General features: G+C 44.5%; 1 protein-coding gene across 1 annotated transcript; it reads left to right on the forward strand.

The window, feature by feature from the left end:
* The first annotated feature begins 2,329 nt into the window (after positions 1 to 2,329).
* Positions 2,330 to 86,009, forward strand: NUP153 (nucleoporin 153). The gene is given in 23 exon segments (XM_044293364.1): positions 2,330 to 2,698; positions 20,897 to 21,125; positions 23,499 to 23,747; positions 23,846 to 23,985; positions 24,839 to 24,964; positions 28,880 to 28,996; positions 30,270 to 30,311; positions 52,663 to 52,716; positions 55,863 to 56,015; positions 62,106 to 62,158; positions 62,368 to 62,482; positions 62,780 to 62,908; positions 63,632 to 63,727; positions 64,140 to 64,161; positions 64,164 to 64,223; positions 64,669 to 64,794; positions 66,853 to 67,455; positions 71,480 to 71,677; positions 72,809 to 73,597; positions 77,680 to 78,405; positions 81,167 to 81,424; positions 82,147 to 82,300; positions 85,684 to 86,009. Coding segments are annotated over 23 exon segments (4,638 nt in total). The 5' UTR covers positions 2,330 to 2,572; the 3' UTR covers positions 85,757 to 86,009.
* The last annotated feature ends 16,003 nt before the right edge of the window (positions 86,010 to 102,012 follow it).

The following is a 102,012-nucleotide window of genomic DNA, read 5'->3' on the forward strand; positions in this document are numbered from 1 at the left end:
TTTATTGTTTTAATATTGATGATTTTGGCATACAGCTCATGAAAACCCAAATTTCCTATCTAAAAAAATTAGCATATTTCATCTGACCAATAAAAGATAAGTGTTTTTAATAGAAAAAAAGTCAACCTTCAAATAATTATGTTCAGTTATGCACTCAATACTTGGTCGGGAATCCTTTTGCAGAAATGACTGCTTCAATGCGGCGTGGCATGGAGGCAATCAGCCTGTGGCACTGCTGAGGTGTTATGGAGGCCCAGGATGCTTCGATAGCGGCCTTAAGCTCATCCAGAGTGTTGGGTCTTGCGTCTCAACTTTCTCTTCCTAATATCCCACAGATTCTCTATGGGGTTCAGGTCAGGAGAGTTGGCAGGCCAATTGAGCCCAGTAATACCATGGTCAGTAAACCATTTACCAGTGGTTTTGGCACTGTGAGCAGGTGCCAGGTCGTGCTGAAAAATGAAATCTTCATCTCCATAAAGCTTTTCAGCAGATGGAAGCATGAAGTGCTCCAAAATCTCCTGATAGCTAGCTGCATTGACCCTGCCCTTGATAAAACACAGTGGACCAACACCAGCAGCTGACATGGCACCCCAGACCATCACTGACTGTGGGTACTTGACACTGGACTTCAGGCATTTTGGCATTTCCCTCTCCCCGGTCTTCCTCCAGACTCTGGCACCTTGATTTCCGAATGACATGCAACAGTCCAGTGCTGCTTCTCTGTAGCCCAGGCCAGGCGCTTCTGCCGCTGTTTCTGGTTCAAAAGTGGCTTGACCTGGGGAATGCGGCACCTGTAGCCCATTTCCTGCACACGCCTGTACACGGTGGCTCTGGATGTTTCTACTCCAGACTCGGTCCACTGCTTCCGCAGGTCCCTCAAGGTCTGGAATCGGTCCTTCTCCACAATCTTCCTCAGGGTCCGGTCACCTCTTCTCGTTGTGCAGCGTTTTCTGCCACACTTTTTCCTTCCCACAGACTTCCCACTGAGGTGCCTTGATACAGCACTCTGGGAACAGCCTATTCGTTCAGAAATTTCTTTCTGTGTCTTACCCTCTTGCTTGAGGGTGTCAATGATGGCCTTCTGGACAGCAGTCAGGTCGGCAGTCTTACCCATGATTGCGGTTTTGAGTAATGAACCAGGCTGGGAGTTTTTAAAAGCCTCAGGAATCTTTTGCAGGTGTTTAGAGTTAATTAGTTGATTCAGATGATTAGGTTAATAGCTCGTTTAGAGAACCTTTTCATGATATGCTAATTTTTTGAGATAGGAATTTTGGGTTTTTATGAGCTGTATGCCAAAATCATCAATATTAAAACAATAAAAGGCTTGAACTACTTCAGTTGTGTGTAATGAATCTAAAATATATGAAAGTCTAATGTTTATCAGTACATTACAGAAAATAATGAACTTTATCACAATATGCTAATTTTTTTTAGAAGGACCTGTATATATATTTTTTGTAGTGGCATTTTATAAGGCAGTGTCCTAACTTTTTTTTTAACTTCCTTTTGTTTTCTTTTTTAATTGTAGCATCATCGGGATTCGGTATTTTTTTCAGATGTTTTCCCATGGACCTCTTTATATGAAAAAAATAATTCTGAATAAAAAGTCTGCAGCGGAAGAAAAAAAAACATCCCAACAAATGCTTATTAAAAAAAAGGGTAGAATTTCATGGCACAACACACATGGCACAAATTCGTGCAGCAAATCCAGAGCGTTGTACATTTTAAGAAGTCTCACTCACGGGTGCAGATTTTTCCGCTGTGTTTCCGGGAATATGCAGACATATGCTAATAGTAGGCAGTGAGCAGTGTTTTAAAAAAACATGATTTTTTTTTCTTGGTATTCTATTCCAAAAATGATTTACATACATTACATGCTATGTTTAGGTCTGGCAAAAATGATACAATAAAAACTAATTTATGATACAATAAAAACTAATATACTAAAACACAAAACAGCAAAAACGTCAAAATACAATTTATAATAAAAAATAAAAAGCTACTGTAATATATATATATATATATTAGTATTTATTTTTTACATACTTTGTACAATGCGTCACGTGATTAGAACTCCCAGCGGCCGAGTCCTATCGTGCTGCTATGAGTTGCGCAATACCAACACACGGCCCCTGCATCCGTTCCCGCCTCTAACATTCACCAATAAGAAGACACGAAGGGTTTTAAGCCACGCCTTCGTTATGACGTCATCACGTCTCCTCCGTTCACCTGCGTTCTGTATTGGTCCCCGAGTCCCTCCTCACCCTCCAGAACTACATTTCCCGACAAGCCTTTCGCCTTCTCGTTTGCGCTGCATCATTACGTCTTCGAATCGTCGATTACGCGGGCAGGCGCAGTGAGGCACAGGCGGGCAGTGTGAGGAGCGGAGGCCTCGCCGTACACCTACCGGGAACTGAGCTAAGTGTTCGGCCTGAGCCGTCGACTCATATCCGGCCCGCGCAACCGGGCCTGGCCTAGCGACGTTAGTTAGGACGTCCATTACTGCTTATCTCCAAAGGGAGTAAGCGCGCAGGGTCCTCGGGCCACAGTGACCCGAGGAGGAGTCAGCCGGATGGCGGCAGCGGGAGGTGGTGGAGGAGGAGCAGCGGGCACCGGAGGAAAGATCCGAACCCGGAGATATCACCTCAGCTCCGGGAGGACCCCGTACAGCAAGAGCCGGCAGCAGGGCCAGCAGCAGGTCAGTGTCGTCAGGACCGCGTCCATGTGCTCCGGGCACGTCTTCTATTACCGCGCTGTGTGAACACATCCCATGTTTTACTGTGTAATACACGACAGGGTATCCTAATCTCTACCGTGTGAGTTATTACTGTCAGTCACGTGATCAGTAATGGTACGTCATGGCATGCTGCTCAGTCACAGGTAAACCAGGGGTGGGGGGCCGTGTGCTTCCCCCCCAGAATGTGATCCTCTGTATGATCTGCAGCAGCACACATTTATAGAAACATGGATGTATTGCATTACTGCAGATTCTACCTCAGCCCAGAGCTGTATTCATAGTTCTGCAGATGGTTTATAAAACCAGTACGCATGTGGGAAGTGCTGAGCCTTCCACTTAAATAACGGATCCCAGCTGGATCGACAGGACTTCCTTCCTTTTGAGAGGTGACCGAGAACTATGTCCCCCCCCAATCTATTTCCGCATTTACGTTCTGCAGTCAGGGTAGTAGATGGCTGTGGTCCGACGAGAGGTTGGTCTGACAGAGATCTAAGATGTACAATCTTTTCATCAACCCCTGCTTACTGTATGGAGTATCCAGAGTATGAAATATTGAGCTCATTCAGAAAGCTGTGAGATTTCCGCTCTGAAGTCTGCAGAATTCTGATGCACACCGCTGGGCTATAAGTAAAGGTGACCATGCACGTTATTTGAATGGCGGCTGATTTTGGCAGGATCGGTCACCATTTAACGTGTATGAGGGGTTTCCTGACTCCACCAGCCGCAGATGTCGGGGGGGATGGGACAGTTGGGGTTCAGCATGCCCAGTTCTTCGTCTGCCAGAGGTGTGTCAGAGCAGAAGGACTATACGAGTTATACCGCCCCTTTATGCCCAATTCTTCGTGTGCCAGAGGTGTCAGAGCAGAAGGACTATACGAGTTATACCGCCCCTTTATGCCCAGTTCTTCGTGCGCCAGAGCAGAAGGACTATACGAGTTATACCGCCCCTTTATGCCCAATTCTTCGTCTGCCAGAGCAGAAGGACTATACGAGTTATACCGCCCCTTTATGCTCAGTTCTTTGTCTGCCAGAGGTGTGCCAGAGCAGAAGGACTATACGAGTTATACCGCCCCTTTATGCCCAGTTCTTCGTCTGCCAGAGGTGTGTCAGAGCAGAAGGACTATACGAGTTATACCGCCCCTTTATGCCCAGTTCTTCGTCTGCCAGAGGTGTGTCAGAGCAGAAGGACTATACGAGTTATACCGCCCCTTTATGCCCAATTCTTCGTGTGCCAGAGCAGAAGGACTATACGAGTTATACCGCCCCTTTATGCCCAGTTCTTAGTCTGCCAGAGCAGAAGGACTATACGAGTTATACCGCCCCTTTATGCTCAGTTCTTTGTCTGCCAGAGGTGTGCCAGAGCAGAAGGACTATACGAGTTATACCGCCCCTTTATGCTCAGTTCTTTGTCTGCCAGAGGTGTGCCAGAGCAGAAGGACTATACGAGTTATACCGCCCCTTTATGCCCAGTTCTTCGTCTGCCAGAGGTGTGCCAGAGCAGAAGGACTATACGAGTTATACCGCCCCTTTATGCCCAGTTCTTCGTCTGCCAGAGGTGTGTCAGAGCAGAAGGACTATACGAGTTATGCCGCCCCTTTATGCCCAGTTCTTCGTGTGCCAAAGGTGTCAGAGCAGAAGGACTATACGAGTTATACCGCCCCTTTATGCCCAATTCTTCGTGTGCCAGAGGTGTGCCAGAGCAGAAGGACTATACGAGTTATACCGCCCCTTTATGCCCAGTTCTTTGTCTGCCAGAGCAGAAGGACTATACGAGTTATACCGCCCCTTTATGCTCAGTTCTTCATCTGCCAGAGGTGTGCCAGAGCAGAAGGACTATACGAGTTATACCGCCCCTTTATGCTCAGTTCATCGTCTGCCAGAGGTGTGCCAGAGCAGAAGGACTATACGAGTTATACCGCCCCTTTATGCCCAGTTCTTCGTCTGCCAGAGGTGTGTCAGAGCAGAAGGACTATACGAGTTATACCGCCCCTTTATGCCCAGTTCTTCGTCTGCCAGAGGTGTGTCAGAGCAGAAGGACTATACGAGTTATACCGCCCCTTTATGCCCAGTTCTTCGTCTGCCAGAGGTGTGTCAGAGCAGAAGGACTATATGAGTTATACCGCCCCTTTATGCTCAGTTCTTCGTCTGCCAGAGGTGTGCCAGACCAGGAGGACTATACGACTTATACCGCCCCTTTATGCCCAGTTCTTCGTCTGCCAGAGGTGTGTTAGAGCAGAAGGACTATACGAGTTATACCGCCCCTTTATGCCCAGTTTAAACGAATGCCGCATATTATCTACAATAAAGCTGTAATAACGGACTGCGGCCTATGTGTTCTGAGCGCCACCTACAGGACGTGTGTGAGCGAAACCTTAAAGGGGACCAATCCTCAAGGGAGGTCATCAATATCTGATCTGTAGGGGTCTGATTCTCTGCAAACATGCCATGGCGCTCCAGTGAGCCCAAACATCTGATTGGTGGGTGTGTCCCAGGAGTCGGACCCCCTCTGATCAGAGATGACCCACCCCGGAGGATAGCTCACTAGGTATGCAGCCAAGGGATGTCCCGGTGCACGGATTCCACTCCAGCAAGCACAAACTAAGCACTGAACATTAAAATCTCCCTTATTTAGAACCTAAAAAGTAACAGTTAAGGTAGTGAGTACAAGTGACGCGTTTCAATCAACAAAGCAATCGTACATGTTATGGTTAAGATCTTAGACGGTGGAAATGCGTCATCCGTACTCACTACCTTTACTGGTTTCTTCTTAGGTTCTAAATGAGAGATTTTACTTTTCATTCCGGAGGAGCCGGATTGCTTTCTGTTTTAGTTCTATCATTATTGTCCCTGTGGAAAACCCCTTTTAAAGGGAACCTGTCACTGGGATTTTGTGTATAGAGCTGAGGACATGGGTTGCTAGATGGCCACTAGCACATCCGCAATACTGTCCCCATAGCTCTGTGTGCTTTTATTGTGGATAAAAAACTATTTGATTCATATGCAAATTAACCTGAGATGAGTCAGAGCTTGAAAATGACTCTTCTCTGGTCACACAAGTAAGATATGACTTTTATGTTAATTTGCATATGTATCAAATCATGTAGCGGCCCATGTCCTCAGCTCTATACCCAAAATCCCAGTGACAGGATCCCTTTAACAGCTCATGCATATGGCCGTGCATCTTGTGCCGGCGATCAGATGGGACCCAGTTCTGGAAAGACAGGGAAGCCTTTTCCGTAGAAAATCCCCCTTCCTCTGCATATACCGGTTCTCCAGCCAAAAAGAGGTCCGGACTATTGAGTTTAGATTGGAGGTACTTAAGCCAAATTCAGACCTAACATTTGTCAGCTGTTTCTTCTTATTGGTAATGCCAGGGTCCCCTGTGTGCGAAAGGGTGCTACCGCGCAGCCGCAGTGTGTCCAAAAACAGCAGGGCTGTGAGGACAGTGACATCTCCATACCTCAGTCACATGGCCTAATTGCAGCTCAATGGCGCTGAGCTGCAGTACTAGGCACTGCCACTCTACGATGTATGGCGCTGTCCTTGGAAAGCTGCTGGGAGCCTGCATCACTTACCAGAGTGCAGCGCTCCCTGAAACAGCTGGAATCCATATGCACTTGCAGGTTTGTGACAGGTTGTGCAACAGACTGGCAGTGGATTTCACCCATTGTGCTGCAAACAGTGAAATCGATGGTCGATATCCACAGCTTAAACTTAAAACGGTTGATCCTGTAATTTAAAACTTGATTTAGTCCTACATGCACACAAACGTTTGTGTTTTGCGGTCTGCAAATTGCGGATCCGCAAAAATAAAAAACAAATGACGTCCTTATGGCATCCACAAGGAGTGCTGTCCACATCTTTTGTGGCCCCATTGAAGTGAATGGGTCTGCAAAAAATGTGGCTTGGATGCGGAACCAAACCACAATCGTGTGCATGTAGGCTTAGGCTGCGGCTACACAGCGATCTTGGGGGGGGGGGGGGGTGACAGGTGTCGCTAAATAATAAACAGTAATAATCAATACAGCCCAGCTACGTAATACATAGTAAGACATAATAATACAGCCCAGCTACATAACATAATACAGCACAGCTACGTAATAAATACTAATACATAATACAGCCCAGCTACATACCATAATACATAGTAAGACATAATAAAACAGCACAGCTACATAACATAATACAGCACAGCTACATAATACATAGTAATACAGCCCAGGGTGGTACAAACCTGCGTAAACACTAATGCATAAATCTCAACAGACTCGGCTGAGGAGTAGGGATGAGAGAATTGACTTCGGATGACACATCCGCATAATACTTTCTTAGAATACTGTACGGAGCAGGAGCTCTGTACAGTATTAGAATGTATTGGCTCCAATGAGCCGAAGTTATTACTTTACAAAGTCTTGCGAGACTTCGGTAATAACTTCACAAATTTCTATTGTAAAAAACCTTTTCCCGTACTTGAGTTCGGTTCCAAGGTACTACTTGGAGCTGAACCTAAGGGAAATGTTTTTTTTTATTTTTTATATACAGTGCAAATTAATTTCTGAAGTTATGTGAAGTTTCGCGAGACTTCGTGAAGTAATAACTTCGGCTCATCAGAGGCAATACATTCTAATGCTGTACAGAGCTCCTGCTCCGTGCAGTATTCTAAGAAAGTATTATGCAAATCGACTTCTGAACAGTATTAACCCCTTCACTATTGTGTGTATGTATGTTTGTATGTGTGTGTGTGTTATATATATATTCACATACATTTTTCCTTTCCGATCTTCCTTGAGCCATACCTTTTTCTAATGCCACTATTAATTATGGCATATAAATTAATTATGGTTTAAAAAAAAAATCCAAAAAACGCAATTCCTCTACCATTTTGCAGATTTTGTTCCCATGGCTTTTTGTTTGCGGCCTGACCTGTGCCCTTCATTCTCTGGGTCAGTGCGATTACAACGATACTCCGTATGTATAGTTTTTTTTATGTCTAAATAGTGGGAAAATTAAATGTAAATAAAAAAAAAATACATTGCCATATTCTAACCCAAAACTTTTTTATAGTTATATCTACTGAGCTGTGTGGGGGCTCGTTTTTTAGGGGACAATCTGTAGATTTGATTAATACCATTTTGTGACTTTTTGATCACATTTTATTACTTTTTTTATTTTTTGGTAACCGAAGCAGTGAAAAAATGACAAATTGGCCATTTTGACCCTTTTTTCCGTTACTCCATTCACTGTATTGGGAAAAAAAAATTATGGTACGGGAGTTTTTCGGTCGCGGTGATACCCATGGTGTTTATATTTTTGGTTACTTAGGTATTTTATTTTTTGTAATGATTTTAAAGCTCATATGACCCTAAAAATCTATTTTTACATTTTTAATTTTGAACAATCATGTATTTTTGGAATGAGTTTATAAGGCTACATTCACACGTCAGTATTTTCCTATATCCCGATTTTCGGTCCGTTTTTTGCGGATCCGTTGTTCCTGAAAATGTTTCCGTATGTCATCCGTTTTTTGCGGATCCGCAAAAAACGGAAACATGTATAAAGTTCAATAATCAAATAAAGTTGTTTGGATTTCTTTGAAAAAAAAATAAAAATTTGTTATGTGTTTCCAGGAACGGATTCCGCATAAAACGGATGACATACGGAATGACATCCGAATGTCTTCCGTTTTTTGCGGATCTATTGACTTTGTATTGTACCAGGATCCGAATTTTGCGGACAAGAATAGGACATGTTTTATATTTAAACGGACATGCGGAACGGAACAACGGAAACGGACAGCACACATTGTGCTGTCCGATTATTTATTTTTTTCCAGGACCCATTGAAAATGAATGGGTCCTGATCTGTTCCGTTTTTTGCGGAACAGATCAGGAAAGAAAAAACGGACGTGTGAATGGACCTTAAGGGTACTTTCACACTACCGTTTTTCTTTTCCAGTATTAAGTTCCATCACAGTTTTACCTAATGCATTCTGAATAGAGTACATTCTGTTCGGGGTGCATCAGTTCAGTCCCTCTTCAATTTTTTGGACGGAGAAAATACCGCAGCATGCTGCAGTTTTCTCTCCGGCTAAAAATCCTGAACACTTGCCGCATTCGTTTCCATTGAAATTGTATTAGTGCAAAATCTGGCATGAAGTGTTCAGCAAAAAACGGATCCGGTTATCCTGTCTGCGCATATATATCGGATCCGTATTTCCGGATGACGCTGAAGAGACTGATCCGGTATTGCAATGCGCTTGTGATACGGCTCTGTCTGACAAATGCCATCCATTTGCGTCAGAATTGCCGGAATCCACTGCCGCAAGTGTGAAAGCACCCTTACTGTCTATTGCCCATTTCTTATGTTGGCCTGCGATCTGGTGGCCAAAATAAGAATTGTAGTTTGAATACTCAAGGTCTCTTCAGAGAGATCCAGGGCATTCAAACCAATTACCGGCATCCCCATTGGCCACAGGGGATGTCAGTAACACTCCCGCAAGCGCAAGTTCTTAACCTTTTAGATGCCATGATCTCACGTGATCACGGCATCTAAAAGGCTTTAATTACCGCAATTAGCACTATTGCCGCTCGAGGTAATTAGCGGCAGGTCTCTGCTGTTTCAAACAGCCATTACATCCGCTGCACGTGCTAGCGGGCGCCATGTTTGCCTATCGCTCCAGTGCCCTACATGTAATAGCGACTTCCAGAATGCTGTGGATGTCTGTATAGAAGCCCTACCGGCATAGATGTTATATCGGCACAGGAGGCTGATCTATTGCTCTTTCTTAGTTGATGTAGATATGTCCACTGTGTGACCATACGTGGTCATGAGCAGAAAGCGCTAGATGTAACAGTTCACCATTTAACAACTCCCATGGGCTGGAATATGTGGCGCTTGTAGCACATCTCCCCGTCCTTGAGGGTCGTCTTGTAATTTGACTGGGTTGGTATGAGCCGATACCTTTGCGTAGACGTACTCGATGGCCTTCGCTGCACTACTTGGGGTCGATGCTTGCCTGCTGACTTGTACGATATGGCAGTTTAGCTGTGAAATAGATGAAAGTGCTTAAAGGGGTTGTGCAGCCTGTTTATATTGATGACCTATCCTGAGGATAGGTCATCAATATATCCGGTCTGCACAACCCCTTTAAGGAGGATGTTGCTGATAAATGTTGGTTTAACTAGCCGCCTAATTTGCCACAAGTCAGACGTGTTTCAGAACTATCTTAGTTCCTTCCTCAGAGGCTTCTCATATATAAGTATATATCTTCTGTATAAGGGCTCTTTCACACTTGCGTTCTTTTCTTCCGGCATAGAGTTCCGTCGTCAGGGCTCTATGCCGGAAGAATCCTGATCAGTTTTATCCTAATGCATTCTGAATGGAGAGAAATCCGTTCAGGATGCATCAGGATGTCTTCAGTTCAGGACCGGAACGTTTTTTGGCCGGAGAAAATACCGCAGCATGCTGCACTTTTTGCTCCGGTCAAAAATCCTGAACACTTGCCGCAAGGCCGGATCCGGAATGAATGCCTTAAGCTAAACGTAGTTTCGGCGCATTGCCGGATCCGACGTTTAGCTTGTTCTAAATGGTTACCATGGCTGCCAGGATGCTAAAGTCCTGGCAGCCATGGTAAAGTGTAGTGGGGAGCGAGGGGGCAGTATACTTGCCGTCCGTGCGGCTCCCGGGGCGCTCCAGAGTGACGTCAGGGCGCCCCACGCGCATGGATGACGTGATCGCATGGACACGTCATTCTGGAGCGCCCCGGGAGCCGCACAGACGGCAAGTATACTGCTCCTCCGCTCCCCACTACTACTATGGCAACCAGGACTTTAATAGCGTCCTGGCTGCCATAGTAACACTGAACGCATTTTGAAGATGGATCCGTCTTCAAAGGCTTTCAGTTCACTTGCGTTTTTCCGGATTCACTTGCGTAATTCCGGCAAGTGGAGTACACGACGGATCCGGACAACGCAAGTGTGAAAGAGCCTAGTTACTTTACTGATTGTTTTGATGTTATTAGTTAGTTTTTGGTATGTACATCTGATAGTTTGTGTTCCCTTTCTTGGGTATATAGCAGACTGTGCTCTGGTGAAGCCCCCTGTCCATTTCATGGTGGATGTTTCCTGTACAGCTAGAAAATATAAAATAATGCAATACTCTTTATTCTGTCAAAATAGCATGAAAAACTGTTTAGCACTCCACCACACCTCCAATGAGTGCTACATTAGTTAACTCATTTTTGTGAGCTCCCATGGTCCCGGCCACCAGAGAGGCCAGCGTTTTTCCTATACTGTGCACGCACGGCCACCACTGATGGATTGCAGGGTGGTCGTAACCATGGATACGAGTGCTGTATAATGTGATGGAAAAATGAATCCAGCCAGCAAAGGAGGCAATATGGACAATCACAGTACATTAGTAAGAGCCCTGTATTTACTTTCTCTACTTGATAAATGCCATTTGCTGAAGTGAGACAACCCCTTTATCCCCTTTATGTATGAGACGTCAGATTGTGATTCTTTAAAGGGAACCTGTCACCTCTACTCTGCTACCCGCACATGGCGTTTCTAAATGTTCATTGTCTTACCCTAAACATATAAATTACACTTTTAATTTTATTTGCAGATGTATTCAATAAGTATTATGCATTTTTGTACTTCCCAACTTTTATGCAAATTTACATGAGTTATCTTACTTGTGTGACCAGAGATGTCATATTTTCGAGCTCTGACTCTTCTCAGGATAATTTGCATATGTATCAAATCGTTTTTTTTACACAATAAAAGCACACAGAGCTATGGGGACTGGATATTGCGGATGTGCTAGCGGCCATCTAGCAGCCCATGTCCTCAGCTCTATACACAAAATCCCGGTGACAGGTTCCCTTTAATTATTTTAATGATTCAGCTATGCGTAGATCTTGGTCGCACAACACCTGTCCAAGGATTGCAGTATCGTTATTTTTATAATATTTTTTTTTTCTTAGTGATTCTGCATTTGCAGTAGAAGTGTGAGCTGTGCTTGCTAGCACCGTTACCCTGCGATCCTTGGGCAGAACCATGCGGTCATGTGACCAAGATAGCCGTCTAGCCAAATCCTTAGGGCACCTGTCCATGTAACAGAGGATTCTCCTGTGTGGAGAACGCACAGTGCGGGCCAAGCAAAGTGTGTGGGATGAACCAAATCTCTGCAGGTGGTTTCCGTGCGGATTTAGAAATCTGCACTGTCCATAATGTTTGTGGTTTTAAATTGTGTTCTGGGTTCAGAAATGCCCAGAAATCTGCACGTTGACCTACCTCTGGGTACGGGTACCCATACAGTTTCTCTTGTATGCTTTCTAGGTAAGGGTTCTGTTGAGCCTGGCATGTGTTTATACTAGCGGTATTGGAGGTGTGTGGGAGCAGTTTTTAATTGTTTTTTATGCCGTTTTGGCTCTAATAAAGTTCATTTTTCCATTTTCTGGGTGTGCACATTTTATGCCATATGCAGTAATAGTTCCATGTATTTTTAGTTGGCTTTGAGCACCCATATTGGTGCAGTGTGGGGCCTGACAGCCTGTAAGCTTTATAACCACTGCCCCCGTGCGGGGTTTCCATGCGGATTTCCTCTGTTTACGCACACTCTGTTACTTGAGGACTTTGACAAGTGCTTCGGGGTTCATCCTCATGGCTGGTCAGTGTGTATGTATATATGTATTTGTGTGTGTGTGTGTGTGTGTGTGTATATATATATATATATATATATATATATATATATATATATATATATATATATATATATGCACATGAGGCTTGGCAGATTTTCTTCACTTTGCTGGCTCTGTATGACGCTGTGATTTTTCTGCACGAAAATCCAGTCATAATTCGCAACGTGTGTGGGTACAATGAAGCTGGCTTCACACAGGGCGGCTGAGGTGTGGGTAGAAGAGAATGAATTCAGCGTGCCTGTGAACCAATGCAGGAGTGGGCAACCTTTGGCACTTTTAGCTGCTTTGAAGCTACTACTCCCAGCATGCACACTCACTTTGGTGGTGTACTTCCCATGGAAATGAATGGAGCATGCTGTGAGTTGTAGTTTCGGAACAGCTGGAGGTTGCAGATTCCTGTGCTAGAGCAATGGTCCTAGCTGCAGCTGTGCTCGGTGGGCATTATTTGCCACAGCTCTCTAACGGCTAATTCGCATGATCGTATGGTCACCGTGCCTGTGTTGCAAGCTCCATTCTGCGTATGTTGAGCTATTGACTTGAATGGGACCGCAAAATACGTTAGAAAATAGGATATGTCTAGGGATGAGCAAATCGACTTCGGATCATGCGCCGTACAGTATTAGAACGAAGTTTTATGCGAATCGACTTCGGATGTTTTACCTGAAGTCGATTCGCTCATCCCTAGATGTGTCCTATCTTTTGCAGTGCTGAAGCACGGACCTAAAAGCCTACGCAAGCGCTTCCAAGTTTTTTCATGGGCTTCTGATCTGTGCCTCTTGTCCGCAAAAGATAGGACATGTTATCTTTTGCTTTATTTTGTGGATCGCAGACCCTTTCAAGTCAGTGAGTCCTCACCGGAGCATGGAGTGCCCGTGTCTTGTGGACCGCAAAAATACGGTTCTTTGAATGAGCCCTAAGGCTGCGTTCACATCATGGTAACCTGATATAACAGTTTTTGTCCGACCAAAACCCGACACTGATGCCAGAAAGCAGCCGGATCTCCGCTGAATCCCACTCTAGTCTAAGGGGTCTGACAGTGATCTGCAGTGGCCGATCGTAGCCTTAAGGAAAATGTCCTTGTTGCCCATAGCAACCAATCACGCCTTGGCTTTTGTCTAATTTTGCCCTGGAAAACTCAAAGCTGCACTGTGGTTGCTATCGGCAACAAGACCATTATTGTTGAATCGTTTTTCTTTCAATTACGTTTTAGGAATTCGGTCACCTTGGGGTTGTCTTCACATTTCTGAAAATGAAAAACAACCCCATTCAGATTGATGGAACTGACTTTCAGTCACAAATTTCTGAAACAAAATCTGTGCCTAAGGGCAATTTCACTCAAGCGTATTTAGTTGGTGAATTAAGCTCAGAGTATACTGACTTATAATGCTGTGTGTTCCATCCTGACCTCATTTGTACTGACTGAGTACAATTCAGTACAGCCACAGTCGGGCAGGGACACACAGCACTGTAAATCCTTAGAATGCTGTGCATTAGTGTCACACAGGGCCTCTTTCCCGCACGGAGTACGCTCATGTGAAATTGCCTTAAAGGAGTATTCCAGTAGGTAAGGCCTCTTTCACACTTGCGTTGTCCGGATCCGGCGTGTACTCCACTTGCCGGAATTACACGCCGGATCCGGAAAAACGCAAGTGTACTGAAAGCATTTGAAGACGGATCCGTCTTCAAAATGCTTTCAGTGTTACTATGGCACCCAGGACGCTATTAAAGTCCTGGTTGCCATAGTAGGAGCGGGGGAGCGGTAAACTTACAGTCCGCGCGGCTCCCGGGGCGCTCCAGAGTGACGTCAGAGCGCCCCATGCGCATGGATGACGTGCCATGCGATCACGTCATCCATGCGCGTGGGGCGCCCTGACGTCACTCTGGAGTGCCCCGGGAGCCGCACGGACGGTAAGTATGCTGCTCCCCCGCTACTCTTTACCATGGCTGCCAGGACTTTAGCGTCCCGGCAGCCAAGGTAACCACTCTAAAAAAGCTAAACGTCGGATCAGGCAATGCGCCGTAACGACGTTTAGCTTAAGGCCAGATCCGGATCAATGCCTTTCAAAGGCATTCATTCCGGATCCGGCCTTGCGGCAAGTCTTCAGGGTTTTTGGCCGGAGCAAAAAGCGCAGCATGCTGCGGTATTTTCTCCGGCCAAAAAACGTTCCGTTCCGGAACTGAAGACATCCTGAACGGATTTCACTCCATTCAGAATGCATTAGGATAAAACTGATCAGGATTCTTCCGGCATAGAGCCCCGACGACGGAACTCTATGCCGGAAGAAAAGAACACAGGTGTGAAAGAGCCCTAAGTTATCCACTCTCCATTAGATGGGGGATAACTATCAAATTGGTGGGGGTCCTGCTGCTCCCCTGAACTGACCGGAGCAGATGGTCACGCATGCACGCGGCCACTCCATTCATTTCTATGGGAGATTTGGAGATGGCGGAGTAGATCGCTCACTAGGGCCTAAAGGATTACTCAATTAAATCGAGTAACTCGACACACAAAAATCCTCTGCAAATTTTTTGCATTGAGGATTCATTTGTGCCATGTGACCACGGAGCGTGAGTCGCGGGCTGTCGTGTATGTTGTAGTTTTTATAAAGGAAAACATTTTAATTAGACTTTATATTTCTTATTAGAGTATTCGATTAATCGTTGAATTAATTGGTCGAATAGTTGATTACAAAAATAATCGATTGCTGCAGCCTTAGCGATCTCCAGACCTCCCATAGAAATGAATAGGGTGACAGTCCTTTCAGGGGAGCAGCAGGGGGTATGGGGCCCCCATTCTCATGATCGGTGGGTGTCCCAGAGGTAGGACCCCCATTGATCTATTAGTTATCCCCTATCTTGTGGATAGGGCATGACTTGGGTTAAATCTGCCAGAAAACGCACTACATAAGGTTATCTTGTGGGGATGAAACGTGTCAGTCCCTGCCCGGAGTTCCTCTGAGTAAATAATGTGTTTCTAAAGCATATGCATCTTTTCTGGCAGATTTTCCTCCACGTGTGAACCTCTGCTTGTTCTGTTTAGTTTAGAGCTTGATATTTTCCATGATTGCCTCCTATGTCAGTCAGCACTGGTGCTATAGGAATGCAGCCACACATTGGGACATTCTGTACACCAGTGGGGACTTTGATCAAACTGGTGCAAAGTAGAACTGGCTTAGTTGCCCATAGCAACCAATTAGATTCCACCTTTGAAAAATGCGGAACAGAGACCTGCATTAGAAGCACTACGTCTGTGGGTTTTCGGCTTGTGCACCGCAAAAATAATAGTGCATGCGGTGCAGTCTGCAGCATGGGCATGGCGGGCACACAGTTGTGTGCATGAGGCCTTATCTCCAAGTGTAATATATGCTTTAGGGAAGAGGGAATGCAAATGAGCTCTGCCTCTAATGCCACCAGATGTAAGGCAGCTATTCCATAAGTCAATGTTCAACCCCTTAAATAGGCCTTGAGGCGAGACGCTGGCTTATTTATTATCCAAGTCATATCTGTAGACGGCTGTTTCAGGGTGATTGTCCCTCATCAGTGCTGAGCAGAGAGTACTGGCTTAACTGGGTGAGAGGCTCAGGATTCAGGGAATACTATATCTACTTATGGAGAGTGCCTAAGCGTCATGTTGAGTCTTACAGGTCAGGTAACGCTCCCGCTGCGCTTTCCTTAAAGGGAACCTGTCACCGGAATTTTGTGTATAGAGCTGAGGACATGGGTTGCTAGATGGCCGCTAGCACATCCGCAATACCCAGTCCCCATAGCTCTGTGTGCTTTTATTGTGGAAAAAAAATGATTTTATACATATGCAAATTAACCTGAGATGAGTCCTGTCCCTGACTCATCTCACATACAGGACTTATCTCAGGTTAATTTGCATATGTATCAAATCGTTTTTATTCAACAATAAAAGCACACAGAGCTATGGGGACTGGATATTGCAGATGTGCTAGCGGCCATCTAGCAACCCATGTCCTCGGCTCTATACACAAAATCCCGGTGACAGGTTCCCTTTAAGGAGCTATAGTATTCCCTGAATCTTGGTGGCATCAGAGGCAGAACTTGTTAATAGGGTTAAATCTGGTGACAGAAACCCTTTAAGCTAGCTAAACCTAACTAGCCTATTCCTACTTTTATCTATGCCCCGTTACGCCAAAAATCGAACTTTTATAATATGCTAATTAACCTCGGGGGGGGGGGGGGGGGGGGGGGGCGTTGTTCCTGCTCCTAGAGGCTCCGTTCTCCCACCTTTGTCGCCTCCCTCCAAGTCCTTATTGACAGGGCCAGGCAGCGCTCGCATCTGTCCGCCAGCCCTGTGCTCTGGGGAAATCTCGTGCCGTTCAGCAAAAAAAGCAGTGTGCATTCTGCATTTTATGGAACGTCCGGCTCATAATCGAACAGCCCGATCCTATTTTTTGGGGGGACAAGGTGACTAAAAAATGGTGAACCCCTCAGGTGCTGCAACGGAGAAGTTAACTGCGGCTGATCGCAGCGCCCTGTCATAGAGGCAGGGTGCCGGCTAGGTGATTCTGCCGCCTCCTGTATTTGTATTGGAAGTTAACTTTCATTGGTGGCGCAGTGCACCCGCCCCTCCTCCTCATTGGCAGCGGCGGCACAGAGGGGAGGGAGAGACTGCTTCCTTCTCCCCTGTGCTACCTAGGGAACTTGGAGCGCGCTGACAGCAGCGCACTCCAAGTTATGTGATACTAGACTGCGCAGCCCAGTATAGAAAAAAATTGTAATCCCGGTATTGTATAGAAACCGATACAAAAGTATTAATTGGGTATCGAAATTTCAATATCCGAAATAACCGTACGTGGGACTTGCTTGTGTAAAAGGGGATGTATAATGAAGGGAAGGTAACCCATTGTTTCCTTATGTGTCCTGCACTGCGTCCAACCATTTGTCTGTGTATACAGGACCTTCCTCCTCTTGTCTTTGGTTCAGCCCTTCTGTGTTCCCTGTGGTGCTTTATGGTCCCTGCTTCACTGCATGATCTTCGGCGAGGGCCTGTCTCCTGTGATCCTGCTTGCGTGTTGTCTGCACTGAAGGTAGAAATAGTCAGTCTCCACAAGGAGGCGAGGAAGCCGGGGGAGGGGGAACAGCACAGGGGCCTCCTGATAATGTACCAGCTATGGTATGCAGTTAGACTACCCAGTTTACTATGTGGATGCCAAAGTGTTTAGGAAGGCAGAGTATTGTACTTGCCGTCCTTGCCAGTGGCGTGCCTAGGGTGTTTGACACTCGGGCGGTTCCTTTCTCTGGCACCCCCCTCCCCAATACTTTAAAAAAATTGTACCCTCTTACAGTAGTATTGCCCTCATTGTACAACCTTCACAGTATTGTACAGATCTGTGCCCCTTTCACAGTTGTAATGATGCCCTCTGTGCCCCCGTCGCAGTAATGATGCCCTCTGTGCCCCCGTCGCAGTAATGATGCCCTCTGTGCCCCCGTCGCAGTAATGATGCCCTCGTGCCCCCTCCATAGTATGAAATCCGGCAGCACTCACTTTAGAGGTTATCAGGTGCAAGTGTCTCGCCTTTGACCAAAGGCTTGTATATTCAAGGAAAAATCAACGCAGCACTTGTAAAAAAAACGCAGTGGGCCAGATTTATCATGACTGACAGCTGACTCCACTTTCACATATGGCTAAAGTCGGTTTTAGCCAAGTCAGATTTATGATCGGCCCTTTAAGACTGTAATAAATGTGGTTTGACGGTAGCAGTTTCTGTCAGTAAGCAGCTTTGAAAAAGTCGCACGTTTTTTATGAAAGTCGCATGTTCTATTAAAAAGTCTCATAAGATAAGCATGGTCCTCACTGGAGTGAAATTGCGACTTTTTAAATAGTCGCAATAGTAAATCTGTCTAGAGATTCATTTACATAAGAAAACAGGCCCACTATCATAAAACTGGCGAGCATTGTGCAGAGCAGAAAAAAGTCGCAAATTTGTGCGCAGTTTTAGCGTTTGGGATTTTTGGGGGGACTTTTTCACTCCATTATTCTGACCTGAGCTAATGATGATGTTAGTTACCAGAGGGGGCTGATAAGAGGGAGAGGCTGGGGTGCTGATGGGAGGCTGGGGTGCTGATGGGAGGCTGGGGTGCTGATGGGAGGCTGGGGTGCTGATGGGAGGCTGGGGTGCTGATGGGAGGCTTTCAGAGAAAAAATTTAAGAAAAAAAGATGATTCCCCAAAAAAAATTCTCTGTGGGAAGATTAAATATTCTTAGGTGACAAATAGGCGTCACATGACCACTTGGCACTAGATCCCGGTGCAGACCAGTCCGCAACTCAAGAGATAGCACTGACATGATCATCTATAGAAATAAAAAAGAAAAAAATATTTTTTATGTACCCTGCAGATGGGTGGTGTTCACACTATGCGTTTTTTTCAAACAGCAAGCTGGATGAAATGCATTCAAGTGCAACACGCGTCTCTCTATCCTGATGAATTGATGAATTTAATATAGCCAAGTGGTTTTATTGTGATTTTAAAAAAAATTGCACTTTTTTATAATACGAGATTGTTCTTGTATACTTTGATTGGATGCTGCACTTTATTGGCACAAGCACTTTATATACAAAGACGCATGAGAATATATATCAAGATCACAATACAAGAAGATCCGTTGAAAGATTGGAATGGAGCGAATTTTTTTACTTTGATTTTGTATCAGCTGTCACTAATTGTAATCAATTGATTAAGGCACAGATCGCTCCACCCACACAGGCTGGCAGCACAATCTGCGTCTGCAGGCTGAATGGTGGAGCGGGGAGAAGTCTTCCTGCTTCACCATTCTGTGCGCCGCTGGCCTGAAGGAGGGGAGCAGCGCGGCGGCTGAGCGGTGAGTGACAGGACCCAGCTCCCTGCGCTCCAGCAATGAGCGCTTCTATCTTTATTGATGGGAAGCGCTCATTGCTTCTGGCACCCCCCAGAGAGCCGGCACCTGGGGCGGAATGCGTGCCCCCCCCCCCCCCCGCATCCCCCCTTAGTACGCCACTTAAGTCATATCGCCATCTGCAAATTCCTGGTCACATTGGCGACCATTTTCGCCATTTGGACCACTGCTATATGGTGTCTGATTTTCATTTTTTTACATTAGTCATGGGATAACTCCTTTAAGTGGACAATGCTGTGTAGTTCTGGTGCCAACTTCTGCACCTACAAAGTAAGTGTGTGTGTGTGTGTGTGTGTGTGTGTGTGTGTGTGTGTGTGTGTGTGGATATAGATATATGACACGGTAAAGGGAATTGTATGTGGAGGCAGGTATTTTCCTACCAGTGTGTGCTGCTGGACTAATTAGCATTCAGGTAACGTCAAACACTGGACTGGATCGCAGGTGCCGGTCCGGGATTTTGTTAACACCTATATGCCTTTTAAACGACAGCTGGGTTCATGCAGAGGGGATCTCTGTATTGGGATCTGAGACTTGTGGAGGGCTGCGACCCATGTGAGGGGAAACAGGCCGACTAAAACCTGCTGATGGACTCTTGCTGGCAGAACAGGCCACATGGTGTGAACGGACACCAATACTGCAAGGTGACTTTTTTGATTGAGTTTTTTTTTTGTTCTGTGAATTTTTTAACGTGCGAATAAACACTGTATAAGCCCTAATAGGACTATTCCCAGAGAACCCCCTTTAATTAGTACGTTGTGCAACTTTGTGAAAGGAAGATCTTTTAGATAGTACTTGCCTGTCCCTTGCTAACTCCATGCCACCATCTCCACTGCACTCTCCCAGGCTCCGGGCTCTTCCACCCGGCTCCCGACTGGATGTGTCCGCTTCTTTTCAGCTGCATTTATTATACAGGAAAGAAGCGCACACATCTGGTTGGACCCGGGTGGAAGAGCCCGCAGCCTGGGTGAGTGCAGTATCGAGGGATGGGTAAGCACTATCTGAAAGATCTACCTTCCACAGGTTAATACGAAGTACTGATAAAGTGAAATGTCTTGAGGAACCCTTTAAGAAATGGGGATCTCTTTATGAGAATGAGTCTCCTTATGGTCTCCGTGCTTTCAACAAGTCTATTTGCAGTTTAATTGATGAGGCTTTCAGAATGTTCTTGACTTGCCCGATCTCTTTTTAAAGAGTCTTCTGCTTAGTCCCCGTCTTCCTTCCCTGTAGATTGTGTGAAACAGTATAGAGGGGTTAGTTGCTTAATGCACAGTCAAGACCCTTCTTTATTTTGACCCTACAGAGTGAGGGGAGCATTTGTGTAAAATCGGCTTTCCGTAAGGTCTTCTACATTTGTATTGCTGTATGCAGCTCTCGTGTCTTCTAAGCCAGCACATTGGTTCTCATGGCATTGTGAGAGGATTTAGATCTCAAGGAGAGAACAAGTAGGCGGTTTATGGGAAAAGATTAAAGTTGACAGTTCTATAGGTTACCTTCATGACTGTGTTTATTGTTTCCACCTAATTTAGATGTTCTCCCTTTCAATCACTCACAGGGTATCATCAGCCGTGTCACCGACACTGTAAAGAGTATTGTTCCAGGCTGGCTGCAGAGATATTTTAACAAAGAGGAAGGGGTGCCTGGCAGATCCGCAAACTTGAATCGCGTTGAAGACCATGTTGATGACAGACAAAACGAAGAACAAAGTCAGATCTATGTCCAGGATGATCTACCTACGGCTGCAGATGGCAGAGTCACTCCAGAGCCTGTTCGGACCCAGGATGGTAGGCTTTGTTAACACAGGAACTGTTTGACCCCTTTTTTTTTTTTTTTCTTTTTTCCTTCATTATTTTTTTTCCCACTTGCATCTTGGCCAAATAAACAATGAAGAGCCACATGGAAGTATTACGTCTAAAGGGCCCTTTACACTGCTCAGAAGGAAACACTCTTTCCCAACAATCGCCTGCTCGTCAGTGGAGGAGACAGGTGCATTTACATGCAGCGATCACCCCCACAGTACATGGGGAAGTGATCACCAATGCCATCGCTCGTCCCTATACAGAATCATTGTTTGCCGGTAGCAGAGGCTCTTTAGATGGCACGATCTGCTGCCAGCAAACGGCGATTTAGGGTCCATTCACACGTCAGAATTGTGGAACGGGTGCGGACCCATTCATTCTCTATGGGGCAGGAATGGCTGCGGACAGCAGTGTGCTGTCCGCATTTCCTTTCCGGAGTTAGCCCCCGATCTTCCTGTCCGCGGCTCCGGAAAAAAAATAGAACATGTCCTATTCTTGTCTGCAATTGCAGACAAGAATAGGCAGTTCTATTGGGGTGCCGGCCGGGTGTATTGCGGATCCACAATACACTATGGACTTGGGAATGGACCCTAAGGTGACCGTACAAACAATCATATTACCTAAGGCACTAACGTTTCGATCTGTGCCACCTTTACACCAGCAGGTAATCGCTAGCCAGCGTTCCTATGAAAACAGAGGTTTTGTGGCCGATGCTCAGCCATTGTAAGGGGGACTTTAGAAGTGGCTAGCATTTATGTATGTAAATTGGTACCAGTTTGGAAGGGTGCCGCCACACAATGCAGTTGTAATATGGTTGAAAACTGGATGAGGCTCACTACGTGCAGTCACTTCATCAACAAGCATTTATTCACAAAGGACTTCAAGGATTTAGCCGTTTAGCAGCCTATTAAATGACTGGTTCTGCATTGCGGAAATCTACATGATTTAATTGTAACTGGCTAAATTCTTTAGTTTCTGTGCACATGTTTGATGCATCAACTGTGCTATGGCAGCACCCTATAACCACTGACGGGTAAAGTGAATAACTGATCTCTTATGGGGGGTTGTCTGCTTTTGTTATATGACCTATCCTCCCTGCACACTTAAATAGGAAGGAGCTGTCCTATTGAATTGAATGGGGATGGAAGAGCTGTGATTACATAATGGTAATAAACAGAGGATAGAATACAGCGCTCGTGCTGTGGTCTCTTCAGACAGCTGATCAATGTAGATCATCAATCTAAAAAAGTAGACACCCCCTTTAACAATGGCGTTGGTCTATGGAATATATTAGGCAGTTTAGTTCTTCAAGTTGGCCTATTGGAAGTGGTATAAGTAGGCAAGATTAAAGGGGTTGTCTAGCTTTGGGTCTTTTAAAAAAAAAAAAAAAATCTCTGTAGTATGCTCTACCTTTTCAGAAGTGCATACCGATCTGCTTCCTGCCACTCCATTTGAGCTCCCTTCAGTGGTTTTCCAGTCTCAGTCCTGTAAACCTCTGGAGAGGGGGTTGTGCTTGCTGCTGCAGCCAGTGGCTGGCCACAGCGGTTGCGTATCTCCAAGCAATTTTTCACTGCTGGGTGCATGCCGCTTAGAGACCTATCACCGCTGAGACCAGACATTGGCTGCAGCAGCGCATGCTGGTTGAAGAGATGGCATGCACCGTGCAAATGCAGCCTTCTCTTTACTGATTACCTGCTCGCCGTCTTCATGGCAAGCGTATAGGAAGGACCCCTCCCATAGATGTGAATGGGGTGGCTTTCTAATTTCCTGTGCGCCATAGACATTGCAGCAGTGAGCAGGTGTAAACAGAGAAGGGAAGGCACCGCTCGCACGGTGTGTGTCTTCTCTTTAACTACCTGATCGGCGCGAGTGCCAGTTGTTGGACCCTCACTGATCTGATATTGAGGATCTATTCTTTTTTTTATTATATTAAAGTCCCAGAAAACACCTTTACTATTTTATGCCATACTTATATTCCATGCTGGGAATTGGCAATTAAGATGTGCAAAACCATTTATAAATGTAATAAAGAAAAAAAAAAACATGAATAACTTCTAGTGCGAGGAATTGTACTTGGTGAAGAAATGGGACCAGGATGCTGTGAGTAATATTCTGCTGGGAAATAGTGGGTCCTGGCATTCATGTGTATGCTACCTAGATGTATATCGCATACCAAAAACATTTTTACAGACCAAGTGCACTCCTTCGAGTTGTTGACCAATTCCCCAATTCTCCGTCCTATCCATGCCTTGACAGGTGGCACAAGACACAAGAGATACCTGATTAATATTAGGTTTTAATGGTATATTTTTTAGATGAGCCATGTTGTTTCTCATGCCATAATTCTAACCTTTGCAGATCAGTCCTCAAGTCGGTTGACGTTAAATCTGCCCGATGTATTAACCCGGCCATCACTACACAGAGCTAACCTAAACTTCAACATCTTGGATTCTCCAGCACTTAATTGCCAACCCTCTACTTCTTCTAACTACCCTATTGGCACTTCAAATTTTTCACTGGTGAAGGAAATTAAGGACTCTACCTCTCAACATGATGATGATAACATTTCCACGACCAGTGGTTTTTCCTCACGGGCATCTGATAAAGGTAAGATTGGCTTTCGGTTGGTTTAGTCATCTTGTTTTTAATGGGTTGGGTAAAGTGGTTGTTAAACTATGAATTTAAACATTTTTGTTTCTTGCTAGATATTATTGTCACAAAAAGTCTGAATGCACCCCCACTTTGGTCTCCTGAAGCTGATCGTTCACATAATCTTTCACAAAACTCTTCTATGAACTCCAGGAGGCCCACATTTAACCTTTCTACATTTGGCACCCTATCTCCGGTAAGCTGTTCTATATAATACACTGACATGCTTTATTTTTTTTTATATAATACCTGTATTTCCCCAATGGGGTTGGTGTGCCGCTCTGCAAAGCTTTAAAGAAAACATCTGGAACAATTCTCATTTCAGTCACGGTTCATATGCTGGAATACAGCTGCTTGCACTGCCATTTATATTTGGTGATTTGCTCAGTTACTCAACTTTCATGGAGTGGTTTTGCATTTAATTTTTTGTTCTGAAAATTACTAATGGTGACAGACACCACTCGTTGCCAGACCTCTGAATGGTTAGATTGATGTGATGGGTACTTTTCAGTAGTTATAGCAAAGCCAAGTTACTTGTTTTGTCTACTCGCTTAATAATGTAAAAAATGAAAACCGGAGATCATAAAGTACTACGGGCCTTTTCTAAGAACCAGCCGCGTACCTGACGTGGGCCCCAAGCTCTTTCTATTTATTACGTCAGTTGCTGTTCTAGATTTACTTCACACGGGCAGCTCAGGGGGCCTGTCTTTTCTGCTGCAGCTTTCCTTATCACAGCTCGGGGTTCTATCCTTTTTGCTACAGCTCTCTCCCTGTAACTGCAGCTGAAGGATGGTACTGAGCATGTACGTCCACTTCAGTGAGGTGGACAGAGAAATTAGAAAAAGAGCAAACAGCAGGCGGTGCTATACCTATACATTTTATTGAATAACTCAATGGCTGTGCTAAATGTTTAATTTACATGCAATTACCAAAGTATTCAGATACAGGTGCTGGTTTGAAAACTGTAAAATATTTTTTGTGGTGTAACCCCTCTAAACATGTGGTCTAAAAAAACACAAATTGATGTAGCTTTTCTAATTTGTGTGCAGTCTCTTGGAAACTCATCAGTCTTAAAGTCCAGCCAGCTTGGGGATTCGCCTTTCTATCCTGGGAAGACTACTTACGGAGGTGCAGCAGCTGCACGGACATCAAGAATCCGCAGCACTCCATATCAGGTAAATGTGCAGATGTTTTTCTACACTAGTGCAAAGGGTTGTGGGTAACTGTGCCCGATCCTTGATTATGTTTTTTTTTTTTTGTTTTTTTGTTTTATCAGGACTGTGGAGGCAGTCCGTTTTCTGTGGTGTCTGAGTCAGTAGAAATTTCTCAACTCTAGCTTCAAAATAAAAATATTAATGGTGTATAATTCATAACTGCAGATCTTTTATATTAAGTGGCATAGGAATTTAGAAAAGTTTTTATCTAAATTGTTTTGTAATGTTCTATCAAGCTAGGCCTATATTTATAAAAAAAAAAAGTGATAACTAGGATGCTAAGCAGCAGTAGAAAATCCATCACCTCTCCTTTGTTCTCTTTTCCCTTAAGCCTGTATTTCACAGGCAGATCAGCAAACGTCGGGAGGGAAGCTTTCCTCTCCCAGCAATCGCTCGCTAGCTAGCGTAGGAGACTGCTGCTCTATTGCAGGCAGCAATCTCCTCCACAGCATAGAGAGGAGCTATTGCCATGCCATCACGCGTCCCCATATTGACTAGTTGTTTATTCGCTGCAGATCGCTATTAAACAGCAGGATCTGCCGCCGGCAACCGCTGATTTTTAAGCATACACTTAGTGCAAGCTTTTGCTAGCGATTATTGGCCAGTGTAATACAGCCTTTAGACTAAACATGGCTGTACACACGTGTCGGCTCCATGCTTGTTTGACGGCTCTTTTCTCCCAACTCGTGTGTGTATATATGAAAACCGCTGCCAGGCTCTTAAAAAAATGGTTGGGCAGCTGAATGTGATGTGCCCACTCCTTGTCTTCAGCCGATGGGGAAGAGTCAGAAGGCCACCGGACACACTAAAAATGGCGGGTTCGGTCAATACACATCTAATGTAAATGTAATTTGAGTTGGAAGTTTGGCTTGCCAGCTCCTCCATCCTGTTTTTAAGGTTTAGCACATTTAAACCCCTACTGATGTCTATAGCCTCCTATCCATTTTTATTTTCTTTCTCTGGTCAAACATTAAATAGAAAGAAGCATTTGTGAAGAGGAAGAAAATACAGAATCCCATGAAATATATTGGTTTTCATTCCACTTAAAGGGGTTCTCTGGGAATTAGGAAAATGGAAATACTTAAATATTACTTTATGAGAAATATATTCCCAAATACTTTTCATTAGTTATAATGACTCGTCTTGTCTGGGAGCAATCATTTGGAAAAATAAAATGGCCGCTGTCCTAATCACACAGGAGGATAAGTTACTTCAAAGCAGTGAGCCAAAGAGCTGCCTCATCTTCTTTGATCCTGAATACAGTGTAATATGATCTTATAATCTGTATTCAGGATCATAACCCCTGACAAGTAGGAGAGGAGGATGAGGCAGCTCATTACCTCAGTACTCGGAAGTTACTTGTCCTCCTGTATGATTAGGACAGGTTTTGCGTGTATTAATAGGACGACGGCCATTTTGTTTCTCCTAATGATTGCTCCATAAACCAAATGAGCCATTATAAATAATGAAAGGTATTGGGGAATATATGTACAATAAAGTAATAAGTATTTTCATTTTCTAAATTCGTGGAGAACCCTTTTAGAGGAGGAGTTCGGATTTTTACAAGTAATGGCTTATCCTCAATATAGGCTGTCGCTGTCTGATTAGCTGTTCTACAGTGGCACCAGAACTACGTACCTCCTTCCACTGTGTAATAGATGTAGCTGGTTACTGTAGTGCTGCTCCCACTGAGATAAATGTGAGCCGATTGCACAGTGGACGGAGCTGTTTAGTCCCAGAGCCACTGCACTCCCATTGACAGTGATGGCCTATCCTGCTTTCCCTTTATTGTGTCCAGTTCAGTGACTGTATCGAGGTGGACACTCATGCGCAGTTGTGATGCTGTGCTCTGGACCTGCCAGATCTTGTCCTGGATACAGAGGGATCTCTGGTGTAGTGAAAATGCTGCCTCTGTTGGTGCAGAATGTTCTCTGCTTGTCAGAGCAACTGCTGAACAAGGGCAATAGCATTCTACACTGCTAAGAAGCAGAGAAGGAACTGAATCTGCTCTGGTGTATTTTGGTGATGCATGTGGCTTAGAGGGACAAGAGCAGGACCCGGCTATGAATGCAGAGTTGAAGTGTAATAGTGTAGCACTGCATCCTGCCCACAGTCCAGGCGTGGAGTTGGCAAACTACCTTGTGGATTAGAAAATAAAAAGATAAGTATTAAAAATATTTTTTTAACGCCTCTTGCAGCCAAACGCAGCTCATAGGGTAATGCTATTAAAAGTGCACGCATTTAGTCCTTGTGTAGAATGCTGTGTGGACGCCTTCCAGCTGCTGCGCTCTAACATGTGTTTATGGTTTGTTTTCCCCGTCCCTTGGTCAGGCTTGCTAAGCGGAGCACCTGTTGTCTGCTTGTAGCATGTCTTCCAGTCTGTTTTTGTGGTTTGGCACCAATATTTTTTTTCTAGTAATAGTAATTGTGTGAAGCTGGAATCTTAGGTTGATATTGTATGTTATCTAATTTGCATATCTTCAGCTGACACATGCACGCACATTACATTAAATTACACTTTTGTGGCACAAACTGTAGTTTCGGTTTAATGTTAAAACCCCTTTGTGACTGTCTCAGGGTGTCTGCATGCACGTTTCTCCATTCAAATTTGTGGGTGTTCTTAAAGAGGCTCTGTCATCAGGATCAACCCTATTCCACCAAACATACTGGCTGGTAGGGCTCATCGTGCTGATATGTTAAACAGCTGCAGAGAAATCTTGTGACTAAATCAGTAATATGTAGATTAGCTTTCTGAGCAGATCTCAGTGTGGTGAAGCCACAGTACAGAGTGAGGCTGCTTTCACACTAGCGTTCGGGTTTCCGTTCGTGAGCTCCGTTTGAAGGAGCTCACGAGCGGACCCGAACGCAGCCGTCCAGCCCTGATGCAGTCTGAATGGAGGTGGATCCGCTCAGACTGCATCAGTCTGGCGGCGTTCAGCCTCCGCTCCGCTCGCCTCCGCACGGACAGGCGGACAGCTGAACGCTGCTTGCAGCGTTCGGGTGTCCGCCTGGCCGTGCGGAGGCGTGCGGATCCGTCCAGACTTACAATGTAAGTCAATGGGGACGGATCCGTTTGAAGATGCCACAATGTGGCTCAATCTTCAAGCGGATCCGTCCCCCATTGACTTTACATTGAAAGTCTGGACGGATCCGTCCCAGGCTATTTTCACACTTAGCTTTTTTTAGCTAATATAATGCAGACGGATCCGTTCTGAACGGAGCCTCCGTCTGCATTATTATGGGCGGATCCGTTCAGAACGGATCCGCCCGAACGCTAGTGTGAAAGTAGCCTGATATATTTACATGCTCGCACACAGCTCTTGGACAGGGCTCTGTCCGCAGCATGTCTATCTCAGTCAATCAAGGGGAGGGGGCGTTATGAGGCGGCGCTCAAAGAATTAATCCCCACCTCCTGGTGCTCAAATGTCTTATTAGCATATGAATACAAATTTTGATATCTCAGCAGCTGTTTATCGTTCAAAGGTATTTTAATTAGCATGATGATCCCTACCAGACAGTATATCTGGTTTAATAGGGTCGATCCTGGCGACAGAGCCTCTTTGAAGTGCACTTACTTGGCTATTTTTGGAATTCCCATAGAAGTAAATGTAGAGAAACGTCAATGTGTAGGCACCTCTCCATTACCAGCAACGCAAAACAGGGCTGTTCTCGAGATTCTGTGGCCAGAGAGTAGCAGTTTTGAACACTTGGGGTAGGTTCCTAGAGTTTTTTGGAGGGGGATATAAGAAAGATTCTCCTGCAGGTTTGCACTTGCATAATGCCATCAGTACAGCCGAGGTCAGACGGCAACACACATTCGTCCTTTCATGAATATTATTGGTGCTTCAATTCCGCTTTTTCTTTTGTTTAATTTAGGCACCCGTAAGAAGACAGGTGAAACCTAAGCCCGCAAATAATCAGTCGTTTGGTGTTACAAGCTCCACTGCACGGAGAATTCTGCAATCTTTGGAGAAGATGTCAAGTCCTTTGGCGGTAAATTGCTGACTACTATTAAAGGCGTTGGTGACATATATTGCTAGATGTGTTACCTAACTCTAGGCTCCCAGAGTGAATGACAGCGCAGCACACATGCACAGCGTGCTCTTTATTCACTTCTATAGGAGTTCGGTAAATAGCTGAGCGCTTAGTTATTTTCGGAACTTCCATAGAAATAATTGGAGGGTGGCTGCACATGCTCATTTATTCTTTCTGCTTCAGGGATCCTGTTCTAGAGACCAGCACTTATCTGACATTGGTGGCATATCCTGGCGATATGCCACCAATGTCTGAGGTGACGCAAACCCGTCAATGCTTACTATATGTACATAGTTCATTCTGCAACTACAATATAGGCACTGACAGAAAATCTCTCCCAACTCCATCCTGTGGCTCTCCAGCTGTTAGAAAACAGCTGGAAAGCCAGACATTGGGGAAAATTTGGGGTTAGAGTTTAAACACTGCTAGTAGCCACTCTATTTAAAGCCTATGGGACTGAATGCGTTTTCAGGGTGCGGTCTCATTCGTTACCCTGAACCGACTAGAGCAGCTACATGCATTTTCTTTGTCCATTCCATTCAAAACCTCATTATTTCCAGGACTCTCCTAAAAACTAAGCGGTTTAAAAGGTGGAGGATCATACAGGTCTTTATTGCCAGGTGAAGTGTTTCCTCACATTGCGGCATGACTGTGTGTGTGTGTGTGGATTGATTGATTTTATACGACCGTGCTCCGTCTGGGAAACGCCGTCTGTGTGTTGGCCACATCTCCCAGACTTTCCAGCTCCCCCTAACCCAAACTGACTGCATCTTAGTGATTTATGATAAAGTCTGATGCCAAGTCTCAGCTTTAAAGAGGACCTGCAAACTCTCTTGACGTGTCTTTCAGTAAATACTTGAATTCCCCGTGCAATTCTGAAGCATCTTTTCTTAGGACTGTGCCATTGGTGTCACCAGTTGGGAATGTCCCTACACAATCTGACACTGTAATCAGTGCTGCCACTGTCACACTGCAAAGACAACTCCAATTGGTAACACTCATCTGGACCTTCGCTGAAAACTGCTAGCAATTTATTGATAACTTCTAGGAGGAATAATAAAGGAATGGCACAACATTTCAGAAATTTTACATGAGGAATGCAAGTAGTTACTAAAACTGTCAAGTAAGGAGGGATTACTGGTGGTCTTTAACCTCTGCACCCGTGTTAATACTTGGTCAGTTAAGTTTGGTTCTCCACGTTAAGCTAGTTTATTTTCTTCTTTCATTACAGGACGCCAAAAGAATACCATCAGCCTCCTCTACTTCAGCATTGGTGAGTGGTTTGAGATTTTGACTTTCGTTGCTTTAAGTCCCCTTTACACTGCCTAAACATCAGGCAAATCATTGCAAGTGTTCGTAGGAAGACTCCTTAGTGATAATCTGCAAGTGTAAAGGTGCCGCCAATTACCCGATGAACGAGCAAAATGCTCGTTCGTTAATATACCATGGAGGAGATCACTGTATGTAAATGTACCAGTCTCCTCCACTGATGAGCAGGCTTCCTTCCTGACAATTGTTTTCTCAGTTGAGCAGTGTAATGGGGCCTTCAGTTAACCGGTACCTTCATAACTCGCTCACTCACAAAATCGAAATCTTGGTGTGTTTTTGGTTGGTTTATAACTTTCATGATATTTGCGTACCTGAAAGGTCAGATCACGTAATCTAAACTATACAGCAAAAAGGCCTTCACTTGTTTTGGTTAACTTTCCTTATAAATCTGAAGCTTAAAGGGGTTATCCCATCTTAGACAATAGGGGCATATCGCTAGGGTATGCCCCCATTGTCTGATAGGTGCGGGTCCCACTGCTGGGACCCGCACCTGCAAGGAGAACAAAGCGGAGAAAGATGAGGAGGGCGCACTGCGCATGCGCTGCCGACCTCCATTAATTTCTACGGAGCCGCCGAAAATAGCCGAGCACTGGCTCGGCTATTACCGTCGGCCCCGTAGAAATGAATGGGAGTTGTGGCCGTGCATGCGTGGTGTGCTCCCATTCGCTTCAATGGGAGAGGCGGGGAGCTGTGCCTGGTGGTGGACGGACCCCGGGAAACCCAGGGCCTTCAGCCGCAACTCTCCCTGGCTCCGTTCTCCTTGTAGGTGCGGGTCCCAGAGGTGGACCTGCACCTATCAGACAATGGGGGCATAATCCTAGCGATATGCCCCCATTGTCGAAGATGGGATAACCAGTTTAACGTGATGCGCGTGTTTTCTTCTCTGCCCCGTTAAGTGATTTCAGCAGGAAACTATGCACCTGGATTTCTAGCATAGGCGTGAGGCCTGACCCTCAGCCTGGGCACCCAGTGTTTCTCCATTTCATCGCCTGACTGCTGCACTTGTTTGCTGTGAAGATTGGATGACTGTCAGGACTGCTGATGCACTTTGCTTGTATATTGCGCTGAAAACTGTGCTGCTTATAACCCTGGGTGGCCATTTCTTCCTCCTGCTGATGTGCACCTTAAACAGTGTACGGATTGAAAGGGAAGACTAAGGTCAGGTATTTTGTGTGACGGGAAATCGTAGGTGATTGCTGCCTCCTTGTCGGCAAGCACAGCATGGAGAACTTTTGCATTAATACGAAACCAATGTGCGAATAGTGCTACTGTTGGCCCCATCTGGCCCGAGAGTAGATCTTTTAGCATAAATTGGTGGGAAGTGGCTTTCCTTTTGAAGGTGCTGCTTGAGGAGAAAGCTGCCGTGAACTTCGCGGTGAGATCATTCCTTTTCTTTTTGCTTGTTTGACAGACTGCTGCATATTGCAGCATGAGGTGAAGTTATGCATGGGTTACCCAGTTTGACTCTACTGTATTGAGACTACGTTGAGGAGTAAACTCATAATCCTTGGCGCCTCTTGCATGTCTCAAGATTGGTGCTGCATATTCCTTCTAGCGCTAGTAAAGGGGGTAGAGGAACATTGGTTGGCTGATGAACCAGGATGCTGGCAAATAATGACCACAAATCACTGGATACAGAACTACTGAAGACTAAGGGTACTTTCACACTTGCGTCCGAGGATTCCGGCAGGCAGTTCCATCACTGGAATTGCCTGCCGGATTCGGCAATCCGGATGCAAACGGATGGCATTTGTCAGACGGATCAGGATGCAGATCCGTCTGATAAAGGCATTAAAATACTGGATCCGTCTCTCCGGGGTCATTTGGAAAAACGGATCCGGTATTTTTTTTCCCCCCACAGATTTAAAGAAGAACAACAAATCTGTCAATGCGTCAATTTTACATTTCGGCACTAATACGTTTCAATGGAAATTAAAGCCGGATCCGGCATTCCGGCAAGTGTTCCGGATTTTTGGCCGGAGAGAAAACTGCACCATGCTGCAGTATTTTCTCCGGCCAAAAAAACTTAAGAGGGACTGAACTGATGCATCCTGAACAGATTGCTCTCCATTCAGAATGCATTAGGATAAAACTGATTATTTTTTTTCCAGTATTGAGCTTCTGTGTTGGAACTAAATACCAGAAAAGAAAAACGCTAGTGTGGAAGTACCCTAAGCCTACTGTGAGTAAAATTGATAAACAGCGATGCACTCTCCTGTTGCTACCTCATCCCAGTGGGAGCATTTCAGTCAAGCAGGTACCACCTCTCCAATGCCAGATGTAATTTGGGTGCATTGGAAAATGTATTAGGCTACTTTCACATTAGCGTTAATATTTTCCGGTGTTGAGATTCGTCATAGGGTCTAAATACCGGGGAAAAAAAGCTTCCATTTTGTCGCCATTCATTGTCAATGGGGACAGAACGGAATGCTCCAAAATGCATTCTGTTCTATTCCCATATCGAAGAGCAAATAGTAGCATGCTGTGGTTTGCTTTCCGTCCTGGGATGTGGAGCAAAACGGATCAGTCATGGTCCACAATGCAAGTCAATGGGGACGGATCTGTTTTCTGACGCAATAGAAAACTGATCTGTTCCCCATTGACTTTTAATGGAGTTCATGAACTATCTGTTTTGGGTATGTTAAAGATAATGCAACCAGATCCATTTGGTTGTATTATCAGTAGCGGAAGCGTTTTTGCCGAACCCTGCCGGATCCAGAAAAAATGCTAGTGTGAAAGTAGCCTTGGACATGACTCTCCGAGGAGGCACAAGAGAATATTCCGCAACACTCCTTTATTGCTTGAAATATTAAAAATTGGACAAAAACTAGGTCTGTGTCTACGTTAATTGTACAAATAGCTTCAGTACAGTCTGATGTGATCTTGATTAGAAACAATCTCACTAAAGTTGGAGAATGGGTCGCAGAAGATAGTTCCCATTCTGAAGGATAGTGTAAAGCAGAAGTTGAAACATGATAAACAGGACATGAAAAGGAAACTGATGAGGATGACTGACTGAGACGATCTAATAGTGGGGTCATTGGGATACCTGAAGGAATAGAAGGGGATAACTCTGCTGACTTTACCAACGCCTGTTTGGAGATTGTGAGGTAAACTCACTTTGAAAGGTATTCTCTCAATTGAACGTGCTCATAGTGTCCCTCTAAAATCCAGACCCCCAAGGGTGCCACCAAGACCTACTCTGGCTAAACTTACCTCAACCCGTAATAGAGATGCCATATTAGAGACCAGGCACTCTTAACCCCTTCCTGACCAGCGCCGTAACAGTACGGTGCTGCGGGAAGTGACTTCCCGACCATCGCCATAGTACTACGGCGCGCTGATCGGGCGGTGCAAGAGCTGCGCCCGCTTGATCAGGTGCAGGGGACCGGCTGTTCCCGTTAGCTGGACCCCTGCTGTGAAAACACTGATGCCGGCGCATTAACCCTCACTATGCTGCAGTCAGCGCTGACCGCGGGATGTGTGGAGGGAGGGAGCTCCCTATTGGGTCCCCGTGCTGCTGTGACGGGGACCCGATGGCAGGGAAGGCAGCCCGATGCCTGCCTTAGGCATTGGGTCTGCATTCCATGTAAGCCTGTGAGATCTCGCAGGCAGGAAGGCTGTAAGTGTATTACAGTGTGTAATACACCTGCAGCCAATGCATTACAATATAGAAGTATTGGAATGCATTGTACAGGGGATCAGACCCCCAAAAGTTGTGGGTGGGGGTGGGGGGTAAGTTGAAATAAAGTTTTGCATAATAATAATAATAAAAAAAAGTTTCACGTAAAAAAAAACAAAAAACCTTCATTTCACTTCTGGGAAGTCTTTATCACCTACTGACTCCAATTAGGATAATGGAATCAACACCTTTGACCCAATGCTGGGTATAATTATCAGATGTTGATTCAGGTACATATTTATTCCCAGAATTTTTGTACAATCACTCAGAATTGAGAAAGCTTGTTGGAAGAACGAGTGAAACGTTTTCAAGAAATCTACAGTACGTCCAGTTGCCTTGATTTATTCTTTACAGATATTTCACTAAAGTAATAAAAAAGGAAGAAAGAAAAGTATACATATTAGGTATTGCCATGTCCATATTGACCTTCCCTATAAAAATATCACTTGATCCACCCTGTCTGAGTGCAGTAAGAAAAAGTGGCAAAAATGGCGCTCAGAAAATGGCAACACAAAAACAAGATTTAATTCTGTTAAAAAATAGTTACTGTGTGAAACCTAACAAAAATAAAAATGATAGACATATTGGGTATCGTCACGTCTGTAACAACCTGCTCTATAAAAATATCATATGAGTTGCCCACTCAGGTGAATGCTGTAATAAAGAAAAGCAAAAACAGCCATTTTTTTTTGTCATCTACTCCTCACAAAAAGTGTAATACCAAGCCATCAAAAAGTCTTATGCACCCTAAAATGGTACCAATGAAAAGGTCACCTCATCCCCCCAAAAAGACCCCCTACCTAAGACAATCACCAGAAAAATAAAAACCAATGGCGCCCATAAACCAATCCATCAAAATCTGTGCTGCAAAAGCCATATGGCACTCCTTCAGAGTCCTGCCATGTGCCCCCCACAACAGTTTACCGCCACATATAGGGTGTTGCCGTATTCAGGAGAAAATGGCTAACAAATTATGTGGTGCTTTTTCTCTTGTGATAATAAAACAAATTGGGGCTTAAGCAACATTTTATTGGAATAAATGAAACTTCTCATTTTCGCAGCCAAGTGTTTTCAAATTATGTAAAACGCTTAGAGGGTCAAAGTGCTCAGAACCCCCCTTAATATATTCTTTGGGTATAGTTTTCAAAATGGGGTCACTTTTTTTCAGGGTTTCCACTGTAGGGGTACGTCGGGGTCTCTTTAAAATGCAAAATGGTGCCCAAAAACCATTCTGGCAAAATCTGCCTCCAAAATACATACAGCGTTTTTCCTTCTGACCACTGCCACGTGCCCATAGAGCAGTTTACTACCACATATGGGGTATTTCTGTAAACTGCAGAATCAGAATAATGCATATTAAGGTTTAGTTTGCTGTGTTGCAAGAAAAATTGATTAATATGAAAAATCTGCATAAAAAATGAAATTTAGAAATTTTCCTTTAATTCTTGTTGAACACCTAAAGGTTTTAACAAAGTTTGTAACATCAGTTTTGAATAGGGGTGTAGTTTCTAAAATGGGGTCATTTATGGGTGGTTTCCATTATGTAAGCCCCTCAAAATCGCTTTATAACTAAATTGGTGCTTAAAAAATTGTTTTGGAAATTTAGTTGAAAATTTTAAAAAATTGCTTCTAAGCCTTCTAACGTCCTAAAAAAATAAAATGACATTTACAAAATGATGGCAACATAAAGCAGACATATGGGGAATGATGACTGCTAACTATTTTATGAGGTATTACTATGTCTTAAAAGTAGAGGAGTTCAAATTTTAGAAAATTTGGAGTGCGTTTTATAGGGCGAAAAATACGGTAATTCAAGAGACAACTTACTGTAAACCTTTCCTGTTCGGTCAATTTGGATTACCATAATTTGCCAAATGCCAGAATAATGAGAGAGAATGTTTTAAGGCATTTTTTATTAGGGTACTTTCACACTAGTGTTTTTCTTTTCCGGTATTGAGTTCCGTGCTAGGGGCTCAATACCAGAAAAAAACTGATCAGTTTTATCCTAATGCATTCTGAATGGAGAGCAATCCGTTCAGGATGTCTTCAGTTCAGTCACTGTACAGTTTTTGGACTGAGAAAATACTGCAGTATTTTCTCCGTCCAAAATTCCAGAACACATGCAGAACACATTTTACATTGAATTACATTAATGCTGGATCTGGCCCTAAGTGTTCTGGAAAAACGGATCTGGTTTTGCGGTCTGCGCATACCTCTAAAAGCGTGAAAAAGATAAATGCTGGATCTGTTTTTCTGGATGACAACTGGAGAGGCGGATCCGGTATTGCAATACATTTGTGACACGAATTCGGATCAGTCTACAAATGGTATCAGTTTGCATACAGATTGACGGACTGATCCTGCCTGCCGGAATCCAGCAACGCTAGTGTGAAAGTACCCTTACTTTCTGCAATGTCAAAAGTTTACATACACTAAGATTACTATGCCTTTAACTCATTGAGGACCTCTTTAAAGGGAACCTGTCACCGGGATTTTGGATATAGAGCTGAGGACATGGGTTGCTAGATGGCTGCTAGCACATCCGCAATACCCAGTCCCCATAGCTCTGTGTGCTTTTATTGTGTAAAAAAACCCGATTTGATAAATATGCAAATTAACATGAGTCATATCTTACTTGTGTGACCAGAGAAATCATATTTTCCACTTCACCACCATGACGGCCCAGAGAGATTGACCCCTGACCTCTGTAGGGGCAGGAACAGAGATAGGTTTAAAAGGACCCCTCCCACCACCATTCACCAGTGTGTTCCTGCCCCTATAGTGGCCAGGACAGAGTAAAGTCCTCTCTGGCTTCCAGGGAGGTGAAGTGGACCTCGTTTATTATTTTCCTGTACCTGGGTGACCGCATCGGTGGTGCTCTTGCCTCCCTTGTGGCTCCTTTTCACCCAGGGATGCGTCCCCTGCTCTCCGGCGGACTCGTTCTCAAGCTGACAGGGGACGCCGGGGTCACGCTCCCTTGTGAGGGAAGCCTGCCCTGAGAATGCCGCGGGTCGCCTACCTCTCGGAGGTAGCCGACCGGAAAGACGCTCGCGGCCGTCGCGCGCGTCTGACGTCACTTCCGGGCCGCAGGCCGGAACCCGGAAGTAGATGGTTCTTTCATAAAAAGGACGCTAACAGCTCCGCTGCGCTATCTGCATCGCTCTCCTACCAGAGATGTCGGACCAGGAGAAGGAGACACAGCAGAGGGAGCAGACCGCTCCAGAGCGCCCTAGCGTGAGTAGCCCACCTGGGCACGGCGGCTTATTAGTTGGCTACAGGGGGAGGTTGTGCCTTAGAGAGAAACCACTGTCTCCTCCCCCTGGTGGTGTCTGCTGGTATACTGCATTTAATTTTGCTCCTATACCAGATTGACATAAATTAAATGGGCTGCTTCTCTCTCTCTCGCTAGGCCAAACTTACTTTAAAAAAAGTTAAGAAGACCGCCAGATGCATCCAGTGTACCGTCAGGCTTCCTGAGGATTACACAAAAAAACTGTGCAAGGATTGCATCACTAAGATAGTGAGAGATGAACAGCCCTCAATCATGCAGGAGTTCAGATCCATGATCCAGGAGGAGGTTAAATCTTCTTTGGCCTCCCTCCGTGAGGATACCAGGGAGATCCGCCCGCCGAAAAGACCCAGGGGGGCAGACATCCCCTCTGACTCCGAGGATTTAGAGGAGGATGCATCATCCTCTAAAAAAGAGGAGGACGATCACCTATCTGAGGGCGAGATCGTTGAGGACTCCAGAAAATTTTTCTTCACTCCCAGTGAGATGAGCGACCTTCTAAAGGCGGTCAGGGATACCATGGGGGTAGAAGATGTTCAGCAACCCCATACAGTTCAGGAGGAAATGTTTGGGGGATTGAGGGTCAAACGCTCCAGAGTATTCCCTATAAACGAAAATATTAAGGAGATGGTGATGGATGAATGGGCCCATCCTGAAAAGAAGCTGGGTATATCCAAAGAATTCAGAAATCGCCTTGCATTTGACCCTTCAGACTCAAAGATTTTTGACGAAGTCCCTAGAATCGATGTACAGGTGGCCAAGGTCAACAAGAGAACCTCACTTCCATTTGAGGATTCCTGTCAGCTAAAGGACACGATGGAAAGAAAGGCCGACAGCTTATTAAAAAGGTCCTGGGAGGCGGCTATGTTTAGTGTTAAGACGAACATAGCCGCTACTTCAGTCGCTAGGTCTATGTACCTATGGCTGAATGAATTAGAGGATCATCTAAGCAGCAAAACGCCTAGGGAACAGATATTAGATTCCATTCCCTTGCTAAAATCTGCTACAGGTTTTCTTGCGGACGCCTCTGCAGAGACAATTAGATTTTCGGCAAAGGATGCAGCCCTGTCCAACGCAGCCCGGAGGGCGCTTTGGATGAAATCTTGGTCAGGAGACATCCCTTCCAAGATGAAATTGTGTTCCATAGCCTTCTCGGGCGAATACGTGTTCGGCCCTGTACTGGACACGATCCTTGAAAAGGCTACGGATAAAAAGAGGGGTTTCCCTGAGGATAGGATCCCTAAAAAGAAACCTTCCTTTCGTGGTCAAAATACCCAAAGCAGTTCCTTTCGTGGTAAAGGAAAAACCGGACGTTGGAGTTACCCCAAAGGGGGGAGAGGTAGAGGTTTCTTGCTTAATCCCCAAAACAAGGGCGGTGAGAAACTGTGACGCCAGGATAGGGGGAAGACTATCCCTGCATTTTGCCCAGTGGCAACAGACTTCTCCGAGCCTCTGGGTGCAAAATCTGGTCAAGTTTGGATACAAAATAGAACTATCTTCCCCCCCTCCGAACGTATTTCTGATTTCTCACCACCCTTCTCCTTTTCAGTACAGCCAGATCTGGAAGGAGGTCCAAAATCTTCTGGACCTAGGAGTAGTAATTCCAGTTCCCGAACTTCAACGGGGGCGGGGGTTCTACTCCAGCCTATTCTTGGTAAAAAAGCCGGGGGGCGCCTTCCGCATGATCATAAATCTAAAGAGGCTAAACAAATTTGTGATCTACAAAAGGTTCAAGATGGAATCTTTAAATTCTACCATCCCCTTAATCCAAAAGGATGCGTCCCTCTGTACAATCGACCTGAAGGACGCATATTATCATGTTCCCATTCACTCCCAGTCTCAGAGGTTCCTGCGCTTTGCAGTAAGGGATCACGAGGGGTCTGTTCACCACTTCCAGTTCGTGGCTCTCCCCTTCGGGCTGGCCTCAGCCCCAAGGATTTTCACGAAACTGGTGGTAGAGATGGTCGCCTCCCTGAGACCTCAGGGGGTGACGGTGGTCCCTTATCTAGACGACTTTCTACTTATTTCAAACACGGTAGGTCAGTCTATAGCAGATCGAGAAATCTTCTGCTCCCTTCTGACATATTTAGGTTGGGTGATAAACCTAAAGAAGTCCTCCCTAGTTCCGAATACCAGGGTAAAATTCCTAGGGGTTTTGCTGGATTCAGAAAAACAAACAACATTCCTTCCGGCAGAAAGAATCCAGAACCTACAGTCATCAATCAGAGCCTTCCTGAGACGTCGCTCCTTCTCGTTCAGAGAAACGATGAGCCTTTTAGGTCAGATGACAGCCTGCATTGTAGCAGTCCCATGGTGCCAAGCCCATTACAGAGCCCTTCAGTCCTGGCTTTTAAGGAAATGGGACAAAAATCTGACCTCGTTGGACAAAAAGATCCTGATCCCGGGCCACGTAAAGTCTTCAGTCCGGTGGTGGCTTCACACAAGAAATTTAGAAAAGGGCATGGTCTGGTTCAAGACCCCAGCAGTGCATATTCAGACCGATGCCAGCCTAAAAGGATGGGGCGCAAAAATTTACTCAGATCTGTACCAGGGAGACTGGCCTCCAAGGATTGCAGCCCAGTCCTCCAACTACAGGGAGCTCAGGGCAGTTTGGGAGACAATACGAACAGCTGCTCCAAAACTACAAAACCAACATATAAAGGTCTATTCAGACAATATAACGACCGTGTCCTACCTCAAGCATCAGGGGGGCACACGATCTCAGAAGCTGGAATGTCTATCCAGGAAAATCTTCCTCTGGGGGGAAAAAAACGTAAAATCAATATCGGCAGTTCATTTAAAAGGAAGCCTAAACTGTGCGGCAGACTTCCTCAGCAGGACTACCATAGACCAGGGAGAATGGGCCTTAAACGCCGAGATCTTCAGTTTGATTGTCCAGAGATGGGGTCTTCCAGTAATAGACCTATTCGCCACAAGGACAAACGCAAAGGTATCAACCTTTTGCTCCCTAAACCCAAGGGACGGGCCCCTAGCGATCGACGCCTTCTCCCTGCACTGGGACTGGGTCCTTGCATATGCCTTCCCTCCGTTCCCATTAATCCCAAGGGTTCTCCAGAAGATCATCAGGGACAGAGCCAGAGTAATCCTGGTCACCCCGTACTGGCCCAAGAGGAGCTGGTTCTCGATCCTAACCAAACTCTCTCCACAGGAAGCATTTATTCTCCCAAGGAGAAAGGATATCCTGATCCAAGGGCCGGTTCTCCATCCCCATCCGGAAATCTTCAGCCTCTCGGCCTGGATCCTGAGTCCAACCTCCTAAGGCAGAGAGGTCTCTCTGAAGGTGTTATATCTACCTTAAAGGCCAGCAGAAAGAAGGTGACTAACTCCATTTATTTCAAGATCTGGAAAAGATTCTGCACCTGGTCGGGCGACGAAGCCCCAGATCAAACCAGACCAAATATACAGAGGATTCTGGATTTCCTTCAGAAGGGACTAGAGTTAGGGTTAAGTCCTTCTACCCTGAGAGTCCAGGTCTCAGCACTTAGCGCCTACTTCGATTCCGAATTGGCCAGCCATAGATGGATCCAAAGATTCCTAAGGTCTGCAGCCAGACTAAGACCGTCCCTCAGATCGAGGATGCCTACCTGGGACTTAAACATCGTCCTTAGAGGACTCACAGGTCCACCCTATGAACCGATGGACGCAAGTTCCCTGAAGAATCTTTCTCATAAGGTGGCTTTTCTTATAGCCATAACATCAGCAAAAAGACTGAGTGAGATCCAGGCATTGTCAATAAGACAACCATATCTCAGGGTACAGGAGGACCGTATCACCTTGAGGCTAGACCCTACATTTTTGCCAAAGGTAGTAACAGACTTCCATAGGAACCAGGAGATCATTTTGCCCTCCTTCTGTGTAGATCCTAAAAATTCTGGTGAGGAACGTTTCCATACGCTAGACGTCAGACAAGCAGTACTAAAATACCTAGAGGTCACTAAGGACCTGAGGAAGGTGGACAACTTATTAGTGCTCTTCGGTGGTAAGAATAAAGGGAAGACAGCTTCCAGATCTACCATTGCCCGTTGGGTAAGACAGACTATTACAGACTGCTACAAGATCGAGGGCATCAGTTGTCCAGAGGTCATTCGGGCTCACTCCACAAGAGCGGTATCTGCCTCCTTCGCTGAAAGGGCAGGAGCTTCCTTAAATCAAATATGCCAGGCTGCTACCTGGTCTAATGTTAATACCTTCATTAAACATTATAGGCTCGACTTATCCAGGTCCTCCGACCTCGCATTTGGTCGCAAGGTCCTTCAGGCCGTTGCCCCACCCTAGTTCATATATAATCTGTTATGTCTCTCTGGGCCGTCATGGTGGTGAAGTGGAAAGCCGGAATTAGACTTACCGGTAATTCATTTTCCACGAATCCACCATGACGGCATGATATCCCGCCCTAAAAAAAAAAAAAAAAAAAAAAAACCTTGGTATGAGGTAATACCAAAAAAAAAAAAAAAACACAACACTTTGAGTTGTCTCACTTGTAAACTGGTGATTGTAGCACTATAATCTGGAACTCACTGGTGAATGGTGGTGGGAGGGGTCCTTTTAAACCTATCTCTGTTCCTGCCCCTACAGAGGTCAGGGGTCAATCTCTCTGGGCCGTCATGGTGGATTCGTGGAAAATGAATTACCGGTAAGTCTAATTCCGGCTTTCAAGCTCTGACTCATCTCAGGTTAATTTGCATATGTATCAAATTGGTTTTTATACACAATAAAAGCACACAGAGCTATGGGGACTGGGTATTGCGGATGTGCTAGCGGCCATCTAGCAGCCCATGTCCTCAGCTCTATACCCAAAATCCCGGTGACAGGTTCCCTTTAACCACTTCAGCCCCGCTAGGTGAAACCCCCTTCATGACCAGAGCACTTTTTACACTTCGGCACTACACTACTTTCACCGTTTATCGCTCGGTCATGCAACTTACCACCCAAATGAATTTTACCTCCTTTTCTTCTCACTAATGGAGCTTTCATTTGGTGGTATTTTATTGCTGCTGACATTTTTACTTTTTTTGTTATTAATCATAATGTAACGATTTTTTTGCAAAAAAATGACATTTTTCACTTTCAGCTGTAAAATTTTGCAAAAAAAACGACATCCATATATAAATTTTTCGCCAAATTTATTGTTCTACATGTCTTTGATAAAAAAAAAAAATGTTTGGGCAAAAAAAAAAATGGTTTGGGTAAAAGTTATAGCATTTACAAACTATGGTACAAAAATGTGAATTTCCGCTTTTTGAAACGGCTCTGACTTTCTGAGCACCTGTCATGATTCCTGAGGTTCTACAATGCCCAAACAGTAGAAAACCCCCACAAATGACCCCATTTCGGAAAGTAGACACCCTAAGGTATTCGCTGATGGGCATAGTGAGTTCATAGAACTTTTTATTTTTTGTCACAAGTTAGCGGAAAATGATGATTATTTTATTTTTTATTTTTTTTCTTACAAAGTCTCATATTCCACTAACTTGCGATAAAAAATTCTAGGAACTCGCCATGCCCCTCACGGAATGCCTTGGGGTGTCTTCTTTCCAAAATGGGGTCACTTGTGGCGTAGTTATACTGCCCTGGCAATTTAGGGGCCCAAATGTGTGAGAAGAACTTTGCAATCAAAATGTGTAAAAAATGACCGGTGAAATCCAAAAGGTGCACTTTGGAATATGTGCCCCTTTGCCCACCTTGGCAGCAAAAAAGTGTCACACATCTGGTATCGCCGTACTCAGGAGAAGTTGGGGAATGTGTTTTGGGGTGCCATTTTACATATACCCATGCTGGATGAGAGAAATATCTTGGCAAAAGACAACTTTTCACATTTTTTTTATACAAAGTTGGCATTTGACCAAGATATTTTTCTCACCCAGCATGGGTATATGTAAAATGACACCCCAAAACACATTCCCCAACTTCTCCTGAGTACGGCGATACCAGATGTGTGACACTTTTTTGCTGCCAAGGTGGGCAAAGGGGCACATATTCCAAAGTGCACCTTTTGGATTTCACCGGTCATTTTTTACACATTTTGATTGCAAAGTTCTTCTCACACATTTGGGCCCCTAAATTGCCAGGGCAGTATAACTACCCCACAAGTGACCCCATTTTGGAAAGAAGACACCCCAAGGTATTCCGTGAGGAGCATGGCGAGTTCCTAGAATCTTTTATTTTTTGTCGCAAGTTAGTGGAATATGAGACTTTGTAAGGAAAAGAAAAGAAAGAAAGAAAAAAAAAGAAAAATCATCATTTTCCGCTAACTTGTGACAAAAAATAAAAAATTCTAGGAACTCACCATGCCCCTCACGGAATGCCTTGGGGGTGTCTTCTTTCCAAAATGGGGTCACTTGTGGCGTAGTTATACTGCCCTGGCAATTTAGGGGCCCAAATGTGTAAGAAGTACCTTGCAATCAAAATCTGTAAAAAATGGCCTGTGAAATCCGAAAGGTGCACTTTGGAATATGCGCCCCTTTGCCCACCTTGGCTGCAAAAAAGTGTCACACATCTGGTATTGCCGTACTCAGGAGAAGTTGGGGAATGTGTTTTGGGGTGCCATTTTACATATAACCATGCTGGGTGAGAGAAATATCTTGGCAAAAGACAACTTTTCCTATTTTTTTTTATACAAAGTTGGCATTTGACCAAGATATTTTTCTCACCCAGCATGGGTATATGTAAAATGACACCCCAAAACACATTGCCCAACTTCTCCTGAGTACGGCGATACCAGATGTGTGACACTTTTTTGCAGCCTAGATGCGCAAAGGGGCCCAAATTCCTTTTAGGAGGGCATTTTTAGACATTTGGATCCCAGACTTCTTCACACTTTCGGGCCCCTAAAAAGCCAGGGCAGTATAAATACCCCACATGTGACCCCACTTTGGAAAGAAGACACCCCAAGGTATTCAATGAGGGGCCTGGCGAGTTCCTAGAAATTTTTTATTTTTTGCATAAGTTAGCGGAAATTGATTTTTTTGTTTTTTTTTCTCACAAAGTCTCACTTTCCGCTAACTTAGGACAAAAATTTCAATCTTTCATGGACTCAATATGCCCCTCAGCGAATACCTTGGGGTGTCTTCTTTCCGAAATGGGGTCACATGTGGGGTATTTATACTGCCCTGGCTTTTTAGGGGCCCTAAAGCGTGAGAAGAAGTCTGGAATATAAATGTCTAAAAATGTTTACGCATTTGGATTCCGTGAGGGGTATGGTGAGTTCATGGGAGATTTTATTTTTTGACACAAGTTAGTAGAATATGAGACTTAGTAAGAAAAAACAAAAACAAACAAAAAATTTCCGCTAACTTGTGCCAAAAAAAATGTCTGGAGCCTTACAGGGGGGGGGGGGGGGGGGTGATCAATGACAGGGGGGTAATCACCCATATAGACTCCCGGATCACCCCCCTGTCATTGATCACCCCCCTGGTAAGGCTCCATTCAGACGGCCGTATAATTTTTACGGATCCATGGATCGGATCCGCAAAACACATGCGGACGTCTGAATGGAGCCTTACAGGGGGGTTATCAATGACAGGGGGTGATCAGGGTGATCACCCCCCTGTCACTGATCACCCCCCCTGTAAGGCTCCATTCAGACATCCGCATGATTTTTTACGGATCCATGGATACATGGATCGGATCCACAAAACACATGCGGACGTCTGAATGGAGCCTTACAGGGGGGTTATCAATGACAGGGGGTGATCAGGGTGATCACCCCCCCTGTAAGGCTCCATTCAGACATCCGCATGATTTTTTACGGATCCATGGATACATGGATCGGATCCACAAAACACATGCGGACGTCTGAATGGAGCCTTACAGGGGGGTGATCAATGACAGGGGGTGATCACCCCCCTGTCACTGATCACCCCCCCTGTAAGGCTCCATTCAGACAGCCGCATGATTTTTTTACGGATCCATGGATACATGGATCGGATCCACAAAACACATGCGGACGTCTGAATGGAGCCTTACAGGGGGGTGATCAATGACAGGGGGTGATCACCCCCCTGTCACTGATCACCCCCCCTGTAAGGCTCCATTCAGACAGCCGCATGATTTTTTTACGGATCCATGGATACATGGATCGGATCCACAAAACACATGCGGACGTCTGAATGGAGCCTTACAGGGGGGTTATCAATGACAGGGGGGTGATCAGGGAGTGTATATGGGTGATCACCCGCCTGTCATTGATCACCCCCTGTAAGGCTCCATTCAGACGTACGCATGTGTTTTGCGGATCCGATCCATGTATCCATGGATCCGTAAAAATCATGCGGACGTCTGAATGGAGCCTGACAGGGGGGTGATCAATGACAGGGGGGTGATCAATGACAGGGGGGTGATCAATGACAGGGGGGTGATCAATGACAGGGGGGTGATCAATGACAGGGGGGTGATCAATGACAGGGGGGTGATCAATGACAGGGGGGTGATCAATGACAGGGGGGTGATCAATGACAGGGGGGTGATCAATGACAGGGGGGTGATCAATGACAGGGGGGTGATCAATGACAGGGGGGTGATCAATGACAGGGGGGTGATCAATGACAGGGGGGTGATCAATGACAGGGGGGTGATCAATGACAGGGGGGTGATCAATGACAGGGGGGTGATCAATGACAGGGGGGTGATCAATGACAGGGGGGTGATCAATGACAGGGGGGTGATCAATGACAGGGGGGTGATCAATGACAGGGGGGTGATCAATGACAGGGGGGTGATCAATGACAGGGGGGTGATCAATGACAGGGGGGTGATCAATGACAGGGGGGTGATCAATGACAGGGGGGTGATCAATGACAGGGGGGTGATCAATGACAGGGCGGTGATCAATGACAGGGCGGTGATCAATGACAGGGCGGTGATCAATGACAGGGCGGTGATCAATGACAGGGCGGTGATCAATGACAGGGCGGTGATCAATGACAGGGCGGTGATCAATGACAGGGCGGTGATCAGGGAGTTTATAAGGGGTTAATAAGTGACGGGGGGGGGGGGGTGTAGTGTGGTGTTTGGTGCGACTGTACTGACCTACCTGAGTCCTCTGGTGGTCGATCCTAACAAAAGGGACCACCAGAGGACCAGGTAGGAGGTATATTAGACGCTGTTATGAAAACAGCGTCTAATATACCTGTTAGGGGTTAAAAAATTCGGATCTCCAGCCTGCCAGCGAGCGATTGCCGCTGGCAGGCTGGAGATCCACTCGCTTACCTTCCGTTCCTGTGAGCGCGCGCGCCTGTGTGCGCGCGTTCACAAGAAATCTTGTGTCTCGCGAGATGATGCATATATGCGTGACTGTGCGCAGGGCTGCCACCTCCGGACTGCACATCTGCGTTAGGCGGTCCGGAGGTGGTTAAACACAGCCGCTGGATTTCTGCTATTTTAAATGGCAGAGACCGGCGGCACATGTATGCGATCAGCCATAAGGCTGATCGCATACATTTTCCCTTTCAGATGCCGTGGTCAAATGTGACGGTGGTTGAGCAGTCTGAAAGCCTCCCGCTTCCGCTCTGGTAATAGCGTTTCCCGGCTGAGATCGGGTAACCTATTACATTGCTGAAATAGACTCCGAAGCCTGCATGAGGCTTCGGGCTTTTTCTGGAATATACCAATAGACGCCACTAGATGGCAGCATTGTATTGTTATTGCAAATGAAGTGTTCAATGATGGCTATATAGTCATGAATGAACACAATGGTCAATCTAATGATTGCCAGTTATTGTCACCCAAGTTGACTTTATTTGTAAAAACTTTTTTTTACTTTTTTTAAAGTTCAAATCGCCCCCCCCTTTCCTTAAAATAAAAACTTAAATAAAAAAAAAATTTAAACATCATGGGCATCACCGTGTACGAAAATGCCCATACAATTAAAATATAACCATAGAAATGGCGTAAGGGGGGAAAAAAAATAAAAACAGCCAATTCGCTATTTTTGGTCACTTCAACTACCCAATATTTTTTTTATTTTTATAAAAAGTGATCAATAAGTCGCGCACACTTCGAATTGGTATCACTGAAACGTACAGACCGTCCTACAAAAATAAGCCCTTACACAGCCCCGTACATATAACTACAAAAAAGTTATAGGGGTCAGAATATGGTTCTAAAATTATTTTTTCCCCCCTCAGGTTTAATTTTCCTTTTTTTTTTGTATTAAAACGCAATAAATATACAACTGTGGTTTTGTTCTAACTGTACTGATCTGGAGAATGAAGATAAAAGGTCAATTTTACCGCATAGTGTACAGTGTGGAAAAAAAAAATATAATATCACAATTGCGTTTTTTCCCAATTCTACCCCATGTATTATTTTTATTTATAAAACAATACCAGATTTACCAAAAATTCTAAATTTAGCAAATTTCAATTTCTCTACTTTTATAATAGATAGTAATGCCTCCAAAAATAGTTATTTCACTATCCTCATATGTTTACTTGACGTTTGGATAATTTAGAAAATTAGATTTAATTTTTTTGGGAGTTAGAAGGTTTAGAAGCAAATCCTAACATTTTTAAGAACATTTCCAAACCCCAATTTTTTCAGGACCAGTTCAGTTATGGAGTCACTTTCTGGGTCTTACATATTAGAAACCACCCATTTTAGAAACTACACCCCTCAAGCTATTCAAAATGGATTTGACAAACTTTGTTAACCCTTTAGGTGCCCCGCGAGAATTAAATGAAGATGGGAATGAAATTTCAATATTTCACATTTTGCAGTTTTAAAATTGTACTTTTTTTTTTTCTGCAACACATCGAGGGTTAACAGCCAACAAACAAAAAATCTAAATCTATTAACCTGAATCTGGAGTTTACAGAAACAACCCATGTGTGCTCAAAAACTGATGTATGGGTGCACGGCAGGCTTCAGAGTGGAAGAAGCACCATAAGGCTTTTGGAGAGCGGATTTAGCTGGAATGGTAATTGGAAGCTATGTCGCATGTGAAGACACTCCAAAAAGTGACCCCATTCCTGAAACTACTCCCCTCAAGGAATATTTCAGTGAGTAGTGAGCACTTAGAATCCATCAGGCGTTTCACAGAATTGGGAAACGATTGGCTGTGAAAATTAAAAATGACTTAATACTTCATGGATGTGTGGTAGATTCTGAAACACCTCCTGCATCTACAGGCCAGGTTTTTCAGGGCAGGTTTCACAGTGGTAAACGGTGTCTTTCCTTATCCCCCTTTTGGAACACACCCTGCATCTTTTTTTGTGTCCGTCCCTTCCTTGCTGTCTGGGGGACTTGACCTTGAAAATGTTGCACTGGAGTACTGGGACCCTCCGCGGCCTGCGTTTGAAAAATTAGGGCCTCGATTTACCACTTCTTGGAACTGAAGGAAAGTTCAATTGTGGCCTGCATGAAATGGCACGTACGCATTGCACGTTGCCATCTGTACAATGTGTATGGCCAGCTTTTTGTACCACACTTTTTTTTTCGTGTGACACTGTAGGTCTTCATAAGTTGACCTGCAAGATCCACCCCTCCCGTGTGCCTGTTGTAGTCCAGGATGCAAACTGGTTTGGGGTAGTGGTTGTGGTACCATGTACAGGCGCAGGGGAGCTGGCATTAGTGTGAATGCTAGTCTTGTTAGTGTGAACGTCCCTCTTGTCCTTGTACTTAACCACCAGCATGTTATCATGGAGGAGAGCCCTACTTTCACCCGTTCTCAGTGGTTGCCCTACCAGGGATCTAGGGAGGCCTCTCAGGTTTTTGCACGCTGTGCTGCAAGCCACGGTACCTCTGGCAGTTAGGGACCTGAATAGGCGTATGCTGGTATAATAGTTATACACATAGAGGTGGTAACCCTTATCCAGCAGTTGGTGCAGTAACTCCCACACAATCTTCCCACTAACTCCTAGGATGGGGGGGGCGTTCTGGGGGTTCTATCCGGGAATCTCTCCCTTCATAAACGCGGAATTTGTAGGTGTACCTGGAGCTGCTTTTTTATGCCATACCTTGCCGGTTTGCTAGGCAGGTATTGGCGGAATCTAACCCTCCCTTTGAACAGTAATAGGGACTCATCTACACATACATTTTTAATGTGGTTGTACACCTCAGCAAACTTGGTGCTGAAGTGGTCAATGACAGGTGTAACTTTGAACAGATGGTCAAATGTTGGGTCGTTTTGGGGTGGGCACTGTGTATTGTCATTGTAGTGTAGGAATTTCCAAATTGAATCAAATTGCTTCCGGTTCATGGTCTGACTGTAAATTGGAGTCTGGTAGAAAATATCAGAACTCCAATATTGCCTAACATTTTGGCTACTTTACTACGCCCATATGCAGCACTAGTCCCCAAAACATCTTCATCTCTGCTGCATCTACTGGGGTCCAACCTAGGGGTCTAGCATATGGCGAAGTAGGGTTCTGGGAAATAAATTGCCGGGCATATATATATTTGTTTGGGTCACCATCAAATTTATAAAATCTTCTGAGAATTTTTTTTTTTTGTAAAAATTAATTTCTGTTTCTAGTGCAGTCAATTTGGATTCAAGAGTTTCCCACAAACTCTGGAATTTTGGGGCTGATAATTGTCAGGGGGTGGGGTTCATAAGGGTTCACTCTGGGGGGCTGCTACCCTGGGGCGCTTTCTAGACGGTCCCTCATCAGCGGATGATGGGGTAGAGGAATAGAGGAAAGTGGCATCCTCTTTTCCTCACTGTATTGAAAGCAAGCATTGCGTATGCCTCTTCAGCGGAGTATACACGTTGGGATGGACAGGCAGTTTTTACTTTATTGGGGTGTGATGTTTGAAACATGTAAACCTTTATTTAGTGTGGGGTGTGTATTTAGTGTTTTCACACGTGAAGGGGCTTGTAATAAATTTGAAGTTAAATTTTGGACAGTCTTTTCTGGAAAAACAAACTAACACAATCCGTAATGGACACTACTAATTGGTGCTCAGTGGTTGCAAAATGCTCGTATGCAGATGGTGTGTTCGTGCAAAAACCTAAACTCACACTAGCAAACTTATAAATAATCCCCAGGTGCTGATCAGGCAGGTACGCATTGAACAGCACTTGGTGGTCACAGCTCGCACGCAGAAAGTGTTGCAGAGCTGGAAAATGGTAAAAAAAAAAAAAAAAAAAAAAAAAAAAAGGGCCAAAAAAAAGTGTACGGACCAAATGGCGTCCGTAAAAAAAGTCGGGGGGAGGGGGACAGACAGACAGGGATAATGGGTGGTTTAGGGATCTGGAACAGCTGCAAATGGAAAAAAAAAAATCTGTGCAGCTATTCCAGATGGTGTTCTTCCTTATTTTCAGCAGGAAAGGGGTTAAATTGCTGTGGTGTGCACCACAAGTCCCAGCAAGCCAACAAGCGGCACAGAACCTCTCTGCATGCAGTCACCAGCTAGAATGGCTGCATGCAGGGAAGTTCTGCCTCTTCCTGTGCAGCTATAGCGCTGCCATTGGCTGGAGTGGTGTTCCAGCCAATAGCAGCACTGGCAGGGAACCCAAAGCACTGGTGTCCCCTGCCTCACCTCAGCACCTGCCACCTCCCCCTGACCTCCTCCCGATGCCTCTGACCGCTTCCTGCACTGCGATGTGCTGGTCTCATTGATCGGCCAATCGCAACGCTTGGAGCTGCAGGGCGGTGGTGCATCACGGTCGTGTGCATGAGCCCTTTTTCTGAGCTTGGCACACAAGTTTGTGTTCTAGTAAGGCATGGCGGGATAGTTAATATACTGCTTGAGGTAAGGGTTTCTCTAGAGCAGGGATGCCCAACCTCCAGCTGTTGCAAAACTACAATTCCCAGCATGCCCGAATAGCTGTAGGCTGTCCAAGCATACTGGGACTTGTAGTTTTATTACAGCTGGAGGGCCGCAGGTTGGGCATCCCTGCTCTGGAGACGTTTGCTTTTTCTTTTGTTTGCACATCTGATATAGGTTAGAGGTGTTGGCCCATCTCAGAGATCTATGGCAATTTGGTAGGCTATACCATCAATGTCGGGTTGCAGGTCCTGCTGTTATCTAGAAAATAGGGCCCCCCCATTAATTGTTATGAGTTCTTTGACAAGCTTGTGTGGCTGTTTTCTGAGGTCTTATAAGTGAATGAAAATCGTACTGTGTAAGCTCCGCCATCAGTCCATTCACTGCTATGGGACAGCTGGAACTCCTATAATGGTGAACAGAGGGCGGGCTGCTGCTCTGTGCTCATTTCAGGGGGCCTGTTACCTCTGGGACCCACACTTATCTGACATTGGCATTTTCTAGAGATATGCCATCAATGTTCCATATGGGAATACCCCTTTAATATTGTTATAGTAACGGGACGTTGGGGATGAGGTTAAAATATTAGTGGTACTGAACTTAATTCAGAATGACCTTCCAGTGGAGGTTTGTCTTAAAGGACACGGAGGATAGGCTTTCCTGCTCGCCGTCAGCAATGCAGCGGTGAGCAATATAATTGCAATTCCTTCATCCCATTCACTTGAAAAAAATATATATTGAAGTATTTTACTGAAGGCCTCTGTGTGCGATAACGCAGCAGACTGCTCAATGCCATATCGGAGAGGAAAACGAAGTATACTTTGGAATTAATACATTACACTTGGGTGAATGCCTGTGGGTACAGATACTTCAAGAGGCGTGTAAAAATTGCCGTAGGCCTCTTGCACACGTTTGCGTTCCGTACGCGGAACCATTCATTTCAATGGGTCCGCAAAAAAAACTGAATGTGCCTTCCGTTTCAGTTTTGTTCAAAGATAGAACATGTCCTATTATTGTCTGTATAACGGACAAGGATATTGCTGTTCTAACAGGGGCTAGGTGTTCTGTTCAGCAAAATACTGAAAAAGCCATACGGTTGTGTGCCTTAGTAGGAATTTACCTGGTTGTCTGGCACTAGTTATTGAAATCGGCCTTCCCGCCTCCTTGGCACTGTGCTCAGTATCGCTCCTGCACTTTTCTGAGATGGCGGCTTTATTTGGATATCACTGTTTTCACACGTTTGTAATAAGTCTTGTGAAATCTGGTCTGCAAACCTCTATCTATACAATTGTGATAACCCTGGTCCTGGAACATTAGACCCACTTCTCTAGTTAAGAGTGATAATGTGACTAAATATTATCTGGAAGAGGGTTTCTAATGATATACTTTGACACATAAATGGGTTTTTCCGGCTTAAAAAAAACTTTTACTCCCCTTTTTAAAACCCCAACATGGAACAGTCAGTATGTGAGTGACCTCTAAGCTTGAAATTAACTGTAAAGACTGAAATGTAGTCGCTCTTTTCTATGTTGTTGAAATGCTACTTTGACTACAGTCCTCGAATGTTAACTTTTTAAAATTGTGTGTTTTCTGTAGACTCCGGACAGAAGTGTCGTCGATGTTGCAGATGGTTTATCTAAAAGGAAAAGGGTAAGGAATGGAGGATGATTTTTAAGCTATTTTGAGTCTCTCAGGAAAATGAATTGTGTCTTTTTTTTTTTTTTTGGGTGGTGGTAGGGTGCAGACTAGAGATGAGTGAATTTCCGGTTATGAAATTTGTTCACGCTTTTTTATTTATTTTTATTTTACTGGTAAAAGGTGAACTGCGTTATGGATTCCGTTACCACGGACCATAACGCAGTTCTATGACGGAATGCCTTTTAGAGGCATTTCATTATAATAGAAGTCTATGCGCTGCAAAACGGATCCGTCCAGTTTCCGTTATGCAGGGGAGTCCTCCTGCATAACGGAAACGGGACGGATCCGTTATGCAGCCCTCTAAAGGCATTTCGTTATGCATTCCTTCATAGAATTTTGCTGGCTTGTCCATTTCCGTAAGCCCCATAGAAGTGGATGGAGCAGTGGCCACTCCCCCTTGCTTATTTGTGGTCCTGTAGTACTGAGGTGTTGCTTAATTTGTGGCCTCCCCCCATCAGCGGTCTAAGCAGCAGCGACATCCTGTGTACTGCTGAAGCCAATCACTGGCCTCAGCTGTGTATGGCCCAAGACAGCTGCTCTTCATCAGAGTCTATGGAGAAGGAGGGGGGGAAGGATCTGCAGTTAGACACACAAGCACTGGTTCCATTAAGTGGTTTAGGCTAGATCTACACAGCAACATTTTGTCGCGCAACAAAATTTCCTAATGGTAGTCTATAGTGTCGCACTGCGACGCGGCAGTTGGAGAAAATCCATTCAGGATGGATTTTTCTGCGACTGTCGCGTTGCAGTATGTTGCAGTGCGACACCATAGACTACCATTATTAAAATTGTCACGCGACATTGGTGCGACAAATGTTGTCGTGTAGACCTAGCCTCAGTCTTACCTCAGTGCTGGATACATGACTACATTTCTCAGTGCTTCATTATGTCCACCATGCAATTGCTGCTTGTGAGTGTGAGACGGGAGAGTAAGATCTCTTCTGAGTGTGCTCTGTATGGGAGACCAACTGGACCCCATTATAGTCACTGATGTCTGTTCAGCTCCATCTGTCTTTGTGTTGAATCCAGCACGTCTTTTATTTTCATTGCTATGCTCCTCTAATAGAGCAGAACACAGAATTGAATAGCGCACATGTAAATTAGCCTAATCGGTTGTCTTACAAGGCTATGCAGTGTTGTAAGGTCGTGAATTAAATTCCGACTATTGGAGTGTTCTTCTGAGAGCATTTTGATTGTAGAGCATAATTAGCATGCCTTTTACCAGGTAGTTCAATATATTGCATAGACTTTTAGGCTAAATGTGATCAAAGACTAATCCTTTCAGATTGCTGCCAATGCAATACTCGGTTTATTGGCTCTTTACACCAGTGTGGCCCTCTGTTCTGGCTCATAGGTGTTCTACATGTGTCCATATATCTGATTACAATAGATTATCCTCTAAAGGGGTTGTCCCATCTAGGACATTGGGGTCATATCACTAGGATATGCCCCTGATATCTTATAGGTGCCGATCCTGCACCTATTCTTGGAACAGAGCCTTCAAAGTGCTGGAGGGGGTGTGCCACGCATGTGCAGTTGCTCTCCGTTAATTTCTATGGTAGTTCAGAAAATCTCCAAGGACGGGCTTATCTATTTCCGTAAGCCCCATAGAAGTGGCTGGAGCAGTGGCCACGCTGGTGCAGTGCACTTCAAATTCATTTCAATGCGACTTACGAAAATAGCCACGCGCACCTGCGTGGTGTGTACTCCGGCACCTTGCGGGCTCCGTTCTCGCCCCTGGACGAAGGCTCGCTGAAACGCGCATTGGGGTACTGACATCCCGTAACGCAGGTCCTGTCATCAGTGGGTGAGTCTCTTGCATTCATATACTGTGCAGCTTTGTAGCCTATATTTAGGACATCTGGTCACTCCATATCCCTTAGGGATTTAGACGGTATATATATATATATATATATATATATATATATATATATATATATATATATATATATATATTTATATATTAGCCTCAGGTGTTTTACACTATGTGTCTCACATAAGGACTCTTGCATCGTGGTTAGTATTGCTAACTGTTGTCCCTTTCATGTCATCCACCATTGAGGGCTCACCTTTTATAATGTAACCGATGAATTTTTGATTGTACATGCATTTACTTGGATTTAGTGACCTGTAGGTTGCTGGGATGGTGGATTTTCTCTGTTCCCTACCCTCCTTTTTAATGGTATTATATACATTATTTATTATGTAACAATAAAGTACTTTTTTCATAAATTGGATGTTTGAGCTTTAGTTTTTCTAGTTTTTGGCCTCATTTAGTGAGGTCTTCCTGGTTACATGTATGCTGGGGAGTCCCTATGTATAGCTACAATACTCTTAGTTCATTGGTTACTTTTTTGGCAGGGACACCCATGGTTGAATCTATTTTTTTAATGGACTTCGTTCTAAGGATAGTTGCGGGTTCCAGAGGGGGGGACCCACACCTGTAAGACATTGGGAGTATGTCATAGTGATTTGACCCCAGTGTCCCAGAAGGGACAACCCCTTCAAAGCTATTGGGGGAGAGTTATCAAAGTGATATAAAGTAGAACTGTCTTAGTTGCCCATAGCAACCAATCAGATTCCACCTTTCACGGCTCCTTTGAAAATTAAAAGGTGGAATCTGGTTGCTATGGGCAACTAAGCCAGTTCTACTTTACATCGCTTTGATAAATCTCCCCCATTATCTTCACTAATGTTTAGTCCATCTTCTACATATCTTTGAGATACGGTAGTTTGTGTGTATTCAAAATGGAAGAAAGATTTCCAGTAAAACATTACAGGAGCTGTGAGCCGTCTGAGACGGTGATTTGTTCGAGCACATGCGGATGTCACGGCAGTTGTTTAGGACATGGCTTGTACTTGCAGCTGTCGCTGAGAAAAATCGTCCATTCATGAGGTTTGAATGGCTGCTCATGTTCTGTAAATGATGCCTTGTGTGTCTTCTAGTGAGTATTAAAAATGCAGCTCTCCTGTGTCCATCAGAGGATTGGAGTGGGAATTACTGTTCATCAGACATTGAGCCTTTATACTTTGAATGCACTGACTTATGGAAATGACTTATGATCTGTGGTTAATAGATGGTTTTTCACATATTTTAGGTGGAAGCCTCCTACCCTCCAGTCAAGAAGCTTGTGACGCCTAAATCCGTTTCTGTCTCTTCAAATGCATCTTTGTACATCAAACCTTCACTAACGCCATCGTCTGTAACAAATGCAAGTTCTCGCAGGACACAAGGAATTGACAGGCACAGGGTGAGTGATTCATGGTCTGCCAGTGCCCTCCATGTCTAGCTGGAAGTCTGGTTGACTTGCCAAATTATGTTCCTGTAACTTTTAAGGTCCTTAGTTGTTAAACCTCCCGGCCAAGAATAGGTAATCAGTTTTTAAATCTTGGAAAACCCCTTTTAATTTAGCGACAATTAATTCTCCACTTGTAACTCAGAATTTGTGATTCCAAATTAGGGATCGACCGATATAGATTAATTAGGGCCGATACCGTTAATTTGTGAACTTTCAGGCCGATAATTTATATCTATATTCTGGGAATTGTTATTTTTGAAAGAAAAAAATAAATAAAATATATATATATATATATATAAGTTCCTACACAAATCTGCTGAAAATTAATGTTTATTGTTAACGTGTAGTTTTTTTGGTAAATCTTTCTTTTTCATTTATACTTAATATTTTGGTTTTTTATTTTTGTAACTTTTTTTTTGCGCCACCAATGCTTAATACTGGGGGGGGGGGGGGACACTGCGCCACCAATGAAGATTAATCTCCCATTTATTCATATACAGGAGGCGGGAGCTGGCTGCAGAATCGCATAGCCGGCTCCCGACCTCTATGAGCAGTAGCTGCGATCCGTGGCACCTGAGGGGTTAACTACTGCAGATTGCAGCTACTGCTCATAGAGGTCGGGAGCCGGCTATGTGATCCTGCAGCCAGCTCCCGCCTCCTGTATATAAATAAATGAGAGATTAATCTTCATTGGTGGCGCAGTGGCCACAGCACCTCCCCTCCTTGTCCCCTGTCCTTTCATTGGCAGCAGCAGCACAGGGGGAGGAGACACTGCTTCCTTCTCCCCTGTGCTGCTGCTAAGGGGAACACTGATAGCGCTGTAAGCAGCGCGATCTGTGTTCCCCATACGCTATCAGAATATCGGCAAAATAGATGCCGATGGCGGTCAAAATTCGAAATATCGGCCAAACCGATAATCGGTCGATCCCTATTCCAAATTATATAGCTCTTCTGTGCTAGAAACTATTCATACTTTATTTTTTATGTATGACTTTTACATTGTGTACCCCTGCTGGCCCATCATGATCTCTGGAGCACTTAACTGCCCTCCTGCTCCTTGTTCCTAGCGGCCCACGCCTACCGGTGTCTCTGCTCCTTCGGGGCATACTGGGCTGGCAGCGTAGAGCTACTCTATCCAATGTATGCCTCTTCACCCCTGCGTTGCCTCTCCCTGCCCATAGGCTGTGTATAGCCATAGGTTGTTGAAAAAATGAAGGTGCAAGCTCTTTAACCCCTTAAGGACACAGGGCGTACAGGTACGCCCTTGTGCCCTGGTACTTAAGGACACAGGGCGTACATGTACGCCCTGTGCATTTTCGATCACTGCCGTGCGGCTGGCAGTGATCGGAACCCGGTGCCTGCTCAAATCATTGAGCAGGCACCTAGGCTAAATGCGCGGGGGGGTCCCGTGACCCCCCCCATGTCGGCGATTGCGGCAAACCGCAGGTCAATTCAGACCTGCGGTTTGCTGCGATTTCTGCAGTTTCTGATCCCCGTGGTCCCTGACCGCGGGGATCAGAAACTTTAGGATTAAAACTTTTTTCCAGTATCCCTCCCCCCTGCACCCCTGAGTTATTTGAGCACGGTGGGAGGTGCAGGGGGAGGGTTGCGGGAGGCGGGATCGCGATCCGCCTCCCATTGCGTGATCGTTGGCGTCTAGTGGGTATACCAGGGTGCCAGCACATTGCTGGCATCCTGGTATAAACGGCTGACATCGGTGATGCGATGTCAGCCGTTTAACCCTTTCCATACAGCGGTCCGTACGGACCGCTGTATGGAAAAGGTTAACAGCTCAGGGAGCTCCCTCCCTCTCCCATCGGGGGGCTGCTGTGCCTTTGCAGCCCCCCGAATGGAGAGGGAGAGAGCTTCCAGGCAGCCCCCCCAGAGCCCCGTCCTTACCCTTCCCCGTCTGCGCAGTTCTGACCACTACTGAGCAGACGGGGAAGGTTCCCATGGCAACAGGACGCCTTCTCAGGCGTCCTGCTGTCCATGGTTCTGAACAGATCTGTGCTGAAAGCATAGATCTGTTCAGACAAAGTGTAAGTAAAATACAGTACAGTACAATATATATTGTACTGTACTGTATTATGCAGACATCAGACCCACTGGATCTTCAAGAACCAAGTGGGTCTGTGTCAAAAAAAAAGTGAAAATAAAGTAAAAATCAAAAAACACATTTATCACTGATTAAAAATGAAAAAAATAAAATTCCCTACACATGTTTGGTATCGCCGCGTCCGTAACGACCTGATCTATAAAACGGTAATGTTACTTTACCCGAACGGTGAACGCCATAAAAATAAAAAATTAAAAACTATGATGAAATTGGAATTTTGCCCACCTTACTTCCCAAAAAAGGTAATAAGTGATCAAAAGTCGCATGTACGCCAAAATTGTAACAATCAAACCGTTATCTCATCCCGCAAAAATCATACCCTACCCAAGATAATCGCCCAAAAACTGAAAAAGTTATGGCTCTTAGACTATGGAAACACTAAAACATGATTATTTTGTTTCAAAAATGAAATCATTGTGTAAAACTTGCATAAATAAAAAAAAAGTATACATATTGGGTATCGCCGCGTCCGTATTGACCGCCTCTATAAAAATATCACATGACCTAACCCCTCAGATGACCACCGTAAAAAAATAAAAATAAAAACGGTGTAAAAAAAGCCTTTTTTTCATCTTCCGTCACAAAAAGTGTAATGGCAAGCAATCAGTCATGTGCACCCCAAAATAGTGCCAATCAAACCGTCATGTCATCCCACAAAAAATGAGACCCTACTTAAGATAATCACCCAAAAATTGAAAAAACAATGGCTCTTAGACTATGGAGACACTAAAACATTTTTTTTGTTTTAAAAATGAAATTATTGTGTAAAACTTACATAAATTAATTTTTTTTTTATACATATTGGGTATCACCGCGTCCGTGACAACCTGCTCTATAAAATTACCACATGATCTAACCTGTCAGATGAATGGTGTAAATAACAAAAAAAACGGTGCCAAAAAAACAATTTCTTGTTACCTTGCCGCACAAAAAATATAATATAGAGCAACCAAAAATCATATGTACCCTAGACTTGTACCAACAAAACTGTTCCGTAGTTTCCGTAGTTTCTAAAATGGGGTCACTTTTTTTGGAGTTTCTACTCTAGGGGTGCATCAGGGGGCCTTCAAATGGGACATGGTGTCAAAAAAACCAGTCCAGCAAAATCTGCCTTCCAAAAACCGTATGGCATTCCTTTCCTTCTGCACCCTGCCATGTGACCGTACAGCGGTTTACGACCACATATGAGGTGTTTCTGTAAATTACTGAATCAGGGCCATAAATAATGAGTTTTGTTTGGCTGTTAACCCTTGCTTTGTAACTGGAAAAAAAATATTAAAATGGAAAATCTGCCAAAAAAGTGAAATTTTGAAATTGTATCTCTATTTTCCATAAAATTTTGTGCAACACCTAAAGGGTTAACAAAGTTTGTAAAATCAGTTTTGAATACCTTGAGGGGGTGTAGTTTCTTAGATGGGGTAACTTTTATGGAGTTTCTACTCTAGGGGTGCATCAGGGGGGCTTCAAATAGGACATGGTGTCAAAAAACCAGTCCAGCAAAACATGCCTTCCAAAAACCAAACGGCGCACCTTTCACTCTACGCCCCGCTGTGTGGCCGTACAGTAGTTTACGGCCAAATATGGGGTGTTTCTGTAAACGGCAGAGTCAGGGCAATAAAGATACAGTCTTGTCTGGCTGTTAACCCTTGCTTTGTTAGTGGAAAAAATTGGTTAAAATGGAAAATTAGGCAATAAAATGAAATTCTCAAATTTCATCCCCATTTGCCAATAACTCTTGTGCAACACCTAAAGGTAAAGTTTGTAAAATCAGTTTTGAATACCTTGAGGGGTGTAGTTTATAGAATGGGGTCATTTTTGGGTGGTTTCTATTATGTAAGCCTCGCAAAGTGACTTCAGAGCTGTAGTGGTCCCTAAAAATTGGGTTTTTGTAAATTTCTGAAAAATTTCAACATTTGCTTCTAAACTTCTAAGCCTTGTAACATCCCCAAAAAATAAAATATCATTCCCAAAATAATTCAAACATGAAGTAGACATATGGGGAATGTAAAGTCATCACAATTTTTAGGGGTATTACTATGTATTACAGAAGTAGAGAAACTGAAACTTTGAAATTTGCTAATTTTTCCCAATTTTTGGTAACTTTGACATTTTTTTTTATGCAAAAAAAAAAATTTTTTTTTAACTTTATTTTACCAGTGTCATGAAGTACAATATGTGACGAAAAAACAATCTCAGAATGGCCTGGATAAGTCAAAGCGTTTTAAAGTTATCACCACTTAAAGTGACACTGGTCAGATTTGCAAAAAATGGCCTGGTCCTAAGGTGTAATAAGGCTGTGTCCCTAAGGGGTTAAGGAACCAATGGCTATCCATTCCAGGGTTTTAAATTGCTTTCCCCATGTGGGAAGGTACCGGAGCAACAGTTTACCTAGCTTGCTAGGCCTGCTAAGGTGTAGTCATAAACTTTCTACTTATGCTTGACCCTCTGCTGCCTGACCTGAGTTCTTCCTGGATTTCTGACCTTTAGCCTGTTACCAGATTGTACAAACCGTGACTTCTGCGTGTCCCTGACTACAGTTCTGCCTGATCCCTCAGGGCTCCACTTTTTTTTTTTTTATACCGCAGCTATATGTCTGCTATGTAGAGGTGCCATTGGCTTGGCAGGACAGAATAGGCATTGAGGGTTAAGATCCATCAAAACTGACATACCCATATGCCAGTCTTGATCTCCCTGCATTAGTGAGTTGAGCTTAATTTGTTAAGAAGCAGGTGCCTTTCCTGCCGTGTGTTAGAAACTGAAGTGTACACCAGCTATTTTTTTTTTTTATTTTCATTGTAAATAAAGCTTGTCTTTTCATAGGGGTTTGACACTTTTTCTTAATTATGCCACCGATCACCCAATGAACAAGCAAAATGTTTGCTCATTGGGTCATCCTGTCGCTCGTGCAGGCACCGCAGATTGTGCTGTCTAAACTGCAATCTGCTGCTCAGAAGCCATGATTCTGTATGAGGAGGAGGGATTGCAATTAGAGGTGAGTGAATTTCATGTTATGAAATTCGTTCACGCTCCGTTTGGTGGTATAGAAGCAGAATTGCATTATGGATTCAGTTACCACGGACCATCACACAATTCTATGATGAAATGCCTTTAGACTTAGAGGCATTGCGGTATTCATTCCATCATAATAGAAGTCTATGGCCTGCACAACGGATCCGTCACGTTATGCAGGAGAGGACTCCCCTGCATAACGGAAACGGGACTGATCAGTTTTGCAGCCCATAGACTTCTATTATGACGGAATGAATAACGCAATGCCTCTAAGTCTAAAGGCGCTCCGTCATATAATTGTGTGATGGTCCGTGGTAACGGAATCCATAACTCAATTCTGCTTTTATACCACCAAAGGAAGCGTGAAAGAATTTCAAAATATGAAATTCGCTCATCTCTAATTGCAATAGCGATCCCTCGTCCTCATACAATGATGAGGATCACTGCATGTAAATGCGCGGTCTCCTTCACTGAGCGAGCAGCCGACTGTTGGGAAGGAACACTTCCTTCCTGAGAATGGGATGCTCAGTCGGCCTGTCTAAATCCACCGTGGGGACTTCAGAATCTGATCAGTTGGAATCTGACTCCCAACAACCCCGCCTATGGGCTGGTTGAAGAGGCTGCACCGTTTTCCTAGACCAGTGATGTCACGTTTATTGGTCACATTGGCCCATGTGCAGCTCAGCCCCATTACAGTGAATGCAGTACCAAGCACAATCCCTATACAATGTACAGAGCTGTGCCACAGCCTCTTCGAACAGCTGGACGGCGGGGGTGCCAGAACCTGGATCACTACCGATCAGATATTGATGAACTATCCTGATGATAGGTGATCAATATTCTTCTCCCTGAAACCCCCTTTAAACTATTGAACCTATTGAGATGACTTGAGTTAATTCAATATTTTTTAATTTCAGGAACCCCCCAAATATCATGCGTCTGAGGCACCTACGCCACAGCACACAGAAAGGTTTGTATTGCAGTAAATGGTTATCATGTAATCCCTATGGTGTTAAAGGTCTATCTAACTTGTTTGATATGAGTCGGTGATGGCGGTGGGGAATTTATAATAACATTACAAAGCAAAGCTAAACACATTACCTCACAGTTTTCTTGAAAAGAAATGAAGTAAGTTTGTCCCTTGTAGGTAGTGCTTACATTTCCTTTGCCGTTTCGCAGCTTCTCCTACCCCAGGTTCAGTACTCCGGCATCAAACGGCTTTCCTTCAGGAAGAGGTGGAGGCAAAATGATGAGGGACAAAGGCTCCCATTATTCAACAAAGTCAGCAGACGAGGTATGGAGACATCAAGGACGTGGCTTCACTGTTAAAATGTATTTAGAAGTTTGTGCAGTCTTTATTACCTTTTAGACTCAGTTTCTCCTCACATTTGCCATGTGTCGGGGAAGCCTCCTGTGCATCTGTTAAATGTACCTTTTAGGCTCCCGTTACTCTTTGGAGACTCCTTTATTCCATACAGTGACCTATTCCAATACTTTTTATCTCCTGATGGAAATATCTGCAGAATGCAATGTAAAAGAAGCCTTCGGTATCACTGGGTGTCTGATAATCATTTTCTGACTTCCTTTTTAGGAGGTGGAGGCTCCTGATTTGCCAGAAATATCTTTACCAATATGTACGACTGCACTTCCAAAAATTTCCTTTGGTCTGCAGGCCAAGACTACACCGCCTGCTGCTGTTAGTAAATCTGTTTTTAGCACAGTAAGTTTTATTTTGGATTTTAATGCACTTTACTCCTACAGGACATTCTATTGTGTCCTGATTGTGGTGATCCTACAGCAATAGGATGTTTCCAGGATTATGGCTTTTATACCTAGTGTGTGGTTCCTAATAAAGATCATACCTGCTTGTCAGCACTCCCATTTTGTCACCCTAGTGCCTTTTTTAGTGATCTTCTGTCCAGTCCTTTTTTACATCCAGGCCATGGTACGTATACGGTCATGGATGCCGCTGCAAATGGTGACTTGCCTCTGCAATGACATGTCCCCAAGTGGCACACCAGTTCTGGGTCACGTTCCCTGTAGAGATGCACCTTCTGGAGGCTAATTAAAAAGGGCCATAATACTGGAAAACCCCTTTAGGGCCTCTTTCACACGACCGTTTTTTCTATTTACGGGCTGTTTTTTTTTTTTTGTTCTGTATACGGAACCATTCACTTCAATGGTTCCGCAAAAAAATTTAATTTACTCCGTATGCATTCAGAATTAGTTGCCTATGCTAAATAGAAGTTTATATTTCTCACATTATTATTAATTATTGTAATGTATCTAACTGTCCCACCTTTGTAAATTTTGTATTCCCGCACGTTGCTTCTTTCTGTCAGGCCTTTTCTGCCATTTTAAAAATGTACTTTAGTGAAAATATAAACTGTTGGTGAGATCTTCTGAAAACATGAGCTGATATTTTGCTCCCTTTTTTTGGCAGGCACAGGTCACCAACTCCCCAAGCAATCCTGAATTTACTTTCTCATCTCCCATTGTAAAATCAACTGAATCCAATGCACAATCTCGTGGGTCACCTGTAAGTAGTAAGAGCTGATATCGGCCATTGCAGTATTGCTGCATGAGTGTTAATCCTATTGACTGATGCTCTTATGTGGAAATCTTTAGTCTGAGAATGTTTTAGTTTGCATTTTTGGCCGCACGCGTATTTGGTGCTTTTAGAGACTGGTCTCTAAAAGTAAAGTTAGAAAGTGTTAAATAACTGGAACATTACTAGATAAGGCATAGAAAATTTCTTTTTCTTTTTTTTTTTTTTCTGTTTCTATATTTTAAATCGAAAAATTATATGGATTTCCATTACTTTATTATTATTTTTTTTCTATGTTAAATGTACTGCTGCTCCATTCTTCTCTATGGAACTGCTGGAGATAGCAGTCACTATTTGTACACTGCCCACTCATTTTGACACTTAAGTGCATTTCTTTTCACAGGGTGGCTTTACATTTAGTGTGCCGGCATTGAAGTATCATCAGTCTCTCCCCAGACTAGTCAGATACCTGCTGTGAGCAATCCTGGTAAGTAGAATGAGTAGTTGCATGTGATGTATTATTACTGTTATGTACAGGCCTGCAGCAACAGTATACAGCAGTATGCGTCTGCAATAGGGCAAAAATACACATTGGAAAAATTAGTGGAATCTGTGGCTGAACCACCTGGCAGATCCATCTCCAATCCTGTATGTCCCACGGGTCTGATTACTTACCTGGAAGGATATGATATGCTAATGACTGCTGCAGCCAGTCACTGGCCTATGTGCAGAAGCAGTGGTTATGTACACACGTATAGTAGGTCATCCCTGCAGGATGAGTGAATAAGGCTTTGATCTGTGTCAATGGAACAATTTTGCTATAGAAAACCAGATTAATGATTTTCAGTGATTTTAAACACTTTACTACAAGGGTGAACTTCTTATCCTAAGATTTAATAACTGATTGGTTAACACGTTTCTTTGTTCCCAAGTTAAATCCCCTGTTGCGATGAATAACAGCAACGCAAAGAAGACAGAAGAAGAAGAATATAGTGGATTCTGTAAACCTGCAAAGACTTTAAAAGAGGGAAGCGTGCTTGACATTCTGAAAAGTCCAGGTGAGAAATTAAGTTGATGACCTTAAAGGGGTTAACCAGAAATTGCTAATGACTTATCCTCAGGATGCACCCCTGCCGTTCAGATGTTTCGGGGAGCTGCCGCACTCCCCAGAGCTCTGGTGAGAGCAGCCAGCTCCTGGCAGCTTTCCAAGCACAGCATCTTGCATTGTATAGCGTTGACTTGAATGCAACTAGGACATGTGACCAATGTACGGTGACAACACATTCCCTAGGAAGAGGCACTCTTGTTGCAGAAATGACATGATGGTCGTGGAACTGGTCCACTGTATGCGCTGAGTAACATCTACTCTCCTTTTGTCTTGAAGGTTCAAAAAGGCGGGAGAACTTGAAAGGGTTTTCCAGCACTAACAATTTGATGACCAATAGGATAGGTCATCAATGCCAGATTAGTCGGTGTCCAACTCCAGGCTCTCCAAAAATCTACTTTTGGCGGGTGCTGCCTGAACACCAGAAGCAGGATCTAATAGCTGCCAGAACAGGCCTGTGGCCCTTTAGAATCTTCCTGCCTACCTTGCCAACTACTTATATTATAACTTATATTCCGAAAATATATTTAATTGTAATAAGCATATCCATGATTTATAAAACGTTCAAGATAACAAAAAAATATGAAGAATCGGCAGGAAACCGGATGCCGCAATCCACTGGCCATTGCCGCTGCTACACACCAGAAGATGGAAAACATGTCAACTATGCCAGTGATATATATCAGGGTGATTCACCACATAGTAGCCCAGATGTTACTAATCTGAAGTGAATTACATATGGTCGTCACCCTGGTACATAACCACTAGGTAGAGCTCAACTGAACTTTTCTGCAGTTAAAGAAAAAGAATAAAACAAATGCTAGAGTCTAGCAATGGAGGGAAAAGGTTAAACCTTCACAAAAATGAAAAAAAAAAAAAAAAAAACACAAAACCTTATAATAAAGGATGTAGAGGAGCTCATCTGTGGACTTCAGATAGAAAGCAGGAACATACCATGAGACCTGATGGAGGGTAAAAGGCAGCAGGCACAGGACAGGCTAGGAACCTCGACGCACGTTTCACCTCAGCTTCGTCAGGAGGTCCTGTATAATATAGCACTGGCCAGTGGATTGCGGCATCCGGTTTCCTGCTGCTTCTTTTTTTTATTTTTTATCTTGAACATTTTATAAATCATGATATGCTTATTACAATTAAATAAAATATAGTTTTGGAATATTTTAGGCAATCTTTTGTGGTTTGCTTAACAACACTATAGGTCTGTTTTTTTTTTTTGTTTTTTTTTTATATCCCTTGCCCTGGCTTACAGCTGTACATTGAGGCTTGCTTTTTTGGTTCTATACTTGGCATCCTGTGATTGTTAACTTTGATCCCGGCACTAAGAGCCATGGCCCACTGTATAATATAGCCAGTACCCGCAGGTGATGGCACAGGCCCAGCTTCTGAGCCATGGCCATGACTTAGAGGACCTTTCATGGGTCCAGACATCATAAAATAACTAGCAGGTTATGTAGAGAATTGTGCACGAATGTAATATTGCTTACTAGTTTGGGCGCCGCTCTGTTCGCCTTCCAATCGCAGCGGAGAGCATCACAGGGAGAGAAATAAACCTCACCTCCCTGGCTGTGACGCGCTCTGCTGTGATTGGATGGTGCTACAGCCAGGGAGAAGGAGATGCCCATTGAGAAACAGGGCAGTCTCCTCCCCCCCTGTACCGATGCTATTTATTAGCATACCAGGCGGGAAAACTGCAGGAGGGGCACAGCAGGCAAACTGAGCTGCACCCAGATAAGCTAGTAAGCAATATTACATCCGTGCACAGTGCCCTACATATCCTGCTAGTTATTTTATAATGTCTGGACCCATGAAAGGTCCTCTTTAATATTATGGTACAGAGCGTTAACATGCTGGTTGACTTTGCATCAGAGATTCAATGTGTTGTATGAAGTTGTTTTAGTTTTTTCTCCCCTCCATCCACATCTATGTGCACAAGAACATTTTTCTTTTGATGACATGAGTAATAATTTACATAAATTTTCCCATTCCGTTCTAGGCTTTTCTGCTTCAACAAGTTCCCAACAAACTACAACAACTTTTACCCCTTCTAAAAGCACATCATCCCCCCTTGCAAGGCCTCCTGCAGCCTTTGGTGAGAGCAGTAAACAGGCATTGGGCATTTGGTATTGCAGCAAGTGTTTAATCGATAACAAGGCGTCGGACAGTAAATGTGCGTCATGCAGCGCTGCGAAAGAACTGCCATCTGGAGACCAGCGGGAGTCCGCCTCTTCATCATCAAGCACCCCAGTTAAGAAGACAACAACTATGACAAGCATGCGAGGTTTTGGAGACCTGTTTAAAAAGGCTCCTGGAACCTGGGATTGTGATACTTGTTTAGTACAAAACAAATCTGAATCTACAAAATGTATAGCTTGTGAAACTCCCAAGCCTGGGACAGAAGCAAAAGCAGCCTTGCTGTTACTCCCCACAACAAAATCTGATAAGCCCACAGTTCCCGCTGACAATGGTTTAATATCTGCAAGCCTTAAGTTTGAGGAACTGTCCCGGAAGCCTATTGGATCATGGGAGTGCGATGTGTGCCTTGTACAGAATAAAGCAGAAGATGGCAAGTGCGTTGCCTGCACCACCCCTAAACCAGGTTCGTAAGACTATCGGTGCGACTATTTAGTATAAATGAACAAAACCTGCTAATGAGAACCCGTTTACATTGGTCAGTTCGTGTCACCGTTGGTTGGAATCGGAGTGATCGTAGTAATTGACCAATGTAACTGCTAAAAAAAAAAAAAATTGTGGTCAATGAGATGTCTATCTTGATCAGTTTTACCCCCATGCGAGTTATCATTAGCAGTAGTATGATAAGTGAATAGACATTTCTGCTGAGCTCACAGCGTATAGCAGAATAGTCCCTGGGTAAGGGATTATTTACACGGCATGAATGGGTCCGCATACGTTCCGCAATTTTGCATAATGGTGTGGACCTATTCATTTCAAAGGGGCAGCAAAAGATGCGGACAATGTGTCCACATTCGTTGTTCTCTTCCGCGGCCCAGCAAAAAATATAGAGCATGTCCGGACAAGACACGTATCGAGAGGAAAGAGCACAGTCTGGAGCTTACATAGCACATTGCTGCTTCTGCCTGCGCCAGCTCAGCTACAGTCTGGTATAGCACATCAGTGAATGGCAATACATATGAGCACATAGCGAGTGGAGCTGGTACAGGCAGGAGCAGGGATATGTTCTCCAGCCTGTACAATCTAGTGTGAGTGTAAGGCCCCTTGCAGACAAGTGTGTCCGGATGTGCTGCGTCTGCGATCAGGAAAAATCGTGCGAGTAGGTACTCAATTGCAGTCAGTGTTGACTGCGATTGCGTTCCGATGTTCAGTTTTTATCACGTGGGTGCAATGTGTTTTGCACGTGCGTGATAAAAAACTGACTGTCGTACCCAGACCCGAACCCGGACTGCTTCACTGAAATTCAGGTTTGGGATCGGTGTTCTGTATATTTTTCTTTTTTTCTTTAATTCAGAATGCAAAGTAAAAGGTCCATTGTGGGGTTAATAAAAAAATAACTCTCCTCTTCTTTCTCTGGTCGTCTTTCTTCTCCTTCTTGCAGGACCTGGTTAGAAAAGGACCTTCGGTGACGTGAGCGCAGGTCCCGCTGAATGAAGATAGTAGGTTCTTCAATCTTCATTCAGCAGGACCTGCTCTGACGTCACTGCGCTCACCACGTGGTGAGCGTGATGATGGCACCGAAGGTCATTTTCTAGCCAGGTCCTGCAAGAAGAAGAAAAGACCAGCCCGGCTGCGTGATCAAGTGGATGAGGTGAGGGTTTTTTTTTTTTTTTTTTTTTTTTTTTTTTATACCCACAATGGTAAATGGGGTCCAGTGTAACTCATCCCTTGTCTCCTTAGCAACCATACTTGAAAATCACATTTCATCCGCACTTGCGATTTTCACGCATCCCCATTCATTTCTATGGGGCCTGCGTTGCGTGAAAAATGCAGAATATACAGTTGCAAGAAAAAGTATGTGAACCCTTTTGGAATGATATGGATTTCTACACAAATTGGTCATAAAATGTGATCTGATCTTCATCTAAGGATACTTTCACACTTGCGGCAGGACGGATCCGACAGGCTGTTCACCATGTTGGATCCGTCCTGCGGCTATTTCACCGTGACCGCCGCTCCGTACCGCAAAACTAACACGTTAAGTGACCGTGAAGAAGCATGCTTTTCATATGCTTCACTATATGGCACGCAATGCACAGTTAGGGAGCGGCAATACTTATACTTTCCATTGTGTTGTGTTCCGCTGTTACAGGGAACGCAACGCCCATGGTTAACCTAACCTCTCACTGATAACTGATTAAGTAAATGTTTTTTTGCAGGACTAGAGACACTTGTAGAAGGGAATGGATAGTCAATAGTTCAAGACTGAAGGTGTGAACCATTTGAAAAACTGCTGTCATTCAGCTAAGGCTGTAAAAACTTTAAACATGACTATGGGATTCTACTAGGGAAATCATGTTGTGTTTTTTTTTTTTTTTTAAATGCCCCTTCCTGGATCCTCCCACTGCCCTATCTTCAGCACACAAAGGAGAAGGCAGCAGCTTCCTAGCCAGTAGTTCTGTGGTGGTGACATGTATGTTGCCTTTCTTTCCTTCAAGGAATGTATAAAATACATTTGCATATTAAATACAGAGGAGTCGGCAGTACTAAAAACTGAGTCGGAGCATTTATCTACAGACTCCACAGCCTTGTACCCCTAGACTAATGACATCTCAAAGAGCTAATTAAAGTGAGGTGTCAGCCAACTGTAGTCCAATCAATGAGATGAGATTAGAGGTGTTGGTTACAGCTGCCCTGCCCTATAAAAAAACACACACCAGTTCTGGGTTTGCTTTTCACAAGAAGCATTGCCTGATGTGAATGTTGCCTCGCACAAAAGAGCTTTCAGAAGACCTACGATTAAGAATTGTTGACTTGCATAAAGCTGAAAAAGGTTATAAAAGTATCTCCAAAAACCTTGCTGTTAATCAGTCCACAGTAAGACAAATTGTCTATGAATGGAGAAAGTTCAGCACTGCTGCTACTCTCCCTAGGAGTGGCCGTCCTGTAAAGATGACTGCAAGAGCACTGCTTAATGAGGTGAAGAAGAATCCTAGCGTGACTTACAAAATTCTCTGACATATGCTAACATCCCTGTTAGCAAATCTACTATACGTAAAACACTAAACAAGAATGGATTTCATGGGAGGATACCACTGCTGTCCAAAAAAACCCATTGCTGCACGTTTACAGTTTGCACAAGAGCACTTGGATGTTCCACAGCAGTACTGGCAAAATATTCTGTGGACAGATGAAACCAAAGTTGAGTTGTTTGGAAGAAACACACAAAACTATGTGTGGAGAAAGAGGCACACCAACATCAAAACCTCATCCCAACTGTGAAGTATGGTGGTTTGGGGCTGCTTTGCTGCATCAGGGATTGGATGGATTGTTATCAAAGGAAAAATGAATTCCCAAGTTTTTCAAGACATTTTGCAGGAGAACTTGAGGCCACCAGCTGAAGCTCAACAGAAGATGGGTGTTGCAACAGGACAACAACCCAAAGCATAGAAGTAAATCAACAACAGAGTGGCTTAAACAAAATAAAATACGCCTTCTGGAGTGGCCCAGTCAGTCTTGACCTAAACCCGATTGAGATGCTGTGGCATGACCTCAAGAAAGCGATTCACACCAGACATCCCAAGAATATTGCTGAACTGGAGGTTCAACCAGTTATTAAATCCAAGGGTTCACATACTTTTTCCACTTGCACTGTGAATATTTACATAGTCTATTCAATAAAAACATAACGTTTAATTCTTTGTGTGTTATTAGTTTAAGCAGACTGTGATTGTCTATTGTGATCAGATCACATTTTATGACCAATTTGTGCAGAAATCCATATCATTCCAAAGGGTTCACATACTTTTTTCTTGCAACTGTAGAACATGCTGCGATTTTCACGCAACGCACAAGTGATGCAGAGAAATCACCGCTCATTGAAGTGAATGGGTCCGGATTCAGTGCGGGTGCAATGCGTTCACCTCACGCGCAGAATTCTCGGCCTAAGGATTCCGAAGCTCTTCACTTGAAGATTAGTTTTAATAAACTTTAGCTAAAAGTTTTAGATATAGTTTATCAATTAACAAAAGCGAAAAATGAAGTCAATCAAATCAGTATGTGGTGTGACCACCATTTCCCTTAAAATCATGTAAATATACAAATCGACAGCACTCCAGACTTGCAGGTGAAATAAGTGATTTTTATTCAGCCATACTTGGTTATAACAAATTCAGGCAATGTTTTGTGCTAAATGTAGCCCTTCATCAGGCCTGGTATATAATTGCAATCCTGTGGACGCCAGCGCTGTCAGTATGTGTTGTGCCCACCATTTCCCCCTCAAATCAGCATCGCTTCTTCTAGATACATTTGCGATTAATTTTTCAGAGAATTTGATATCGGGCAATAAATACGGTGATGAAGGAAAGTGTTGATATGTATTCATTTCTAAAACAGTTTAACATATTTAAATAGGGTCTGTTGCACATTAGCAGAAACTGAGTAGAGAACAGTTTTAACAGTATGACTAATGCCTTTTATTTTACATTTAGGAACGTCTGCTACTGTAAGTACTTCTGCACTTCTGACTTCTGCACCTGCAACTCAGAATCAACTTGGACTCTTGGATCAGTTCAAAAAGCCAGCTGGAACCTGGGAATGTGATGTCTGTCTTGTAAATAATAAACCAGAAGCTGTAAAATGTGTCGCCTGCCAGAGTGCCAAACCGGGAAGCAAAACTGAGCCAACAGGTGGGAGCTACAAGTTCTGTGCTTAAAGGGACACTAGACCTAGCAATTAATGCTAAAAGTTAATGAGAAATATAGTGGGCTTCACCGTTTGTCAGGGTTGTGGGGGTGAAGTCTGTAGAAATGTACCTTCTCTGACTAGCTTACAAAAAACTCAGTAATGTATTAAAGGGGTTGTCCGGGTTCAGAGCTGAACCCGGACATACCCTTATTTTCACCCCGGCAGCCCTCCTGAGCCTGGCATCGGAGCATCTCATGCTCCGATGCGCTCCCGTGCCCTGCGCTAGATAGCGCAGGGCACAGGCTCTTGTGTTTTCAATAACACACTGCCGGGCGGTAACTTCCGCCCAGCAGTGTGTTCGGTGACGTCACCGGCTCTGAGGGGGCGGGCTTTAGCTCTGACCTAGCCGTTTTACTGGCTAGGGCAGAGCCAAATCCCGCCCATCAGTGCCGGTGACGTCACCGGGCTGCCTGTCAGCCCCATAGAGAGCCCGATATGTCACCGGAACTCAGAAAAATGCCTTTGCCCTGCGCGATTTAGTGCAGGGCAAAGGAGAGCATCGGAGCATGAACTGCTCCGATGCTCATGTCAGGGGGGCTGCCGGGGTGAAAATGGAGGGATGTCCAGGTTCAGCTCTGAACCTGGACAACCTCTTTAACTCAAATAAATTAAACAGGGTTTTCGACTGGTGATAGAAAATCAGTTCTCACCTCTCCTGTGTTCTCTCCTGACCATATACTATAATCAGGGTGTTCTAGTGGTAATAGATAATCAGTTCTCACATCTCCTGTATACTCTTCTGTAATCTATACTAGGTATCTTCATGCTGCTCTAAGTCCCTTAGTTATAATGCTTGAAACCCTGCTGCACATGCTCAGTAGTAAGTTCTTGGTTATTGGAGGTCCCAAAGCAGTGAATGGAGAAAGCTGCACTTCTGCAGCTTTCTTTCTATTCTTTGCGGGGTGGCCCCACTCTTTAGATGGGTGCAAATCTTAGAGGCTGGATTGCACCTATATACAAACTTGTATATCTGTTATGGACTAGTTGAGTATTAGCCCTCAACTGAGCTTGAAAAATCAGTACTCTTTGGTGTGGGGTTTTGTTTTTAGATCATTTTATTTCTTTTCTCGTAGGATTTGGTACATCTGGTTTGAGTGAATCCACACTTCCGACCATTAAGTTTGGGTTACCATCATCTAGCAACTCTGGAGAACTTAAGTCAAGTGCCTCCACGGACTCTTTAACATCTGCTTCAGGTGGATTTTCTTTCCCGAAATTTTCTGGAGAGATTAAGTTTGGTATAAGTTCTTCCTCTTCTAAGTCAACAGAGGAAAAGAAAGATACAGGCTTTAAATTTGGGACAGCAACGGAAGAGAAGAAAGAAACCGGCTTTACATTTGGGACTCCTAGTTCTACCAACAGTTCAAGTTCAACATCAAACTTATTTTGCTTTGGCAAGCCTGCCGAAAAGGACGCTACTGCTAAACCAGGTGATACTCCATTTGGGTCTGCACCCAGTGCATTGTCTTCTGCCCTTAAACCAGACACTTCAGAAGGTCTTACTTCTAATGAGAAATCTAATTTGACAGTGTCTTTTGGCTTCAAGGAGCTGGAAGAGAAGGAGACTCCTGTGTCAAGTGGCTTTACTTTTGGTAAAACAGAGCAAAAAGAGACCACGTCTCCTTTTGTTTTTGGGAAAAAAGATGAGAAATCTGAAATTAGCACAACAACAGCATCCGTTTTTGGATCAAAGAATGAGGGGGAACAGCCAAAGCCATTTTTGTTTGGCAAGCCGGAAGCAGCCAAAGCTGATGCTCCATCGGTCTCTTTTAGTTTTGGTGTGCCTAACACTGCAGAGAAGAAGGATGCAGATCAGGCCGGAAAACCTGTCTTTTCTTTTGGCCTTCCTACTCAAACCACAGGTAACTGCTAACTTCTGACATTCGACCAACCTACGCTCCCACTCAGATTTTTAATAGTTTTACACTTCCATAATTTAAAAAAGATATACCCTGTATAAGGTGTCTGTGTCAAAAATGCCCCCTCCCCCCTGACAAGGGGCGAGGCTTCCCATTAAAGGGGGGCCTAAGTTGTGCCATCTTGCGCCAAAATGGTCTTAGTTCTGTTATAAAAAATCTGGTACAGAGTCTGAGAAAAGAGTCTATCCCTGCCCCAGATTTATCATCCAGCCTGAGCCACAGTGATCGGGTACAGGTCTAGACTGCGTACTGTAAGATTAGAAAATCTGGACCCTTGTCTACTGGACAGATGAACCTTACGAACCGTTCTTATGCTGTCCAGTTGCTACCCCTCTGGTCTTAAAGGGGTTCTCAGATAATTAAGAAAATGAAAATACTTAAATATTACTTTATTATAAATATATTCCCAAACACCTTTTATTAGTTATAATGGATCATTTTATCAGGGGAGCAATCATTAGGAAAAACCAAATGGCCTCTGTCCTATTAGTACACACAAAACCTTTCCTAATCACATAGCACACGTTACTTCACAACAGTGAGGTAAAAGAGCTGCCTCATCATCCTCCTCCTACTTGTCAGGGATTATGATCCTGAATACAGTTTAAAGGGAATCTGTCACTAGAATCATCACCATTAAACTAAAACTATTGTCTTGTAGCACTTACTACCTCCTTTCCAGACGTGTTTTTCTTTCCTTGCTGCTTGGTTTCTAGCTCGAAAAAAATCCACTTTATTCCTTATACAAATAAGGCAGTAAGGTGCCCAGAGGTAGGGGTGGGCGATATGGCCTAAAATCTATATTGCGATATAATTTTAAGCATGTGCGATATGCGATATATATTGCGATATATTGTTTTCTATATTGGGGGGGGGGGTGTTTAAATTTTATTTATTTTTTACTTTTTATTTATTAACTATTGGCCTCCTTAAGGGCTAGAACCCTTGTCATATTCACCCTAATAGAGCTCTATTAGGGTGAATAGGACTTTACACTCTCCCTGCTGCCCTGTGCATAGTGCACACAACAGCAGGGAGCTGACCATGGCGGCAGCCTCTGATCTGCCCCCCCCCCCCAGCCTCTGATCTGCCCCCCTTCCCCAGCCTCTGATCTGCCCCCCTTCCCCAGCCTCTGATCTGCCCCCCTTCCCCAGCCTCTGATCTGCCCCCCAGCCTCTGATCTGCCCCCCAGCCTCTGATCTGCCCCCAGCCTCTGATCTGCCCCCCAGCCTCTGATCTTCTCCCCAGCCTCTGATCTTCTCCCCAGCCTCTGATCTTCTCCCCAGCCTCTGATCTTCTCCCCAGCCTCTGATCTTCTCCCCAGCCTCTGATCTTCTCCCCAGCCTCTGATCTTCTCCCCAGCCTCTGATCTTCTCCCCAGCCTCTGATCTTCTCCCCAGCCTCTGATCTTCTCCCCAGCCTCTGATCTTCTCCCCAGCCTCTGATCTTTTCCCCAGCCTCTGATCTTTTCCCCAGCCTCTGATCTTTTCCCCAGCCTCTGATCTTTTCCCCAGCCTCTGATCTTTTCCCCAGCCTCTGATCTTTTCCCCAGCCTCTGATCTTTTCCCCAGCCTCTGATCTTCTCCCCAGCCTCTGATCTGCCCCCCTTCCCCAGCCTCTGATCTTCTCCCCAGCCTCTGATCTGCCCCCCTTCCCCAGCCTCTGATCTTTTCCCCAGCCTCTGATCTTTTCCCCAGCCTCTGATCTTTTCCCCAGCCTCTGATCTGCCCCCCTTCCCCAGCCTCTGATCTGCCCCCCTTCCCCAGCCTCTGATCTGCCCCCCTTCCCCAGCCTCTGATCTGCCCCCCTTCCCCAGCCTCTGATCTGCCCCCCTTCCCCAGCCTCTGATCTGCCCCCCTTCCCCAGCCTCTGATCTGCCCCCCTTCCCCAGCCTCTGATCTGCCTCCCTTCCCCAGCCTCTGATCTGCCCCCTCCCCAGTATTAATCATTGGTGGCAGTGGCCACAGGGTCCCCCTCCTCCCCCCCATCATTGGTGGCAGTTTGCAGTTCCGATCGGAGCCCCAGCAGTGTAATGCTGGGGCACCGATCGGTTACCATGGCAGCCAGGAGTCACGCTGCTGAAGTCCAGGCTGCCATGGTATGTTAGTGAGCAGAGAGCAGCGCATTATACTCACGTGCGCTGTGGCCGCCGGTCGCTCCTTCTTCTCATAGGTCTGTGCGGCGCATTGCTAATGCTGTAAGCATTAGCTATCCGCCGCACAGACAGAAGAAGGAGCGACCGCCGGCCACAGCGCACGTGAGTATAATGCGCTGCTCTCTGCTCACTAACATACCATGGCAGCTAGGACTACAGCAGCGTGACTCCTGGCTGCCATGGTAACCGATCGGAGCCCCAGCATTACACTGCTGGGGCTCCGATCGGAACTGCAAACTGCCACCAATGATGGGGGGGGGGGGGGACCCTGAGGGATATGGCCGGCACATTCATTGGTAGTGCAGTGGCCACAGTCCCTCCCCTCCTCCTCCTACTCTGTCCTCATTGGTGTTCAGCGGCAGCCGCGCACAGTGGGGAGGGAGAGACTCCCTCCTCCTCCCTCCGCTGTGCCGGCCGGCTCAGAACATGGTGCGCGCGATCATATCGCGGTCCGGCGATATAGGCGATATGGCGAAAATCCATATCGTGGCCCAAATTCATATCGCATATCGCCTATATCGCCTATACCGCCCACCCCTACCCAGAGGGGCGTTATTTTTGTTCAAAGGCGCCCAGGAACACCCCCATTGAGGGCCCAGGCCCGCCTTCCAGCAGAGCCCAAGCACCTCTCCTCGGCTCATACTCTACGCCCCCCAGCAGCGCAGTTGTCGTCTCCCCCGCCCCACCCATAGCACTAACAGCAGATAACCCCACCCACCCTTGCTTTCAGCGCCGATGACAAATCTCGCTGCGCTTCTTCTCTTCCAGCAGAGGATGAAACCGTCACTGGGCTCGGCGCATGCCCAGTAAAACATTTGAGGCTGATTCCCTCAGTTGAACCGGAAGAGTGGAGGCGCAGGCAGTGTTTGGAACTGAGGGCATCAGCCTCAAATGTTTTACTGGGCATGCGCCGAGCCCAGTGATGGTTTCATCCTCTGCTGGAAGAGAAGAAGCGCAGCGAGATTTGTCAGCAAGCAAGGGTGGGCAGGGTTATCTGCTGTTAGTGATATAGGGGGGGGGGGGGGCAACGGGCTGCTAGGTGCATAGTGTATGAGCTGAGGAGAGGCGTGCTTGGGCTCTGCTGGAGGGCGGGCCTGGGAACTCAATGGGGGTGTTCCCGGGAGCCTTTGAACAAAAATAACGCCCCTCTGGGCACCTTACTGCCTCATTTGCATAAGGAATAAAGTGGATTTTTTTTTCCAAGATAGAAACCAAGCAGCGAGGAAAGAAAAACACGTCCGGAAAGGAGGTAGTAAGTGCTACAAGACAATAGTTTGTTTAATGGTGATTATTCTGGTGACAGTTTCCCTTTAATAAAATCTTCAGCTGAATCTCTGGGAATGGAGTTCATGCTGCTCTGAAGTAACTTGTCCTCCTGTGTGATTAGGACAGGTTTTGTGTGTACTAATAGGACGGCAGACATTTATTTTCTCCTAATGATTGCTCCCTAGACAAAACGATCCATTATAACTAATGAAAGGTTTTTGGGGAAAATATTTATAATAAAGTAACATTTTAAGTATTTTCATTTTCTTAATTCCCGGAGAACCCTTTTAACACCCCACAGCCACTGAGAAGGGTTTCCGCGGGCTTCCGGTCCGTGCCTCCGCAGCACGAAGTTCACACCTGCTGTTTGCAGTCTGCAACACGGGCTCGATGACCATACAGTTGTGTGAATGGGCCCTTAAGAGGAATATTCTGCAAAATGATCAGCCATGCATGTATTCTATGGTTAGCCCCTTCAAGATGGCTTTTCAGGGAATTCCCTAATACAATGATACTGTATCCCTAATATTATGTGCCAAATCATAGTTTGATCAGAGTCTAACTAAGCTTTCTTTTTTTTTTTCCCTTTCTTTCCCCTATTTAGTAAACACAGGAGCCACAAAAGTATTTGGATTTCAGAGTAATGGATCCTCTACCACAACTCAGCCAAGCAGTATTGGAAGTTCTGGCAGTGCGTTTGGCAGTGTGCAGCAGCCTAGCACCCAGACAAGCACCAGTGGCATATTTGGAAGTTCTGTGCTGTCTAACAGTACATCTGCTCCCAGTGGCTTTGGCTCCCCTGCTCCAGCTAGTGCTCCCCCCAGCACTGGGTTTAGCACATCTGCAGCATTACCAGCTGCCACTGGCTCTACCAGTCTACTAAGTAGTGCAACAGCTTTGAACACACCAGCAAATTCCAGCACGATATTTGGAAGTGCAGCTCCTTCCATTGCTGCTTCTAGCTCCAGCAGTGTGTTTGGCAGCGCCGCCCCTGTAAATACAACTAGTGCAAGCAGTGTATTTGGTGCTTCCACAAACACGTCGGCAAGTTCCAGCAGTTTGTTTGGCAATTCAAATGCATCCTCCAACTCTTCAGCCACGCCCTTTGTTTTTGGACAACCTGCCACCACAGCGAACACCTCCATGTTTGGCAATCCGAATGAATCGAAGTCTACTTTTGTTTTCTCTGGGCAGGAAGGTCAACCAGTGGTGACCTCTACAAGCACCGCTCCGGCTGCTGCATCACCTTTTGTCTTTGGAGCAAATGCTCAAAGTACCCCAGCAGCCCCAAGCTTCAACTTCACAGGAGCAAACACGTCAAATGTACCAGGTAAGTTCTTCATTACGCTGTGTTCTCTTGAGGTCTCCTTTAATTAGAAGAACGATCCAGTCTCCAGATTTCAGTATTTTGGGCCATAAAGGAATTTTTTTTTTTTAAACATGGGTCTTCTGTGTTAAAGAAATTTAATATTGTATGTTAGGGGGCACCCACTGCCGTTAAGCCAGTAGCAGTGCATAGTATAGTGTCACATCCAGGGCTCTCATAATTTCTTATAGTAACTGATAGGAGTAATAGGACCATTCTCTCAATGTCTTTTTCCGGATGCCCTGCTTGAGCCATCCCCCACTTTAGGCCTCTTAAACCCGAGCGCGTTTTCTGCACGGGTGCAATTCATGACGTGAACGCATTCCACCCGCACTGAATCCGGACCCACTCATTTCTATGGGGCTGGGCACACGAGTTGTGATTTTCACGCATCAAAATCGCAGCATGTTCTATATTGTGCGTTTTTCATGCCCCATAGACGTGAATGGGGCTGCGTGAAAATCGCAAGCAAGTGTGGATGCGGTGCGATTTTCACGCACTGTTGCTAGGTGATGATCGGGACGGGGACCCGATCATTATTATTTTCCCTTATAACATGGTTATAAGGGAAATAATAGCATTCCTAATACAGAATGCATGGTACAATAGGGCTGGAGGGGTTAAAAAATTTTTTTAAAATAATTTAACTCATCTTAATCCACTTGTTCGCTCAGCCTGGCTTCTCTTCGGTCTTAACTTTGCTGTGCACAGGAAAAGGACCTGTGGTGACGTCACTACGCTCATCACATGATTCGTCACATGATCCATCACCATGGTAAAAGATCATGTGATGAGCGCAGTGACGTCATCAAAGATCCTATTCCTCAAAGAAGACGACAGAAGAGACGCCGGCCGCGCAAACAAGTGGATTAAGGTGAGTTAAATTATTTTTTACTTTATTTTTTAACCCCTCCAGCCCTATTGTACCATGCATTCTGTATTCAGAATGCTATTATTTTCCCTTAAAACCATGTTATAAGGGGAAATAATACAATCTACACAACCTTGAACTCAAACCTGAACTTCAATGAAGAAGTTCGGGTCTGGGTACCACATTGTTTTTTATCATGCGCATGCAAAACGCATTGCACCCGCGCGATAAAAACTGAACAACGGAATGCAATTGCAGTCAAAAGTGACTGCAATTGGGTACCTACTCGTGCGGGTTTGCCGCAATGCACCCGGAACTCATCCGGACAAAAAAACATGATGCCCGTGTAAAAGAGGCCTTAGCCTGCCTTCTAAGCAGGGGGCAACTGCAAACATCCGCTCTTGTTTTATTGAACCCTTGTATTACAATGACTGCTATTCATGTCAATGAGTTTGAAACAGATGGCAGTCTGAGCTTCCTCCAGCAATGAGAGCTGATCACTAGGGGTGTTATGTGTTTTAATAGCTGATTTCACAGAGCTCTGCTATATAATTTGAGTTAAAATGTGCTCCCGATCAACATAAACAGTACAGACTTCATCCATGTAGATGAAGCTTCTGCGTAAAGACAACTGGTGGTAACACAAATGTGAATAGAACTCATTAACACAGCATTTTGAACACATTATGATTACTGTATTTTTCGTCCTATAAGACACCTACCTTCCCCCCTCTCCCCTCCCAAAGTGGGGCGGGGGAGAATGCTGCAACCGTCCGGTGAATATGCTGAGAGGGAGGAGGGGCTGGGGGCCGGCATCTGTTTCTGTAATCGCAGCGGGGGTCCGGTGCAGTCACTGTATTTTACTACACCAGGCCCCGCTCTCTGTAGTATACGGTAATCATATCTAACTTGTGGGTATTGTTAAAGTATTCCAATTATCTAGCGCTGTACTACTTACAACTAACTTCTTGGCAGGCAGGAGGCCGGACGGGTGCTTGTAGCGTAGCTCACTGCGCCTGCGCCGCCCACTTGATGACTGAAGCAGGCGTAGTGAGCTATGCTACGAGCGCCCACCCGGCCTCCTGACTGCCAAGAAGTTAGTTGTAACTAGTACTGCACTAGATTTAAGATTATTGGAATACTTTAAACAATAGCCACAAGTTAGATATGATAACCGTATACTACAGAGAGCGGGGCCCGGTGTAGAAGAATACCGGGCCCCGCTGCCATTACAGAAACAGATGCCGGCCCCCATTCACTACACAGGGACACTGTTATGGGGGAATCTGTGGATGATGCATAAGATGCTATATATGAGCCATCCACAGATGCCCCCATAACGGTGCCTCAAAACCCACCAAAAGCACATCTTTTAGTTCAAAATATTTTTTTCTTATTTTCCTCCTCCAAAACCCAGGTGCGTCTTATGGGTATTGGGTATTATAGGGCGAAAAATACGGTAGTACTGACACAGATTTGTCATTGTTAAACATTTTCTTCTGGGTTGCATGTAATATAATACATTGCAGGCTGCATGATCCCGTTCTGTCCTCATTCCAGCAGTCTAACTCTCGGACGTCGTCTTCTCATGAAAGCTAATCTTAGTTCAGATCTAAAAAAATAAATAAAAAATGTATAAAGTAAACCTAAATCAAATAGGATTTATTTTATTTTTTTAAATCTTGGGTGAGTGCTCATCCTGTGTAAGCTGTAACAGGGCCATATGGAAAATATACATCTCCATTCCTAATTAATCTGAATATGCACAATGGAAATATAGATCGTGGTGGGGGGGGTTACAGGAGTCTGGATGACAATTACATTTATACGTGTTCTTTTCTTCCCCCTCTTCAGGTACCAACTCCTCTCCCTTTATCTTCGGTGGTGCAGCTGCCCCTGCTGCGACTACCACCTCTGTTCCAGCATTTGGTAAACCTGCCAGTCAGGCAAATGCCCCCCCAGTCTTCGGCTCCTCGACATCTACTAGTTTGTTTCCCAGTTCTTCTCAGAATGTCCCTGCTTTTGGATCACTGACTAGCAACGTGCAGGCACCAGTGTTTGGGCAGCAAAGCTCTCAACCTGCTTTTGGATCCAGTGCAGCTCCTGCTAGTGGTACGTGTCCATCTGTGATTGTAATGGTATTAGTGAAAGTGGAGCTCCGAGAAACAGCACAGCAGTGAAACTGTTGGAATTTTTCATTCATTGAGAGACCAACTGTTTTAAAGGCCTGAGAGCAGAAGACTCTGCAGCCCTGGTGGGACTGGTTATAGGACTGATTATCAGGCACTAGCCAATTATTGAGTCCATAGTAGCATAATATCACCTTGACATGTTGACAGTTCTGTTACTGTGTCTAGAATATTTTAAGGGTTTGTCCTTGGTTTTTTTTCTTCTCACCCAGCAGGGCTTGTGAAAGGGAGTATACTTACCTGCTGCCCGCACTTAGTTCCAGCTCCATGGATCCCAGGCTGTCTTCACTGCATTTTGGTCCTCCCATGTAAACTTGCCATCCGTGACCCAGCGGCGATGTACCACTTGGGGACACGTCGCCTGAGGCCATTCATTGACTGCAGTTTCACACTTGACTCCCATCCGTGCGGAAGGTATACACGTGAGGACCAAAAATGCAGTGAAGGTGGCTCCACAGTGGGGAGCATGAACGTGTACTTCCCTTCACAGGTTTTGCTTGGGGGACATGCGCTTCTCCTTCAAAGCCAACTTTGATTTCAGTGTTGACCTTTGTTTCATGACACTACTAGGGTTTACCATTTGTCGGTTTCAGTCTCAATGTACCCTCTTCCCTTTGATCATGTTACACAACTCTTTTCTTTCAGGTTCTGGATTTCCGTTTGGGAGCTCAAACTTCAACTTTACAAGTGGGAATTCACCAGGAGTTTTCCAATTTGGTGCAAATTCTGCCTCTACCCCAGCACAGCCTGCAAACTCTTCATTTGTCTTTAACCAGGCGCCCCCTACATTTAATATGGGGTGAGTATTTGCCATTATGATTTGTGTTCAGGTTTACGGCTCATGCACATTGCCATGCCCGTATTGCGGCCCGCAAACAGCGGGTCTGCAATACACAGGCACCGGCCATTTGTGCATCGCATCACGGATACGAACCCATTCACTTGAATAGATCCGCAATGCTGAACGGAGGCACAGAGCTTTACGGAAGCAGTACTTTTGGACCGTCTGATGCGGATCGCAGGCCCCATTCAAGTGAATGGGTCCTGCCTCCGCATATGGTGGGCCTACAGTTGGTGCGCATGCATTGCGGACCGCAATTTGCAGTCCACAGCACATGCCTATCCGGCAACTGTGTATAGGACATGACATCTGTTGTATACGTTTACTCTCATTGCTATACAGATAGAGGACTGCTTAAAAATCTGACCTTCCTGCCTCAAATACACACATTTTACTTTTCATCAGTAGCTCACCCCCCAGTGGTCTGGCAGCTGTTGTCCCTTCTTTTTATGTCTACTTAGTCTGACTATTTAGGAAAGGGATTATATTCCTGTATAATAAGGCCTCATGCACTCAACCATATTTCTCGTGCTTTTCACATCTGCATTTTTTGCGTATTGCATGCGGACTCCTTCATTACTGTGGTGTTCCAAAAAAAGATTGTCCACATCCATGCCCCTTATGTTCCGCATACAAAAGAAATTAGAATGTCCATTTTCAGGACAAGAATAGGCATTTTTACAATTGTGTGGGGCGAGGGGAAAGTGAGGGACTTGCATTGCCAATATCAGTGTTTTGCGGACTGCAAAACAGATCCGGTCGTGTGCATGAGGCCTAAGGGTGCTGTGACATTTGTAAAGTGATCTCTCAACGAAATCATGGAAAGCTATGCTTTGCGTATAGTGTGCTTCTCAGTTTGCTGATATGATTCAGTGTGAACGGTTGTACCTTTTTATAGTGTAGATGCCTATTTGTTGTCCTATGATCCTAACCCCTTCCTCACCATGTTGTATAAATGTACGGCAGCTAGTGGTATGCTAGTCCCCAGAGCTGCCATTTTATTTATGGTCTACCTTATCCGACAGTTGCAGTTAGATCTGCACAGCGTCCAGATTGAGCTTTAACAGTCTCTAGTCTGGATGCCGTCATTTGAATCCGGCAGGTACAGGTCCTGATGGGTGCAGCCAGACCAGAGGCTGTTAGTTACCTGCAGCACAGGAATATGCACGCCTATCCGTAATAAACACACTCTGGTCTGTCTGTGATTTGGGGCTTTTATAACCAACATGCACAAAATGAAGTACTCTGTGTGACTCAAACATGTTTTGCATCTGAGTCAGCTGTTGTCACACACAAGGTAAGTTATGACCGACATGACCACTTCCAAAATCCACCATACATGCATGGAAGATGTCTGGTGTTTAAAGATGGCACCCGCTCCAGAGCAGAGCGAGCACCATTGCTAGCAGGTTAATGCAGCAGACATCCATGGCTAATGTGACCACGATCTAAGAGACCGGAAACCCAGAAGCACACGCTTCTATTGCAGGAAAACCTCCCCTGAGCGGGAACAAACACCTTCCCCATTCTCTGCCCGGAGACCATTCAGGATTGCCCCTTTCCTCAAAATAAAAAATTATGAGCATCATGCATTTGAAAAACTCCTGTACTATTAAAATATAAAACTGTTTTTTCAACACTTTACCGGAAAAATTAAACAAAGTCACACCAAACTCTTATAAACAAAAACTACAGATTGTCATGCAAAAAATGATCCCTCAAACATCTCCGTAGACACACAGGTGAAACTCGAAAAATTAGAATATCGTGCAAAGTTTATTTATGTCAGTAATGCAACTTAAAGGGTGACACTAACATATGAGAGAGACTCATTCCATGCAAAGTGAGATATTTCAAGCCTTTATTTGTTATAATTTGGATGATTATGGCTTACAGCTTATGAAACCCCAAAGTCACAATCTCGGGTACCCTTTGCTCAGGGGGTATGGATTAATTAGCTGACTAGAGTGTGACACTTTGAGCCTAGAATATTGAACCTTTTCACAAAATTCTAATTTTAAGCTGCATTAATGCAATTCCTTTTAAGTTGCATTACTGAAATAAATGGACTTTTGCACAATATTCTAATTTTCCGAGTTTCATCTGTAACTATAAAAATTAAGCTTTTATTAAAACTAGTTATAGCTCCAGGAAGGCAGGGAGCAAAAAATGTAAATACGGAAAATTGCTGTGTCAGGAAGGGGTTAACTCTGGCTTCCAATTTGGTCTAGTCTACCCCAGAATTGGTTTAATTTTGCTCCTTCACCTTAAGTCTCATCTTCTATGTACAGACCAGAGATCACAATGACGCCTGTTTAGGCCATTTTACCCCCTAAAAAAGTATTGCGCATATTACTACACGTTGGACTTTTCCCTGCCATTCATGATCGCAGGGCGTGCTGTGAACAGTGCAGACAGCGCAACAATACTGCTGGTGCCTGAAATATCCAATAACAAAGCCCCCGTACAGCAAGGAGCTTTGTTATTGGCCGGGCTCCGGCCCATTCAGAACACCGCTCTAAAGACGTTGAGGGAGATTTGTGTAACGGTGCGTGATCTTCACGGGGTGGCACCAAGTGGGGTAAGCAGCCTCCTGGTGGGCAGTGGATATTAGTTAATGTTGGATTGGGTTTTCCAAGCCCCTGGGAGGGCTGTAGAGTTAATGCAGAGCAAGCAGTTATAGCCAAGTGATAACGTACAGGGACGTTAGATACAGTATATTGGACTATAACTTCCTGCTGAGGATTCACTCCAGACCCTCCCAGGGGTTTATTAACCCTATCCTGGATGGAGGGGAGTTCTGGTATTGACGCTTGTGACGACTCCTGGTTTTGGCTAACCATCCATGATGGAATCACTGATCGAACACTGACTGTGAATTTTGACTTAGGGCTCATGCAGACAAACAGTTGCCATCCGTTCCATGCATTGGGGACGGCAAATTGTGGTCCCCAGTGCATGGGCACGGTCCATGTAGCGGGCGCAGACAAAAACATACTTGTTCAACTTGAGTCTCCGTAATCCTGCCACTCCACAGTGCAGCACTCCGTAGTGGTTCCGTGCCTCCATTCCGCACCTTCCTGATTGCAGATCCATTTAAGTGAATGGGTCAGCATCCGTGATGCTGTGCACAAAGGGCCGGTGCTCCTATATTGCGGACCTGCTGTTTGCGGGCAACAATACGGGCACTGGCCAATAGTTGCGTGTATAAGCCCTTAGAATGCAGAATTCCAACAGGTGAAGATTTGCTGAAAACATGGTCAGTCATGAAAGCAGTAAAGGTATTTTAGGCTGTATGCTGGTAATGTAAGTATTTCAGCTACCTTCCTTATCTCTTCCAGGGCGAATGGACGAACTGCAACCCCTTCTGCAATTTCTAATAGAAAAATAAAGACGGCAAGAAGACGAAAATAGGCTTGAATGTGATAAACCCTCCTGCCGCCCCCTTTTTTTTTTTTTTTTTTTTTTTTTCTCTTTTGGTTAGAAAATAAATACTCTTTAAAAAAAATGGTGTCCTGCATTGTGCAAATACTGGAGTGTACCTCATGCTGTGCTTAGTGGAAATCAGATCTGCCCAAAGACTTGCTGAAAGCCCCCGACCTATGTCATCCTTGTAACTAAACATGTGATGGTGAGGAGAAGAATTTTTTTTTTTTTTTTTTTTTAACAAAAAATACTGAATTCTATCAACTTTAGTACCAAACGTGGCATGATCTGGCTATACAAGCAGATATAGCCTGCACAGCGAATGGCTTTTGTATAATACCTCTTTCATCTGCACCACTATTTTACTGACGCTTTGAAATTGTAATTACAAGTTGAGGGGTTCTGTATAGTGTAGAGGAAGACTAAGATGAATGATTTCTATGCCTCGTTTGTGCTGGTGTATGTGTGAAGTTGAGTGTATTGTGCACCAAGACTTTTCTGATAGCTGAAGATTGACTAATGGATGGTCCTTTCCTCGGGATTTGTTAGATACGTAGTTCTTCATCCTATAAATATGCTTCTCCTTCCTATTTTCCTTCTTTTTTTCCCTCTTTTCCTGTAGTTTTCCTTATTTTATGATATTCATGTAAATATAATTTTGACTTTCTGCATATTTTTCAGCATAATCTAAAAATCTGTGAACTTGAAATTTTAATTTTTTTTTTTGTGCTGCCGCAAATCTTTGTTTAGACTTGTTTCAGATTTTATTATGTAAATCTCATTATTCAAAGTTGCCTAATTCCATACGAATAGTCTTTAAAGAAAATTGGAAATTCTTTAAAGTATTAGGTTATTGGCTTTTCTGATCCATTTTTGTTTGGACCAAAAACCAGTATTGTACAAAGTATTAAGTATATATATTTTTATATTTACATAAATGGACTGTGGTGACTTTGGATAATAAGTAAGTTTAATATTAAAGCCATGTTTATTACAGTATAATTAACATGTTAAACCATGGAATAAATGCCATCAATAAAATTATAAAATACAGATGGTTTTAACTCTACAGTGTTTATGCTGTGACTCATATGATTTATTGTGCCGGAAGCTGTTGACGATTATTACAATACAGTAATCCTTTCAGGAACCCCATTATTCTTATACTTTTCTCATGTGGACAAGTTCTTCCGAATATACATGCAGGATCTGTGTGTCCAGGGTGCCGCTGTCTTTACTAGCTCTCATGTAACTGCACAGCCTGATTCTTGGACAGACTTCACCTTCTCCTCTCATTTGTACTGCTAGTCAGTAGTGCTGAGGACTGTGCCATCCCCCGACACAGTTTGACATAGGTGCTCTGATTTTGCATATTTATGTCTCCGCCCACCAACATCAGAATCGGATAACGGCAGAGACGAGCACAAGAGTCAGGCGGGAAAAGTCTCCAACTCCCATACAGAGTTTGGCATGGGAAGAGTGAGAGAGACGAGACCTTAAACATAGAATAGAACCGGCCCGGGTGTCATACATAAAGGTCCTATGTCTATCTGCAGCCTGGTCCATCCTGCCTGCCTGCAACCTGCAGTCTGCACACTGATCTATAATAGCAGGCATTAGGGAATAATGAGTCCTCCATACATGAGCAACATGACAATATTATACTGAGGGGGTCAAAACTTGTTCATACAGTATGTCTCCTTGTGCCCCCACACAGTATAACGTCTCCTTGTGGCTGACCCTGTCCCAATACAGTATAACGTCTCCTTGTGGCTGACCCTGTCCCCATACAGTATAACGTCTCCTTGTGGCTGCCCCTGTCCCAATACAGTATAATGTCTCTTCGTGGCTTCCTCATACAGTAGAACGTCTCCTTCTGGCTGCCCTTACACAGTATGTCTCCTTGTGTTTTTTCTTTTAAACTGGCATTTATCGCGATAAATATCATTAACGCGATAAATTTGGTTATCGTCTGAATATTTTTTATATCGCCCAACCCTAACATGGGCTGTGTTTACCAGAATGAGTACGGTTGTGTGCATGAGTCCCAACACTGACAGAAGGAAAGGTGAGCTTCAGAAATAGCAGTGGTCTGATTCAGCAGCACCACCAGCTAGGTGAAGGATGTGTACAAACTCTGCAGTTGCAAAATGGCAGGAAATTTGGTGAAGCTGGCAAGTTTTCCAGGTCTTAAATATTGATGACCCCCACTGATATATTAATGACCTATCCTGACTCTTGGCACCCCTGGCGATCAGTTTGTAGGGGCATTTTCCAGGACGTCCCTCCATGACAGTACACACTGGAGGATGTCCTATTGGATCTCTGTAGGGACAGGAAGCGTGAGAGGTTAAAAGGCCCCTCCCCACCCCTCCCACCAGTGTTCTTCCTGTCCCTACAGAGATAGGAGCAGTGAGGAGTAATCCCTGCTTGGGAGGTAGGGAACATCACTAGGCCGAGGCTGGTCGGGGGGGGGGCTTATGCCTCTCCTCTTCAGCCTCTGACATGGCCTAAAGCTAGCACCCCTCTGGGAAGGGGTCCCCTAGCTCTCTGGGTACCTTTTTTCTTCTGCCATGCCGCGGTACCAGGTACGCTGTTGCGGCTTCTCCGGTGGAGCTCTGCGCACAGCTGCGGCTCCGACGCTCCTCTGATGACGCGGACCGCGTCTCTTCCTATGCGACCGGAAGTGATGCAGTGAAGATGGCGGCGCACATCCATGCTGGAGGCCTCGCATGAGGGGTTGATTCTTCTTCGGAATGAGTCCCCCAGAAGAGAAGGCGGATCCGAGTGGCGACGAGGGCAGGGCCAGAAGGGTAAGTCCTTTTTAAGAGATGATGTTTAGCTACAGGCTGATTGCATCATAGAGGCCCAGGCTTTGAGCAACCTAGATGCTTCTGCAGACCCCCTCGTCCAGAGTATAAGTAGTGTCCACTGGTTAGGTGAATCTCCTGCTTGCCCGATTATATATCTCCTTCTCCCCCTGTTAAGGTGGAAAAGGAGACTGGACAGAGACCGCATGGGGACTCCAAGAAAAAAGCTAAGAAGTGCGCAACTTGCACTAAGAAGCTTTGAGTCATATAAGAAGGCCTTATGCACAGATTGCTTAGCGAAGATTTTGAAAGAGGAACAACCGTCCTTTTTGGAGGAGCTAAGAACCATAGTGAGGGAAGAAGTACAGGCGGCGGGAATGAGTCAGCCCCCTTCCCTTCCAGTCCCCTCTTCCCCTCCGACCAAACGTGCCAGGGTACAGTTAGCTTCGGATTCCGAGGAAGAACCCGGGTGCCCTTCAGACGATTTGAAGGAAGACTATCCCCCTTCCATGACTGAGGAACCTAGAAGATATGTTTTCCACAGAACATCTTGATTCGCTCCTAACAGCAGTAAGACAAACCATGGCGGTGGAGGAAGAGGAACAAAAACGTACAATACAGGACGAAATGTTTGGCGGATTAAGAGCCAGGAAGAGGAAGCTCTTTCCTGTGAATTCTTATTTGCAAGATCTAATTAAAGATTAATGGGAAGAGGGTGACAAAAAACTCTATGTACCCAGGGAATTCAAGAGCAGGCTGATCTTCAACCCAGAAGAAACGAAACTTTGGGACGAGATTCCGAAGGTAGACATTCAGGTGGCCAAGGTTGTGAAGATGTCCATACCGTTTGAGGATTCCTCACAGTTAAAAGATCCCATGGATCAGAAAATGGATGGACTTCTGAAGAAAGCCTGGGAATCTTCTGCAGTCACTATAAATACCAATATTGCAGCAACCTCTGTAGCCTGTGCCATGTGTTTATGGCTAGAGCAACTTGAAAATAATCTTAAGATGAAAACATCCAGGGAGGAAATATTAGAATCCTTACCCTTATTAAAGTTCGCAGCATCCTTCATGGCGGATGCCTCTGCAGAATCAATTTGATTCGCAGCAAAAAATGACGCTCTTACAAATACGGCAAGACGAGCACTCTGGCTCAAATCCTGGACGGGAGACATTGCCTCTAAAAATAAATTATGTGCAATCCCCTTTACTGGAGCATATCTTTTTGGTCAAGTCCTCGATTCCATTCTGGAAAGTGCAGCGGACAAAAAGAAGGGATTCCCGGAGGAGAAAGTAAGAAAGCCACAGCCCTTTCGTAAAACCTCTAAGCAGTTTACAACCTCAGAGAGGGGGAAAGGTAAAACGGGTAGATGGAGCTACCCCAAAGGAGGAAAAGGTAGGGGTTTCCTCTTCAACCCAAACTCTGGCTCAGGCAAACAATGACATCAGGCCAGTCGGGGGCAGACTCCGCTTTTTTGGGGAATCCTGAACTCGGGTCACCCAAAATCAGTGGATCTTTAACTCCGAGAGGGTGTGAAATTAGAATTTCACGGTCCTCCTCCTCCGCGAAGATTCCTCGTTACAAAATTCCAATCAGAGGTGCAACAAAATCAATTATGTCTGGACTTACAGAAACTTTTAAAACTGAATGCTATAGTCCAGGTCCCAGAGGATCAGAAATACTTGGGTCATTATTCAAGTCTTTTTCTAATAAAGAAACCGGATGGAACCTTCAGGACAATTATCAACCTGAAAACCCTGAACAAGTCATTAACTTACCACAAATTCAAGATGGAATCCATAAAGTCAGCAATCCCATTAATTTCAGTTGGAGATCTCCTATGTACCATGGACCTGAAGGATGCCTACTATCACATCCCGATTCATCCACTATACCAAAAATATCTCAGGTTTGCAATCATCCAGGAGGGGACAGTCCTTCATTACCAGTTCCAGTGTCTTCCCTTTGGAATATCCTCGGCCCCTCGCATCTTTACAAAAGTTATCACAGAGGTAGTGGCATATCTAAGGCAGCATCAGATAAGAATTGTTCCGTACCTGGACGATTTTCTTCTAATTGCAGACACAAGACAGAATCTGGAGAGCAGTATCCAACAGACCATAGCCCTTTTCAAGGATCTGGGCTGGGTAATAAATTACGCCAAATCGGACCTAGTACCAAGTACCAGGGAAGCAGTTTCTAGGAGTTCTCTTAGACTCAGACAATTTTCCTTCCTTCCAGAGTCGAAACAGGGGAAAATAAGGGAAAAGATAGAATCCTTTCAGAAAAGAACACTGAGAGGCTATGAAAATTCTCGGCCTAATGACATCATGTATCTCGGTGATTCCGTGGGCTCAGTTTCATTCCAGGATCCTACAGATCGCAATCCTGGCAATATGGGACGGGGATCATCATTCCTTAAACTCAAAGATAGTGCTTACAAAGCAATGTCTAAATTCTCTATCCTGGTGGACCAACCCAGAAAATTTAAGAAAGGGGGTTGCCTGGAACCCGTCTCCATCCATAGTCATTACCACGGATGCAAGCCAGTGGGGTTGGGGAGCCCATCTGAAAGATCATTTCTTCCAGGGCAGATGGTCCAGCCTGGACAGCCACAGATCTTCGAAGTACAGGGAGCTGAAGGCGGTATGGGAGACTCTAAAGACGGCGGAACACATTCTCTCCAACCACCACATCAGAGTCCTGTCAGACAATGTGACAACTGTTTGTTACCTGAAACGTCAGGGGGGGAACCAGGAACCCTCTACTTCAGGGCTTATCAGAAAAATGTTTTCACTGGGCAGAGAAGAAAGTCCTCTCAGTTTCTGCAGTTCACCTAAGAGGAGCAGAGAACTCCGCTGCAGACTTCCTAAGCAGACACTGTCTCGATGCAGGCTAATGGTCCCTAAACCGGGAAGTTTTTCTACAGATCTGCCACCAGTGGGGGTTCCCACAGGTAGACCTATTTGCTTCAAGGAGGAACACCCAGGTGAATTATTTCTTCTCTCTGAATCCGAGAGACAATCCGCTAGGGGTAGACGCCTTATCCCAGGATTGGGACATGAACCTGGCGTATGCCTTTCCTCCGTTTCCCTTGATCCCATTGGTCCTGAAGAAACTAAGAGCTTGCTCAACGACCCTTATTCTTATAGCCCCTGCTTGGCCGAAGAGAGCCTGGTTCCCGCTGTTGAAGGAATTGCTCCTAAAGGATCCAATAACTCTTCCAGGAAGGAAGGACCTTCTCGTACAGGGGCCCCTGGAACACCCGAACCTCGAGAAACTAAGACTAACAGCCTGGATCCTGAAAGGCAGATCCTGAAAAGGAAAGGCCTGTCGGATAAGGTAATTTCAACCTTGCAACAAAGCCGCAAACCGGTAACCTCGGCCATATATTTAAAGATATGGAAGAGATTTACATCATGGCTATCAGACTCACAGCCAGGGGTCTCAGTCCCGTCTATAGGCTGCATTCTGGACTTTTTACAGGCGGGGTTCGATTTGGGCCTAAAGCCCAGTACCCTTAAGGTCCAGATTTCTGCCTTGAGTAGTTTTCTGGACACTCCTCTAGCAGACCACAGGTGGATTAGGAGATTTGTTAAATCAATTTCCAGGTTGAGACCCACTATTAGGCAGACAGTACCTCCGTGGGACTTAAATATTGTCTTAGAAGTTCTTTGTAGTTCTCCCTTCGAACCAATTGATCAGTTATCGGATAAGTTGCTTTCCTTTAAGACAGTCTTTCTCCTAGCCATTACCACAGCACGTAGATTAGGAGAAATTCAGGCCCTCTCCATCAGGGAACCATTCTTGAAGATTTTGGATGATCGAGTCATTTTAAAATTAGAACCATCCTTTTTACCAAAAGTGGTATCTCCATTTCATAAGAATCAGGAAATAATTCTTCCCTCCTTTTGTGCCTCCCCCAAGAATGCGCAGGAAGGAAGATTTCACTGTTTAGACGTAAGAAGAACAATACTGGCTTACTTACAGAGAACAGCGTCTTGGAGAAGGTCGCAGAACCTCTTTGTTTTGTTTGGAGGAAAGAACAGAGGCAACAAGGCCTCGAAACATACTTTAGCCCGTTGGATCAGAGACACGATTCGCGAGGCTTACATAACAGAAAGGACTTACTTGCCCTTTATAAGAGCCCACTCCACCAGAGCAGTGGCGACTTTGTGGGCAGAAAAAGCAGAAGCTTCAATGGAACAAATTTGCAGGGCCGCTACATGGTCCAGTTTTTCTACCTTTGTTAAACATTATAGACTGGATTCTCTTGCCAACCAGGACCTGGCGTTGTGGTCCCCCCCTAATTATTAAGCTGGTAGTTCTCCAGTGGGTACTGTCATGGAGGGATGTCCTGGAAACTAAGATTTAGTCTTACCGGTAAACGGTTTTCCAGGAGTCCGACATGACAGTACCCGTTAATAACCCCCCCCCCCCCCCCTTCCTTTCCGGTTATAGCTGGGATCCTTAAATACTTTTTCGAATGTGAAGTTCAATAAATGCTTTGGATCCTATCTGGTGTGGTAATTGGAAAGAACACTGGTGGGAAGGGGCCTTTTAACCTCTCACGCTTCCTGTCCCTACAGAGATCCAATAGGACATCCTCCAGTGGGTACCGTCATGTTGGACTCCTGGAAAACCGTTTACCGGTAAGACTAAATCTTAGTTTCACTGTATACTAGGTAAAGAGCCATACTGTATAATTAAAGAGCCATACATTGCGTATCGGTCATTTCTGGCATTGCAGCTAAATACCATTGTATTTACCATGTATGGTTCTTTGGTATACTGGTATACAGTAAAGAAGCCACAGCGCTCGCTCAACGTCCCTGGCCCATGCAAACAACCCAGAGGTTGGGTTGTCAAGAATCAGACCCCACCTATTTGATATTGATGGACCTTTCTTAAAGAGAGGTTATTATATTAACTCCTTAAGGACTCAGCCTTATTTCACCTTAAGGACCAGGCCATTTTTTGCAAATCTGACCAGTGTAATTTTAAGTAGTGGTAACTTTAAAACGCTTCGACTTATCCAGGCCATTCTGAGAATGTTTTTTTTCGTCACGTATTGTACTTCATGACACTGGTAAAATGAAGTCAAAAATGTATTTAAAAGAAATCCCAAATTTACCAAAATTGTAAAAAATTGCAAATTTCCAAGTTTCAATTTCTCTACTTCTATAATACACAGTAATACCTCCAAATATAGTTATTACTTTACATTCCCCATATGTCTACTTCATGTTTGGATCATTTTGGGAATATTTAACTTTTTGGGGATGTTACAAGGCTTAGACGTTTAGAAGCGAATCTTGAAATTTTTCAGAAATTTTCAAAAACCCAGTTTTTAGGGACCAGTTCAGGTCTGAAGTCACTTTGTGAGGCTTACATACTAGAAACCACCCAAAAATGACCCCATTCTAGAAACTACACCCCTCAAGGTATTCAAAACTGATTTTACAAACGTTAACCCTTTAGGTGTTCCATAAGAATTAATGGAAAATAGATATAATTTCAAAATTTAACTTTCTCGCTCATATCATTGGGGGACACAGGACTGTGGGTATAGCTTACTTCTGCCACTAGGAGGCGACACTAGGCTGAAAACTGTTAGCTCCTCCCTTGCAGGCTATACCCCCTCCAGCCTGGAGAGAGCATTTCAGTTTTTAGCTTAGTGTCGTAGGAGGCAGACCTCCCTGCTTAGCAGGGTGGCTCTATTGGAAACTTTATTTTAATTTTATTAGGTTCATGGGGCACAGATTAGCATGGCGTCTCTGTCTCCCTGGGAGGCTAGCCGGTTTTTGGAAGGCAGGTTTTGCTGGACTGTTTTTTTTTTTGTTTGTTTTTTGACACCATGTCCCATTTGAAGCCCCCCTGATGCACCCCTAGAGTAGAAACTCCAAAAGAGTGACCCCCATTTAGAAACTACGGGAAAGGGGTGGCAGTATTGTTGGTACTAGTTTAGGGTACATATGATTTTTGGTTGCTCTATATTACACTTTTTGTGAGGCAAGGTAACAAGAAATAGCTGTTTTGGCTCCATTTTTATTTTTTATTTACAACATTCATCTGACTGGTTAGATCATGTGGTATATTTATAGACCAGGTTGTCACAGACGTGGCGATACCTAATATGTATACTTTTTGTATTTATTTATTTTATGTAAGTTTTACACGATATTTTTTTTGTTTCAAAAAAGAAATCATTGTGTAAAACTTATAGGTAAAAAAACTATACATATTTGGTATCGCAGCGTCCATAATAACTTGCTCTATAAAAATATCACATGACCTAACCCCTCAGGTTATATACCGTAAAATAAAAATGGTGTTAAAAAAAAAAGCAATTTTTCTGTCACCTTACATCACAAAAAGTGTAATAGCAATCACCCAGATTCATTTCTGTGGGAGTGCCAAAAATAGCACTTGGCTATTTTCACCACAATGTTAGAGGTTTGACTGAAGCTCACCATTTCAGGTTTGTCCTGTTTCTAAGAAGTTTTACCAAGTTTCTGGTCTGGCCTTGTCCATCATCTGGACAGAAATCCTGATGAAGGATATATTGGCAGAAGCAGGATTTTCACAAGAGCAGGGTCATGTGACCGAGGTTCCTGAGCTACTGATCCATTGAGCTTGACAGTAACTTTATTAGAAACGTTCTGTGCAATGGTTTAGTAAGAGTCTACTATAGCTGGATCCTACATTGTCCTGAAGTTTGTAGGCTTAGGCCCTGAAGAGGCAAGTCTGACAGTGGAGGTCCTGTCTGCTGGGAGCCGCCTTGTTGCTGGTAGATGGGACCAACCCCATTTTGATAAAAAAGTGTGTGCAAAGAGCTGCTACTTTTCATATAGTGAGTATATCGGTAATGCAATTTAGATTTATCTATGTGTCTTTGTGCATGGAACAGTGTGCTGCTGCAGCATATAGTGTTTGTTGCTTTTGTATTGCGGTGGTGTTAGCATGCACCTGTACTTTATTTCATATTGTTTGTATATTGTGCTGGTCTAACGTGTTTTCTTTTACATTGTAGTATATTCACAAGATAGACCAACATCAATCTGATACTGATGGCCTGACACCTTGCACCCATGTAACTCAGATGTTAGGAAGTAGCTCCGCAACTGGAAATGGGCACCATTGTATATCAAATGAGCTGGCTACTGCAGTGCGGCTCCCATTCAAGTGAATGGGAACAAAGGGATGCAGTAATTAGCTCCATCCAATAAACCATGAATGAAGCGGTGTAGTTCTGGTGCCCATTTGCTGAGCCAGATCTACTCCTAAACAGGTGATCTCCTTTGGTCAGGCCATCAGTATAAAATTCCTGGAAAACTCCTTTAGGGGCTCTTTCACACGAGCGTGTCATTTGCAGAAATCACACTCCGTGTGAGAGGGATTGTGCGTTCTGGACTTACAGAAGAACACAGCATTATCATGATTCCTAATGCTGTGCCTCCACATGACCTTTCTGTAATGGAATCATACTGACAGCTTTGTCACTATGATCCTGTAGCAATAAGGTCAAGCAGAGGCACATCGCATTATAAATCGGTATAACGCCCTGCGCTCCTGCAAGTCCAAAACAGAGGATTACGTTGACACAGGGACTCGCTCGTGTGAAAAAGCCCTTATTCCCTGTCTAGTTTCACAGCTAGATGCTATTTTCTCACAAGTAGGGGGTGTCTTCCTTTTGTGGAATCTGCCAGCACTGTACTGCCGTGACATCCTTTCCCTTGCCTATGTTTTCAGCTTTGGAGCTCACACACCAGATACGGATGCTCCTATAATCTTCAAAAGCTCTGTAGAAGGAGCTGTTTTATCAGGCTCAGGATCTTGGCTAGTTCGGACACGACCCTACTTTCTGTGAGCCACCTTCTCATTTCCTAGGGACGGATCTTGCCTGGCAACATTCAGTGGACTGCAAATAAGGTGGAGTGGAGAGTCCTAGTGGCCATGACTTTCCAGTTTAGGTTTTTTTTTGGGGTGAAGGCAGGCATATATATTTTTTTAATCAAGTGATTTAGAAATATGCTAGTTACACCATTCTCTATTATATGAAATTGTGTGAAAGTACAGTGCCTCTGTAAAGTACACCAGACAACTGTGAAAATGGCAACATTTTGAAAGATGTTTTGTTTACAGACGTTCTAGTTTACATTTATAGATACTGTGGTGTGAACAGAAATGTGTATTGCCCTCTAGTGGAGCAAATAAAAACATACAGAGGTAAAGGGATTGTATAATATTAAAAGAAAGGTAAACACACACACACGCGCTAGAGCCCTCCATAGAGGAAAAAGAATAAACCCTTAACAGTTTAGCTACTAAGCACATTCAAGAAGCAAACTGATTACATTTTATTTGACAGTTTGAAGGGAGAAATTACAAAATCAGCAATAATATATTAATGTGTAGTTCAACAGTTATACCAAAATACTGCATGTGGTAATAATACCAAAACCATTTCTTTAACATCCTGGAATCTTCATGCAAATAACTAGATATATGGCGGTTCTGCACCCAGAATACGTGAATAATTTCTTGTATTAAGTGAAAAATAAAACCTTGAGAATTGGCAAGCAGAATCCTTTAGACATTGATGGCTGTGTATATATAAATAATATACATTTATAAGCAAGTGGAACGTATCCTATAGAAAGTAAAATTACACATTGTAAAACAAACTGATGTGTATTTGTCGCAAGACTGACCGTTGGATTTCTGCCACAGTCCTACCGACATCCGCACTCTAGAGATGCTGATGTGAACGTTCCCATAGAGAGAAATATGCTGTGCAAACGTGAAAAAAATAAAAATTATTGCATATTTACTGCCTATTTTTAGAGCGGATATGGAAATTTTTTAGTATTTTGCAGTGACTGGTAACCAATGGCTCTCCAGCTATTGCAGCACTGTAGGTCCTCAGAGGATGCTGGGGTTTGTAGTTTTGCCTAGTATGTTCCTCCCTTCCTGACAATTCTCTACATGGGTAAAACCATGCCTGTAAATGTGGAGCCTGCTTCATACGTCTGAAAAACCCATTATACACATTAGTGAGGACCAAGGGCCAGATTTATCATTACTCTGACAGCTCACTCCACTTTAACATATGGCTAAAGTCGGTTTTAGCCAAGTCAGATTTATGATCGGTCCTTTAAGACTGTAATAAATGTGGTTTGACGGTAGCAGTTTATCTGTCAGTAAGCAGCTTTACAAAAGTCGCATGTTCTATTAAGTCTCATAAGATAAGCATGGTCCTCACTGGAGTGAAACTGCGACTTTTTAAATAGTCCCAATAGTAAATCTGTCTAGAGAGTCATTTACATAAGAAAACACGCCCACTTTCAGAAAACTGGCGAGCATAGTGCAGAGCAGAAAAAAGTTGCAAATTTGTGCGCAGTTTTAGCGTTTGGGACTTTTTTACTCCATTATTCTGACCTGAGCTAATGATAAATCTGGCCCCAAGTCTTGAATTTTATTTTCTCTCCCCACCCATTGAGGGAAAAGTAGAGGTTTCCCCATCAGACAAAGCAATGGCTTATTCCTGATGGGTAAGAGTGAAATTGGCAGGAACCAACAGATCCTGAAAATGAAGCTGTCACAGCACTACTTAAGCTCTGCACTCTCATAATGCTGCTCCTGTGAATGCGCTGCAGCGCACTCCAGCCACTTGAATGGCGCAGTCCCTGCACAGCATTCGGACCACAATGTGTGCAAAGAGCACAAGACTTCCCAGAGATTGTCCTCTGAGGATGGCTGTGAAGTCTTCCATCCCCTGGCTTCCTGTCACATGCAGTGCGAGTAATATCTAATTTTGAGTAAATATTGTAATTTTCAAGTTGAGTAAATTGGTCATTACATAGACATACTTTTATCTCAACCACAGTGACCATCTAAAGCAGGGCTGGCCAACCTGTGGCTCTCCAGCTGTTGTAAAACTACAACTCCCATCATGCTTTGCTGTAGGCTGATACCTGTAGGCAGTCTAGGCATGCTGGAAGTTGTAGTTTTGCAACAGCTGGAGAGCCTCAGGTTGGCCATACCTGATCTAAAGTATCCCAAAGCCCCCCTGGTATGAACATTTTATCACATTAGATGTAAATTGCACATTTCCTTGGGTTTATCAAGCATCATTTTCTTTTTGCTTTTACACTGTGCTAGAGATCAGACCCCACTGATCCCTTTAGATGGGATATCCCACCACCCTTTCTACCCAGACACACAAAAGTGTAAAATTGACTAAACTTGAAAATTACTATATTTACTAAAAATGACATATTACTTGTATTGCATGTGACAGGAAGTCAGGGAATGGAAGACTTCACAGCCACCCTCACAGGACAACCTCTGGGAAGTCTTGTGCTCTATGCCATGTAACCAGCAATAACATGTTAAAGGGAACCTGACATCTCGTTCATGTGTGTGGAAGTCAAGGAGGCCGCACAAACCTGCAGAATGTCATTCTCACTAAATCCTGAGCAGGCTGCGTTTGCTTTCACTTCCAGCACATGCCCAGTGAATAGTGCTGTACAGCCTCTGGATTCAGTGCTCCACTGCATATGCGCTGAAGGGCAGGAGCACTCTCCTCTCTTCAGCTGCTGGATGTGCGCCAGAAGTGAAAGCGAACTGAGCCTGAGAGGGATCTCCAATGTGAGAACCGGGGATGATGTCCCCTGGCCTGAAGAATGTCAATCAAGCTGCAGAGGGAGGTGTGCAGGCAGGGAAAGCCTGAATTCCAGGTGGTCTGGGCTGGCCTCCTTGTCTTCAACAAGTTAATTTACATACGGTGAGAACAAGAATCAAATGCATTTGCTGCAGATTTATAAGTAAGGCTGAGTTCACATCACCATTTAGCTTTCCATTCTTCAGATCCGTCAGAATTGGATCAATTCTTTTGTGCGTCAGTTTGCACAAAAAATAACGGGTCCCTTATTTTGAGCACCAGTTATGATCAGTTTGTCTCTGTCAAGAGATCAGTTATTTTTGAAGGGAGCAAAAGTACTGCATGCAAGACTTTTTTCCCCTTCAAAAATAACTGATCTCTGATGGAAGTGACACAAACTGATGCTCGAAATAATGGATCTGATTTTATTTTATTTTTTTGTCGGTTCTTCTGGTGGATCCGAAGAACGGAAAGCTAAATGGTGATGTGAACTCGGCCTTAGGCTCAGGTTATTTGGTCAGTTATTTCCATCAGTTATTGTGAGCCAAAACCAGGTGCTGGTCAAAAGCACAGAACAGGAGCACATCTTTCCATTATACCTCATCTCTGTGGAGGCTTCACTACTGGGGTCACTTCTAGATGAAAAAGGTACTGTGCGCAGTTTTAGGCCTCATGCACACGACCGTTGTGTGCATCCGTGTCCATTGTTCAGTTTTCCGTGATTTTCTGCGGACCCATTGACTTTCAATGGGTCACTTGAAAACTCGGAAAATGCACCGTTTGTCATCCGCGTCCGTGATCCCTGTCCGTCCCAAAAATATTACCTGCCCTATTTATTTTGACGGACAACGGTTTGCGGACCCATTCAAGTCAATGGGTCTGTGAAAAAAACACGGAGGCACACAAGATTGTCATCCGTGTCCGTGATCCATGTCAGTTTTTTTCCTATCATTTTCAAGGCAAATTTGACTTGATTTTTGGAGGATCACCAGACCAGAAAAGAGAAGAAAAAAAAAAATTAAGGAAGACACACGGAAGAAAAAACGGACACGGATCACGGAACCCCGTTTTGCGGACCGTGAAAAAATACTGTCGTGTGCATGAGGCCTCAAACGCATAAACAAGATGTCCGGTTCCCTTTAACGTTATGATGATCTCTATACCTCACTAATATATTTTATTAATATGTGAGGTTCTTCATTACTGGTCTATTTCATAATTCTGCATAAAAATATATTTTCGTCCATTTATTTAGAGCTGCAGCCACCAGGGATATTTCTATGTAAAGTGACCGCAGTTTCAGCCAGTTACATAATCCGTGTCAGATAAAAGCTGATGCAACGAAAGGAAAATCTGCAAGAACGTCAACTGGAGTGCTGAATAATATGAAGAAGACTGCCCCCAGGGAGGGGATAGGGAACCATTAATTACTGATTGTTATTGAGCAAGCCACCTATTCAGAATTTCACAATCTGTCACAAGACTGAGGCACTTAAATAAAGTTGCCTTTAAAGGGGTTGTCCATCCTTTGAGCTGACAACCTATTTGGTCTGGACCTGTGCCCCCCTGAACTTGAAGGAAGACTCACCTGTCCATGGTTCCACCAGAGCTCCTTTCCTGGCCACTTCCAGGAAGCGCCTGGATCCCGTGACCGTGCAGCCAATCATACGCCTCCGCGTTCACAGAGGCTTGAACAGTGTATCGCTGCTGTGATGTAGCGTACAAGCAGTTGTGACTGCTGAGGCCTGTGATTGGTGGCAGAGGTCACAGAAACCAACTGCTTCCTGGTACTGTGGGGACTTTTGCCATTGGTCAGTGTGAGGCCTGTTCCGACTTCCGCTCCTCTGACAGGATCACACAGCATTATAATGCTGTGTGACCCTGAGAGTCCTGTAATCTACTGAATAAGGGTACTTTCACACTTGCGGCAGAGGATTCCGGCAGGCAGTTCCATCACTTGAACTGCCTGCCAGATCCGCCAAAACGTATGCAAACTGATGGCATTGTCAGACGGATCAGGATCCCGATCCGTCTGACAAATGCATTGAAATGCCGGATCCATCTCCGGAAAAACAGATAGAGTTTCATTATTTTTTTTTCCAATTTTTTGCATTCTGAGCATGCGCAGACCACAATGCAGGATCCGTTTTGCCAGAAAACTCTGGGCCGGATCTGGCATTCCAGCAAGTGTTCCGGAATTTTGGACGGAGATAAAACCGCAGCATGCTGCGTTATTATGTCTTTCCTGAAAAGTCAAAGACTGAACTGAAGACGTCCTGATGCATCCTGAACGGATTTATCCTAATGCATTCTGAATAGAGAGCAAACTGATCCTTTCTTTTCCTGTATTTAGCCCCTAGGACGGAACTCAATACCGGAAAAGAATAACACTAGTGTGAAAGTAGCCTTATACTGACATAATGTGGTCAGTGTAATGCAACAGATTCCAGGACTCTTGGGGTCAGAGGAGCAGAGGTCAGAACGGGACCTCACGCTGCAAATTTCTCGCACTGAACTCGCCCCTCTGTGTCTAAACTACTGCAGAACAGAATGGAAAAGTCAACACAGATGTGAACGGAGCCTTAGGAGAGCTGAAGGGCAAGGGTTTCCTCACACTGCTCCTCCCAAATGGATGCCAGACCCAGCGTTCACCCCCCACACCAAAGCTCTGATCCTCCAGCTAGTTTAACACTTTATGGGCAGCTTACAGGTCACCTAGTTTAAATTATCTCTGCCTGCTGTTTTTTTATGGTGCTAGGTTCAA

This window comes from Bufo gargarizans, chromosome 5 (genome assembly GCF_014858855.1).
Source record: "Bufo gargarizans isolate SCDJY-AF-19 chromosome 5, ASM1485885v1, whole genome shotgun sequence".
In the NCBI taxonomy this organism is placed as follows: domain Eukaryota; kingdom Metazoa; phylum Chordata; class Amphibia; order Anura; family Bufonidae; genus Bufo; species Bufo gargarizans.